This window comes from Corylus avellana, chromosome 5, assembly GCF_965113065.1.
Source record: "Corylus avellana chromosome 5, dhCorAvel1.hap1.2, whole genome shotgun sequence".
Classification (NCBI taxonomy): Eukaryota; Viridiplantae; Streptophyta; class Magnoliopsida; order Fagales; family Betulaceae; genus Corylus; species Corylus avellana.
The window spans coordinates 5973780-6091966 of record NC_142494.1 but is presented as its reverse complement, the minus strand read 5'-3'; the positions used below and the strand labels follow the sequence as shown (position 1 = coordinate 6091966).

The window sequence follows — 118187 nt, the reverse complement described above, 5'->3', positions numbered from 1 at the left end:
ACCGCCTTATGCGCCAACATTCTTGCACCTGAATGACTTCCACAAATGCCTTCGTGGATCTCACGAAGTACATAATTACCTTTTTCTTTGGAAATGCACTTAAGAAGTGGCAACATGAAACCTCGTTTGTACAAGGTTCCATTCACCATTGTAAATCTGGCAGCCTTTTTCCTCAGCTGGACAGCATCTTTTTTTTCAACTGGGAGAATCCCTTTTTTAAGATATTCTACCACTTCCTTTTGCTAGTCTAGTACCACTTCTGCTGTTAAGACCAAGACCTCCTCGGTTATCGTTGGTCGGGCCAGGGTCTGAGTTACTTATTCGGATTCCCCTACATACTCCTCGGTTGATGCAATCCGAGCAACATGGTCTGCTTTCTCGTTTTCTTCCCCTGGAATTTTCACAATGCAGAACTTCGTGAAAGAGCTCTGCATGTCTTGTACCGTTGACAAGTACAACTTCATTTTAACTCCTTTTGCTTCAAATTCCCCTTGTATGTGCCTAACAATTACTTGAGAATTGCTTCGTACCTTAATGAATTCAGCTTCCATTCTCTCGAGCTAGGCCTAGTCCAGCTATCACGGCCTTGTATTCGGCTTCATTATTGGTAGTTTTAAATTCCAATCTTATGGAACAATGCAGCTCTTCCCCTTTTGGGTTGATTAGTACTACCCCAGCTCCACCGTGTCTTCTTGTGGATGATCCATCCACGTAAACTACCCAAGTTTCATCCTTCGGCCATTGTGTAGCGTCTAGTAAGTTTCTAAATTCTGTCAGAAAGTTTGCTAATGCCTGACCCTTGATGGAGTTCCGAGGAATGAATTTTATATCAAATTCTCCAAGTTCAATTGCCCAATTAGCCAGTCTTCCGGACAAATCCAGTTTGCGAAGTACCTTTCTAAGAGGGTATTTAGTGAGCTTGAAAATATGGCCGAAGTTTCCTCGATGCAATGGTTAGATCGAAGGTCAGCTTCTCCATCTGGGGATATTTCTCCTCGGCCCCTTTCAAAGCTCGGCTGATAAAGTATACAGGTTTCTGCACCCCCTCTTCCCCTCGTATAAGGGCTGCACTGACTGCTGTTGGAGAGACAGCCAAGTATAAATACAACACTTCTTCTGGGACTATTCGGCTAAGCAAAGGTGGGCTGACTAAATACTTCTTCAGTGCCCCAAAAGCTTCCTTGCACTCCTCGGACCACTCAAAGGCCTTCCTCAGGATTTTAAAGAATGGTAGACACTTATCGGTGGATCGAGAGATGAATCGGTTAAGTGCTGCTATTCTACCCGTCAATTGTTAGAGTTGTTTCGTATTCTTCAGAGACTGCATATCCAAAACTGCTTGGATTTTCTCTGGGTTAGCTTCAATTCCTCGGTTTGACTCCATATAGCCGAGGAATTTTCCTGAGGACACTCTGAACGCACACTTTGCAGGATTCAGCTTCATCCCATACCTTTTCAACATTTCGAACGTTTTATGTAGGTCAGCTGTATGGTGTTGTGGCAACATGCTTTTAACCAGCATGTCATCTATATACACTTCCATGTTTCGCCCGATCTGCTCTCGGAACATCTTGTTCACCAATTTCTGGTACGTCGCCCCTGCATTCTTGAGACCGAAGGGTATGACCTTACAGCACTACAAGCCTCGGTCGGTAATGAATGCATTCTTCTCCCTATCTTCAGGGTGCATGTAGATCTGGTTGTAGCCAGAAAAAGCATCCATAAAACTGAGTAAGTCGTACCCAGATGTTGAATCGACCAAGGCATCAATGTGGGGAAGAGGAAAGCTATCTTTCGGATAAGCTTTGTTGAGGACGGTGAAGTCTATACACATTCTCCACTTTCCGTTGGACTTTTTAACCAATACTACATTGGCTAACCAATTGGGATAGTGTACTTCTTCTATAAACCGAGCTCTGAGCAACTTCTCCACTTCCTCGGCTATCGCCATGTTTCGCTCAGGAGCAAACTTCCCTCTTTTTTGCTTTACTGGTTTTACGTTGGGATCTACGTTGAGCTGGTTGAGTATTTTTTCATAGCTAATACCAGGCATGTCTTCGTGCGTCCACGCAAACACCTCCAAATTTGCTTTCAGAAAAGTGATGAGGCCTTCTCGGACCTCCGAGGAGAGTTAAGAACCAACCTTCACCACTTTGGTGTTTGCTACAACCACGTCTTCTAATGCCTCGGCAGGTTCGCCCTTTGGTTCACCTTCCTTTCCACTTCTCACGGTATTCACCGTCAAAGGTGTAACTTCCGACGGTTTCTTCAAGGAAGTGATATAACACTTCCTTGTTGCAATTTGGTCTCCCTTGACCTCTCCGACGCCTTCCTCTCTTGGGAACTTCATCTTCAAATAGTAGGTTGAAGTTACCGCTTTCAACTTATTCAAGCTTGGCCGACCAATTATTGCGTTGTAGGCTGACGGTCGATCGACTACCAAGAAATCCAACATAACAGTTGATTGCCTGGGAGTTGTTCCTGCTGTCACAGGAAGTGAAATAATTCCGACAGATTGGACTTCCTCTCCCGTAAATCCAACCAATGGAGAACCAAACGGGGCGATCCTGCAACGATCAATGCCCATACATTTGAAAACTGGCCAATAAAGGATGTCAGCCGAGCTTCCATTATCTACCAAAATTCGGTGGAGTAAATGGTTGGCCACGGTCACTGTTACCACCAATGCATCATCATGAGGCATCATTACCCCATTTGCATCCTCATCGGTGAATGATAAGACCATGGGTTCTCGTTTCAAGGTCTTGGCTGGCCTTTCAAGGAAGAGAACCTGCTCGGTCTGCACCTTCCGGGCATGGGCTCTTCTTGCTGAGTTAGACTCCCCTCCACCAGCTATTCCTCCCAAAATGGTTAAGATTTCTCCAACCACCTCATGATTCCGAGGTGGGGGTCGAGCATCCCGATCATTCCTCGGCTCCGCCTGCAAATTGTGTGCTGGTTCGACATACCGCTCATTCCTCGGACCAATATCATACCTTGGCCTCTAGTCTCGGCCTTTGGCAGCTTCTCAGTTCCCCTCAAGCGGTAAGGGTTGCTGGTAGTCTCTTCCTCGATCCCTCTCGTCTGCCAGGAACCTCACCAATCTGCCATTCTTGATGAAAGACTCTATCTCTTGGCGAAGAGATACACACTCTTCCGTCAAATGTCCAACTTCATTGTGGTACTGGTAAAACTTAGTATGGTCTCGCTTCGACGCTGGACCCGTCATTCTTGTTGGACATTTGAAGTTGGGGTCCCTTCTAATCTCCATCAACACCTTGGTCATACTAGCGTTGAATGGAGTAAATTTGCTGAGCTTCCGCTGAGTGTCATTCCTTGGCATGGGAGCTAAGCTATCCGGCCGCCACAACTTCTTCTTGATTGATATACTCATAAGCTTTATTTATAAAGTAACGAAGAGTTATCATTGTTGTTTTCTTTGACAATTCGGCCATCAGTGGCCCCTCGGCTCTTACCCCATGCATCAGTGCATCGAGTACCGTTTGCTCATTCGGATTCTCTACTGTTAACTTCTCTTTATTGAATTTGAGCATGAAGTCTTTCAGGGATTCATCCTTCCTTTGAACCAAAGTAAGGAGGTAAGACGGGCTTTTCTTCCTTTTCCCAGTAGCCAGGAACTGACTAAGGAAGAGGCAGCCTAGGGATTTAATGTTATCTACGGATTTAGCTGGAAGCCTTGCGAACCATTCCAAAGCTGCTCCTGTTAGAGTTAGCGGAAACGCCTGACATGTGATCTCATCTGGGGTGCCATGAAGAATGAAGTATGGTCGAAGGCCTTCCATGTGCTCACCAGGGTCTCCGTTGCTGTCATACTTATCTATATGAGGCATTTTGAACTTGTCAGGCAGGGGAAAGCTCATCACCCTATCTGTGAAGGGTAGGTTGGTGTTATCCATGAGTTTCTCTGTCATCACCCCGTTCTCCCGATTGGCTATCTTATCAGCTATCTCGGCATACTTCCTCTTCAGGTCTCTCAATTCTGGATTTACATCGGATCCATTGTGGCAAGTATGAGGCCTCTCGCGATGGGAACGACTACGATGAGATCTCTCGTGATGAGATTGGTCACGACAGGATCCCTCGCGATGAGATCGGTCATCACGGGATCTCTTGTGATGAGATTGGTCATCATGGGATCTTTCGTGGCGTCTCTCCCGATGGGATCTGCTACGGTGAGGTCTTTCAAACCTATCAGTACTAGGCTTCCTGTGACTTTCGTCCTCAGCATTGGACTTTTCATGGTTACCTTCGTTCTGGGCCGTAGTATGACGGCTGCCATAAACCAAACTTGCACTCCCTTCGATCTGCTTGCCTTGGCGGATAAGTGCTCGTCGCTCCTTCTCCTACCTATATTCACTCTCATTTTCTCGGCTTTCTTCTCGTTCACACTCTATTCGGCCATTGCGGCCCTCAACAGCGGTGACATTGGTAGCAAGCTCCTCGTTCTGCTTCTTTAGAGCGTCCATGGAAGCAGTCATCTGCTTCATGAACTCGGCGAGGTCTGGAGGAGTAGTAGTCACGCCAGGCACCCCAGCTGGGCCTTCCAGCTGCTGTTGTGACGCACGCGTAGTTACCATTTCGGATTGTTGTCAGGAATTGATGAAAATCTCTCGGCGTTCCCACAGACGGTGCCAAACTGTTAGAACACAGTTTTCCGATGGATGACGTGGCACAATTTCTGGGCTGCACAGCGGCGTCTGAGGACAGGTCGGTCGTTGCATTGCGGTGTCTGAGGACGGGTCGGTCTGGTACACAAGAGCAAACAATAGGGTTAGAGTCTCCGGTGGTTTCCCAGCGGGGATACTCCGATGCCTAAGTCAGTAATCAGAGAAGGAAGATGAAAACAACACAGAGCTTAGATAGCAAAAGTTGCGATTACCTTAGTATTGATAAATGACTTGTATTTATAGGCATGAAAGGAGTTTGATCTCCCATACGTTTAGGGATTTTATCCCTCAATATCTGCTGTGCAAACATTTGAAAAGTGAGATAGTGTTTGTTAGCTGTTCCGTGATCTTAGTAGCCTAAGATCATGGGATAAGTATCATAGCTTTTGCGCGATGTTAGGTCAGAATGCCCGAGTTAGACTAGGTCACCTACACTAGCTTGGAAGCCAACTAACGTATCTTGATCGACATGGATAACCTGAATAGAGGAGGACTAGTCATATCTCTATGATGGAATGACCAATGCATCCTTCGGTCTTTGACTATCTGGGCCCATTAGTAATGCCTCAAGCTAGGAGCCTGAGACCTCCTTAGGCTAAGTCGATCGAGAGCTCAGCAACCCAGTATTATATGGAGCTTTGGGCAAAAAGCCCGTTGGGCCTTCTCGAACTGATCCATGACCCAACATTATCAAAATTGTCTTAAATAATGTGAGGAAATTGAAATGGAAATATTGAATTTGTCATTTCATTAGGATTAAGAAACTGTGGTCGGATGCCACTTTGTTGAACAGTAAGATATAATATTGAAAAAGAAGTGAAACACTTAATTAATAGAGGACTTTGTATTATTTTTTATTCAACTTGATAAAAAGTAACTTATTTACATGAGTATTTATAGGATATAAATGACCCTTTTAACTTTTTTACATTAATTTCATTCATTTACATCATATATAACTCTCGTGTAATTCTGGATCCGAATCCCTTCAAATTCTTAAAAAATTCGAGTTTTTTAAATTTCTAAATATAGTTTTCTATTATATACAAGAGTTACAAAGAAAGTAACGTTTTTGGTATTTTTAAGGAAACAAAATAATTCATTTTCTTTCCAAAATAAAAAGCAACGCACAAATTGTTTTTTTTTTTTTTTTTTTCAGAAAAAAAAAAACCCAACTTTTAAGCTAGGTGAAGAAGAACTTACTAGATTTGAAGTTGGACGACACTTGAACAAACGTATGTATTCAATTTTTTCCTCGTTTCCAAATTTTTTTACTTTTTTCAGAATTTCTCTTTAAAAATGGTTGGGTGTTGTATGTTGTGTGTGAGGAAGAAGATCATTTGTGTGTTGCTTTTTTATTTTAGGAAGAAAATGAATTATTTCATTTCCTTAGTAAGACAAAGAATTTTTTTAAAAAAAAAGTGATATTTTTTTTAATCCTTAAATTTATTGAATGGTAGATTTAGAAATTTAAAAAACTCGAATTCTCTAAAAATTCGAGAGAATCTGTAAAAGATACAGATTCTAAAATTAACATACAAAATATAAAAAGTTAAATTTATTATTGAACATGTAACTCGCAACAAACCTAAATAGTTATAATCCACTTTTAAAAGCTCTTGGAGTAATCGATAAGGCACGTTTACTCGTAAATTTATTATATATTTACTCTTATAATTCCTCTGCTTCTGATGTGATTCTGAATTTCTTGTTTTTTCCCGTAAACTTATTATTATTTTTCTAGAATGTGGGTCTTCGAAAAAAGCCAGTTTTCTGGGGATTTGTCTGCCATTTGCCAAACCTGACAAATCAATATACTTGATAATCTATATATATACAGGCTCGTTATCCATAAATCAACAAGCTTAATTAGTTTTATCTAATTAATAATTAACTGAGCCTACCTTAAGGCTTACCATTTGCCACCAAGAAACAGTAATCAACTAGATTTCCAATAGGCTTTACAAAATCAACAAAGAAGACAAAATTTCTTATAAATCGTGTATAAATTTGGGCAATTTCCAGTTACACTTTACAATTTCAGAATAGTTTTGCAGAACCCAAATACTAAATTCAGTCCAAATCCGCCTGACATTTCCCTCTGCTATATATGGCATCTGCAAAACTTCTGGTGGGTAGTCTTCAAAACGAAGAACAAAGGCCGTTTCCGTTTCTTCAGCTGAATTTTGCTTCAATTGGGACCCCAACAGCTCAAGTACATGACTGTCCTCAAAGACTCCTCTGATTCTCTTGCTTTGCTTAAAACCATTGCAGAAGTTGAAGGGGAAATATTCTTGGCCTGAGAAAAGGACCTGAGATGGTTCTTTGCATTTTGCTGCGCTGATCTTATGACATGATTCCACCTGCAGATCCCCAGCTGGTCTTTCATGGCCTCCACAACTCCAACACTCGCCGCCACAAATGCTCTGCTTGTTTGACTCATTTTCTCTGCTCTTCACAAAATCACTCTTCTTCGAATTGAACAAACTTTGTGTGACTGAAAAAAACTTGATCCAAGAAAGATATGTGCTAGCTTGATGAACCAAAAGGGAGAGGAGGTCCCTTATATATATATAAAATGAAAAAACCATGGGGATTATGGAATTTGCCGGTGGTTTTGGAGTCTGGGGAGCCAATGGTTTTTTACAAAACATGACTTCACTGCCCTTGTAGAATCACATCGTGGTACTAATTAGGTAGGGGTAACTTCGGATTTTAAACAATCTGGTTTTCGATGATTACAAAGCAATCTTATCACTTCAGCAGAAATAATGCGCACACCGTTTTGAAGTATACAAACCCATCAAGTTGGGAGATTTGATGGACGCACACAAAAACGAAACCACGCTTTGTTTACTTTCAAGTGAGTTTTTTTGGACTGATTTCGACTGCCCTTTCAAGATGGCTCTTTGGTGGAGTTAAAAATGGGAATTGAACAAAATTGGGCAAAATTCACGTACCTCTCAAACTACCACTGAATTGACAATGTTCACTTTAAACTTTCAATTGCGACAATATACTCTCAAACTACTAAAACATTGTCAATATCTTTCCTCAAGCTAGCAAAAAGATCAAAATGCCCCAATATATTTATCAATATGACAAAAATACCCCTAAAATTCAAAAAAAAAAAATTAAAACAAAAATTTTAATTTTTTTTAAAAAATTATTTTAATTTTTAAACGATTTTTTTTTAAACCAAAATTTTTATTTAAAAAAAAAAAATCAATTTTTATTTCTGAAAAAAAAAATCATCAAGATTTTTTTTTTTTTCAGATTTATTTTTTTTAAACGAAAATATTTTAATTTTTTTTAAAACGGAAATTTTTATTTTAAAATTATAAAAGAAAACATTCTTTAAAAACAAAAAAACAAACGAAAAATTTTCAATTTTTATTAAAAAAAAATCGAAATTTTTTAATTTTTATTTCTAATAAAAAGATTTTTTTTTTTTTTTTTTTAATTTTAGGTTTTTCCAGAAATTTTAATATATATATATTTTAATTTTACTAAGGGTAGTTTCGTCAATGAGGGGGACATTGACAATGTTTTGGTAGTTTGGGGGTACATTGACAATTGGGTGGTAGTTTGAGGAGGGTATGTGGATTTTCCCCAACTAAATTTTAATATTAAAGTTTTGTTTGCCTATAAAAATGATGAGAAACTTTATTTAGTACGATTTTTGATTATTTTTGTCATTATACCCTTAATTTTTAATTTAAGTCAAGTAGTGTGTTTTATGGCTTCTTTTTTTTTTCTCAAAAAATATAATTATTAATTTTGGATAATTTTATTTTTCAAAGTTTTATAGAGGTATAAGAGATATTTCATTCATATACCATTAGATTTAATCTTAATCCTAAACCGTATGGATGAGATTGCAAAGTTTTCAAAGATAGTGACCTAGCATTACAAATTTTTAAAAAATAATTGTATGATTATAAAAGTGATAAAACATTAGGAGGTAAGTGAAGTTTCCGATAAAAAAATCTAAAATAGTTATGTTCGAAGCAAAAATTAAAAAGCACCCCCCCAAGCCATCATGTGGTTCTGCCGGTAGGGGTGGACAAAATATATGATTGCCAGCTATCGTTCGGTTACCGACTTCCTGCTATTGGCTATCAAAATAAAAAATTAAAAAAAAAAAACTGTTTAGAGGTCGGTTTGGTTCGGTAGGTGGTAGAATTTTTATTTCATCGTTTAACTAACTGAATCGACTTAACCAACTTTGGCTCTTCATAGTTTTTTGTATCACTTATTTAGTTCAAAAACATATCCAATAGACACTTCTTTAGACCAAAAAGCAACTATTTGAGCCGCCCAAAAAAATAAAAATCTATTTTTTGATCATAAAAAGAGGTTTGACCCAATATAGAATGTCCATGACTAATCGACTTAATCGACCGTCATTTAACTGGTTTCACCGAGTTAACCAATGTAACTGTAATAGTCGAAATTTATTTATGTCGGTATGAAGTCGGTGGACGAAAATACATCTACCATCACCGATTTAATTGATTTCCGGTCCTATCCTTGTATTTTAATTTTGGGATGAAGTGGATAAAGAAAAATTACTTCGTATCTCTAAATTATTTATTTTTTTGGGTCTGTCTCTTTCACTAGTTCATGCCCCTAGCTAGGATAAAAATTGAAGGTGTTACGCATTTATAATGATTGATATATTTATTTTTTTGGGTCTGTCTCTTTCACTAGTTCATGCCCCTAGCTAGGATAAAAATTGAAGGTGTTACACATTTATAATGATTGATAAGGCATCTCTAAATTGCGTCCAAGAAACATATAACGCTCTTAATTTGTTATACATAACAAAGTTTGAAGGTACTTAATTAATTAGGAAAATTTTCGTTTGATTCCTAAACTTTCAAGCGATTTGACAAATTTCCTTTAAACTTTTAAATCTATTAATTTAAACTCTAAACTTTTAATTGCTCTCAATATAGATTCCTTTATCAATTTTAGCCATTAAAAATATCAAAAAAGACTAAAATATCTTTAATTTTTGTTTTTTTAAATAAAAAATGTTTTAAAAGAATAAAGTTAAAATTTTATACAAAATTCAAGAGTATAAACGCTAAATTGAGAGCAATTGATAATCGATGGTTTAAACAAGTTTCTCTAATTGATTTGTTTGTTTCGTCAGCTCTGCAAAATTGAAGTCATCATTTGAGATTCTTACTCATCCGTACGCTGACAAGCTTTGCAAGTTGCGACGGCCTAGTAGGAGCAGGAGCCGATTTATTATTAATTGTTAATATACATATAAAATTCAAACTCGCCAAATAAATCATTAAGCTTGAATAAAATGAGCCTATCTTAAGCCTTATCTGGAATCTTTCGTCAAAGAAGACAAAACAAATTTGTCATAAATCGTGTATGTATTAATCAGGGCAATTTCCATTTACACATTTACAAACTAGAATAGTTTTGCATCATCCAAAATACTAAGCTCAATCCGCCTGACATTTCCCACTGCTATTTATGCTATGCATCTACAAAAAGTCTGGTAGCTAGTCTTCAAATATTCTTCCTTCATTCAACGAATCTCTACCAGAAATCAGTGGCTCCTCATCGTACGGTCACTATCTTCAGTTGAGTTGTGCTTCAATTGGGACCCCAACAGCTCAAGTACATGACCGTCCTCAAAGACTCCTCCGACTGCTTCAGTTTCTGCTCTCTTGCTTTGCTTAAAACCATTGCAGAAGTTGAAGGAGAAAGGTTGTTGGCCTGAGAGAAGGACCTGAGATGGTTCTTTGCATTCTGCTGCGCTGATCTTAAGACATGATTCCACCTGCAGATCCCCAGCTGGTCTTTCATGGCCTCCACAACTCCAACAGTTGCTGCCACAAATGCTCTGCTTGTTTGACTCATCTTCTCTGCTGCTCTACACGTACAATATCACTCTTCTTCGAATTGAACAAACTTTGTGTCGCTGATGAAATTGATCCAAGAAGGATATGTGCTTGCTTAATGAAGGAAATGGTAGGGGAGGTCCCTTATATATATAATATATTGAGATAGAGGGTGAGCAATGGGAAGTTTGTGAAAAACCATGGGGATTATGGCATTTGCCGGTGGTTTTGGAGTGCAAGGAGCAAATGGTTTTTTACAAAACATGACTGTACTGCCCCTGTAATACCACGTCGTGAGTCGTGACACCAATTATTAGGTAGGGGCAACTATGGTCTTTAAAAAATCAACCTTTCGATGACGACAAAGCAATCTAATCAGTTTGAAATGAGGATGCCCAATCCGCATGAGATAACTAACGCGCACACCGTTTTTTCAATATAAAACCCATCAAGTTCGGAGACATACAAAAACGAAAACCAGACACTTTGAAGTCAGTTTTAGTTGGACTGCCAGTGCCAGCTGTGTTCTCCATATTTCTTGTATCTATCCTCCAGTGTCCTTTCAAGCACACTAGAAAGGATATTGAACTAAATTTTTAATATTCAATAGGAAAAAAAGAAAGGAACTAAATTCTTTTATGTTTTAAGGCAAACTTTCTTTTCTTTTATCCAACTCTTATTTGCCGCATCATCTAAAGGTTGGATAATAGGAGTGAAAGATTCTTTCGAAGTTTTTGTATAGTTTTTCTTTGATTATGACTAAAAGGAGCTTTGTCACTAAGCTCGTTGTAGCATTTTTCTGCAGTCTCTTAAACATCTTGCGATTCATGCAATACTTTCGTGCGAATACACTAATGATCAAAATTGTCTTCGAAAATATGAGGGAATTAAAATGAAAATATTGAATTGACCATTTTTTTAGGGGATAAAGTTTTTCTCCAAACTGGGTTGGAAAAATTTCTTTCAATTTAATTTATAAAAGTGACACGTGTCCATTTTTTTAATAACATGTAAGATGCACATGAGTTTTTAATAAAATGTATTTCAACTTTGTCCCTACTATTAAAAAAAATGTGCATCTCACATGTTCAATGGACACATGTTACTTTTATAAACTAGGTTGAAAAAAATTTCTCCAACACAGTTTGAAGGAAAACTGTGTCCTTATTTATGATTAAGAAATTGTGGTAGGATAAGACTTTGTTGAAAATTGGAAACTATACACACTAAGATAGAATATGGAAAAAGAAGTGAAACACTTAATTAATAGAGGACTTTGTGTTCTTTTTTATTCAACTTGATAAAGTAATTTGTTTACATGAGTATTTATGGGATACAAAGGGCCCTTCTAACTTCTTTATATTAATTCCATTTATTTATATTTTATATAACTCTCATGTAACTCTGAATCTGGATCCACTCAGATTCTTAAAAAATTCGAGTTTTTCAAATTTCTAAAGTCGTCTATTGTATATAAGAGTTAAAAAATAAAAAATAAAAAATAAAAGTCACGTTTTTAGTATTTTTAAGGAAACAAAATAACTCATTTTCTTTCCAAAATAAAAAAGCAACGCTCAAATGGTTTTTTTTTTTAAGTGATTTATTTATTTCGTTTTCCTCTCGAAACAAAAAAAAAAAAAAAAGCTCAACTCTTAGGCTAGGTTAACAATAACTTACCAGATTTGAAGTTAGACGACACTTGAGCAAGCGTATGCATTCAGCTTTTTTGATAAGAGGACTGTAATACTCGTTTCCAGATTTTTTTTTTTTTTTTTTTTTTTTCCCTTCAGAATTTCTCTTACAGTTGGGCATTCTAAGTTGTGCGTGAGGAAGAAAACCATTTGTGTGTTGCTTTTATTATTTTGGGAAGAAAAGGAATTATTTCATTTCCTTACCCCAAAAAAAAAAAAAAAAAAAACCCTAATATTTTTTTTTAACCCTTAAATATGGACCGCTAGGTTTAAAAATTTGATAAACTCAAACTCTTTAAGGATTCAAGAGAATCCGGATCCTGTAAAAGTCACTTAATAACATACAAATTATAAATTTACATGTAATTTGCAACAAATGTAATTATAAACCTAAGAGCATGTTTGGAATTACATTTGAGAAAAAGAGCTTATAAATCAAAAAAAAAATTTAGACAAAAGCTTCAAGTACTTTTAGGTCCCTCAAACATAATTCCAAATAGACCTAAATAGTTATAATCCACTTTTAAAAGCTCATGGAGTAATCGATAAGGGACGTTTACTCGTAAATTTATTAAAGATTTACTCTTATTATTCCTCTGCTTATGATGTGATTCTGAATTTCTTGTTTTTTCCCGTAAACTTATTATTATTATTTTTCTAGGATGTGGGTCTTCGAAAAAAGCCAGTTTTCTGGGGATTTGTCTGCCATTTGCCAAACCGGACAAATCAATATACTTGATAATCTATGAATATACAGGCTCGTTATCCATAAATCAACAAGCTTAATTAGTTTTATCTATGTAATAATTAACTGAGCCTACCTTAAGACTTACCATTTGCCACCAAGAAACAGTAATCATCTCATTTCTCAACTTGATTTCCAATAGGCTTTACAAAATCAACAAAGAAGACAAAATTTCTTATAAATCGTGTATAAATTTGGGCAATTTCCAGTTACACTTTACAATTTCAGAATAGTTTTGCAGAACCCAAATACTAAATTCAGTCCAAATCCGCCTGACATTTCCCTCTGCTATATATGGCATCTGCAAAACTTCTGGTGGGTAGTCTTCAAAACGAAGAAGAAAGGCTGTTTCCGTTTCTTCAGCTGAATTTTGCTTCAATTGGGACCCCAGCAGCTCAAGTACATGACTGTCCTCAAAGACTCCTCTGATTCTCTTGCTTTGCTTAAAACCATTGCAGAAGTTGAAGGGGAAAGATTCTTGGCCTGAGAGAAGGACCTGAGATGGTTCTTTGCATTCTGCTGCGCTGATCTTATGACATGATTCCACCTGCAGATCCCCAGCTGGTCTTTCATGGCCTCCACAACTCCAACACTAGCCGCCACAAATGCTCTGCTTGTTTGACTCATCTTCTCTGCTCTTCACAATATCACTCTTTTTCGAATTGAACAAACTTTGTGTGACTGATAAAAACTTGATCCAAGAAAGATATGTGCTAGCTTGATGAACCAAATGGTAGAGGAGGTCCCTTTTATATATGACTTGAAAAAAAATAAAAAAACCATGGGGATTATGGAATTTGCCGGTGGTTTTGGGGTCTGGGGAGCCAATGGTTTTTTACAAAACATGACTTCACTGTCCTTGTAGAATCACATCGTGGTACTAATTAGGTAGGGGCAACTTCGGATTTTAAACAATCTGGTTTTCGATGATTACAAAGCAATGTTATCACTTCAGCTGCAATAATGCGCACACCGTTTTGAAATATACAAACCCATCAAGTTGGGAGATTTGATGGACGCACACAAAAACGAAACCACGCTTTGTTTACTTTCAAGTGAGTTTTTTTGGACTGATTTCGACTGCCCTTTCAAGATGGCTCTATGGTGGAGTTAAAAATGGGAATTGAACTAAATTTTAATATTAAAGTTTTGTTTGCCTATAAAAATGATGAGAAACTTTATTTACAACTACGTTTCATTACTTTTGTAATTATACACTTAATTTTTAATTTAAGTTAAGTAGTGTGTTTTATGGCTTTTTTTTTTTTTTTTCCTCAAAATATATAATTATTAAATTAGGATAATTTTATTTTTAAAAGTTTTACAGAGGTATAAGAGATATTTCACCCATATACCGTTTGATTTAACCATAATCCTAAACAGTAGAGATGAAATTGCAACGTTTTCAAAGATAGTTACGCGGCATTACAAATTTTTTTTAAATAATTGTATGATTATAAAAGTGTTAAAACATTAGGGGTAAGTGAAGTTTCCCATAAAAAAATCTAAAATAATTATGCTCGAAGCAAAAATTAAAAAGCACCCCCCCCCCCCCCCAGCCATCATGTGGTTCTGCCCGTAGGGGTGGACAAAATATATGACTGCCAGCTATTGATCGGTTACCGACTTCCTGCTATTGGCAGTCGAAATAAAAAAAAAAACTATTTTGAGGTCAGTTTGGTTCATTAGGTGGTAGAATTTTTATTTCATCGTTTAACTGAACTGAATCGACTTAACCAACTTTGGCTCTTCATAGTTTTTTTGTATCACTTAGTTAAAAACATATATCCAATAAACACTTCTTTAGACTAATAGGCAACTATTTGAGCCCCCCACCCCCCAAAAAAAAAATTAAAAAAAAAAAAAATCTATTTTTTGATCGTAAAAAGAGGTTTGACCCAATATAGAATGCCCATGATTAACCGACTTAATCGACCGCCATTTAACTAGTTTCACCGAGTTAACCGACTTAACTGTAATAGTCAAAATTTATTCATGTCGGTATAAGGTCGGTAGACGAAAATACATCTACAATCACCGATTTAATTGGTTTCCGGTCCTATCCTTGTATTTCAATTTTGGTATGAAGTGGATAGAGAAAAATTACTTCGCATCTAAATTATTTATTTTTTTGGGTCTGTTTCTTTCACTAGTTCTTTCCCCTAGCTAGGATAAAAATTGAAGGTGTTAAGCATTTATAATGATTGATAAGCCATCTCTAAATTGCGTCCAAAAAACATATAATGCTCTTAATTTTTTTTTTTTTTTTTTTTTTTTGAGAAAATAATGCTCTTAATTTGTTATACGTAAGACATGGGCCACCCCCAAATGGCCAAGGGGTGGCTCGGCCACCCCCAGTTTTTTCCTTTTCTTTTTCTTTTTTTTTTAAAAAAAAAAAATACATTTTTTTTGTTAATTTAAAAAATTTAAAAAAAAATTAAATAGGTGCCACGTGTCAACATCTGATTGGTCCACGTGTCAGTCTTAATGGTCAATTAATGGATTGACTAAATTGGTCCTTTATCAAAACCCCAAAAGGTCATGTGATAAAAGTGAAACCCTAGGGGGGAAAAATAAAGTTATTAAACCCTAAGGGAGTTTGAGATATTTAACCCAAAAGCTAATTAAAATCATCAACGAAGACAAAACAAATTTGTCATAAATCGTGTATGTATTAATCAGGGCAATTTCCATTTACACATTTACAAACCAGGATGGTTTTGCATCATCCAGAATACTAAGCTCAATCCGCCTGACATTTCCCACTGCTATGCTATGCATCTACAAAAAGTCTGGTAGCTAGCCTTCAAATATTCTTCCTTCATTCAACGAATCTCTACCAGAAATCAGTGGCTCCTCATCGTACGGTCACTATCTTCAGCTGAGTTGTGCTTCAATTGGGACCCCAACAGCTCAAGTACATGACCGTCCTCAGAGACTCCTCCGACTGCTTCAGTTTCTGCTCTCTTGCTTTGCTAAAAACCATTGCAGAAGTTGAAGGAGAAAGGTTGTTGGCCTGAGACAAGGACCTGAGATGGTTCTTTGCATTCTGCTGCGCTGATCTTAAGACATGATTCCACCTGCAGATCCCCAGCTGGTCTTTCATGGCCTCCACAACTCCAACAGTTGCTGCCACAAATGCTCTGCTTGTTTGACTCATCTTCTCTGCTCTTCACAATATCACTCTTCTTCTTTGCTTTGAACAAACTTTGTGTCACTGATGAAATTGATCCAAGACGGATATGTGCTAGCTTGATGAAGGAAATGGTAGGGGAGGTCCCTTATATATATAATATATTGAGATAGAGGTTGAGCGATGGGAAGTTTGTGAAAAACCATGGGGATTATGGCATTTGCCGGTGGTTTTGGAGTCTGGGAAGCCAGTGGTTTTTTACAGAACATGACTGTACTGCCCCTGTAATACCACGTCGACGACGTCGTGACACCAATTATTAGGTAGGGGCAGCTATGGTCTTTAAAAAATCGACCTTTCGATGACGACAAAGCAATCTAATCAGTTTGAAATGAGGATGCCCAATCCGCTTCAGATAACTAATGCGCTGCGCACGCCGTTTTTCAAAAATATAATAAAAGCCCATCAAGTCCGGAGACATACAAAAACGAAAACCACACTTCGAAGTGTGACGTGGAGTTTTAGTTAGACTGCCAGCTGTGTTCTCCATATTTCGGGATAAAACAAAAGAGCACGCGGCCTGCAAATTTTTTTTTAAAAAAAAAAAAAAAATCTATCCTCCACTGTCCTTTCAATCACACTAGAAAGGGAATTGGACTAAAATTTATTTGAGAAACGATACAGTGCAATAAAATCTCATAAAAGTTTTATGTGGCAAGAAGGTGCAGACTTTATTCATAGTTGTTGTGGTTTTACTCATTTATAAATGGCATTTTGTCACCTAAAATTTTTATGGAGTAAAAATAATATTTTTATTGCACTATAACAAATTTCAAATTTTTAATATTATAGGAAAAAAAGAAAGAAACTAATTTTTTTTTATGTTTTAAGGCTAACTTTCTTTTCTCTTATCAACTCTTATTTGCCACATCATCTAAACATTGATAATAAGCTTGTTGATCATTTTTTCAAAGTTTTAGGAAAGTTTCTCTTTGATTATGAACTAAAAGAGCTTTGTCACTAAGCTCATTGTAACATTTTTCTGCATTCTCTTAAACATCTTGTGATTCAAGTAATGTCTTCGCGTGAATATACTAATTATCAAAATTGTCTTTGAAAATATGAGGAAATTGAAATGGAAATATTGAATTGGTCATTTCTTTAGGATTAAGAAACTGTGGTCGGATGTAGGGCTGACAATTCTGACACGACCCGAGAACCCGACACGAACACGACACGAAGTTAACAGGTATTGGGTTTAGGCTTATCGGGTTCGGGTCTACCCGATTAAGACACGATTAAATTCGTGTCTGGCGGGTTGACCCGTCGGGTCCGCGGGTCGACCCGCCAGACACGTTTAATAAATGGGTCTGGCGGGTCAGTCGGGTCAACCGGGTCTGGCGGGTCAGTCGGGTCAACCGGGTCTGGGGGGTCAATCGAGTCTGACGGGTCAACCGGGTCTGGCGGGTCTCAGGTGACCCGCCAGACCCATTTAATTTTTTATTATTTTATTATTATTATTATTATTTTTTTTTTTTTTAATAAAAAAACCTATGTCTAAGTTCTAACTAAGTTAACCCTAACACTTACTGACTCACTCACGGCTTCATTTCACTCTTCACTTCACGACTTCACAGTTTTCACTTCACTGGCCTATTCCTTGTTTTTCCGTTACTTTTTCTATATATTAGAACATTATCTTTTAAATCATTATTTATATATTAAAACATTCTCTTTTAAAATTTTTTAATCTTCTTAGATGGTTATGATAAATTTGACTAGTTCTTTGGCCTAAGAGATCCCTTTATTAAATTATTTTTTCCAATTTTGATTAAGGTTTTTTTTTTTTTTTTAAAAAAAAAAAAACGAGTCGGGTCGGGTCTACCCGATATGACCCGGTTATGCTAAACGGGTTAAGCGGGTCGTGTCGGGTTACCCGAATATTTTTCGTGTTATAATCGTGTAGGACCAGCTAACCTATTTAGCTAAACGGGTCGTGTTCGTGTTTTGGGTAATCGGGTCGTGGTCTTAACGGGTCCTAATCGGGTCTACCCGATTACCCGTTTTGCCAGCCCTAGTCGGATGCCACTTTGTTAATCAGTAAGATATAATATGGAAAAAGAAGTGAAACACTTAATTAACAGAGGACTTTGTGTTATTTTTTATTCAACTTGATAAAAAGCAACTTGTTTACATGAGTATTTATAAGATACAAATAACCATTCTAACTTCTTTACATTAATTTTATTCATTTACATCTCATATAACTCTTATGTAATTCTGGATCCGAATCCCCTCAAATTCTTAAAAAATTCGAGTTTTTCAAATTTCTAAATCTAGTTGTCTATTATATACAAGAGTTAAAAAGAAAGTAACGTTTTTGGTATTTTTAAGGAAACAAAATAATTCATTTTCTTTCCAAAATAAAAAGCAACGCACAAATGGTTTTTTTATTTTTTTATTTTAAGTGATTTCTTTATTTTGTTTTCCTCTTGAAAAAAAAAAAAGAAAAAAAAAGGGGGAGCTCAACTCTTAAGGTAGGTGAACAAGAACGTACTAGATTTGAAGTTGGACAACACTTGAACAAACCTATGTATTCAGCTTTTTTCATAAGAGGATTGTGTAATACTCATTTCCAGATTTTTTATTTTTTTTTCTCAGAATTTCCCTTACAAGTACGGTTGGGCGTTCTATGTTGTGCGTGAGGAAGAAGACCATTTGTGATTTGTGTGTTGCTTTTTTTATTTTGGGAAGAAAATGAATTATTTCATTTCCTTCCTAAGACAAAAAAAAAAAAAAAAAAAAAGAAAGAGGTGATATATATTTTTTTTAACCCTTAAATATAATGGATTTCTAGATTTAGAAATTTGAAAAACTTGAATTCTCTAAATACTCGAGAGAATCTGGTAAAAGATACAACATCTTGAAGTCACTTAATAACATACAAAATAAGGAAAATTTCACTTTAGCCCCCTGAACTTTTACCCGATCTTATAAACTTCTAAACTTTCAGCTACTCTTAATTAAAACCCTTATGTTAATTTTAACTGTTAAAAATACAAAAAAATACCAAAATGTCCTTGATTTTCATTTTTTTTAAATAAAAAAACATTTTAAAAATTAAAATTTTATACAAAAGTTAAGGGTATAAACGTCATGTAACGTTTAAAATCTGACAAAGGGGTCTACATTAAGAGTAATTAAAAGTTCAAGGATACAAAATTTCCTCCACATTAAGAGTAATTAAAAGTTCAAGGATTCAAAATAAAAATTTGAAAGTTCAAGAGAAATTTATGAAATTGAATAAAAGTTCAAGGACCAAAATAAAGTTTCTCCTTAAATTTATTATTCAGCATGTAACTCGCAAACCTAAATAGTTATAATCCACTTTTAAATTTATTATTCAGCATGTAACTGGCAACAAACCTAAATAGTTATAATCCACTTTTAAAAGCTCTTGGAATACTCGATAAGGCACGTTTACTCGTAAATTTATTATATATTTACTCTTATAATTCCTCTGCTTCTGATGTGATTCTGAATTTCTTGTTTTTTCCCGTAAATTTATTATTATTTTTCTAGGATGTGGGTCTTAGAAAAAAGCCACCTTTCTGGGGATTTGTCTGCCATTTGCCAAACCGGACAGATGAATTTACTTGATAATCTATATATATACAGGCTCGTTATCCATAAATCAAAAAGCTTAATTAGTTTTATCTATGTAATAATTAACTGAGCCTACCTTAAGACTTACCATTTGCCACCAAGAAACAGTAATCAACTTGATTTCCAATAGGCTTTACAAAATCAACAAAGAAGACAAAATTTCTTATAAATCGTGTATAAATTTGGGCAATTTCCAGTTACACTTTACAATTTCAGAATAGTTTTGCAGAACCCAAATACTAAATTCAGTCCAAATCCGCCTGACATTTCCCTCTGCTATATATGGCATCTGCAAAACTTCTGGTGGGTAGTCTTCAAAACGAAGAAGAAAGGCTGTTTCCGTTTCTTCAGCTGAATTTTGCTTCAATTGGGACCCCAGCAGCTCAAGTACATGACTGTCCTCAAAGACTCCTCTGCTCTTGCTTTGCTTAAAACCATTGCAGAAGTTGAAGGGGAAAGATTCTTGGCCTGAGACAAGGACCTGAGATGGTTCTTTGCATTCTGCTGCGCTGATCTTAAGACATGATTCCACCTGCAGATCCCCAGCTGGTCTTTCATGGCCTCCACAACTCCAACACTAGCCGCCACAAATGCTCTGCTTGTTTGACTCATCTTCTGTGCTCTTCACAATATCACTCTTCTTCGAATTGAACAAACTTTGTGTGACTGATAAAAACTTGATCCAAGAAAGATATGTGCTGGCTTGATGAACCAAAAGGGAGAGGAGGTCCCTTATATATATATAAAATGAAAAAACCATGGGGATTATGGAATTTGCCGGTGGTTTTGGAGTCTGGGGAGCCAATGGTTTTTTACAAAACATGACTTCACTGTCCTTGTAGAATCACATCGTGGTACTAATTAGGTAGGGGCAACTTCGGATTTTAAACAATCTGGTTTTCGATGATTACAAAGCAATCTTATCACTTCAGCTGCAATAATGCGCACACCGTTTTGAAATATACAAACCCATCAAGTTGGGAGATTTGATGGACGCACACAAAAACGAAACCACGCTTTGTTTACTTTCAAGTGAGTTTTTTTGGACTGATTTCGACTGCAAACTTTATTTAGTACCACGCTTCGTTACTTTTGTAATTATATTCTTAATTTTTAATTTAAGCCGAGTCATATATTCGATGCCTTAGTTTTTTATTTTTTATTTTTTTTATTTTTTAAATATAATTATTAAATTAGGATTATTTTATTTTTAAAAGTTTTACAGAGATAAAAAAATATTTCACTCATATACCGTTTGATTTAATCTTAATCCTAGACCGTATAGATGACATTGCAAAGTTTTCAAAGATAGTGACCCAGCATTACAAATTTTTTAAAAATAATTGTATGATTATAAAAGTGATAAAACATTAGGGGGTAAGTGAAGTTTTCCATAAAAAATCTAAAATAATTATGTTCAAAGCAAAAAATTAAAAAGCACCCCCCAAGCCATCATGTGGTTCTGCCCCGTGGGGATGGACAAAATATATGATTGTCAGCTATTGATTGGTTACCGACTTCCTGCTATTGGCAGTCGAAAAAAAAAAAACTATTTCGAGGTCGGTTTAGTTTGGTAGGTGGTAGAATTTTTATTTCATCATTTAACTGAATTGAATCGACTTAACCAACTTTGGCTCTTCATAGTTTTTCTGTATCACTTATTTAGTTAAAAACATATCCAATAAACACTTCTTTAGACTAGAAGGCAACTATTTGAGCCCCCCAAAAAAAAAAATCTATTTTTTTTATCATAAAAAAAGGTTTGACCCAATAATGCCCATGACTAATCGACTTAATCGACCGCCATTTAACTGGTTTCACCGAGTTAACCGACTTAACTATAATAGTCAAAATTTATTCATGTCGGTATAAAGTCGGTAGACGAAAATACATCTACAATCACCAATTTAATTGATTTCCGGTCCTATCCTTGTATTTCAATTTTGGGATGAAGTGGATAAAGAAAAATTACTTCGCATCTCTAAATTATTTATTTTTTTGGGTCTGTCTCTTTCACTAGTTCTTGCCCTTAGCTAGGATAAAAATTGAAGGTGTTACGCATTTATAATGATTGATAAGGCATCTCTAAATTGCGTCCAAAAAACATATAATGCTCTTAATTTGTTATGCATAACAAAGTTTGAAGGTACTTAATTAATTAGAGAAACTTTAATTTAACTCCATCAACTTTCATCTGATTTGACAAACCTCCTCTAAACTTTCAAATCTCTTAATTTGAATCATGAACTTTCAATTGCTCTTAATGTAGATCTCTTTATCAATTTTAGCCATTAAAAATATTAAAAAAGACCAAAATATCTTTAATTTTTTTAAAAAAAATAAAAAAACATTTTTCACTTAAAATTTTATACATAATTCAAGAGTATAAACGTCAAATTGAGAGCAATTAAAAGTTGATGAGGTAAACAAGTTTCTCTAATTGATTTGTTTGTTTCGTCGTCAGCTCTGCAAAATTGAAGTCATCACTTGAGATTCTTACTCATCCGTACGCTGACAAGCTTTGCAAGTTGCAAGTTGCAACAGCCTAGGAGGAGCAGTAGCCGATTTATTATTAATTGTTAATATACATATATATATATAAAATTCAAACTCGCCAAATAAATCAATAAGCTTGTATAAAATGAGCCTATCTTTAGCCTTATCTGGAATCTTTGGATTCTCGCAGGAAACAAAGACAATCAACCGTCCATGGAAAAAGCTAATTAAAATCATCAAAGAAGACAAAACAAATTTGTCATAAATCGTGTATGTATTAATCAGGGCAATTTCCATTTACACATTTACAAACTTGGATAGTTTTGCATCATCCAAAATACTAAGCTCAATCCGCCTGACATTTCCCACTGCTATTTATGCTATGCATCTACAAAAAGTCCGGTAGCTAGTCTTCGAATATTCTTCCTTCATTTAACGAATCTCTACCAGAAATCAGTGGCTCCTCATCGTACGGTCACTATCTTCAGCTGAGTTGTGCTTCAATTGGGACCCCAACAACTCAAGTACATGACCGTCCTCAAAGACTCCTCCGACTGCTTCAGTTTCTGCTCTCTTGCTTTGCTTAAAACCATTGCAGAAGTTGAAGGAGAAAGGTTGTTGGCCTGAGACAAGGACCTGAGATGGTTCTTTGCATTCTGCTGCGCTGATCTTAAGACATGATTCCACCTGCAGATCCCCAGCTGGTCTTTCATGGCCTCCACAACTCCAACAGTTGCTGCCACAAATGCTCTGCTTGTTTGACTCATCTTCTCTGCTGCTCTTCACGTACAATATCACTCTTCTTCGAATTGAACAAACTTTGTGTAGCTGATGAAATTGATCCAAGAAGGATATGTGCTTGCTTAATGAAGGAAATGGTAGGGGAGGTCCCTTATATATATAATATATTGAGATAGAGGGTGAGCGATGGGAAGTTTGTGAAAAACCATGGGGATTATGGCATATGCCGGTGGTTTTGGAGTCTGGGGAGCCAGTGGTTTTTTACATAACATGACTGTACTGCCCCTGTAATACCACGTCGACGACGTCGTGACACCTATTATTAGGTAGGGGCAACTATGGTCTTTAAAAAATCTACCTTTCGATGACGACAAAACAATCTTATCACTTTGAAATGACGATGCCCAATCCGCTTGAGATAACTAATGCGCACACCGTTTTTTCAATATAAAACCCATCAAGTCCGGAGACATACAAAAACGAAAGCCAGACACTTTGAAGTGGAGTTTTAGTTAGACTGCCAGCTGTGTTCTCCATGTTTCGTGTATCAAACCTCCACTGTCCTTTCAAGCACCACTTGAAAGGGAATTCAACTAAATTTTTAGAGAAATGATATAATGTAATAATTTTTTTTTTTTCTTTATAAAAGTTATACGTGGCAAGAGGTTATAAATTTCATTTATAGTTATTGTGGCCCAACTTACTGATAGACTTATGGTATCATATCACCTAAAACTTTTATAAGCCAAAAATAATATTTTTATTGCACTATAACATATGTCAAATTTTTAATATTATAGGAAAAAAAAAAAAGGAACTAAGGCTCCGTTTACTTCGACGTGGTTTCTTTCGTAAAATATTTTTAGGAAAGCCATTTTCCTTGAAAATATTTTATGTTGGAAACATTTTACGGCGTTTACCTTACACACAGAAAATAATTTTTTTTTTAATATCTTTTTTTATATATATATATTTTCCAATGAGGTCCCCGTCGGGACCTGCATGGGACATGTTCGAGACCCCATAGGGACCTGCCCGGGACCTCCCCGAACTTAACCGGGACCTCGCCGGGACTTACTCAGGACTTGACCGGGACCCACCCGAGACTCGCTCGGGACCCCGTCGGGACCTACCTAGGACTTGACCGGGACTTGACCGGGACCTGCTCGGTACTTGACCAGGACCCCGCTGGGACTTGATCGGGATCCGCCCAGGACTTACCCGAAACTTGACTGGGACCCCAACAAGACTTGACCGGGACCCGCCCGCCAGGGTAGGTTCCGGGCGGGTCCCAGTCAAGTCCCGAGCAAGTCTCGGTTAGGTCCCGGGCAAGTCCCAAGTGAGGTCAAAAGCAAGTCCTGGGCGGGTCCCGGGCAAGTCCCGGCAGGGTCCTGTGTAAGTCCCGGGAGGGTCCCGGTCAAGTCCTGGGCAAGTTCCAGGCGGGTCCTAGGCAGGTCCCGGGCAGGTCATAGTCAAATCCCAGGCAAGTCCCAGGCAGGTCCTGGCGAGGTCCCGAGCAAGTCCTGGGCGGGTCCCGGTCAAGTCCTGGGTGGGTCCCGGTCAAGTCCTAGGCAAGTCCCGGGCGGGTCCCTGTCAAGTCCCGAGAGGGTCCCGGGCAAGTCCCAGGCAGGTCCTGGGCGGGTCCCGGTCAGGCCCCGGTCAAGTCTCGGGTAGATCCTGTGCGGGTCCCGGGGAGGTCCCGGTCAAGTCCCAAGCGGGTCCCGATCAGGTCCCAGGCAAGTCCCGAGCAAGTCTCGTCGGGGTCCCGGGCAGGTCTTGGGCGGGTTCCAGTAAGGTCCCGGGCAGGTCCCGGTCAAGTCTCGGGCAAGTCCCTGGCAGGTCCCGGGCGGGTCCTAGTCAAGTTCCGGGCGTGTCCAGGTCAAGTCCCAGTTAGGTCTTGATCAAGTCTCGGGCAAGTCTTGGGTAGGTCCCACCAGGGTCCCAGATGGGTTTCGGTCAAGTCTCGGGTAGGTCCTAGGCAGGTCCCAATCAAGTCCTGAGTAGGTCTTGGGCGTGTCCCGGGCAGGTCCTGGGCAGGTCCCAGGCAAGTCCTGGGTAGGTTCCACTGGGGTCCCGGTCAAGTCTTGGGCAGGTCCCAGGCGGGTCCTAGTCAAGTCCCGGGAGGGTCTGGGGTGGGTCCCGGGCAAGTCCTGGTTAGGTATCGGGCGGGTCCTGATCAAGTCCCAGCGAGGTTTTGGGCGAGTCTTGGCAAGGTCCATCGATTTAAGAATGGGATGCTCATAGTCGGAAAATGGTTTACGGTTTTGAAAACCGTAAACCATTTTTCGAAAATTAAAGAAGAATTTTCCGTCAAAAGGAAAATATTTTCCGTTGACCATTATTTTACGTTGAAGTAAAAACCGTAAAATAAAGAAATTATTTTCTGAAAACTATTTTACGTCGAAGTAAACGGAGCCTAAATTTTTTTTATGTTTTAAGGCTAACTTTCTTTTCTCTTATCAACTCTTATTTGCCACATCATCTAAAACATGGATATTAAACTTGTTGATCATTCTTTCAAAGTTTTTGTAAAGTTTCTCTTTGATTATGACTAAAAGGAGCTTTGTCACTAAGCTCATTGTTGCATTTTTCTGCATTCTCTTAAACATCTTGTGATTTAAGTAATGTCTTCGTGTGAATACACTAATTATCAAAATTGTCTTCGAAAATGTGAGGAAATTGAAATTAAAATATTGAATTGGTCATTTCTTTAGGATTAAGAAACTGTGGTCGGATACCATTTTGTTGAAAAAGAAGTGAAATACCTAATTAATAGAGGACTTTGTGTTATTTTTTATTCAACTTGATAAAAAGTAACTTGTTTACATGAGTATTTATAGGATACAAATGACCCTTCTAACTTTTTTACATTAATTTCATTTATTTACATCACAAATAACTCTCATGTAATTTTGGATCCGGATCCTCTCAAATTCTTAAAAAATTCGAGTTTTTCAAATTTCTAAATCTAGTTGTCTATTATATTCAAGAGTAAAAAAAAAAAAAAGTCACGTTTTTGGTATTTTTAAGGAAAAAAAATAATTCATTTTCTTTCCAAAATAAAAAAGCAACGCACAAATGGTTTTTTTTTTAAGTAATTTATTTATTTCGTTTTCCTCTTGAAAAAAGAAAAAGAAAAAAAGGGGCTCAACTCTTAAGCTACGTGAACAAGAACGTACTAGTTTTGAAGTTGGACAACACTTGAACAAACGAATGTATTCAACTTTTTCCATAAGAGAATTGTGTAATACTCTGTTTCCAGATTTTTTTTTTTTTTTTTCTCAGAATTTCTCTTACAAAAACGGTTGGGCGTTCCATGTTGTGCGTGAGGAAGAAGACCATTTGTGATTTGTGTGTTGCTTTTTTATTTTGGGAAGAAAATGAATTATTTCATTTCCTTCATAAGACAAAAAAAAAATAAAAAAGAGGTGATTTTTTTTTTTTTTAACCCTTAAATATAATGGACTTTTAGATTTAGAAATTTGAAAAACTTGAATTCTCTAAAAATTAGAGAGAATCTGGTAAAAGATACAACATCTACATCTTCAAGTCACTTAATAACATACAAAATATAAAAAGTTAAATTTAGGAGAAACTTCACTTTGACTCCCTGAACTTGCACTCGATTTTACAAACCCCATAAACTTTCAATTACTCTCAATTAAATCCATTATGTTAATTTTAAATGTTAAAAATAAAAATAAAAAGACCAAAATGTCCTTAATTTTCATTTTTTTAAAAAATAAAAAAACATTTTGAAAATTAAAATTTTATACAAAAGTTAGGGGGTATAAACGTCATGTAACGTTTAAAATCTGACGAAGAGATCTACATTAAGAGTCATTAAAAGTTCAGAGGTCCAAAATAAAAAAATTAAAAGTTCAAGAAAAATTTATAAAATCGAATAAAAATTTGAAGGCCAAAATAAAGTTTCTCCTTAAATTTATTATTCAACATGTAACTCGCAACAAACCTAAATAGTTATAATCCACTTTTAAAAGCTCTTGGAGTAATCGATAGGGCACGTTTACTCGTAAATTTATTATATATTTACTCTTATTATTCCTCTGCTTCTGATGTGATTCTGAATTTCTTGTTTTTTCCCGTAAACTTATTATTATTTATCTAGGATGTGGGTCTTCGAAAAAAGCCAGTTTTCTGGGGATTTGTCTGCCATTTGCCAAACCTGACAAATCAATATACTTGATAATCTATATATATACAGGCTCGTTATCCATAAATCAACAACCTTAATTAGTTTTATCTATTTAATAATTACCTGAGCCTACCTCAAGGCTTACCATTTGCCACCAAGAAACATTCCTCAACTTGATTTCCAATAGGCTTTACAAAATCAACAAAGAAGACAAAATTTCTTATAAATCGTGTATAAATTTGGGCAATTTCCAGTTACACTATACAATTTCAGAATAGTTTTGCAGAACCCAAATACTAAATTCAGTCCAAATCCGCCTGACATTTCCCTCTGCTATATATGGCATCTGCAAAACTTCTGGTGGGTAGTCTTCAAAACGAAGAAGAAAGGCTGTTTCCGTTTCTTCAGCTGAATTTTGCTTCAATTGGGACCCCAACAGCTCAAGTACATGACTGTCCTCAAAGACTCCTCTGATTCTCTTGCTTTGCTTAAAACCATTGCAGAAGTTGAAGGGGAAAGATTCTTGGCCTGAGAGAAGGACCTGAGATGGTTCTTGGCATTCTGCTGCGCTGATTTTATGACATGATTCCACCTGCAGATCCCCAGCTGGTCTTTCATGGCCTCCACAACTCCAACACTCGCTGCCACAAATGCTCTGCTTGTTTGACTCATCTTCTCTGTGCTCTTCACAATATCACTCTTTTTGCTTTGAACAAACTTTGTGTTGAAAATGAAACTCAACCAAGAACAATATCTGTTTGATGAAGGAAATGGTATGGGGGAGGTCTTTTATATATAGGGAAGACTGAGTGATGGGAAGTTTGTGAAAAAACCATGGGGATTATGGCATTTGCCGGTGGTTTTGGTGTCTTTGGGAGCCAGTGGTTTTTTACAAAACATGACAGCACTGCCCTTGTAGAATCACATCGTGGTACTAGGTAGGGGCAACTTGGGTTTTTAAACAATCTGGTTTTCGATGATGACAAAGCAATCTTATGACGTCAGTTGAAATGCGCACACCGTTTTCATTATACAAACCAATCTCAAGTCATGAGATTTGGATGGATGGACACGTACAAAAACGGAAACCACACTTGTTTATTTTTCTCACTTTCAACTTTCAAGTAAGATTTTTGTTTTTTTGTTACTGGTTTCGTGTATCGACCTCGAGAGTGCCCTTTCAAGATGGCTCAATGGTGGAGTTAAAAATGGGAATTGCTATAAAAAAAAAATTAAAAAAAAAAAAAATCACAAAAACAAAAAAGGAATTGAACTAAATTTTAATATTAAAATTTTGTTTGTGTATAAAAATTAAAACAAAATTTTTCATTGAGTTGAAAATTTTTCTTCAACCTAATATATAATAATGACATGTGTCATTTAAGTATTTGAATAGTATTAAATTATTAATTGTCCCAAAAGTTTAAACTGACAAGAAGAGGTAAATTTAATCACTTAATTTATACTTTAACACTCCTCTTACTTATAGGTTCAAACTCAATTTTTAATAGGTGGGGCTTAACACGTGAAATATTTTATTTAAATGAGGGTAAATGATAGAGTCAATGCTCGATCTCATCACTTCTGGCTCTGATACCATATTAAATTACCAGTTGTCCAAAAGCTTAAGATGATAGGAAGATGTGAATTTAATCACTTAATTCATACTTTAACACTTCCCCTTACGTGTTTAATCACTTACTTAATACTTTAAAAAATAACGGAGATAAATTCAGAAGAAAATTTATTAGAAGAACATGTGTATCTCACATGTCGTTAAAAAATCATGTGTTTTTCACATGTTAAGAGATACACATCATTATTATAGATTAAGTTTGAGGAAATTCTTCCAACCAAGTTTGAAATAAAACTCAAGAAATCTCTGTCCTAAAAATTATAGGAAACTTCACTTACATGTTTCATCACTTTTGTAACTATATTTTCAATCTTCAAAAGTTACGATAGTTGGTGTTTATCTTTGCAAACTTTGCAATGTCACCAATTCATTAGAATTTTCTATTAAATCTTGTTCGATTTGTTTCGTCGTAAAATGATTTTTGAAAAATATTTTTTGTATTTTATGAAAAATAATAGTCAGCAAAAAATATTTCAATTTGACTGAAAAAAACTTCTTTAATTTTCATAAAATGGTTTCTATTTTTTAAAACCGTAAACGATTTTTCGAGTTTGACTTTCTCATTCTTAAACCACCAAGACTTCGTCGGAACATTACAAGGACTTCACTAGGACTCGGTCGGGATACCGCTAGGACTCTGCCAAGACACCGCTAGAACTTCACTAAGACACCATCACCAGGACTCCATCAAGACCTGTTGGGACTTGGCCGGAACTCTGTTAGGACACTGCTGAGACTTCACAGGATACTGCCAAGAGTCCAAGGCTCCGTTGCGACACCACTGACACCACTGGGACTTCATTAGGACACTGACAGGACTCTGTCAAGATATTGTCGAGACCAGCCGAAACAATGCCACCAAGACTTGGCTGGGGCATATCTGGAACTTTGTTGAGATACCGTCACCAAGACTCCGTAGGGACATGGCCGAGACTCTGTTGGGACACTGTCTGAACTTTATCGGGACCTCGCCAAGACTTCACAAAGACATTACCAGGGCTCTGTCAAGATATTGTCGAGACCAACCAGGACACCGCCACCAAGACTTGACCAAGACACCGTTGAGACACTACTAGGACCCGATTTGGACACTATCGAACCTCCACTAAGACTCAACTGTGACACCACCGGGATTGACCATCAAGACCTGGTCAAGACATGTACTTGTGGTGTTTATGGTGGGGTCCCATAGTATCTTGGTGATGTCCCGGTGGTGTCCCGATCCACCACCGTTGGAACTCAAATTTTTAGCTTTTTTTTTTTTTTTTTTTTTTTCTTTAAATGATATTAATATTTTTATGTTGTGAATAAATATTGATTTTAATAGGTTAATATAATTGAATAGAATTATAACAAATATTTGTAATTTTTTGTCCATACCAAATGCTGAAAAATGTTTTATTGAAATCGAGAGTATTATTTCCATGCTCAAAATTTAAATTTGGTATTTTATGGAAGAAGTTAACATTGACTCATCTTTTAAAAAAATCAAAAATCAAATCATGTATATCATTTGAATACAACAACTTTAAATCGTGTAACAACTTTAAATTGTGTGTATAAAATAAAAAGAATCTTATTCCAAAGTTTTTCCATTGCCAACACCTGCACCCTATAAATGTATTAAGATTCGACATTAAGTTCTTTGTGCATGTTTTATTGAATTATTTTGATAAAAGTTTGAGAAACTCTTTTCACTTCACTTTTTGAACACTGAAAAAACATAACCACCATATAAAAGAAAAGAGAGAAAAAATAACTTCGTAACAGAGTTGATTAAGGATTGAAGAAAATTGTTTGTATCCTTGTCTTTCAATTTTGGGATGATAAAGCAGGGTGATGCAAAGTGTTTCTCTCTCTCTCTCTCTCTCTTAAATATATAAAAATTACTTCATTTTTTTATTATTATTAAATGAGCTTTAAATTAAATGAACCTATCTTAAGCCATATCTGGAATCTTTAGAATCTCGCACGAATCAAAGACAATCAACCGTACATGGAAAAAGCTGATTAAAATCATCAGAGAAGAGAAAAAGATTTGTCATAAATCGTATAGATATTAATCAGAGCGATTTCCAGTTACATATTTACAAATTAGAATAGTTTTGCATCATCCAAATACTAATTAAGCTCCGTCTGACATTTCCCACTGATATGCCATCTGCAAAAACTCTGGTGGGTAGTCTTCAAATATTGTTCCTTCACTCAACCAAGTTGTACCAGAAATCAACGGCTTCTTGTACGGTCACCATCTTCAGCTGAATTTTGCTTCAATTGGGACCCCAACAGCTCAAGTACATGACTGTCCTCAAAGACTCCTCTGATTCTCTTGCTTTGCTTAAAACCATTGCAGAAGTTGAAGGGGAAAGATTCTTGGCCTGAGAAAAGGACCTGAGATGGTTCTTTGCATTCTGCTGCACTGATCTTAAGACATGATTCCACCTGCAGATCCCCAGCTGGTCTTTCATAGCCTCCACAACTCCAACACTCGCCGCCACAAATGCTCTGCTTGTTTGACTCATCTTCTCTGCTCTTTCACAAAATATCACTCTTCTTCGAATTGAACAAACTTTGTGTCACTGATGAAATTGATCCAAGAAGGATATGTGCTTGCTTAATGAAGGAAATGGTAGGGGAGGTCCCTTATATATATATATAGTCTATAGAGAGGGAGAGCGATAGGAAGTTTGTGAAAAACCATGGGGATTATGGCATTTGCCGGTGGTTTTGGAGTCTGGGGAGCAAATGGTTTTTTTACTTAACTTTACTGCACTGCCCCTGCAATACCACGTCGTGACACCAATTCGTAGGGGCAACTTTGGTCTTTAAAAAATCTGCCTTTCGATGACGACAAAGCAATCTTATCCCTTGAATTGAAATGATGCGCACACCGTTTTTTCAATACAAAAGCCCATCAACTTCGGAGACATACAGAAACGAAAACCAGACTTGTTTACTTTCAAGCGTGTTTTTGTTGGAGTGCCAGCTGTCTTCTCCATATTTCGTGGGGTGAAGATAAATAACATAGCACGCCCGGCAATTTTTTTTTTTTATTAAAATATTATAAATAAATATTTGCTGCTTGGTGTGCTCTGAATCACGGCTCTATTTTGTGTATCTATCTCCACTGTCCTTTTAAGCCAACTAAAAAGGGAATTCATCCAACTTTCTTCACTTTTATCGACGGGTGAAGTTAAACAGCACGCAGTGTAAAAAGAATTTTTTTTTTTTTTTTAATTAAAAAATTTTACACTGGCATGCTATGCACGCAGCGTACTGTGTATCACGGTCATTTATCGACTCCTATTTGCCACGTCATTCAAACATTGATAAATAACATTGAAAGTTTGTTCATCATTCTTTCGAAATTTTTGTAAAGTCTCTTTTTGATTATGACTAAAAAGGGTTTTGTCACTAGGTTCATGGTAACATTTTTCTATATTCTCTTAAAATATCTTGCCATCCAAGTAATTCCTTCATATGAATAAATCAATTATCAAAATTATCTTCAAAAATGCGAGGAAATTAAAATAGAAATGTTGAATTGGCCGTTTCTCTAGAATTAAAAAACTGTGGCCAGATACCACTTTGTTAAAAATTACAAATTACACACTAAAATAGAATATGGGAAAAAGAAGTGAAACACTTAATTAATAGAGGACTTTGTGTTTTTTTTATTCAACTTGATAAAATAACTTGTTTACATGAATATTTATAGGATACAAAGGGCCTTTCTAATTTTTTTAGATTAATTTCATTCATTTACATCTCATATAACTCGCATGTTATTCTGGATCCGGATCCCCTCGAATTTTCAAATTTTTGTCTCATTTTCAAATAAGAATTTTTATTTTTTATTTATTTATTTATTTTTGGTTACTGGTTTCGTGTATCTATCTCAAGAGTGCCCTTTCAAGATGGCTCTATGGTGTAGTTAAAAAAGGGAATTGCTAAAAACAAAAAAGGAATTGAACTAAATTTTAATATTAAAATTTTGTTTGTGTATAAAAATTAGGATAAAGTTTTTTTCTAAATGGGGTTGAAAAAATTTTCTTCAACCTAATATATAATAATAACATGTGTTATTTAAGCATGTGAATATCGAGAATAAATTTGGGAGAAAATTTATTAAAAAAACATGTGCATCTCACATGTTAAAAAATCATGTGTTTCTCACATGTTAAGAGACACACGTCTTTATTATAGATTAAGTTTGTCGAAATTCTTCCAACCAAGTTTAAAAGAAAACTCTATCCTAAAAAGTATAGGAAACTTCACTTACATATTTCATCACTTTTGTAACTATACTCTCAATCTTTAAAAGTTACGATATTTGGTGTTTATCTTTGCAAACTTTGCAATGTCATCAATTCATTAGGATTTTCTATTAAATCTAGTTCGATTTGTTTCGGCGTAAAAAAAATTTTGAAATTTTTTTTTTGTATTTTCTAAAAAATAATAGTGAACGAAAAATATTTTAAATTTGACCGAAAACAACTTCTTTAATTTTCATAAAATAATTTCCATTTTTTAAAACCGTAAACCATTTTTCAAGTTTGACTTTCTCATTCTTAAACCACCAATACTTCGTCGGAACACTACAAGGACTTCACTAGGACTCAGTCGGGACACCGCTGAGACTCGACCATGATACCGCTAGGACTTCATTGAGACACCATCAAGACCTAGCTGGGACTTCACGAGGATACTGCCAAGAGTCCAAGACTCCGTTGCGACACCAATAGGACTTCATTTGGACATTGACAGGACTCCGTCAAGATATTGCGAGACTAGCATGAACAACGCCACCAAGACCTGGCCGAGGCACCTCCGAAAATTTGTTGAGACACTGTCGCCAAGACTCCGTAGGGACATGTTGGGACCTAGCTGAGACAATGTTGGGACACTGTCCGGACTTCATCAGGACCTCACCAGGACTTCACCAAGACATTACCAAGACTCTGTCAGGATATTGTTGAGACTAGCCAGGACACCGCCACCAAGACTTGACCAAGACACTGTCGAGACACTACTAGGACCCGATTTGGACATTGTCGAACCCCCACTAAGACTCGACTATAACACCACCGGGACATGACCATCAAGACCTAGTCGGGACATGTACTTGTGTGTGTGTATGGTGGGGTCCCATAGTATCTTGGTGATGTCCCTGTGGTGTCTTGATCCACCATCGGCAGAATTCGAATTTTTAGATTTTTGTTTTTTAAATGATATTAATATTTTTATGTTATGAATAAATATTGATTTTAATAGGTTAATTTGATTGAATAAAATTATAAAAAAATATTTGTAATTTTTGGTCCATGTCAAACACTGAAAAATGTTTTATTGAAATTGAGAATATTATTTTCATGGTCAAGATTTAAGCATCTATTTTATGTAAAAAGTTAACATTGACACATCTGTATATCATTTGATACAACAACTTTAAATCGTGTGTATAAAATAAAAAGAATCTTATTCCAAGTTCTTCCATTGGCAACACCTGCACCCTAGAAATGTATTAAGATTCGACATTAAGTTCTTTGTGCATGTTTTATTGAATTATTTTGATAAAAGTTTCAGAAACTCTTTTCACTTCACTTTTTGAACACTGAAAAAATATAACCACCATATAAAAGAAAAGAGAGAAAAAATAACTTCGTAACAGAGTTGATTAAGGATTGAAGAAAATTGTTTGTATCCTTGTCTTTCAATTTTGGAATGATAAAGCAGGGTGATGTATAGTGTTTCTCTCTCTCTCTCTCTCTCTTGAAATGGATAAAAATTACTTCATTTTTTTTATTATTAAATGAGCTTAAATTAAATGAACCTATCTTGAGCCTTATCTGGAATCTCGCACGAATCAAAGACAATCAACCGTACATGGAAAAAGCTGATTAAAATCATCAAAGAAGAGAAAAAGATTTGTCATAAATCGTATAGATATTAATCAGAGCAATTTCCAGTTACATATTTACAATTTAGAATAGTTTTGCATCATCCAAATACTAATTAAGCTCCGTCTGACATTTCCCACTGGTATGCCATCTGCAAAAACTCTAGTGGGTAGTCTTCAAATATTCTTCCTTCACTCAACCAAGTGCTACCAGAAATCAATGGCTTCTTGTACGGTCACCATCTTCAGCTGAATTTTGCTTCAATTGGGACCCCAACAGCTCAAGTACATGACTGTCCTCAAAGACTCCTCTGATTCTCTTGCTTTGCTTAAAACCATTGCAGAAGTTGAAGGGGAAAGATTCTTGGCCTGAGAGAAGGACCTGAGATGGTTCTTTGCATTCTGCTGCGCTGATCTTAAGACATTATTCCACCTGCAGATCCCCAGCTGGTCTTTCATGGCCTCCACAACTCCAACACTTGCCGCCACAAATGCTCTGCTTGTTTGACTCATCTTCTCTGCTCTTCACAAACTCACTTTTCTTCGAATTGAACAAACTTTGTGTGACTATTAAAGCTGATCAAAGAAAGATATGTGCTTGATGAGGGAAATGGTAGGGAGGTCCCTTTTATATATATATATATATATATTGAGGGAGAGCGCGTGGTAAGTTTGTGAAAAACCATGGGGCCGGTGGTTTTGGAGTCTTGGGAGCCAGTGGTTTTTAACAAAACATGACTGCACTGCCCCTGTAATACCACGTCGTGACACGGATAACGTAGGGGCAACTTTGGTTTTTAAAGACTCTGCCTTTCGATGATGAAAAAGCAATCTTATCACTTGAGGTGAAATGATGCCCAATCCACTTGAGATAACTAATACGCACATCGTTTTTTGAATATAAACACCCATCATTCAACTACGGAGATTTGGATGGAGACATACAAAAACGAAAACCAGACTTGTTGCTTACTTTGAAGTGAGTTTTTGTTGGACTACCAGCTGTGTTCCCCATATTCGTGCATCTATCTCCACTGTCCTTTCAAGCTGGCTCTTAGAAAAAAAAAATTTTCAACCTAAATAATAAGGTTCAAGTTATCATCTTTTCACGTATTTTCTTTTAATGTTATTAACAAATATTTATTGTTATTCCACTAATCTAAAAACTTAAACATTTATTTTGAAAAATTAAAATATGTTGAATAATAATACTTGTCGCTTATTGGAGTAAATTGAAGAATTGTTTTTTTTTTTTTTTTTAAACCAATTAGAGGAAATTTGTGTCCAACTCTATGGCGCACCATTTTTTTTTTCCTAATCCAATCGAGAAATGATTACAAGTAATCAAAATACCGAAAAGGGGATGAACTCCCTATAATAAACCAAAATACAAAAATTAACAGTGTAAGTAACCGAAACAAAGTAGCAAATGGGCTAAATAATTACTCCGATCTTCTCCAAGGGATCGCATAAAGTAGTTTTAAAAACAAAAAGAGTACAAGAAGAGTTATAAATCTCAAGAGGTTTACAAACTCTAATTATATATGTAAGAACTTCATGAGGTCCAAACCCATATGCACCCCTATCTCAGAACAACATCGACCACCCGAAGGAAGTCAATATGGCCCTGTTTGTCAATGGCCCTGGAACGGTACTGTTCCAGGGCCGGTACTGTAGCCTTTTTTTGGGAATAAGTGTTTGAATGGTGTTAGTTCTTGTATTGGCTTAATTCAGTTCCAAAATGCAGATGTTCACGGCTCAAACACTGATATAGAATGCTCAGAATCCAATCTCCACCGTTCATAATGTAGATTCATGTGTTATGAACGTCCCTGCAAAATTTCAGCTCAATCGGACCACAAACGCCCATCGATCGGAGTTGTTGATGAAGACTGGACATGCCGGGTCCGGACCTCCAGAATTAGGGTCCGGACCCCATTTCCCGAAAGTGCATTTTATGAGGCCTGTCCGGACCTCAGATCTGCAGGGTCCGGACCTGGCTGACTTATTAGGGTTATTTTCTATTTAAACACGATTTTGCTACATTTATACGTACGTATTTTATTGAGCAAAATCAGGGTGCTTAGAGAGAGAGAATTTGTTCTAGATTATTGTTGAAGAGAAAATACGTGAAGCCAATCGGAGTTCCGGTGAAAGGAAGTCTTTTAGAAGAATCGTTCCAGATGTTCTGGAAAGGGCTACTGAGGTAGAAGTCAAGTGGGTCACTTGTCGTGTGCAAGGAAGAGTCAAAGGTTTTGTTATTCTTCTTGTATTCCTTATTCTTCTATATAGTGAATTGATTTCCTGGGTTTGGCTGCCCCGGAGAGGTTTTACATTTAGAGAGTTCTCTAAATGGTTTCTTCTTCGTAACCAAATTTCTGTGTTCTTGATTGCATATTTCATATCAGTATTTGGTTGATTTTTTAACTGCTAAGTTAGATCTGTTTTCTGGATATTTTCTGTAAAACTCCTAGACGTGTGAGTAGGTGATAATTGGAGTCGTTTTAGAATTTTCAAATGGTTTTAGTGAAAATGTTTTGCGGGGAAAAGTGAAAAAATATATTTTATATGGAAAAATGTAAAAAATTTGTTTTGTTGTGATTTTTTTATTTAAATAATAATAATAAAAATAATTGATGTGGTATAAAAGACGTTGAGATTAATTTTGAGGTGAATTTTTTTTTTTTTGGCATTGAGGGAGGCCCTGGAACAGTACCATTCCAGGGTCTTTGGCAAACACACCCTATATAATGACACTGGTAAGATCCGAATCTGGAGCCAATGAGAAGGGAGTACTGTCTCTGAAAGAACTAGTCTCCATTACAAAATTAAACCCAAAATACAAAGGGAGACTAAAAACCACAAAACCCAAACAAAACAACAAGATATACATGGAAACAAAGGAAAAAATAGAAACGGTGGTGGAGAACCTCACAAAGAGGTGGTGTTTTCTCTACCTAGAGAGAAAGAGGAGCTTCTCTCACTAAAATGAGAGAAGCAAAAGTTTCCTATGTGCTCAACTTGTTCATACATGTTCAATAACTAGTGAAGTAGGGTTCCATGAGGTAGCTAGAGTAGAGACTACTCTTTCATTGGAGGTGGCTCTCCTCTTCCCCCCTTCGCTGTCCATCCTCACAAAGGGTGACGAGTGTGTGTAGTCCCATCCTCGTTGTCTTCTATTGGGTGAATATTTACTCCCTTCACCATAGAAGGCGACAAAAGTGGAACTGTGGAGCTAAATACCCTTGCCACCATCTATGATGGTGGGGATCCATACTCACAAAAGACAGTGGTGGACCTGGTGGTGAAGACCTCATCCCTCAACGCATCTTGCTTGCATGCATGGGATGGGTCTTCCCACCCCCGGCGCCTTTTGTGAAAGGGTGACATCAAAAGGAGGGAGGCGGAATCCAATGAAGTCAACGCATCTTGCTTGCACGCGTGGGATGGGTCTTCCCACCCCTTGCGCCTCTTGAAAGGGTGACTCCAAAAGGAGGGAGGCGGAGTCCAGTGAGGGGTGATGGCCTCCGCCCCTCACAATCTTTAATGTTCGAGACAAATAAATGTTAGAGAAAACTAGAAAATTTAAGATACCAAAATAGAATATTAAAGTAGGTTATATATTTTTATGCAGTATAGAAGTAAGAATGTCTTGATTGTTGTGAGTGTTGAATCTTACACTGAGAAAATATAAAGAAAAATAACAGTTGATATACTTAAGTGGACTCAAGCCCATTAGCTTAGGCTTTTGGGTTAGACTAGTATTCTAATATATATATTAATGTACTCTTGGTAGAATTCTCAAACCGTTTATCTTCCCAGTATTGATAATGGTGCTTAATAAATGGGAATTTGAGATTAAAAGTAAAAGGAAATTTAGGAGGAGTGAGATATTCTTGAATAGAGGAAACTAGAAAGAAAACCCTAATCGCCTCAGAGAAAATGATTATTTCCTCAAAATGGTGATGATAACTTAAAATAGTGATTTAGAGGGGAAATGGTGGATTTTGGGCCTGAAAATGGCGTTCTCTACGGTGGCCAGAATGTGTATGCTGAAAAACACATTTTTGATTGGGGTTACATAAGCAATTCTAATACTTGTAGCGAAAATTATTCATGATTTACTGTGGTGTGTACAGTAATGCCTAATTAGGCATTGGATCAATTATATGTCACCACTCAAATTAATTAACGCGATACTATAACACTTTTATTATAATTAAATGATAGTTAACTGGGAGCATTACCTATAACGACAAATATCAAATAGATTTAGCATGCTCATATGGTTGGAACCTGGTTGGAAGAGGATAAGCATGGAGATGTTTTTTCCTGTAACTTATTCTTATCTAGGATGTGGGTGATTAAAAAAAAGCCAGTTTTCTGGGGATTTGTCTGCCATTTGCCAAACCGGACGAATCAATAAACTTGATTATCAATAGGCTCGTAACCAATAAATCAACAAGATTAATTAAGTTATCTTTTTAATAATAATTAACTGAGCCTACCTCAAGGCTTACTTACCATTTGCCACCAATAAACGAAGACAATCAACTGTCCGTGGAAAAAGCTAATTAAAATCATCAAACAAGACAAAAAGATTTGTCATAATCGTGTATATGTTAGAGCAATTTCCAGTTACATATTTACAAATTAGAATAGTTTTGCATCATCCAAATACTAATTAAGCTCCGCCGCCTGACATTTCCCACTGATGTGCCATCTGCAAAAAGTCTGGTGGGTAGTCTTCAAAAATTCTTCCTTCTCAACCAAGTTGTACCAGAAATCAATGGCTTCTTGTACGACCACCATCTTCAGCTGACTTTTGCCTCAATTGGGACCCCAACAGCTCAAGTACATGACTGTCCTCAAAGACTCCTCCGATTCTCTTGCTTTGCTTAAAACCACTGCAGAAGTTGAAGAGGAAAGATTCTTGGCCTGAGAGAAGGACCTGAGATGGTTCTTTGCATTCTGCTGCGCTGATCTTATGACATGATTCCACCTGCAGATCCCCAGCTGGTCTTTCATGGCCTCCACAACTCCGACACTTGCCGCCACAAATGCTCTGCTTGTTTGACTCATCTTCTCTGCTCTTCACAATATCACTTTTCTTCGAATGGAACAAACGTGGTGTGATCCAAGAAAGATATGTGCTCGATGAAGGAAATGGTAGAGCAGGTCCCTTGTATATATATATAACGAGAGAGAGAGGGAGAGCGATGGGAAGTTTGTGAAAAACCATGGGGATTATGGCATTTGCCGGTGGTTTTGGAGTGCAAGGAGCAAATGGTTTTTAACTTAACATGACTGCACTGCCCCTGTAATACCGGGTCGTGACACCAATTAGGTAGGGGCAACTTTGATTTTTAAACAATCTGCCTTTCGATTACGACAAAGCAATCTTATCACTTGAATTGAAATGATGCCCAATCCGCTTCAGATAACTAATGTGCTGCGCACACCGTTTTTTTAAATATATAATAAAAGCCCATCAAGTCCGGAGACATACAAAAACGAAAACCACACACAAAGTGAGAAGTGAGTTTTAGTTGGACTGCCAGTACCAGCTGTGTTCTCCATATTTCGTGGGGTATGCATGGCACGCCGTGTGCAAATATATTTTTTTTCAAAAAAAAAAATATAATTTTTTTTTTTTTTTTTTTTTGCAAGGGCGTGCCATGCACGCTGCGTGCCCTGTATCAATGCTCTATTTCGTGTATCTATCTTCCACTGTCCTTTCAAGCTTTTTATTTTATTTTATTTTTTATCTTAGTTTTACGAATATAAAGCTCTTATATCATTGAACATATAACTCTAAAAAATTATAGTCAAAAGTTATAAAGTTTACAAAGTCATAAAAATGACTTCAAGCTTATGCTAAAATACAAATAAAAAAAAAAAACTAAAAATTAAAAATCCGGTCATGAGAGTTATGTCCCACACCGTTCTACTTGATCTTCAACCCGAAGGCCAAGACAACAATTTCATCTTCAACCCAAAGGCCAAGACAAAAAAAAAAAAAAAAAACCCATAAGCAGCAGCGGAGGAGCATGGCATCGTAGACATTTCTTCGGAAGACACGTATTCGTCAAAGAAGACGATCAAATCTAAGGTTGAAAAGACTAGATCTAAATCTAGATCTACAAACTAGATCTAAAACAACCCACCAAAAATAGAGATCGGAGGAGCCTACAGAGAAGACACCGAGTAATACTACCGTGAAAGGGGAAGAGGGAAGATTTAGAGCACTTGAAATTCTTCTTGGTGTTGTCTAGAAGAAGGAGAGAGAAATTCTAGAGAGAAAACATAGCCTCACTATCCTTTGATTCCTTTCAAGTTGGCTCTATGGTCAAGTTAAAAGGGAATTGAACTAAATTTTAATAGTAAAATCTTGTTTATGGTCAAAAACCCTAAAATAATTATGTTCGGTGTTAAAATTAAGGATTAAATGTAATTTTAGTACTTGTGGTTAGGGTTAAAATCAAATAGACGTCTTAGCTTAAAAAAGTGTCACATCTGGCATGTGCACACAAAAACATTGGGTGAAAAATGAAAATGAAATTTGGAAACCTCTTCGACCCAAACCCACTACCGCCGTATGCGAATCCGTGAAGCAAAGAGAAGAGGCAGAACAGAGCATGAGAACCTTGAATAGAACAAGAAAGAAGACCTAATACAAGTCACTTTTGAGGAAGAGGCCTTTGGGTTCTCGAAAGCACAGCCACATTTTTTACCGCCGGCTAGGAACATTGGTGAGGTATGACCACCCTTCACGCTGCCGTTGTTTTTCAACCTTCGCCAAAGAACTAGAGAACCCGTTCGTATGAACTAGGGTTCAACCAATTTGGGGATAAAAAAGAGTTTGAACCAATTCTGTCAAAGTTTTATTTTTATTTTTTTGGATAAAGTTTACTTATTTCCTTCAAACTGCCACCTCAATGATAATCTACCACCCAAACTATCAATTGCGACAATTTACCTCCCAAATTACTAAAACAATGACAATGTATTCCCCAATACTAGCAAAGTGACGAAATTACCCCTATATAATTTTCAATAAGACAAAAATATCCTTAAAATTTTGAAAAAAAAAAAAAAATTAGTATTTTTGTTTTTATTTTAGTAATGGTAATTTAATTATTTTGTTAAAAGTGGGGGTGCATTGTCATTGTTTTGGTAGTTTACGATGTAAATTGTCGCAATTGATAGTTTAGGGGGTAGATTGTCATTAGGGTGATAATTTGAGGGGATTAAGTGAACTTTCCTACTTTTTTATTTTTTATTTTTTATTTTTTTTTATTTATTTATTGGAGTTACAGTTTTTTATTTTTTATTTTCTGCAATCCACATGGCACCAAAAACATAGACATCACCTATGATATACGGCCACGTCATATGATATGCTGATTTAGCTTAATTATCTGGCATTAGGGACATGTGTCACATTTTTACATGTACTGACGTGGAAATCCGTTAAAAATTTTACGAAACATTTTTAAAATGGAATGGTCAATTTAACTTTGGCCATAACCACATGTACTAAAATTGCATTTAACCCTAAAATTAAAAAGCAAAAATATTTTAAAAATACATGCTCAACTTGTTCAAACATGGACAATAAATACTGGGGGCTAGTTTTGTTATTTAAGAAAAAAAATTGAAGCGTGCTTCCATGACTCCATGAGTTAGGTGGCTAGAGACAGCTCTTTTAGAGGTGAGTATCCCTTCCCACCTCTGATGTCCATCCCCACAAAGGGTGACGATTGATGAGTGTGTGTAGTTCCATCTCCTGTCCTCTACGGAATCTTGATATTATATAGGCCCCAAGATTAATTGACTATGATAATTAACTCGAAATGTTACTTGAAGCACTCCTAAAATAATTAAGTGGTAATTAATTGAAAGTAGAGGTGTCAAAACATACTTGGAAACCGGAAAACCGGTTTGGGTTCCGGTTGAAAAAAACTAAAAATTGGGTACTCCGGTTCCAGTTCCGGCTTTTGGCACTCAATTATAACCGGGTAATCGGGAACCAGGGTACCAGTTTTATATATAATTATATATTAATATATATAACCCTAGGGTGTTTATATTTGTTTGGTTGATGAGAAAGTATAGGAAATTTGATGGAAAATTTTAGGGTTTAAGTTTTGGGTGATGGAGTAAATGATGGGTTTCGTTAATTTGATGTTTTGGGGATTTCGAGTTGTGGGTTCCTCACTTGATTTTGTCTATCATTTGTTTCTCATTGAAAATCCGATTGTCAACACATCTAGAATAGAATCTGACAGCTAATTACATATATAGGATCCAATTTCCTCAGGTTGTAAACATGCATTCTAATGATAAAAAAAGGGAGTAATCTACGAAATTCAGTTAAATCAAAAGACACAGTTTCTGCAATTCAGCTCATATCACCAAAAGCCAAAACTTTGTGAAACAAAACCGTCATAAACTAAAAGCAATAGAAAGAGAAAACATATAGAGGCAATGCTTGCGCAAGTAGTATCTGTAGGTATAACACAATTTAACACATTACATGAGAACGTATCTATAAGACTTAAACTAAACTGTATGAGCGATATTACTTGTCTTCAAATTCATACAAGGATTTCACAGGTAAAAAAAAACACACGAAAAAAGAAGAAGCCAAAAATACAATTTTTTTAAGAAAACCGGTTACCCAGTCCAGATAATCAGGTACAAACCGGAATCGGTTGATTAACTAGGTCCCGGTTTCCCAAAACCAATAATCGGGGTACCCGGTTCCGGTTCCTGGTTTTGGCCAATAACCAGGAACCGATACCAAGTTGACACCCTTAATTGAAAGTAACACTTATAAGGAAAAATATCATAATGAAATGTCACAAAAAGTGAAATATTGACATGATCTAGAAGACTAAATATCTCAATATCATTTCTATCATCAATACAAACTACAGCCTCTAAGTACAAAACAATTACAAATATGCAATACCATTTCCAATACAACTATAAACAAATTATATATAAACATACTTCTACCAAACTTTGCTCAGCGTCTCAAGCCTAATGAACAACCCTAATTCGCACTTTATGGGGTAACCATGTTGAGCTACTTATAAGTATAAAAGTAACTGCGTAAGTAAATCGCCAACCTTAACTCATTTAGTGAACCTAGTTTAGCTGGAAATAAGTATAAAGAATTGACATTTTAGAAATGTTATGATATTTGAATACGTTATATATTGTGATTGTTTTCTTTACAGTTACACCAATTGAGAAAAAATAATACATTTATAAAGCAGGTAAGACATGATTTTGGAGACAACCAATTGTAGTTTAAGGCAAAAAAATCATGCTAATGAAATGTAAAGTATAATCTTTATAAATTATTTAACCATACAAAATCATTCTCACATGGCCTACTCGTACCCACTTAATAATCCTCTTTCGATGAGGTTTACACAATACGATGAGGTTTGCACGTTCTTGTGAAACATCTAGTACAACGTCGGTGCCACATTAGGTACAGTGGCTAGCCACCACTAGTACCTGTGAGCGGGGAGATATTAACCACCATTAATCTTATTAGGAATAGTGTAAAGTTTGATAGTGTTGGTAGAAAATAGGATACGCATGGATGTGATTCTGATTTTCTTGTTTTTACCTTCTAACTTATTCTTATCTAGGATGTGGGTGATTAAAAAAAAGCCAGTTTTCTGGGGAGTTGTCTGCCATTTGCCAAACCGGACGAATCAATAAACTTGATTATCAATAGGCTCGTAACCTATAAATCAACAAGATTAATTAATTAAGTTACCTTTTCAATAATAATTAACTGAGCCTACCTCAAGGCTTACTTACCATTTGCCACCAAGAAACGAAGACAATCAACCGTCCGTGGAAAAAGCTAATTAAAAACATCAAAGAAGACAAAAAAAATTGTCATAAATCATGTATATATTAGAGCAATTTCCAGTTACATATTTACAAATTAGAATAGTTTTGCATCATCCAAATACTAATTAAGCTCCGCCTGACATTTCCCACTGGTATGCCATCTGCAAAAACTCTGGTGGGTAGTCTTCAAATATTCTTCCTTCACTCAACCAAGTTGTACCAGAAATCAATGGCTTCTTGTACGGCCACCATCTTCAGCTGACTTTTGCCTCAATTCGGACCCCAACAGCTCAAGTACATGACTGTCCTCAAAGACTCCTCTGATTCTCTTGCTTTGCTTAAAACCACTGCAGAAGTTGAAGAGGAAAGATTCTTGGCCTGAGAGAAGGACCTGAGATGGTTCTTTGCATTTTGCTGCGCTGATCTTATGACATGATTCCACCTGCAGATCCCTAGCTGGTCTTTCATGGCCTCCACAACTCCGACACTAGCCGCCACAAATGCTCTGCTTGTTTGACTCATCTTCTCTGCTCTTCACAATATCACTTTTTTTCGAATTGAACAAACTTTGTGTGATCCAAGAAAGATATGTGCTCGATGAAGGAAATGGAAGAGGAGGTCCCTTTATATATATATTAAGGGAGAGCGATGGGAAGTTGGTGAAAAAACCATGGGGATTATGGCAGTTGCCGATGGTTTTGGAGTCTGGGGAGCCAATGGTTTCTAACATAACATGACTGCACTGCCCTTGTAGAACAACATCGTGGCACTAATTAGGAAGGGGCAACTTTGGCTTTTACATAATATGCTTTGGATGTTACAAGGCATCAAGGCAATGCTGTCACTTTAGTTGGTAATGCGCACACCGTTTTTAAGTCCAGAGTTTTGGAAGGAGATTGACAAAAAAAAGAAAAAGAAAAACCACTTGTTTTCTTGAAGGAGACATACAAAAGAAGGAAAAACCACTTGTTTTGTTAAAGTTTTTTGAACTCTAAAGTGCCATTACAAAAAAACAATGAAAGTTCAAAGAAATTAAGAAAATTATTATAAACATCCTAATCCTGGTTTTGTCTTGTATGTGATCTATTGTGAGGCTATACATATTGATCAATCATAAAGCAATTTGTCCATTATTGGAAGTGAAAAACTGCGCTCAAAAGTTAAAATGCAGAGAGGGAAGAGAGAAAAATAGTTAAAATGTATGTTCTTTTTGCTGTAATTAACAATTTATCATTACAATTTCCAATCTACTCATCCTGCCAAAATCTACATTTTTTTTCCCCTTAAATTTCAGGCACAAAACAAAACTGTTAATGACTTCAAAAATTTCGCTAATCATGTACAAAATCTTCTTTTTCTTATTAGCTTTAGTTGGGACCCCAACAGCAGCATGAAGGGTGACAATTCGTGTTCATGTGTAAGGTTTGAGTCGTGTTAAGACATATGTATAAGATTATATAGGTCAACACTAACACGACTCATTTACTTAAAAGGGTGAAACTCATACACTATAACCATCTAGTTTTGTATTGAGTTTGTATCGAGTTTGCGAGTCATGTCAAAAATTGTTTACCAACATGTTGTGTGTCGGGTATGAGTCGTGTTGAAACATAAGTATATGACTATATAGGTCAATACTAATCCAACCATTTTAATTAAACAGTCAGATTCCTTAATTCTAATTCTTTAATTTTATATTGAATTTGTATTGGGTTTAAAAATTGTCAACCTTACTGATATCTTTCAAATTCAATGATTGATTTCTTCTAATACTAGCAACCAGCTGGAAGAGTTTTAAATACAAGTGTGGAAATGGCAAAAAGTTTTGGAAAACCAGTGGACAGTGGCTCTAGCAGCTAGTTCTTGGTGGTTTGGGGGTCTCAGAAGCCAATGGTTTTTTTGGTGGCCACTTGGTCACATTTATCATATGGGAACAAAGTACCACTTGTTCTCTTGAAGGGTGGAGCCAAGAGGATAGGATAGGATAAATCATGCTTGATTAATAAAAGGTGATTGATTTAATAATTTAATATTTTTTTATTTGATGGATATAAAATTTAAATTCAAGATCTTTGTTTTTAATATATATCATATTAAATTACAACTTGTTCTATACATTTATTTCACCCATGACTATACTATTGAATATTAGAGATTTCAACAATTTTGTATTACAAATTGCTACTAATTCAAATATAAAATGCGAGAAAAAGTTTGCATTATTGATCTAGGAAAGAAAGAAGCCATGAATTAAGATGAATCAAGAGGCAAAAGTTTGTGAAGGATGTCAATTCATGAAGAAATTAAGATGAAATTCAGTGTTTAAGAAGCCAATACGCTTAAAATATCTTTTTTTATGCCACCAATCACAAACATCTGATAAGTAGTGATTTAAGACTTTCACGTACACTGAAAAACAAACTTTCAAAAGAAATGAAGCCACACTAACATCATTGGAATGTAACTCTTTTTGAACCAATTGCTTCTCTAAGAAATCCTTTAACACGAGTAATTAGTGAATCGTAAATAATTTCCTTAACACATGATTAGATCTTATTTTACCAATTTGTTAATGTTCGGTTTTTGATTGATCTATTTAGTACTAAACAACAAGTGCCTTTATAATTTTTGGCTAGGATAGATTTGACGTACGAAGGATTTGGGCGGAGAACGCTTAATAAAATCAAGTACAAGAAGCTCTGTCTTCATACTTGTCCACTGATGTTCAGGTGAAATGCTGAGCCAGTGAGTTTCATTTGCAAGGTTGTTTGCTAATGTTCGGACGATTTGAAAAAACAAAAACTTTTGTCTCCTGGGTTGTTTGCATATATATGTTCAAACGATTTGAAGAAACTAGAAGTTTTGTCTAATGGGTCATTCTCTGAAGTTTGAACAAGCTGATGATATAAGAAGTGAAACCCTAAAGATATCTGGATGCCACCATGGAAAACCTAGTTAGTATGAGCCTTTAAGTTTCAATCTCTTTGAGTGATCAAACCACAATTGGTTTTACATTAACATACTGCTTGAAGTTTATCGGTAGGTCGGTAATTAAGAAAATCAAGAAGAAAGATTGGCTTGTGAAGAGTTGGAGATCATGCTGCGGCAGGAGCCAAGTGGCCGCGGTGTTTGTCTTTGTACATATTGTCTAAACCGTTACAAAGGGTTGTGTCTTTCGCATGTACTCGGATCTTTCTTAGTATTAATTTCTTGTGTTTGATCACTCCATAGTGGTTTTACCTTTGATGAGTTATTCAAAAGATTTTCACTTCGTCAACAAAATCTTGATGTTTTTATTTACAACACAACTAGAGTTGGAATCATAATTCCGCGTCTCAATTATGAATATAGATTGCATCCTTAGAAGTGTATATATGACCTTTGCTATTACTCTAAACTACATGAAATCTTTTCTTCCGAAAAGCCTCATACATGCATTGTTCTGAATATGGTTTTACAACTTTTACTCAAAGGCCACACAATATCCCAAAAGTCAATATATTCTGCCAATAGTACGTCTTCATCTTTTTTTTGACATGGCCAATAGTCTTCATCTTACATGACCTTTGATGGAGTTAAAAAAAAAAACTGTAAAATATTATTATTGATCTTCGAAGAAGATATTTATATCCTTCTCTTTATAATATATATATTGAACAATCTCCAAGTGAAGTGTTAGAGCAATTAAAAAGATGAGGGACCAGAATTCTGAGGGCTTGGCGGTAGAAACCAAGCCTTGTGTGGGAGTTGATGGATCAGAATCTTGCAAGTGTTCTCGTCTTAGGAGTAGTGTTCCTAGCTTCAGAGACTTGGTGAGGCTGGTTGGGACGATGGATGAAAAAGGCAGGTTGAGGGCGGCTGAGAAGGCTGAGAAAGTCATGAACCTCATCTGCTGGTGGCCCAAGTAGTCCTTGCCTTACTTGAATATTTTCCCTCCCTTGGGAAATCAGTTTTTTTTTTTTTTTTTTTCTCAATTATGTTTGTTAATATGTTTTGGGTGTTTTTTGTTTTTTTAGTTTGAAAATGGGTTTTGATGTAATATAAAAGTTTAAAGTACTCCACCTAAAAGGCTACATCAAACGGGGAGGGTTTAAAGGAATTGTGATGGTTAATTACTTCTTGTTTTGTAGCACATAAAAGTAAAAAAAAAAAAAAAATGAAAAAGGAATTTCATCAACCTATAAGGCTACATCAGCCTGTGATGCACTTTCAATGGCAAAATAAATAAATAAATAAAGGAAATGGCACTGTTTGATGATCAAAAATTAAGACTTTCTTAATATTAAAAAAGAGGTGAATTCTTCACCAACAGATAAAAACGAAAATTACATTACATAAAGCACACACAAATAGTAAGAAATTTATCAAAAAATGAGGGTCCTCTCAATAGGGGGCTGCATAAAGAGATGAAAACACAAACATAGAGGATATAGCCATATAGGCAAGGGCATAACAGTTAACGCGGACAAGGACATAACCTTCGAAATACCCTTTAACACTCCTCGAACTTTTACTTGATAACAACAATAACCACGGGGCGGATGACGTGGGCCGCAAAAATCCGTACAGAATCTGTCAACAATGAGCAACAGGTACAAAGGAACATGGAAACTGTAACCCTAAAAAAATAAAAAAAAATAAAAAATAAAAAATGAAAAGAAGCAAACAACAGAACAGAAAAACAAACGAGACAGAAAAAACTAGAAAACAACAAAAAGGTCACAAAAAACCCCAAACAACTGCAATCACCGGTGGATAGCACAGCAAGGAAGGAAAACACTGCCGAGCACGTGGCAAATGCTTCTTTAGGCAAATGAAGGAAGGTCAAGGAAATAAGATTCGCCTCCACAATTGCATTGGTAATGTTATTTAATTCCATTAATTACCAACCAACCCATGTGAATGACCAATTTTGAAATCACTATATGGACAATATATTGTATTATATATGTCGGTCCAACAATATTCAATCACATTAATAGTGGTAAAAAAAAACTGACTGCTTAATGTGAAGTGTAGCTATTATAATAATAATAATAATAATAATTTTTATTGCTTTTTTTCTTTATTATTATTATTTTTCATTACCAGTGAAATCAAAATAAAGTAAATAATATAGTTAGTTTGGTCCCAAAATTAAGGTACACCAGTCGTGGCCACATGCGCGTGTCAAGTAGAATTAGATAAATGAACGGAAGAGAAACCAACTCTTTAATTTTTAATGGCAAAATTGGTTTTTCACTTTTTTTTTTGTTGGCAATTTTATCCTTAAAAATTAAAAAATCGGCTCCTTTGCATAATCACAAAACTGGAGAGTATCCAATTTCATGTCAAGTAGAACTAGATAAATGAATTCGAGAGAAACCAGCTTTTTAATTTTTAAGGGAAAAATAATTTTTTTCACTTTTTTATTGACAATTTTGCCCTTAAAAATTAAGGAAACAACTGAAAAGTATCCGATTTTATGTCTAATTCGAAAGGGTGACTCCTATTGATTTCACTCTAAGGGCAAAATTGTTCTTTCACTATTTTTTTTGGTGACAATTTTGCCCTTAAAAATTTTCATTTATATATGTGTGGTGTATGGAAACCCAAATATTGTATGATTGCATATAAATTAAGGGTCCTCTTTTTTCTTTTTTTTTTAATAAAAATAAAAATCATAAATGCATTATTAAATTATACGTACTCACCAAGAAAGCACTCTGTTCTTTTGGTCTTGACTCTGCTGTAAACACCAAGAAAGTAAGATCAAAGATTTGCCAACTTTTAATCAGAAACCAAAACCTCTCAGATCAAAGATGAGTTTGAGGTATCTGAGTAGGATTGGTGTTAGGCTTGTTGAAGGAGTAAAAGATCAGGGCTCCAAAGGGTTTACTAGATCTCCTCCTCAATCAAAAATCAGATCGGATTCTGATAATTCCTCTCAGGTTAGATGGTTTTCCGGCACCGTGGAACCGATGAAGAAGGTTAATATGGCTCGGAGAAGAAGGCTGAGGAACGCTGAGAAGGCTGAGAATGTTGTGCACCTCATCTGTTGGGGACCCAAGTAGTCTTTTTTTTCTTATGTAAGACGTGCTTTTGAGGTTTGGTTTTCTGTTCTGTTTTTATTTTGTGGGTTTCTGTTTTTTCTTTTTGATTGGAAAATTGATTTAATTTTTGAAAATCAAGTAATTAGAAGAATGAGAGGAGTTGATGAAGTTCATTAAGCATAAACGTCAGGAAAAATAGCTTAAGTGGTGATAAGATGGTCAAAACCAGAATCAAATTTCATCCTATTGATCAATTAACCTAGATGGTCACATGGGAGATCGAGTATAAAAGTCAGCAATAGACTTCACAATCAAAAACTTCACTCCCTTCTCGATGGAAAAAGATATTTAGCAATTTTGCTTTTCGAATTATTAACAATTTAGACCGTAAATATACGGGGCCCACCTATTTGAGCAAATCTTACCTGTTCAAACAAGTGAGTTTCAAAAGAACTCTCTCACAAATTATAATGAATCCAAATTCCTATTGATGTAAGTAATCTTAACTGCAAATTGCTAAAAATTCGAATCTTTGTTGATAATATTAATAATAGGTTTTTGTGCTAGGATATGATTCTACCATTCATTCTTAGCCCCCATTATGAGTATTTTTGATCAACTATTCTAGAAAAGCTTCTTACAAATATGACACTTACTACACTCATTTTCATGTAACTTGCATTTGTAAGAAATTATAATAAAAGCAAAAGTATACTATATATATATATATATATATTGTAAGTTGTCTTAAGCATATATTAGTGCTTGATACTTGGATCTTAGCCGAAGAAAAAAGCAATATATGCTTTTGTCAAAGGACATCTTTCTTAACTAGTTGGTCACAGAGTATCGTAGATTGTTGATTCTGGTCCTTTTTTTTTTTGAACGTATCATGTTGTAGTGAGCAACTTCACTTGCAGTTCAATGGCTTTCCAAGTGATGGAGATCAAGAAGTAACATTTCTTGCAAGAACCATGAGATTACTCACCTGCTCTGCTCTGATAGCAAATCAAGGATGATGCAAAAAAGACACGACTGATTATTACTGAAGACGACCAGAAGAAGAAACATAGATAGATAGTCATACATGTGATTCCCATATTTCGAACATCATATAAACACGCTATATTTACACTAGGCTACACAAAAATATACAGAACTTTCGAGTTTCTTTGAAAACTTTTGGTTAAGATATCAATTAGGACCCCAGCAGCTCAAGTACATGACAGTCCGAAGGGACTCCTCAGCCTGTTTAATCTTAGCATCCCTGCTGGTTTTTGCAGCTTTAGCAGAGGCATCAGCATTGAAGGCACCTGAGGATCTTCTCACTTGCTTAGAAGAAGCAGAAGAAGAAGTAGATGTACAAGCAGAGCCCTTAAAAGATTTGATGGTGGAGTCAGTAGTAGTATTAGGAGCCTGATCTCTAAATTTTTGCATCATTTGTGAACCTGCTTGGAAGAATTCCCTGCTCATGTACATCAAGATCATCTCCAGTCAGTAGATCAATCCAAATGCTTTTCTTTTCGGTGTGGGACAGAGAAAGAGAGATGATAAGTTCAACTAGGAGAGAGGGAGGAGGTGACTTAGAACTGAGCTTATCTATATATATTGGAAGGGAAAGGAAGGGTGGTTTTGCTTTGATGATTCCTGGTTTCAGAAAAGTCATGCTGGAATGTATCTCCACTGTTGGATCAAATATCAGTACAGAGATCATAATCATCCACTTGGCAAAATCTATTTCCTTCAAGTTTTTATATTCTGCAGCTTCAAACCCCCCATTCTATGACCCTAGGTCCCTAGCCGTAAATAATGACAGTTTTATATTCTAATTCTGAACCATTATTTTAAAGGAAACAGATCCTCTCCGAGAGGATCAAGTTGCAGGATTTAGGAGGGGGTAAAATGGTTATTTACTTATTTATTTTTATCATTTCACCTCTTCTCCTGTATCAAGGGGAGTTTTTATTTGATACGATTTGTAAATTTGCTACGAATTCAATAAAAAATTAGTTGGATAATTGAGGAGTTTGATATATTTAATAAAATGGGTAGAGTTAGGGTTTACATATATAATTTTATATTCATACTTGGATACGAGCCGAACTCAACATGCGATATAAATGGTAATAGTTTTTGACATGACATTTAAATTCGATACAAATCCAACATGAAATTAATAGATTACGATTGTGAGGTCTGACTTGTTTAATTAAATGGATCATGCTAAGGTTAGTTTATAAAATCTTTCATTCATGTCATGACACGATCCAATCCTAACATGCTAACACAAATTGTCACCACTAATTTTATCTCATAGTGGACTATGAGACAGCTTACTGACCCGTCAATAGGAATATTATACACAGTCGCACAGTCATATTCTATTATCATTGAATCTAAAATTTAATATTAAGTCTTGGAGCAAGAGTAAAAATGTAAAATACACCTTCGCCTTAAGTGTCTATGCGTAAAGATTAGGGGCTAGATTCGGTCACAAAGGTGAGCATTGACAGGCAGAGACATTGTTACTTTATATCCCCTCACTCTTTACCCAGAGACTTTTTCCTGTTTGTTGCTTTGACAGGTCCAGAATTTGTTTAATTACAGAAAAATATATCTACTAGACTACTTGTTCCCTCTCCATAATTAATTTCTTCTTGCTTTGAGATAAAAATACAATTTCCTAAAAGATTGTTGCAATTCAGAAAGACAACTAGCACGTTGCTTCCATAAACATTGGAGCAGAAGGCATATTAGCATGTGAATCCTCAAATAGCATGCACACGTTTCAGTCGCTTTGGATAAGATCGACACATAACCAGTACTGTCGCAAGTTGCAAGCCTAGCTTGTTTGTTTTTTTCCCTGTTTTGCTTGTGTGTTGCAATGTGTTCCTTGACCTCCATGTGCGTGTATATGACGGGAATACACGTATCAAGAGGATTAATCAAAAATGAAATTTCCAAAAATATATCCATACATCTTTGGACAAATTAGCTGGATGTTAATCATTCATACCATCCGCAAATTCAATGTGAACATAATACTAAATTAGAGGGGTAGATAAGATTTATTTTGAAATAAACTGATTTCATTCCTCATAAAAAGATAAGTAATCAAAAGCATAATGCTCTAAACAGCCAGAGCATATTGCTTTAATAAGACAATATCATAAATACATCTAGGAATTTCTTCCATCCATCTTTGCTCCGTAGAACATGTAAGAGCAAATTTCGCTAGATTATGAGCCGCTGAGTTTGCTTCTCACTTGACATGAGAAACCATCCAGCTCTGATGCCTGCCTAAGACAACTCGTGCATCATCAGCAATTTGTCCATATGGCTTCAAATTTGGTCCTGCCTCACGAAAAGCTTGAATTACTTGAAGAGAATCTCCCTCCAAAATAATATCTGGAATTCCCAAATCCTTGCTAAATTCCACTACAACCAGAGATGTAAAAGCTTCTGCAATCATCGGTTCTTGAATAATATCTAACCTCTTACACAGTGCTGCAATGATAGAACCCCTATGATCCTGAACAATTACCCCACAACCCAGACATTTTCGGTGGACATCAACTGACACATCCCAATTAACCTTGAATCTCCCAAACAGAGGTGTAGCCCATCTAACCACCGACTAGACTGCTTCACCACTTGACAAAACTTATCTTTCTGAAACTGAATGGAAAGTATGAAGTGTTGTTTTAGTCTCCAGAACAATGCGGTTTGGGTGTGTAAAAACACCCCCGTGGACTACCTCATTTCGGCGAGCCCAGATCTTCTTTGCAATGATAGCTACTAAAAACAACTCATCCCTAATACACCGTGATATAACCATATCCAGCACATCCAACATCGTAGGATATTGAACTTGAAGTTTTTGAATTCTTCTATCACATGCATCCCAGACGTCCATTGATGAAGGACACTCCTAAATAATATGAAAAATTGTTTCAATTTCTTGTTGGCAGAAAATGCACTTACCCTCTTTGATCACTCCACGCCTCAATAAATTTTCCTTCATCGGGAGAATATTTGCGCACGCCCTCCACAAGAAGACCTTAACAACATTTGAGACTTGTAAACCCCAAATGGATTTCCATATATGAGAAAAGCTCAACGTAGAAGAACCCTCCCCATTCAATGAATCAATCCTCTCCTTCTCCAAAAAATATGCACTCCTCACATTAAGAGATCCATTCTTGGTTGCCCTCCAAATTAACTTATCTTCTTGACGATATCTGCTGAGAGGTAAATTACATATAATTTTTGCTTCACTTGCCTCAAAAATTTCCCGTATAAGGCTTTTATTCCAACCCCCAGTATTACTGTCCATAAGCTCCTTAATTTTTGCACTTCTATCTAACCGGTGACATGGAGATTGAACTGCATATGATGAAGGCTTCGGCAACCATTTATCACCCCATATATGAGCAGTGCCCCCATCCCCAATCCGCCATATCAACCCCTCTTGAAGAAGAGCCTTTGCTACTAATAAACTATGCCAAGCAAACGAAGGCCTACTTCCAATTTTTGCACCCAACAAAGACCCACGTGGATAATATTTTGCTTTTAAAATTCTACCTACCAAGCTCCTTGGATCCTGAATAAGTCGCCAACATTGCTTTGCTAACAAAGCTTTGTTAAAACAAATGAGGTCCCGGAAACCCATCCCACTTTAGGATTTAGCAATCCCCATTTTCTCCCAACTCATCTAGTGAATCTTCTTATCATTTTCCTTATGTCCCCACCAGAAATTTCTTATAAGAGAATTTAATTCCTTGCACAAATCTTTAGGCAATAGAAAAATACTCATACTATAAGTGGGTGTAGCCTGTATTACCGCTTTTATGAGAATTTCCTTTCTTGCCTGGGAAAGAAATTGTGACTTCCAATCCTTAATTCTCCTTTTAACTCTTTCAATAATAGACTAAAATTAACTGATACAAGACCTCCCCACTAAAGCAGGCAAACCCAAATATGTATCAAAACGCTGTGAAGCGGGGACCCCTGTCATGTGAAATATTAGATCTCGGGCTTCCTGCTTTGTATTTTTGCTAAAGAAAATTCCTGTCTTGTCTTTGTTGAGCCGCTGCCTCGAAGCCATCTCATACACCTCCAAAATTCCGGACAAACAATTTCAATCCTCCCTGCTAGCCTTACAAAACAGTAGGCTGTCGTCAGCAAAAAATAAATGATTTATTTTTGATCCTCCCACTAATGTTGGAACTCCTTTTAGGACCCCTACATGATCCGCTCTGTGAAGTAAAGAACTTAAAGCTTCTGCACAAATAAGAAATAAATAGGGAGATAGAGGATCTCCCTGTCATATTCCTCGAGATGGATGAATAAGTCCAACCGATTCTCCATTAATAAGAATGGAATATTGTACAATGGTAATGCACTTCATTATCATATCAATCCATTTCTGATCAAACCCCAGTTGCTTCATCACTGCTTCCTAAAAAACCCATTCTACCCTATCATAAGCCTTGCTCATGTCAATCTTTAGAGCCATGTAACCCTCCCTTCCCCACATACAAGAATTCATTGTATGAAGTGTCTTATAAGCAATAAAATATTATCAAAAATCAAACGCTTCGGGATAAAAGTACTTTGATTACTAGATATAATATGAGGAAGAATAACTTTTAACCGATTAGCTAGCACTTTCTAGAGAATATTGTAAACAACATTACATAGGCTAATTGGACGAAAGTTAGTGACTCTAGTAGGATTTTTTGATTTCGGGATCAAGAAAATATGAGTAAAATTAATTTCCTCATCAAAGCAACCAGTGTGAAAAAAATTCAGAATTGCATCACAAACCTCTTTGCCAACCACTTCCCATTGCTCTTGATAAAAACTCCGCAGGAAAACCATCCGGTCCTTGGACTTTAAATGGCACCATTTGATGAAGGGCATAAAACACCTCCTCCTTAGTGAATTCACTCAACAGCTGCCCATTCATAATTGGAGACACCTTTTGTGGTAAGAACTCAAGGCACTAATCCAGCTGGTCGGAAGTGACGTAGAAAATAATCTATCATAATACCCAACAAAAGCTCTTTCAATATCTGCATGATTGAAGTGAAAAAGCCCTCCATCATCAAAGATACCATGAATTTTGTTTGCCCAACGGCGTTGCTATACACAAGCATGAAAATACTTTGTGTTTTTGTCCCCTAATTTAAGCCAATGTTCATTTGCCATCTGTCGCCACTTCAGATCTTCTACCTCCATCAGCTCATTAACTTCAATTTGAAGACGTTGGATTGACTCCAAATTTGGTAAGCCCTCCACCTCTTGGAGATTTTTGATACCTTGGGTTTTCTGGTTTATGGATCTCTCAGTAGAACTCATATTCTCCTTGTTCCAACTTGTAAGGCTTTCTTTGCTACATTCCAGATTTCGTTTGACTACCCTCCAAACCCCCTCTGATGGATATTTCTTTTTCCACACTTGGTGAATAATAGCCCTTGCTTGTTCCTTCTTTCCCCAACTTGACATATACCTGAAATGCTGGATTCATGATTTTTGCACTCCATACAGCTTGTGGAAAGATAAAGCTATTGGTGCATGGTTCGAATTTCGAGTTGCTATAACCTCTACCTTCACAACCGGAAACTTATCACACCATTCCTCATTAGCCAAGGCTCGGTCCAAATGTTCCCTTATGATATTTCCTCCCTCCCTAAAATTACACCACATGAACTTGGGGCCTATAAAACCCAAATCTTACAAATGACAAAAATTCAACGTGGTCTAAAGGCATCCATCTGTCGCCAAGATTTTCTACATGCTCCAAACTTTTCGTTTGCTTCTAAAATTTCATTGAAATCTCCTATGCACATCCAAGCCATTGGAACAAATGACCTTAAATGGCAAAGGAGATCCTATGCTTCATTCCGTCTATCAACCTTCGAGTGCCCATAAAAGTCTGTAAATTTCCATGGCTGTCCATCCACTTTAGACTGAATCACTGCATTGATGTGCCTTTTACTATAGTTTTGAATATCCACCATAGCATCTTTTCTCCATAGCAAAGCTAACCCACCACTACGATTGACACTGTCTACTGTGAATACACTCCCAAACCCGATTTTTACTTTTATTACTTCCATTCTACAAGCTTTTAATTTAGTTTCCATTAAGAAAACCAAATTGGGTTTCTTCTTCTTTACCGACCGGCAAAGATCCCTGACTGTTCGAAGGTTCCCAATCCCCCGACAGTTCAAACTTAAAATATTCATTTGATCTGGCGAAGCTGTTCAATAGCCTCCGCCAAAACCTTGGTATCTAAATCTGAACGTTGCCCATTACTATTTTCCTTCTTCTTCTTTCCTGCTTTCAGTTTACTCCCCCTACCCCTTGCTCCTTCCTTTTACTCCCCAAAACATTTGATTGAATAATGGTAGCATTGTTCCCCGATGGCTTACGAGCTGTCCTCTTCCAACTCTTAATAGTACGACTGCCAATGGGACCCCCACTGCACTCCAATTTTTTCAACACACAGCCCTTGCTCCCCCCCCACACTGGATAGCATAGAATTATTCTCAACTGGACCCCGCCCAATAGAATCAATTTCAAACTCCATACATGTTGTCTCATGTACCAAAGGCTCCAACACGTCATGACCCTCGCCCATATATTTTTGTACTGCCACGTTACTTTTTAAAAGGTCCCCACTTTGTATAGAATTATGAGAATCACTAACTTCATCCCCTAAAACCAAACCACCAGCCCGAATCCCCACCTCATCTTGCTCATTTGGACCTCCACTAACACCCAATTTTTCTTTCCCTTTTTTTACCACCAAAAGATCAGGACCTTGATCTCCTCCATCTGTACCCAAATCGAGATTCAAAGTTTGAAAACTACAAACCTCTCGCCCACTTTCCTGCTTCCCAGAGACACCACTACTATCAGTTGTAGTGGGTTGATTTAAATGGGACGTGATCCCATGAAACCCGAGACTGATATCATGGTTTTGCTTAGGTGGACTGGTCCTCCCAACCGGCATCGTATGGTTGTCTGAGAAAGAAGACCCACCCCCGCTGCCTTGCCGAAAATATCCCTGCCTCTTCGGAAGCCTCCACCCTTAGCGACATCCCCCATTCCTTTTCTTCATCTCCATCACTCATCATTTTTTGTGATCTAACAGGACAACCATTCATACCATGGATCATACGCCCACATTTGAAGCAAAACAATGATAGTTTTTTATATTTAAATATCACCCAAAAATCCTTACCACCAACGTTCAATGTTCTACCCCGTTCCAAAGGCCGCTTTAGATCAATCAAAACCCGCATGCAAAGATATCTCCCCTAGCCCGCTCTGTCCCCAGCCACATCTATGTCTTCCAGAACCCCAAATGAATCACCAATCTTCTTACCCACCCCTCTATTCATACAAAGACGCGGCAATTCGTGCACTTGGACCCAAAATGGTGATTTCGTGAAATCCATTTGGGATGGTGGACATTGGCCGTCAAACTCGTTTAACACTAAAATCTGCCTGTCAAAAGATTAAGGCCTTCCTTCCATCACCCTTTCCTTATCCGCCTCCTCCGAGAACTCAAAGAGCCAAATATTATCTTGCACCTCCTTGAAGACCATTGATCCCGCCAACTGCCATAATCTAGACAGAAAAGATTTGAAAGCTTCATGATTTACCAGTTTTTCAGTTCCTATTCTCCAGATCAAGCACCTCCCCCCAATCTCCTGAACTGCTGCAATTTCACCCTCTGTAACAGAGATCCCACATTTTTCTCCATCCGATAGAGAAATCTTACTACATAACTTCTCCAAACCAGAATCCATCATTACGACCAACCTCCATTACCCTTTCCACGCCACCTCATACCCTCCACTTGTAGAAAAGGAGACTATACCCTTAACCTTAGAGAATCTCAGAGAGAAAAACGAGAGAGAAGGCTCAAAGCCACACCCCAGATTTTGACTTATAGATAAGATTTATTATAATAGTGTTTGGGTCAAATTGGGTTGATTTGATTAGACACGATTAATAAACATGTCAAATTCATGTTAGCTCACTTAACCTGCAATTAGCCCACATAATTTGTGTAATGAAATTACGTTTTTTTTGTCCCTTAAAAAATAAAAACACCATTAGACAACATTTTGAAACCCTCTTGATTCATCTTGCCGCTTTTGCCTTTGTCTTTGCTCTCAACCTCACTCATTGAGCCTCCATGCTGCCTTCCTCTTTCCTCGCCGTGAAGTCCACACAATTGCCTTTCTCTTTTCTAGCTCGTTGAGCACTTCGTCAAGCCAGCCTAGGCTCTCCAGGTTAGCTAAAGAAAAATGATATTTTGCATTCTTTCAACATTCTCTTAAAATATTCACTTGACTTGGCATGTTCAATCTACCACAGGTTTTTTTTTTTTTTTTTTTTTTTTTTTGAAATTAAGATTGATCTAATGGTGAATTGAGCATACCACGTACGTTAGCTTAGTATGCTAGGGTAACACAAAATATCATTTCTCTTAGTTAAATATGTCGTGTCAAGGTTGAGAGGTTTTACACGATTAATTAAATGGGTAATATTTGGGTCAACCCATATAATAGTATACCCATGACTCGATATGATACGAACCCGACTCGTAAACCTGAATTGCTACCCTATTCCATTAATCTGATATGGCAACACCCCTTAGCTCTTATTATTATTATTATTAACAAAGGGCAGATGGACACTAGCTTTGATGTGGCAGTGCCCATTAGCTTTGAAGCAATCCAAGAAATTGACTAGCTGAAAACCTACAATATGCACTAGGAGGAAGCAGTTAGAGGAGAAGCATTGTCGTATTCTAATCAAGAGCCTTCGGAGAGGAGGAATGAACTTTGATTACAAAAGTCTCCACCACTAGATAAAACCACATAGGAATAGGGAGAGAAAAACCAACAATAAAAGAAAACCAAAAAACCAAAAAACAGTAGCATCGGTAGAGCCATAGAGGTAAGTGGCCATGGGGTGGTCGGTGGGATCCACTGGTGGTTGCGTGAGATCTACGCTCAGGCGCATGGGGACCACTTGGTTGCATGTGGTGGATGCATGGAGGCACGAAGAATGGCAGAGAAGCGTGGAGAGGTTGAGGAAGACGATGGTGAGGCGCGTTGGTGCATAGGACTGACAAATGAGGACATATTTGAGTAGGAAAGACCATGATCTAGGCTCCATATATGTCTCGAGTGCAAGCCACCGGGAGGGAGCAGAATATGAAAAAGGTGACACGACAAACAGTGGTGGTGGAGGGGCTAATGTTGTAATTTTAGGAGGAAGAGGTGCCAAAAAACTGACAAAAAAAAAAAAAAAAAAAAGGAAAAAAAAAATAGTGAGAGAACTTAGAGAGCAAATGCGGAAGGGGGAAGGGAGGAGGGAGAGAAAAGAATCCATCTCTCCTCCCTTATTGCACTCGTTGAAGATGATGGAGAGCCGCCTCACAAGAAGGTGGAAAAGCTTCTAGAGAGAAGAGAGAGTTTCACTCTCTAAAATAATTATTCTCTCCCTAAAATAATAAAGAAGCATGAAATTTCAAATTTATTAGCCATAGTTGAACATCATTGACATTAAAAAAAGAAAATGTATACATTTGTTATCCATACATCTTTGAGCAATGTGGTGATGAACATAATAAGCTTCACATGTAGTGAACTTAGCTTGATCTACATCACACTCTTGTATCAAAGAGTCTTATGCATTCAAAGAGAGAAACAATAAGAACATTTTGAAAAGCATAAATAATTTTTTCATGATGCCTACAAATAAATTAAACATGAGAATTTCATATTTTTAAGAATCCTATAAGATCTTTAATCATTCCCAAATATGGGTTTAGTCAAGAAAATGCAACTCATCGTATGTCAACCTCATACAATGAGCGATGTAAGAGAGAGCGAGAAAGGTTAGAGACTTGTCGAAGTTTCTAGCCGGAGATATCTTTGGTGTTTAAGTTAAGCAAAAATAATAAATGAATTTTTTCAAAGAAAGTAGTAGCTTAAGAGAAAGTGCAATGCCAATGATTGTGTGTATGTACTTAGATAGGTTGCATGCCACTCTAATGCGAAGTGCCGGTTAACAATGTAGCTCTTATGCTCTAGCTAGGCGTGGCGTCAAATCCCTCTTTCCTAGAGAGGTTTGTCCAATTGGCCAGATGTCTTTTGCTAATGGGGTATAACCTTGACCGATTGTGGCGTTGAATTCTTTGCTTATCATGTCAAATTGCGTGCTCTCACTAGCATGCTAAAGTCATTGTTTGATTTCCTATCGAGAATAGTGGGACAATTATTATCTGCAATCGTTATCCAAGCAATTGGAAGATTGGTGGGTATACCATATACGGTATATCAACTCATATTCTCGGGAATCCATATCTTCAACGTCACATTCTTAGAAATGTAAATTCCAGGAAAATATAATTTCCGAAACCAATTGCCATGAAATGTTGAAATACCAAATTGTTTTTCTTCACCAAAGCAACAGTTTCTTTTGTCGCATAAACATCGTATCGTTTCTGTCACCCAAAAACGACAAACCCTTTTTAGTTACGTAAACAAGTCTCGTCCTCTAATGCCAAAATGCCATACTGTTTAAGAATAAATTAATTAATTGATTTAAAAAATTAGTATTTACTATTTAGTACACAATTACACTAACCAAACAAACTGCTAATGCTAACCATTCTAATCAATAGAGGCCCAATACAGCTAACCAAAACAGGCCCACTAACCAAACTAACACAGCCCAATACATTACCATCCAAAATATATATATATATATATAAGACATGTAATTAGAGAAGATGAGGTGGTCAAATTGTCATCAATATTGTTAGAATATATTATTTCATTTATTAAAATATATTATATTTTCTTTATTTTATTTTCTTCGTAGGGTTTATTTATTGAGAAGTGTTAGGAGCTAAACAAATGAACCTAGAAAAATTTTCAAGTTGACGTGACAAGAGTTTTTAAATTAAAAAAATGCAATTCTTTCTTCATTGTTTGCCACTCATGGCCTGCCACGTCATTTTGAAAATTTTTCTAGGTTCATTTATTTGACTCCCTAGGACTCCCCATATTTATTTCTTTATGTATTTTAGGGTTGAGGAATGCTAGGCTTACAAACAAATTTTAAAGAAAAAACTTTTACAAACTGATGTGGCACAACATAATATTGGATAAGTTCAAATTTTGAAAAACTTAATCATGTTGTGCCACATCAGTTTGTAAAATTTTTTCTGTAAATTTGTTTGTAAGCCTATCATTCATCTTTAGGGTTTATTTTAGGTTTTTTACTCACTACTCACCGTCTCTCAATAAATAGAAATCTATGTAAAAGTTTAAGACAATTCAAAAAATTCAACAAATATACAAGATGTAGCCCACGTGTCTCTCTTCGCTTCCACTTTCTCTTTTCTTTCTCTTTCTTATTTTAGCATTTTATATTTTATAGATATTTCAACAAATATCTCATATAATTGGTTATATTTGATGATTTTCAACAATAAATAAATAGAAACAATTCATTGGAATAATTAGAAAACATGGAAATAAACCTATACTTGACTAATTGTACTTTATTTTTTATTTGTTTTTGTTTTTTTGTTTTTTTTTTTTTTTTTCTTTGAATCGGATCTCAACGGGTTCACAGTCACGGACTTAGAGCATTCCCAGCAGACTCCCTATAAGGGAGTCTGTTCCCTATATGTAGGGAATATGTCCAAAAAATCACAAAAAATGTCCTACAGCAGATTCCCTAAATGGTTCCTTAAACCATCAGATGCTACAGTAGAACCCAATGTATTGGGTTCTACTGTAGCGATCCATATGATTATTATATTAAAAAAAAAAAAATTCTCTCTCCTCTCTCCTCTCTCCTCTCACGTCTCTCTCTCTCCCACCTCACCAAACGGCCGGACGACACCGAGGTCCTCCACCAGTCAAGCGCCATGTTCTCTCTCACCCAGGTCCTTGCTCTTCCATAAAAACTTGGTGTTTTTCATCAGGGACCTCTTTACCAGGTTGCAAATCAGGGGATCGAGTTCAAGAACAAATCTCTGGAGTCCTTGCTTCACCTCCTTGGCAGGGATGAAAAATCCTCAAGCTTGGTTGCCAAAGAAGGATTCACTTGCTGGATTTTAACCACAACTGGGGCCTCTGCTTTGTGTTTGAAAAAGGGGGTCTGGGGCCTCTGCTTCAGATTCTCGAACACCGCCAATCCCATCGGAAAGAATGAAACTGAGGGAGAGAGAGAAAAACGAAATGGAACGGAAAATCATCGGAGCGAAGAAAATCAAATCCAAAAAATTAAAAGAATCCAAAAAAATCAAATCTACCTCTTTTGGATTCTGAAAATCTCTACCTCTTTTGGATTCTGAAAATCAAATCCAAAAAAAAATGAAACAGAACCTTCGGAGGGAAGAAAATATGATGGAGAGAGAGAAAGTTTGTTTAATAAATTAAAAGAATAAAATAAAAAAAGTAAAATAAAAATAATAATATTTTAATACTATTGGGAATGATTAAGGGAAGCGTGTATTTTGACATAGGGAAGCAAAAAGGAGTTTGGATCCTTAAATTTAGGGAAAATGATGAGGAAGCTGCTGGGAATGCTCTTAGTCACTCAGCTTTCAAGTAAAACGAGAAAATCACCATCATTACAACAACCACCAATACCACGTGTCAGTAAATTAGGGGCTCCTCCGTAACACCCTCACAACTTTCAATTTCACACACACCGGATAAGCCTCTATCGTGCACTTCTCTCCCTCTCTCTTTCTCTCTCCCTGTCTCTCTCTCTCTCTCTATCTATTTTTCCCGAGAAAATTTTAGTATGAACCACATTTTCCTGGAAAACCTCTAAATATAACTTTCTCTTCAATTGCTATTTTTATACAATGGCAGCTGTGACTTCGTTTTTCTCAGCACCAAGTCAGTGTTCTGAAAGAAAAGCAATCGTTTCGTCTGCTCGTACTTTTGCTGCGAATTCTGAAGGGTTTCGGTTCCGTACGAGCTTTTCGTGTCACTATGTGGGCGTTCGAACTTCGGCTTCGAGTTCTCGTATGGTTATTCATTGCATGTCCGCCTCCACAGGTGATTTTCAATTTTTCGTTTGATTGCTGAGAAAATGAGTGAACAAGAAATATAAAGTGTAATAGAAGAAAAAAAATATAGAAGTGAAGTTTCTAATTTAATTTAAGATAGAGGTAGGAAATAATTTTCCTTTTCCTATTCTTTGGTGCAAGTAATTGAAATATATGATTGGGTTTGTAAATTTGAATTTTTCACATTTTCACACCTTTTCTGGTTCTTTAATCTTTTGGAGTTTTATTGGTTGGAATTACTGGATTGGTGGTTTAGTTATTTTATTAAAGCTAAGTAATTTCAGTAAAAACATATTGAAAATTTATATTTTTGTATGAAATTAAGCTTGTAATTAATGATATTCGTCTTTGAAAATTGTACGTGTGGAAAAAAAGAATGAATTTTGAGTTCGAATATAGGCATAAGACTCAGGGAGCTTCATTTTGCGAAAAGATTCATAACTGAACTATTTCTTTCTAATGGGTATTCGTTAGACTCTTTGTTGAGATTTGAGATTATGTTAATGATTAGGTTAGTTACCTCCTTAGATTGGTTAATTTTAGTGCCCTTAGTGCCTTGAAGATATGTGGAAAGCAATGAAGGAGGAATGTGATTGCTGGTTGTAGTGCTAGTGTTATTCTTGCTATTATACATATTGTAGACTTTGTAGTAGTCACTGGTTGTACTAAAGTGGCACTTGACAGATTCCAAATTAATTTCAATGCCCTGCCTAATCATATGAAGTATAATCTCATATCCTGATCTAATAGCGGCTAATTGGAAAAAAATTTCATTGTTATGGAATATTCTTTAGATATTTTTTTCTGTTTTGAAAAAGCCTGGTTGAAGTTTCTATGGTCATTCTGTTTATAATGAACTGGGCACTTTTCGAACTTATGTTTCTACTGGATAAATTATTAACGTAGCCAGTTTTCCTTTATGTGAATCAAACCTCGATGAGACAGTCTATTTTGTTATGGCATGCTGATATCGTCCGAGAGTTTCCATTTAAAAACCCATAATCCTTTAATTCTATCAGAGTAATGCTATGTTATGTAGTATGAAATTTTCTTCGTTAGATTCCTTTATTATTCTTAGTCAGGGAAAAAAGAGAGATCCTTAATATTTTTCTCTGTTATGATTTCTTTTATTTACTTTATTTGCAGAACCAGCAACAGTAGCTGAGACGAAGTTGAATTTCCTCAAAGCGTATAGGCGACCAATTCCTAATGTCTACAACAATGTTCTGCAGGAGCTGATTGTCCAGCAACATTTGATGAGGTACAAGAGAACATACCGTTATGACCCCGTGTTTGCCCTTGGTTTTGTTACTGTGTATGATCAACTCATGGAAGGATACCCTAGTGATGAGGATCGAGAGGCCATCTTCCAAGCATACATAAAAGCACTGAAGGAGGACCCGGAGCAATATAGGTTTGACTATAATGTTTTTTTTAATTCCTTCAGTGACTCTTGTTTTTGTAGTTTAATTTTAATTTGTGACAAGATGATGCAGCAATAATCATTATTAAGACTAGAACACTATGAAATTTGGTGATCTTGTATGCTTGCTAAGATTGTGTTATTGCAATATCCTTCTTCCTGTGTGTGTGTTTGTCATCATAATTAATAGAAATCCAACTAAGAAGATAGATGGATCATTCAAACTACATAACGTTAATATATAAAGCTCTAGCTAGAAGACAAATAAGTTAAGGGGCAAGTGAGTAGTAATCTGCCTGAAACCTAAGATGGATTCTTACAAAAATTAGAGGCCCTTCCACTTAAAAAGACACTGTCCTGACTATGTGACCATCATCAATTTCCTCTTCAGAAGATTAATTGAGGAAAGAAAGCAATTCTTAGTCAACATTTCGATAAGCTCTTGAGTGAATTGTTCTAATAGGAATTTTGAGGTGCGTACTTTATGAATGTTTGTGTTGTATTTTTTCAAGCTCTTTCATATATATATGAGAACGATTCTCAATCTTGCAGTGAATAATTTTCCTGTCTTATGCACTGCAGAACTGATGCACAAAAGTTGGAAGAGTGGGCTCGGGCTCAGACTGCCAGTTCATTAGTTGAGTTTCCAACCAGAGAAGGAGAAGTTGAGGGGATATTAAAGGACATTGCAGAAAGAGCCGGTGGTAAGGGAAGTTTCTGCTACAGCCGTTTCTTTGCTGTTGGGCTCTTTCGTCTTCTTGAGTTGGCAAATGCAACTGAACCCACGATTTTAGAAAAGGTTTGAGCATTAAATTTAAAACCCTAGGATCTTAACCTTGTTTTGCCTTGAATTGGCATCAGTTTTGTATTAGATCATTGGGGTTTTTGGGCCATGTGGTGGAATTTTACTGGTCGATTTATAACAAATCAATGGAATTGCTTGCTCTTCAAGATTATAAAGAAATTAGACCCATGAATTAATTTATGCGAGAATTCCGAGACTAGTAAGCCACAAATATGCTAAGAAGTATTAGTTGATGTAGAGAGAAGAACTTCCACTGACAAATAGTAAAGTGAAAAATCTCTCATCATCCTATGTTAACTCTAGGCTTGCTCAACCAAGAATCACTTCATAGAATTCCCTGGTGGATATGGCATGTGATATATATGGTGCAGATGCAAGTATTCTCATACATTACTTGGAAATGGTAAGTAGGAGTATTTATTTTAGTTGGGAAGATCAACTTTTTACTATATTCTACTTGCTGTGGTTGACGAAATTGTTGAAAATATTGATGCCGAAAATGGTATGTGGCATTCTGGCCTTTCTTTTTATGTCAGTAAGAATTGATTCCTTACAAGAGTTGATACTTCATTTATACAATAAAATTGTCATGTACAATGTAGTCTGTCAATGTGCAAGAGTGTAGATGTGGCTGTAGGTGTGGGTAAGAGGGTGTACCTGCATGGATATCCATATTTGCAGGGCAGACAACACATTCGGCTTCATTCTCGTCCTTTTAACGAGTTTACATTTTTCAGCAATAGATATGCTCAAGTTTGTATTAGGGTTATAACTACTATTTGTGTCTAGTTTTACCGTGCAATGTGTACCTTCTATTGAAAAAAAGAAGAAAGAAATTTAAAAATGCCTGAAGTTCCGATGAAAATGGGAGTTAAATCTAAACACAGAATCATACTAGTCTTAAAATTTATAAGTTTGTTGAGTTTCAAAGTATTTGCAAGACTGAAGTTTAACGTGGTGGTGATGCATAAATTTTTTCTTTAATTTCCTTGAGGAGAGGTTTCAACTCATGGTTTGACAATAACTCTTTTGTTAACAGCTTTGTGCAGCCTTGAATGTTAACAAAAGAAGTGTGGATCGGGACCTTGATGTATATCGCAATCTCCTTTCCAAGCTGGTTCAGGCAAAAGAGCTACTAAAAGAATACGTGGATAGGTAAACAAAATCCTTCAGTAAAATCTCTGTTCTATACTTCTTCAGTTTGAGCTACTATATGATTACACATGGCTGGTATAGTACCCGAGCATGATAATTATTCCTATGTCTGGACTGGATAAAGTCTCTGAATTCATAAATTGCTAAATCTGGAAGATTAAACAGTCTTCTGTTTGAACATTTGTACAAGCATGAGAATTTGCACACATTACCCTACCACAAAGGAAGGTAATCCTATTGTAATCATTCCTTAAGCATGAGACTTGTCGAATTTCGAAACTCATAACTGAAAAAGTCTTATTGGAAGGTATTGTTGTGTCTTGATAGCTATATTTCTTGCTTTTTGGTGGATTAATCATAATATTTCTCTGCTATGAATTTCAGGGAGAAGAAAAAAATAGTGGAGCGGGCAGAAGAAGCGCAGAAGGCTAGTGAGGCCGTCAGAAAATGTTTGGGGGAGTACAGTATGCAAGCCACAGCAGATTTTGTACTGCTTCCTCCAATTGCAAATGACCCTCTGTGAAGCTTCAGACCACTAATTTGGTTTTTAGTGGTTTTAAGGTAGAGTTGGGGTTTTTCACAGTTCAGGCATCTTTTATCAGCTGGTTAGTTGGCATTTTTTGTGTATTGTTCGGAATGGTGATATAGCTACATCATATATTTCTCCTCTTAAATATTATCCTTTTTTTTTTTTTGCTTACTCCAAATGTATTTGATAATTCATAATTGTAATACTCAAAATGCATATAATAGCTATTCTTCATGGTAATCCAATTTTCTCAACTACTCTACTCTCTCTCTCTATCATTTTTTTGTTGTCATTCATTCTCTTGAAATTTTCATTACCCCTTGTTTACTCCACAAGACAACTTTCTATTCAATCATGGGATCCGGGAGATCGTGGGGTACCACGGCGATCCGGCCAGCCCGGGGGACCACCGTGACTCCTCATTTCTAGAGAATCCATCCCTTATTGGTATATGGATAGCAATAGTAAAGTATATCCAGATTATTCTCTGATTAGAGCTGAAGTTCTTAAAGAATGCCCTGCGTTTGATTCACCCTAGGGAAGAATTCTCCTGAGTTCCAAATGCATCATGTCACAAACCATTTAATAAGTGCAATAAGATGGCTACCAAACATTTATTAAGTCGGTTTAGGTTTACAATTTTAAAAAAAGCGCGATTAGAAAATAGGGATCTTAAAACATGCGATTTGAAAACGCAATTTTTAAAAATACAACTAAGCTGCAATTGATAAAATCATGGTATGACCTTTAAAATGGTACTTTAACTTTTAAAATAATGCATTTTTAAAAACGCATCACCTTTCTTGGGATTTGAGAAAATAATTCTTTTAAAATTTTCAAACCATAATTATTTTTTAAATACTTTTCCAAAACGGTATACTATTTGCGATTTGATTTACAATCACACTTTTAACCTTCAAAATGGTAAAATCCCAAACACACCAAGCGCCTTGTTGAAGAAAAATATCTGAAGAACTCCTAATAGATAGTACAATGAGTGGTCGATATTATTAGGTTTAGGTTAATATTTACATAAGGTTGTCCAAGTGTTTACCACCCTATCATATAGGGTGGCTTGCAATTGAAAAATCATAGGATTTTTAAAAGAGGCGTGTTTGATGTCATTTTTCTACACATTTTTTGTTATTTATTTATTTATTTATTATTATTATTATTATTTTAACAAGCCACTGTCATAAAATCCTAATTTTATTTTTTATTTTTTATTTTTTATTCAAAAGTGAAATTTTTGATTTTATTCTCCGACATATATATCTGTTGTCTATCTTCGTACAAAAAGATAAACAAATTACTAAATGGAGAAATTCTTCTTATTCCAAGGAAAAAGAGAAAGAAAAAGATATGAGAATCGTATGCAAGCATCCCAAGACTCGCCTCGGCCTGCTGAGCACAACTTTGTGTTGTGTAAACCGGCATGTTAACAACACTGAGCTTAAACTAATACAAAAATATTACAAGTAGGAGGAGAAGCCGGCCTTTTTTCACCTATAAATTACACTCCACCGTTTCCTCAACTCACTACCCAAACAAAAAGAGCAAGGAAAAAGAGCGAGAGATCATCATGGCAAAGTGCAACAACAAAACAGCAACTGTTCTCAACATCATTCTACTGCTCTCTCTTCTTCTCATGGTCTCCATCACAGAGTGCAGAACAGTGTTTGGGAGTGAGTTCTATAATCATACATCCTCTGACATTGATATACATTAATCAATTTCTTATTACTTTAGTTGTTTTGTTTTCGTTTGTTTTCGTTTGTTATATATACTACATATATATGTTGTGCAGTTGGGTTCGAAAAGGAGGAAACAACTCCAGAATGCAATTCTGTGTATGGAGCACAAGATGGCGTGCTCTACAATTATCCAAAAGTTGAGTCTCACTGCAGACTTCTTCACTGCCATCAATCCTAATCTCAATTGCGACAAAATCTTTGTTGGTCAATGGCTTTGCATCAATGGGATTCTCAACTAAGTTGCCCGAAAGTTCATCCATCTTTAAGCTTTTAAGTTTCAAATAAAGAGCATGAATTTTATGTTTTTGTTTTTGTTTTTCGGTCTCAAGTATTGTTATTTTATATTGTTACTTGTAATTTCATATGAGTGTAACCAGATTGTACTCTTCCTATTCAAAAGTTCAAAATAAAACTCCCATTGAGGATATAATTTGCTGCGTCAAACATTTAGTTTTGTTGGGAAAGGGTACCACTGCATCTATAAAAAGAGAGAAATGTTACACATTTTCACTTCCACACTTCCAAGTCCACACTCCTTAACGTGGCGGTAAATATAGTCATTTGATTCAAAATCCAGTAGTGATTCATTCAAAATCTAATGGTGATATTCAGTGCCACATCAAAAAATGTGAAATTGAAAGTGTGGGAGTAAGAATGTATATAGCATTTCTAATAAAAGGATGCAGTGGCCCATGCTTTAACTCCATTCCAAGCCCTCGATAAATTCTCCCATATGACCAATATCCTAACAGGATTATCACCAATCTTTGATTCAATTTTCTTCAGCAATATCAGATCCAAGCAAACAAGTCATATCTTGTCTAAATTAAAATACCCAAAATAGTTCATCGATGATCGAACACAAACACTTAATTGAATTGTTGACTCCTTACTGATATGGGAATTAAGATCCTCTCCATTTAGAGTAAAATTAGTGGTAATTTTGTAAATTGTACACTAATTTTACAATAAATGGATATTAATTAATTTAATTTCAAATGAAATGGAGATAATTATATTCCACTGGTCTAAGGAGCATTATCTCATATTTATATAACATTTATGCATATCAGTTACAAGCGTATTACTCATGTAATAATCACAACACGACATCATATACTTGTCGGTTACAACCGATATTTAAGTTTGGTAAATATTAATTAAATAATTAAAATTTACTTATTCTTATCGCCTTAAACTTTTGGGATAAGTAATGATTTAACATGGTATCAAGTCCAGAGGTTATGAGTTCAAACCCTTACTCTATCAAGTTACTCCTATTTCAATTAAATATTTCATGTAATAAATGATTGAATTTACAAATTCCTATCAGTTTAAGCTTTTGGGATAAGTGGTTTCCCAACTCAAAAAAGATTCAAGGTAACTTTTGAGGAAGGGCAAAGATCAAAGCAACAGCCCCCTATTTCATCTCTTGTGTGTTGAAAGGTTGAAGAACTTAATGGTAAAAAAGACGTTTTGTCAAATGATTCTTCTTTAAAAGAAAGGAAAAACTTTACTTATTGCTCTGATCTTTTATTACTTTCTCAATTATACCCTTAAATTTTAAAATGTGTCAATTTATGGTTACTATCTTTCAGAAGTGTGCAATGTTAACCCTCCCGTCAAAATTAAGCTTTAAATCAAATGGTTGATGAGTGAAATCCCTAAAATACTCTTAAAATGTTTATAAAATTACAAAAATACTTTGAATTTGGACATAGGTATTTTGGGGATTTCACTTCCTTCATTAGGATTTAATGTTGAAGTTGGACGAAATGGTTGACATTGCAAACTTTTAAAAGATGATAACCCTAAATTGACATTTTTTTAAGTTGAATTGTAAAATTTATGAAAAGTGATGTTTTCCCTTAAAAAAATTTCCTATTGAGGGAATCAATGTCATTCCACTTTCAGGTGGATGATGTTGTTCACGCCCCAAGCCCGCATATTTTTATGCGCAAAATGATGCTGTTTCGAAGCAGGTCTCAAACGATATCGTTATGTGGATATTAGAGACATTTTGTATGGTCCAAAACGACGATGTTTCAGCCTGTGTGTTAGGTCCATTCCAAATCAGCTAAAAGGGAAGATTTACAACTAGAAGTCTTTGCTTTAAGCCACCCAAATTAAGTCAAGCCTAAGATCAAACTCGAGTATTGGTAAACGGGTGTCTCCGGCCACCAAACTAAGGTTGGCATACTAGGGCTTATCTAAACAAGTATCTTTTTAGGGCTTCTCTCTATAAGTATTTTAATTTAACAACCAACTTTTTAGGGTTATCTAAAATGCAAGTTATGACCATACTTAACAACCTTCTTTTATCATGCGAGGTTATAATTAGAGTAGAAAAATATTGCACACATTTTCACTCTCACTCACAAGTCCACACTCTCTGATCTAATACTGAAAATTACTATTGAATTTTGAATCCAATGGTAACTTTCAATATTAGGTTAGAGAATTTGCACTTGAGAGCTTGAGAGTATTGAAAGTGTGTACGTGTTGCATTTCACTTTCTGGATGAGAATAATATTCAGCATATCCAAGCCAAAAGTTATAAGAATCCTATGCAAGGGAACCAAGTTTCAAGTAGTGCAAACAACCATGTTAACAATGAGCTTAAACTAATACAAAAATACTCTCAAAATCTAACAGCATTCGACAATTTTTATATACAACACGTACAATTAATTAGGGGAAGCCGGCCTTTTTTCATAAAGCTATTGACAACGTTGTAGTTGGTACCACACATTTGGGCTTTCACCTGTAAACTACACTCCACCGTTTCCTCAACTCACTACCCAAAGAAAAAGAGCGAGAGATCGATAATGGCAAAGTGCAACAACAAAACAACCACTTTTCTCAACATCATCCATTGTGGGGATCTTCAGCATATCAAATTGATGAAGATTTTTATAAGAATAATCCAAAGCCAACCACTATAATTGTAACTTCAACTATTGTGAAAGCTTTCAGAGGTAGTCATTTAACTTAGCATATATATTCAAAAACAATAAAATACATTTTTATCAATAAGGTTATTAATGAATCTCTCTTTGAACTTTTTTTTGTAGGCGAGTACAACTTATCATCAATAAGTGCAATAAGGATCTACATCAATCTTGACATTCCTGAAGTTACCAAAGTTCTAGACAAGTAAAAACACTCACACTATATTATGTATTTATTAAAAAGAAAACTACTAACCCCCATTTCTTTTAATGAATAGGTTCTCCTTAACTAAAGTTAAGGAGTTGAAGATTGAACAACCACCAATAATACCAGATGAAGAACTTGCTTTGAAAAACAGAAAGACAATTGCAGAAATAAAACAAATAGAATTAGATATCCTATAATAATTATGTTTCATAATTAGGAGATGAATATAATTATTACAAGATATTCAAATTCTATTTGTTTTATTTATGCAATTGTCTTTCTATTTTGCAAGGCAAGTTCTTCATCTGGTATTATTGGTGGTTGTTCAATCTTCAACTCAGGTGACATTGTTCAACATATTCATTAAAAAAATAAAAAAATTGGGGGTTAGTAATTTTCTTTTTAATAAATATATAATATAGTGTGCGTGTGTTTTTACTTGTCAATTTAGAACTTTGGTAACTTCAGAAATGTCAAGATTGATGTACATCTTTGTTGTACTTGTTGATAATAAGTTGTACTCATCTACAAAAAAGTTCAAAGAGAGATTCATTATATTGATAAAAAGGTATTTTATTGTTTTTGAATATGCTAAGCTAAATGATTACCTTTCAAAGTTTTCACAATAGTTGAAGTTACAATTATAATGGCTGGCTTTGGATTATTCTGATCAAAATCCTCATCTATTTGATGTGCTGAAAATCCTCACAAAGTTGCCTGCAAGAATTTGTTTATGAAATATTACATAACTAAGAAATTAGTTTGACATTTTTTTTTTAGTTCAATTGCTCATTGTATTACACTTGGAATTCAAATATGTTCTTACTCTTCCAATAAGAGTTCGATTTTTGTTGGGTGACCGTTTGTCTTGACCTCTTTAATAAACCCAACTGATTCCAATCTGCCAATCACATCTGCATATCCATGAAACATATTTACACCATAATTTGTATTATTTACGCCATAATTTCTAATCTACATTTAAAAATGAATGTAAATTAAGTATCAATATACCTGTCAAATAAGTTGTGTCATTGCACTGACTAATTATTGTCCCGTAGTCAGCAAGTTCAAATCCATAGAGGTATGGATTGATATATTTCATGGATCTTGGGTGTTATTCGATTTAGAGATGTGTAATTCATGTTTTAATGATTCAATAACACCTGCAAAAAAATTATATTAGTAAGATTTAAATATATATGTAAATATTATAATATATTATTAAAAATAATTCATATTAATGATAAATGTTACCTCTAAGTAAGTTGTTAAAGATTTCCTTATATACAATATTTTTTGTATGGTATTGATCACCATAATGTGTATCTACTTGTAACTCTCTTGAAATAGCGACATATAGTTGGCTATGGCTAAATACATGTTTACGTAGGAAAAGGCCTACATGTTGCAATGAAAAATTCCTTTTTTGTACTATTTGTTTAATTTATGTGGTTCTGGTTTTATGTGTGAATCTTCTATAGATGGAGCATTTTGATAAGTAATAGTGTTTGATTTATGTGGCTCTAAGAAAATCAGTTCATAGTGTGACTATGAACTGATAAATATGTCCTATTTTGAATATTAATCCCAATAGCCTTTTGTTTTTGAACTGATAAGTAAATACCCTATTATTATTATTATTATTATTATTATTAATTACCTTGTTGGAGAAGAAAACACGGTCGCGCGTTTTTCTATTTGTCTGCAGGATAAACCCATGAGTAGCAAACAAAGTGGATCCGACCTTGGCCTGCAGGAACATCTTCGAGTGCAAGAGTTTTGAGGTAGAATTTAGTATGATGATTGTTTTTTATTAAGAATGCTCCCGGAATTCCCATCTGCTCGTTCCACTTAAAGGTAACCTTGAATGTAGATCGAGTCGGCTATCAAGGGGCAGGCACGCGGTTGTGCTTATCCACAGTTTCCAGACCACTAGATTTGCAACAAAAACACAACAAATTCAATAATTGTGTTAAATCACCAGTTATCCTAAAAGTTTAAGTTAATAAGAAGAGATAAATTTAATCACTTAATATTTACTTTAACAGTCTCTCTTACATGTGGACTCAAACCCCATTTTATATAATTGAATTGGGGGGATGAACTAATAGAGTCAAGTTTCAAATAAGGAGCATGAATTTTATGTTTTTTTTTTTTTTTTTTTTGTTACTTGTAATTTCATATGAGTGTAACAAGATTGTATTCTTCCTATTCAAAAGTTCAAAATAAAACTCCCACCTGTTGGGAAAGGGTTCCACTGCATCTATAAAGAGAGAGATACGTTACACACTTACACTCCAACACTTGTAAGTCCAACCTCCCTAACATGGCAGTAAATATAATCATTTGATTCAAAATCCAATAATGATTTATACAAAATTTAATAGTGATATCAATGTCATGTCAAAAATGTGAAATTGAAAGTGTGGGAGTAAAAATGTGTATAGTACTTCTAATAAAAGGATGCAGTGGTCAATGCTTTTACTCCATTCCAAGCCCTCAATAAATTCTCCCATATGACCAATACCCTAACAGGATGTTATAGACAGCCTGTATGGTCCAAAACGACGTTGTTTCAGCCCGTGTGCTAGGCCCAGTTCAAATCAGCTAAAAAGGAAGATTTACGACCAGAAGTGACATCGTTTAGGAATAGAATTCTCTCAATTTCAAAAGAAATGATAGTATTCAATTTATGATCAGGATTTTAAATTTGATATATTTAACTGTATATATGAAGTCAATGTTGACACTTCTTTTAAAAAATTTGCATAATGTAGAATCGTGTACACTGTTAACTGCACAAATTTCAAATCGTGACCACGAAATTAAATCAATTCATCCGGACAATTGCAGTGTCAATTTATAGCGTCATTAATGATGATGAAGCCATGGCTCTCTATTTCAAATAACATGGATAATATTCATTTCATAGTCAAAATTTAAATAATGTAATACTATATACACTAGCTATATATTAGATGGATGCACCAGGTTTAAATCTTGACCACCATTTAAAATGGAAGGGAGCTAGGAAAGAACTATACTAACCAGCAGCTGGGTCAGCCTTCGCAGCAATGTTAATGAGCTGCAAAGAAACGTTTCGGCATAAAGCCGAAACATTGATCTTCTTCATCAACAGAACTACACTGCCTTCAATCTTCGTGGACTTACCGCCATCATCGGGGATCTCTTAGTTCAAGCACTAAGCAAATTAATAAGAACACGATATATATAGTAGTTTTTTAGGGAAAAGATTAATGTTGGGTTTGGAAAAACATAAGATAGGTTTGTGGTATTTATAGGGAAAAGAATGAGCAATATTGTAGCATGATGCTTCAATTCACATCAATAACGGTTTTCCTATTATCATGTTTTAATAGTTATTTATTTTAAATAAATAATTGTTTATCCTATTATCATGTTTGATCAGTTTCAACCACTGCTTCAATTTCTCCTATTACCATGTTTTATCAGTTACACCCGTTGTTGCAACACTCGCATTTTAAAACCGTATGTAATTGCTATTTCAACTATTATAAATTGCTTCCATGATTATATAAAATTAATATATTTTTTCCAGCATTTTATTATAGACATATTTTATTATTATTTTCTCCCTCTTCTTTATCACGGTTGTTACAAAATTTTCTTGTTCCGGAAGTGTTCTGAGTTTTGCAATTTGCACACTACATTATGTTAGTATTGTACTCGAAAGATAAAATTGCTTTGATTCTATTTTGCAAAACTTCTGATACAAGTGAGAGGCAATATCTATCTAATTAAGAGATGGAGTAACAATCACCTTTCTATCCAGACTTTTAACAAATTAATTCTCATTATGTTTATATTCTATGTTTATTAATTCCTTCATTCCCACATCATTATTTTTTCATCAATTCTTAGATAAATAGTTTGCATTCTTTCAATGGCACTTCCAATTATGAATTTTGCTATTACTTCTATGATGTGATGCCACAAGACCCTCTCCAAAGTGGATCGTTTTGATGGCAACAACTACAAACTCTCGAAGGAAAAAGTGGAATTTCTACTAACAACATTGAAGGTTTGTTATGTGCTTAGCACACTTTGTTTGGTCGTGCTTGTTGAAGAAGCAACTGATGAACAAATTGATGTGAAGTTCACATGGGAGGAAGACTACTACACATACTGTTGGAATATCCTCAACACCCTCACTGGTCTTTTGTTCGATATGTTAATGCACCAAAGAAATTTGCAAGAGAGATTGGGAGGCATTGGAGAACAAATACAAAACTAAGGATTTTGGAAACAAATGATATCTCTTAAGTAATTATTTTGATTTTAAAATGATGAATAATAAGTGATGCAGGAGAAAATTGATAGACTTGTTGGACAATGTCATTCCCTTTAAAAAAAAATTTCCTATTGAGGGAAACAATATTGTCTCCACTTTCGGTTAGACGATGTCATTTCACGCTCCAAGCCCGCGTAATTTTTATGGGCAAAATGATGCTGTTTCAAAGCAAGTCTCAAACGATATTGTTCTGTGGATGTTAGAGATAGCCTGTATGGTCCAAAACGACGTTGTTTCAGCCCGTGTGCTAGGCCCAGTCCAAATCAGCTAAAAAGGAGGATTTAAGACCGCCTTTGCTTTAAGCCACCCAAAGTCAAGCCTAAGATCAAACCCGAATATTGGTAAATTGACACCAAACTAAGGTTGGCATACTAGTGCTTATCTAAATACGTATCCTTTTAGGGCTTCTCTCTAGAAGTTTTTTAAATTAACAACTAACTTTTTAGGGCTTAACTAAAATGCAAGTTACAACCATACGACTTAACAACCTTCTCTTATCATGTGAGGTTATAATTAGAGTAGAAAAATATTACACACACTCCCACTCTTACTCACAAGTGTAAACTCTTTGATCTGACGCTGACACTGAAAATTACTATTAAATTTTGAATTCAATAGTGATTTTCAATATTAGATTAGAGAATTTGCACTTGAGAGCTTGAGAGTACATAAAGTGTGGGTAGCATTTCACTTTCTTGGTGAGAATAATAAGCCGCATATTCAAGGCAAAAGTGATAAGAATCCTATGCAAGGGAACCAAGTCTCAAGTAGGGCCTGCTCAGCACAACTTTCCTTTAAGTTGTGCAAACCGCCATGTTAACAATGAGCTTAAACTAATACAAAAATACTCTCAAAATCTAACAGCATTCGGCAATTTTTATATACCACAAATACAAGTAGAAGAAGCCGGCCTTTTTTCTTATACCAAAGCTATTGACAATGTTGTACCACACATTTGGGCTTTCACCTATAAATTACACACCCACACCAACCCCCCCCCCCCCCCCCCCCCCCGTTTCCTCAACTCACTACCCAAAGAAAAAGAGCTAGCGAGAGATAATGGCAAAGTGTAACAACAAAACAGCAACTTTTCTCAACATCATTCTACTGCTCTCTCTTCTTCTCATGATCTCCATCACAGAGTGTAGAATAGTACTCGGGAGTGAGCTCTATAATCATACATCCTCTGACATTAATACATTAATCAATCTCTTGTTACTTCAGTTGTTTTGTTTTGTTTTGTTTTGTTTTTTTAAAGTTTTTATATATAATATTATTATGTATATGTGGTGCAGTTGGGTTTGAAAAGGAGGAAACAGCTCCAGAATGAAATTCTGTGTATGGAGAACAAGATGGCGATACTTGCTCTACAATTATCCAAAAGTTGAGTCTCACTGCCGACTTCTTCACTGCCATCAATCCTAATCTCAATTGCGACAAAATCTTTGTTGGTCAATGGCTCTGCATCAATGGGATTCTCAACTAAGTTGCCCGAAAGTTCATCCATCTTTAAGCTTTTAAGTTTCAAAAAAAGAGCACGAATTTATATTGATACTCTGTCACCAGATTGTATTCCAAGTGTAGGGTTCATGCATTCACTTTGTTTTTTTGTCCAACTAATCAATTTGGACAATTTTTTTATGATTAATAAAAATAAAAAGCGCAACAAATTGTGTTGGGTGTTTTGTCTGAAGTCTTGTAATCACAAGCATCGTGTCATATGCCTGCTGAAAATCTTATCACTCTGTCATCATGAAGTTCATGTACTGTGATGAATTGATCTCACATTCATTGGGACGATGGGGGGACTTAGAGAAGTAGGATTGGAAATCTTAGGTACCTTTGCCTAGTTTGGATTGGTAAAATGATGAATCCACATTCAAACAGTAGCATTGCTCTGTATTATAAAATAATGCCATGTACCACACTTTTATTTTAATTTTATCTTACATTATTTTAACTTTGTAGTTAGGGTGTAGTAGCTGTAGAAATTTGTAAGGAAATATAAAATGTGAGAATTATAGCGAAAACAAGAGAATGAAAAGAGAGAAAGAATCGCGGGTGGTTTGGCTACATTGTGCTCTCATTAGCTTCATAATTTACAATACAAAAGTTTCTATTTATAAAGCAGTGACTAAATATAAGTATTACAATTCCAAGATTTGATTGCAATCAACAAAAAAATAGAGAATATTCCAATATCAACCTAACATGAAAAATATAATACATTTCCCATATATACTAACATCCCTTCAAAATCAAAGTAGAAGATTCTGATAGCTTGAGTTTGGAAACATAAACAATGATTTTTTTTGTTTTCTTGACGACAGTAGCCAGGAACGAGCTGGATCAATTGAGGTTAGCGGTGGATGGTAGTGGTTATTGGAGACGGTGGCAAGTAGTGGCTCTTTTCCATATATATATATATATATGGAAGATATATTTTATTTTATTTTCTATATATTCTAACATTGCCCATTGGATTAACCCTTTTTTTTTAAATATATATATGCAAGGCCTACTACAACCTCCCATGTCAACGTTGTGGGACAAATGTGCAATATATAGGATTTATACCACATTTTTATCTTACAATTATTTTATATTGTTGGCGTGACAGTTTTAACTAACTACTAATCTGTATTTTTTAAAGATTCAAAGATTAGATGAGGTTGCCACACATTGTGAGATAATTATGAGATAAAAATATATTGATGCATCGAATTCATGTGTTGGATTGATTATTGGAACTTGAGCCATAATTTTAAAAGAAACTTATTCACCTGACTGTTATAGGTTTGTAGATTGAAGTATTTTGTTGGAATTTAAAGAAGAATGTATAAAACTTAGGGGTGTTGATGCGGTTTTTATTAATCACTTTGTAACCACTAACCGCATTAACTCTTAACCGCTTTTAAAAGTGGTTAGTAAAAACCGCAAACTGCTTTTTTAATATATATATATAAGACCAAATGATGATGGAAGTAGAATCGAATATGTTTATGTTTGTGTTCCTTGTTTAGGATATCTACTCTTAGGCTTTTTAACAACTGAGTTTTCCTTGATTTTTATATTTGTATTACTTTGGGTTAGGAATTTGATCTTCTTGATGATTTTCATATAACTATGTTTTTGTTTTTTTTTTTGTTGATGCTAATAGCATTTGGGTTTTTTTAAGTACCCTTTACATTTTTTTTTATATTGGCTCATTTTGGAGCAAGCCCAATGTAGTATATCACAACCTATATGCTTGTTAAATAGTGCATATTTTGATGCTAAAAAGGCACATAAAAGGCCATAAAGGGCAAAATAAGCCCAAAACTGAAAATCAGACCAAAAGGCAAAGGCAAAAGGCAAAAGGCAAAAGGCCAAAAAAAAAAAAAAAAAAAAAAAAAAAAAAAAAAGTGGGAAAAAACATTTAAAGTGAGCCCAAAAAAAGCGGTTAGCCGGATGCAGTTAACCACTAACCGGACGGTTAACAACCTAGTAGTTAGCATTTTACTAACCGCTTAAGCAATTGCGGTTAGCAGTTTTAGCCACTAATTGTTAACTGCAACCGCATGATCACCACTAATAAAACTGATCAAGTGATTGCAATAGACTAATAGAATTTGGAAGCACTAAAAGGTATAAGAAAATGAGTTTAGGAATGTCAACTCAAAGACATGAATCCACTAAAAATACAAAAATAAAATAACAGGGGTCTATGACTCTTTCGGCAAAGTTCTACAATATGGTTCAGGTTCTTTGTTGGGCTTTCACCTATAAATTAGAACACTAAACGACGGTTTTCTCAAGTCATTTAGGCTGTAATTTGCTTCTTTAATCTTTTTATGCGGTGGGAACATTAAGTCGGTTTTGACACCGTTTTTTACTACTTATTCTGCTACTTTGGGCTGCAAGTCAATACAAACACTAAGGCGGTTCCTCACTTTCTAACCCATTTTATTTTTCTAGGGTTTGGCGATTCAAGCTTGCGTGTCGAGTTCATATTGTATTGAGGCATATATATATAAAATTATATAAGTCAATTCTAATTCGACCCATTTAATTAAACGAGTTAAACCCCTTAATCCTCTAATTTTGTATTAAGTTCGTTCATGAGTTATGTCAAAAATTAACTTTTTTATTATGCCGATCAAATCTAATTTGACCCATTTGATTAAACACGCCAGACTTCTTAACCCTGCCCTAACCTTGTTGGGTTCGTTTCGTCAGCCTAACCTTTGCCAAGCTTTCTCAACATTACTAGTGAGGAACAGGGAAGAAGAGAAGGTGAAAATAAAAGGTAGACATGAATTTAGTAATAACATGTCTTACTTTCTTACAATCCACAAAAAATGTATACATAAACTTCATCAGAAGGCATAAGAATGGAAGTCCCCAGGAAAGGGACTGTTCTGTAGAGCCTGCTTCAAATGCATTGACAATGCATAATTGTTGACCTCCATTGTTCTCAACTTCTCCCTCAGCTGCGGCACCACCACATCCTTCACATGCTGCAACTCTCCGTCCTTGTTCTCGCACTCTTTCCGGCGTTCATGTTGGATCACCACAGCGCGTTTGAGCATCGTGTTTTCCTCTGTTAGCCGTTCAGCTTGCTCCTTCAACGACATAAATTCCTGGTTGAGATGGGCTTCAATCCGCGCACCAATGCTTCTTTCAAAATCCCCCAGCACTCCGGTTGTACAAACCATGGCGTCCTCCACGCTCTTTGCGGCCATGAGTTTATTGATCAGAGAATGCGTCCATTCTACGCCGTTCTTCGGGGCCGATAGATCAATTTCTGCTGGATTTTCCTCGGCAGATCCTGGGTTTTTGATGGCGGTGCTTGAATTGTTGTGGGGGATTTGGGTGTTAATCGGCGAAGTAGAACATGAATAGCGAACCCTCTTGCAAACGAGAGGAGAGGGAGATAAGTCTTCGAAATTTCTCTTGATCCCGCACACCGCCATTGTTGTGCTTCGGAGAGAGTTAGCGTTGGCTTTGGTTGGGTTGGAGGAAGGAAAAAAGATAATGATGGGTTTCTTTTGGGTTTAGGTTTGGTCCATTTATAGGCTCACCCGAGTTAACTTTCCGTCCAAGTCAAGGAGAATGAGAGGGAGATGACCCACCGAATCCAAATCCAAAAGAGGTCGGTCTATTATATATATATATATATATAATTGTATTTACGCCGTTAAAAGCACATTTTCAATTTCTGTTAAAAGACTTGGAGGCTGTGTTAGGCAAAGGGCACACCAGACCGGACTCAAAAATAAAAAAACATTTTATCAAAATTAACTCTAGCATTCATATTTTTTACATCACATCAATCACTTTTTATTACTATTCAAATAAAAAAATCACTACAAAACTAATTTTTTCACTTTTTTATACAAAACATTCTTACTTTTTTTTTTTCTTATATTAATCAAATCTGCTACAGTACCATTCCATTGCCAAGTACATCCGGAAATAAAAAGCTATAGTACCAAAATTGTCCCTTTTACAATTATACCCTTACAATTTAAAAAGATGCAATGTCGAATTCTTGTGTTTAAAAATTTTGCAATATTATCCATGTGTTATGATTTTTCTGTTTAATCCTGACAACTACACCAAAATACTCATTTTTTTTAAAAAAAAAAAAAATCACTAATGCTATTATGCTAATGAGCATTTCCATTTTTTTAAAAAATTAATTAAGGTAATTTTGTATTTTTATAAGTTTTAAAGAACTACAATGAACATTTCACCTATTAACCATTTGATTTTGATAGGAGTGATATTGAAAACTTTTAAAACATGAGAACCCAGCATTACAACTTTTTAACTTTTCTATATCCATTCCCTCTCCGTAATTCACTTCTCTTTCTATCCTCTTCCCGCATTTAAGAGTCTACAAAATAACCCTAAGAGTAATGCTACATCCTACATTCTTATTTCACTCCATCCTCTTGGCCACATTAACCTATTGAGATATAGGAGTGATAAAAGAGGATTAGAATTGTCATTGAATCCTCTCAAATATAATGTGACTTCTAAAATCATTATTGAATTTGAAATGATTATTATTGAATTTTGATTTATTTGTAATTTTAAAAACTATATCACATTTGAAAATTGCACATGAGGACTTTCTAGTCCTCCTTATAGCACTCGTAGTATGTAGCATTACCCGACACCTAAAACAGAAAATTACAAATGAAGAAAAGTATGAATAGAAACCCTCGGCTCGGGCTACCTTTCGCACAAAGTTGCAAATGAGCTTTGTAGATATCTAAAAGGTTGCCTGGTTTCATAATTATAAATTACTAAGAACAAAATTCTAGAGGTAAAGGTTCCATCTCCTTTGTATTCATTCATTGGGGAAAAAAAAAAGCTTGGTTAAGGTATTCTCAAGAGAGAGAGAGAGAGAGAATCAGACAAGACTGCACCTAGTACGAGAATTAAATACAGATGAACAAAAGAAACTACATAATTGATCAATGTGGATCTTACAGGCAGGCTCTCTCATCCTGAATGAAATCCACCCATGATCCTTGCTAACTTAAAAAAGAAAGAATAAACGCCAATCCACACTTGGTTTTATTAGGAATCCAAATCCACATGTTTGTAGCCAGTCCATGGCTACAACTACATCAAGAGTGATTGCAATGCTTTATCACTTTATTGCAAAGATAGAATAACTAAGTAGAATCAGCACTTAAAAATTACTTTCACAATTCTATGATGCTCTCAAATAAAAAATCCCCCGGCTCTCAACAAATTACTACTAAGGATTTAGAAGACATTACTAGCATGATGGCTGTTATGCTTCAATTGACCCAAATTGTGACCAAGCCATTATGTAGACGAGCTGGAACTGAAAAATTATATTGGAAATCCAGGACTAAGACAAATTACTGATTAGGGAAAGGGCATGCTCTTGATAGAAGCCGATGGATGAACGGTTGAATAATTTAACTGAGATGGGAAATATCAACCTCATCAGGGATCCTAAATGTATCTGCAGCACCAAACTTCCTAAACTCTTCCCCCTCTTGTGCAGAGTCTTCTTCATTGCTATCTTCTTCCTCATCATTGTTATGGCTATGTGTTGAGGGATCACGGACACTTTTAGACCTAGACTCATGGGTGGCAAGCATGTTCACTTGGCCAAGGTGAGAGATTTCTACCACAACTGTGTCATCGTCAACTGGGAGTGGTTGTTTCCAAGGTTCCCCATCAATTCTCATGTATGTATGATCATATGCAGCTTTGTGAAACTCAAAGCGAATTCGGTGCGCCTGATGCCCAAAGAAAGACAAAAATAAGAAAAACAAAGGTGCCATTCAGTGGGATTAAGTTATCCTTTTATTGAGTTATCCAAAACAATATAATTCAGATGGTACCTTGTGGAAGTCATTCATCTATACACCCAAACCTTATAACTAAGTGATACCTCTTTCCCTTTAATAAAAGGAAGGTTTTAGGTTTAACCCACAACAACAGAGTCATCTCTCTTAAGAGAGCCATTCTCCCAAGGACCAAAATAAAAATGGCCACTTCTCCTCCACACAGGTATTTCTTATTTTTGTGGGGCGTGAGCTCATGAGTTCAATCCCATGTAGAGACGTAAGTTGTGTTTAACTAAGGTTAAATATATATAATAAAAAAATAAAAAAAGACTAACAAGTCAATGGTCATTCTCCTCATTACCATGATGTATATGGAAACTTCTGATGTTTTTGGAATTTTAACTGACCATCAAGTTAGTGATTCTCTTAGCCATGAGGTCCAATCCCATATACCGCCAAGTATACTGATGTATAGCTTATAAGGCTTGTGAATTCATCCGAAGTCGTGTCATTTCTTGTGCATGATTCTTTTGTGGGATTTGTGACTCTTGACTTCTCTAGGAAACTACGAAATATTGAGGCTAATCAAAGTTTTATTTCTAACCTGTGCAAGACGAGTCCCATGTCCCTTTGGGGCAAGCAAAACAAGCCCGTGCCAACCATCTCTAAATCCAACAATCTCAAGAAGGCCATCATCTACATATGGCGGAGTCAAGTCCCTCTGTAATTCATATTCCATTAGGATATTTTTATTAGATCTATGTAAGCAGAAACAACTAGCATGAAATTAATCAAGATCGACACATGGATATTGGGGTGGGGGGAAGAAAAAGGAAAAGAATAAGTATTGGGAGCAACATCACGGCGCATGAGTGTGCTTGGTGTCCCCCAAGGATTTAGTCCACCAGAAAAGCTAGGCAAGTTCAAACATATAATAGACCTGATGCTGTATTTACATAAAAAGAAAAAAGAAAAAAAAGAAGAAGGATTAATAGAAGCATAATGAGGTGTAATTTTGGAAGTCATTAGATTGAAACTTACATAGAGCAGCAGAGAAAACATATTTAAAAAAAAATTAAAAAAAACCTTGTTTGATTACCAACAATTATGAAATAGATCTATCCCATTATGATAGCAAATGAATCTGAGTAATGATATAAAGAGGACTAGAGTTATCCTAGAGTTTTCCCGACTATGATGTGGCTTTTAAAATGATCAATAGATCGAAATTCAATAATGACGATCTCAAACTCAAAGATGATTTTAAAAGCCACATTATATTTGGGAGGGCTCTAAGAGGACTCTAGTCCTCCTTATATTATTACTCGATGAATCTTGTAATGATCAGAGCAGTAGTGACAGAAAAACAAGATCATTCTTTCTATATTCCACCAACCAAGAAATTGAGAGAGTATTTACAGGAGCGTAACTGGTAAAAGGATGGTGGACTATAGATTAACCCTTTTACATGAAAAAAACAAAGAAAAATAAAAGAAATTTTATTAATCGTGAGATCCGACAAACTAAAGCATTGGGGCACCGTAGATAAATAGATGCTCGTCAGGCATTAATATATGGGAATGACTAATAAGACACTTCTTCCACATCATTGTGAGTGCAAACAGCACAGGATGGAAAGTCCAACAACATCCACGGAAAATATTATATGTTCTTTTCTAAATTGTAATACAGAGTAGATGGGATTTTTTTTACCTGCAAAACAACTTCCAACATCTACGGAAAATATTTTTCCAAAAAGTAAAAGTAGATAGACATGAAATTCATGTAATTTCCCATTGATCACAGTAGCTAAGATTGCATCCATATCTCATATAAATAAAGAACGTATGGAAGAAAGCTCGACGCATGACCTTTTTCTACAAACAATATACTGCCCAAATGGTCTATAAGCTGTAAGCAGCAACTAGAATAAGCAAACTAAACTGAATTTGACGAACTGATACTTTACCTGTGAGGTATGTTGAGTTCTTGCCACGGACCATGTTTCTTCATGATCTTTACTTTTGCAAGTTGTGCTATGTTCCTGTATTAAAAGAAAACACTTAAAATTTACTAAAACTGTTAAAAATAGCTAGCAAACCTACTTAGGATCCAACCAAGAATATGGACAATAGGACAATGACAGACAACCAGATATGTCGCATCATCTATTTTGAAATGACTGGCAGTGGTGCAAAAAATGGATGAGGGAAGAAGACACCATTGAAGAACAGGGGAATGATTCTAAGGACTAAAACTCGAACAGATTGAATACCCTAAGGAGTCAATCAAAACACAGCATTTTTGGGGTGATTTGTTGTCCTTTTTTTTTTTTTTTTTTAAATTTAAATTTTGATGACATGGCATGGTGTGGCAAACCAGAGTTGTTCAAACAGAGTAGTCATGCTGACTGTGATATTGTGAGACATATTGGCTTTTAATTGGCTATTAGACAGCATGGACGTTAAAAAATTAACAGAGCCCTAGTGGAAGGATCTATGTGATAATAATTGGAACTGTGGGGAGTAAATTGATAAAACTTAAACCTTATGGAGTGATTTGATAAAAAGTGATACCTCAGAGACCTCATAAGCATTATATTTCCTTGTTTAATGAGCCATATCTTTGTACTCACCCGGAAGGATGAAAAAGTGGAGCCATAAACCATCCTTGCGTACATCCAAGCTTTGCATAAGTACTCTGATTTTGAAAATTGAGTAATAATAATAAAAGGAGGGAATAAGTAGCACTTATGTTTAAGAAATATAACTTTAATGTGAAAACATGCAGGAACCCGTTAATAACTAAATGATAACAAGTTCCTTAACAAACCAATAAAAAAAAAAAAAAGCACATTTTGCAGGATTTACATCAGACAAGGTTATGTCAAATTCCAAATAATTTATTTACAACAAATCAAACAAAATAACACTGTATGGAAATATTGTAAGAAGGCTAAAGAATTCATCTTTGTACATAACAAAACTCCAATCTTAGGGCCTGTTTGGTTGTTTCATGAAATTTTAATGGCTCTATTAATTTTGTCTATAGTATCCAAGGCAAACATGTATATCTTCTTCTGAGTCCATCAAAATAAAAATTCTCAATTTATAAGTTGCATTATTCGTAGTAACAAATTTGCTCAAAAAAGTATATACAAAACATAACAAACCAATTTAAATGTCAATGGGACAACCAGGGAAGCCCTCAAAGGACGAAAGGCATAAGAACTATTTAAACAGCATTGTTATGCAATACAATCCCATCCAAGTTTCTCAAAGTGTAGGTCAAGCAAATTTGGAGATAGAAACCACACATCCATCATCAGTCTTCTAGATTTAGCAAAGAACTTAAATGCATTATCAACTGTTAACATCTTAATAAAGAAATTAATGCAAGTCATCAGAGAAGTACCAATCAAGCTACATAAACACTGCATAAACTTAGACAAGGAAATTATAAGGAAAATTCCTTTGAAATTACTTGACTTTACTCTTGTACAAAAATACGATCACAATTATGGTTAAATAAGGCAAGAACAATCACACAAAATAACACCAAGATTTAAGTTTTCCCTCGATGTGAGGTATGTCCACTGGCGAAGGCAATCACGAATAAATTCACTATGAAAATGGAGTACAAAAATATAGTAGAAAGAAAATCACTCAGACCCCAAAGCCCTAATACATCCAAATCTCACTATCACACAATAGAGATTTTTCTCAAATGAGAAAACGAAAGACAGGAATACAACCTCTTCTTCCTTTGCTTGGACAAGATGGTAGCTGGTCTCTTCTATTTTTTTTTTTCTCTTCTATAGTAGCACCATTTCTTTTTCTCTCTTGTTTAGGCTCCACCAAAGCCAAAAAGAAAACAGTCAGCGCCCTCTTCTATCACACACAGCAGCCCACCTTTTCTCAAAGTTAACAGCTTGATTTTGTGCGACTCTGTGTTGATTGTCGTGTGGCGCTTCAATCCCAAAAAGAAAATAGGATCCTCCTTTTTCTTTCATGCATGGCAAGCAATAAGAACTAATTCTCAACTCTGCGGCTCACACTAAGCACCCACTCTACAAGGTTGAAAACACAACCTTATATATAAAGGGTAAAGTCGGTTAGTAGCCCTTCCTAATACAAGTCTATCTTGGATTTGTCTCCAAAACCCAAAAGCAAAAAGGAATAGCAGTAGGGCCCACACATAAGATTCAAGGCACACCGTCAACATATACAAATGTGGACAGTGATACAAAGTCCATATCTTTTATGTATGATTATAATCAATTGACCAAAAGTGGCAAGCAGATATTTGATCATGGAAAAGGTAGACATATCACTGCATTCTATAAATTCTTATTGTCTTGCAGGCGTTCAATGCAATTATCCATACTAAAATGTACATTCCAGGCACATCCATGCCACAAGTGTCATCTGAATATTTTGCTTATTAATATCGTCCATCAAGCCATCTAATTACAAATATGTGTATTCTCAAACTTCAAAAACGTCTCAGTAAATCCATATGGAAGAGCAACTGACATCAACAGTTGACATCCTACCCTCAAAAAAAAAAAAAAAATCTTTAATAAAAGTATTAGATTTCTTCATTTAATTTTTTTTTTTTCTGAAAATCATAATGTAGTAAATTACCAAACACTGCAAGAAAAAATAAAAAATAAAGAGATTTAACACAAAAAAGTTCTACATGTCCATTTTGAGTATAAATATTGTAGATGTTCAAGAATCAGCATTAAAAGGACAGAAAGAAGAGCAATACCTGATTAATTAACTGGTTCTTAAATTTTTCAGGATGCAACTTTCGCTCAGAATGAAATGCGTATGAAACTTGAGCGTCCATTCCTGCAGACAACAGATCACAAGTTATTCTAAAACTTGATATACTGATGAAAAGTCTACAAGATAGTTAAAAGATTTTAATCATAAAAATTAAGTGGGGAGTAAAGAAAGAAAGAAACTTATAATTCTAAGTTCCTAATCTCTTTTGTTATAAAATATAATGATGAACAAGAGGCAATTAACTGAAATTCCAAACTAACGCTCACAAAGGAATTTAATGTTTCTATTATTGGCTGTTATTTTATAAAGATGTCATATGAATAACTAGGCTCCTTTTGAATGCTAAAACTTATCTCCTCTACAACATCATATGTATTGGTTTAACTCTTACACAGAAAAGAAGATAAGTGTTAAGAAATCTGAGGAAAAAAGGATAAAAGGAAAGGAAATTTTGAAATGCGAAGAATATTAGACATTGTAATACACTTTAAATGCATTCATAATTAGGAAAAATAAAAATTTTACAGCCTAACTATGTTACAGTTTTTGTCCAGGACTCCAAGGGAGTACCCTTACCCATGCTAAAGTAGTTCCAAAATCCCCCACGAAATGTGTGGCAACCTTCCTGAGGAGACGACAGAAATTTGCACGTTAGAATTTAAAGAGCACAAGAATGCAGTATATACGAAAAGGAGACAACTTTCCAAAATGAAAGTCAAGCAACAAAACAGAATGTTATTTTTTATGGTTTATTGTTTCTTCTGCATGCCACTACTCAAAATTCAAGTTGGGAATATTTATTCACAGTTAATACAGAAATTGAGATTGAGGTGCTCAACGTGGTTAGTTCAATAATGATCAATTGGGTTTGAGAGAGATTTCATTAAAAATATAAAATACTAGTGAAAGTATAAGTCATTCTACATAATAAAGAGGCAGGTAAAACCACGAAATACCATAAGAAGAATTATTGTATTTTGAATCATTCCATATTGTTCTCATAAGAAAGTTGCCACCTGTAACCAATAGGGAAGGTCCTTTAAAGATAGCATGACTAGATGGTGCTGTAAATCATATTAAAATTCTGCTAACCCATGAAATTTATTTCTTGCTCAAATCTTGGCTGAGACAGATAATTTTGTTTTTTTTGATAAGCTGAGACAGATAAATAATAGTTGTAAAATAAGGCCTAGGCATTTTTCGAGCCAAATCAAAGAATCTATCATATGAACTCAACATATCACAAAACAAGCATTGCAAACTGTAAAAGAGACTTACATCCACTCCAATGTTGCCACCCTAATTTTTATTTATTTTTTAATATTAACTTTAATGTCATAAGCATCCCACATGAATGACATTCAGCCTACTTTTTTGCATGATTGCCATAGATCTGCACATGCCTAGAAAAAGAATCTTGTATTTGGCTGTATAGTTGTTGTACATAATAAGTTGGGTGAACCTGGTAGACAACCGGAGACATTCACAAAATAGAAGTGCATATATTCAAACATTACCATTAAGGATTTTTTTTTTTGATAAGTAACATTACCATTAAGGATTTTAATAAGGCAAATTATTAAGACACAAAAAATTTAATATAGGGTGAAGGGAAAGATGGTTATTTTTTATTTCATATGCTTGCGTGCAAGATATAGTTTCTAGATTTGGTAGCAGCACAGGGTTAGAGATATGTTTTAAGTTCTTTTAGGTGCAACATAGTGACTAGACTATTACCACATTCATTTCGTCTCCCTCAGAGACACGATGAAATGCATGCAAAGAATGTGGTAGCTCAAGAGGTGCAATGGGATCACAGGAACCTTCTTTTGGAGCCCTCATCCTCATGCAAATATGCCAGCTGGATCACAACAAACAAAATCAATAACTATATATTGGGTGGAAAAAGGTAAGAGAAAATGAATGAATGCAAATGTTATGAAATGTGAACTAGGCTACCCTGTCCATTGTCCAGATGTAAGCTAACAGTAACTATTACCCGTACACAGAAGACACCAAAACCACCCCCTCCCCCCCAAACGCAAAGAAAGAAATATGATAATGAATATTTAATCGTAATCTGAGATTCAGCAACTAAATTGGACAGACACACAATGCAGGAACTAAGGAGCACAGCCGCAAAATGGCGGTTTAAGATTCAGGCACTAGATTCGAAGATATCTAGGAATTGATACTTTCATAAAGCATTTTCCCTCTACAAAATGGCAGTTCAAGATTAAGGCACTAGATTCAAGGACATCTAGGAATTGATACTTTGATAGAGCATCTTCCAGAGAGCAGAACTAAAATTTATGAATAATAAATCACCAAGGAAATAATATAACATAATTAGATCTAAGTCATCCAAGCAGCAACATAATGTGTCTATTTTAAATGCTTAAAAAAGAGAAACCATGCTAGCTGCATAACTTGTCTATTTTCATTTCCTTGGCTTTCATTACTTGACTCAAAAATGATTTCACAGAATGACGATTTGTCCCTGGATTCTTCTTTCCCTGTAAAAGCAAACGAGACATTACACATTTGACATGCCCAATTCAAATTGTCAACGCTCTTATTGCTTAAACATCAAATTGGAGAAACTTCATGGAATACACACTAAAATACAGACATTGTGAGAAACGTGAGGCTTTAAAGGATAATAAGCAAGCTTCAGAAGTGGATGATGACATATCTTCCAGCTCAGAGATAGCATTAGCAAAGTTAAGAAAAAGTTTCAGATGCTACTGGCTACTGCAACATACAAGCTGACATGATATATTTAAGATGCTTGACTAATGACTGTGCTAAACCATAACAGTAACATAGAAAGTATACAAGACATTCATATTAGAAATGTTTGCATGCAAACGCAAACAGATAGTTTAAAACTACAGCATTTGAGCTTGGAAAACCAAGATGGCTCATCCAGTCATTATAACATTTTAGAGATACTCTGAAGTTATAAACCCTACTGAGACAGGTTATTTCTTACCCATCCAAATGCAAATGGAAGATTATTTCCTGTTCCCAAGGGAACTGTAGCTATTGGTGGTGGATGGGATAATTTTAAATCACAAACAACTCCAAGAAGCCATCCAGCTGTTCCGTCACCACCTGCAACCTAAAAGGGCAACTACAAGTCAGGAACATCAAATGGCAACAGCATACAAGGCCAATAATAAAATGCAAAATTAAAAATCTTACATATAGGAACCATACACCAAAAAGTATCAACCATTACTCAACTCACAATTAATCTCAGCCTCTCCTTAATCTTAACAGCAAACTCATCTCCATTGAGCTTTTCTAGATTTACATAGATTCTGCGCAGGACCTTATCAGGGGACTCTTTCTCCAGATCAAAAACCTGAAAATGAAATCACTTTAAAGTCAGCCCTCAGGACACAATAAATGATTAATTATAAGAAAGCTACCACACTTCACATGAGACTAAAGGCACCTGATTTTCATTTAGAAGGCTGCGAAATGTGACAAGAAGATCCCCGCCCAGCTGACCGCCACTCTTGGAATTGACGAACACTACCACTGGACATGGGGGCACAGGATGAACATTCACAACCTTCGATTCAGGTACAAGTATGTAAGTGGGGATTTTGAAATCCTTCAAGAAATCAGACTCGGAATTAGAATCTGCCATTATTTCTTCTATCTGCAGTATCACATCATTGTAGGTTATCAAGCTTAGGGACCAACAAATAATCAAAACACACTCTCTCTATAAAAAAGAACATGAGAAAAACCATCCACACCACCAACATATTTCACAGCCAAGAACAAAATCTTTATTTCATTAGAAACATGCAACACTGACTCAAATACTTCAATTCCAGGATCCACAGGAGATGAGCGGACCAAAAAAAAAAAAAAACTTTGACAGTGTTATCAAAATTTTAGTATGAAATAACAAAGTAGGCTCATCTTGACTACAAAAAGGGCAAAAAATGAATAAAGGAACAAACGAAGACAACAAATTCGTGAACTACGAACGTGTATTAGTAATAGTTCATACAATTGAAACCCAAAAGACCATTTGATGGTCCTTTGGTAATTTTTTTCCGATAAGTAATATGAAATTTTGGTAATAAGAGAATATACTTGTGCATACGTGGTCCTAAAATCAACAAAAGAAATACAAAAACACTATCAATAAAAGAACTTCATAACAAATTTCATCTCAAAATAAGACTTCTCAAAAGTGAGAATATTCCTCTCTCTCCAAATCTGCCACATAAGAAAAAGAGGAGCTGAGACTATTTGCATCTTTTAGACGAATATTTTGCAAAATTGAATAAAAATTCGAGAATTCCTCGCGTAGCTTTCATTTTCTTAGCAACCAAACAAATAAGGTTCATATCATACAATTGACAATCTAAAACAGTATTGCCAGTGTGATTCTTTGAAGCCATGACATGAAATTCACATTGGAATTGACAGAGGCTAAGCCTTTGTCGATCCGGTTCAAGCGAAAGAACAGTCAAAATTACCTGGAAAGCGAATTCTTGGGAAATCAAGTGGAGGGATCAGATTCTGATTTCAGATTCAGCTCGGAATTCAGGTCCAGAAATACGTGTTTTTCTAAGAAAAGATGAGGTACAGAGGGACGCGTTGACCTCTTCAGAAACCTATAACTACGTGAATCTTGCACCAAAATAATACTCATAAATTAATTATTTAAAGAAAAGAAAAAAGACGGAACATGAAATAAAATTTAAAAAAAAAAAAAAAAAAAAAAAAAAAAAAAAAGAAATCAGAGTGCATTATTGTAAATTATCTACTCAGGAATGTGAACATAATCCAGAGGAATTATTGCTGTTAATCAACCTGAAGGTGACATTTAAAGGAGGAAATTGCTTGGTATTTTCACAGGTATGTTCTGTTTGTGACCGTGGGAGTGGGATCTTCTTTGAATGGATAGAGATATTCATCAGTGTGACATGTCGAATTTTCAGCTCTTCAAGTGCACTGGGCCCCGCTGGCACGTGAAGCATTATTAGGTTATGGTTGGAGATGCATCATCATCGGACAAAGTTGTTTCATAATTAAAAGGGTAATTATCTTTTGTGTGAGTAGTAATTTTTGGAAGAGACGTACTTAGAAGTGTAAGTACCTCGGTGTTAAAATATTATTTATTTTTAAATAATATTTTAACATTGGCGTATTTGAACAGATCACTACTCTTTTTGGTTTTTATCAATTATAGGGTCTTGACACTTTTTTTATGAATTACTAACTATGACACTTAGATCTCATCAAACTACTAACTTATGACACTTTTCTCCATTCGGTCAGTGAAAAGAGTTAAATCTAATGGTCAACGGTCATGTGACTTGCATGTGTCATTTTTAATTTTTTTTTTTTTTTTTCTATTTTTGCCCTCAATTCAAATCAATGAAATGATACTCATACTATTCTAAATCCTAATCCAACACATGAAAATATCTTCTCATCCCTATAGACGAAAATGCCATTACATTTTTTATTAAAACCAAATTAAAATGACCCTAATAATGTACCCGGTTGGACCTAATTGACACATACAGGAAAGCTAATTCCCCCTTGTCCCCAAGTAAATTCACCAAAAATTAAAGCCACTGACAAACAGTTCATGCACGCTGAAACTCACAACCCCATTGCCGATTCTCGCCGTCTCTCCTTCCTCTTCTTCATCTTCTTCCTCCTCCTCTTGTGCCACTTTTGGTCCCACCACTTTCTCCGAGTGGACCCCACCTCATCAGGAAGAGCACCACCATCAAGATGTCTCCTTAGACGCCATAACAGGTACTTTTCTGTATGACTTTATGTCTTGCATTGCATTCTTTCTCTCTCTAGCTTTCTTTGTGTCAGCGTGTGGGATTGTGGGGATTTTAGTTTTGTCTTGTATGTATATTGTGTAAAAATATTGAATATATATAAATGCTAATTAACAATATAATTAGCAGCGGAAATTTAATATATATATATATATATATATATATATATATATATATATATATATGTATATGTACCTTCAGCCATTGCTTTGCTCAAGCAGCTTGAAGAACGACTCCACAGCAATCAAACTAAAACTAAAACAATATTATTGAGAGGTTCTTCTAACCTATGCCTACCAGTGAGTGCCAATTGATGGAATACACAGGCCTTATTTATAGGTAGGTCAGGGGACCCTCAATTAGAGCTGTTACCTTAATTATTCCTCCCATCAAGGAATAAAAAATCAATCAATACAGCTAATTGATTCCACAAACATTAAATCATTAATTAAATCAAATACTTGTTCCACAAGAATTAAATCAGTGATTTAATTCAGAATATTTGATTGAAATCAAATACTTGTTCCACAAGAATTAAATCAGTCATTTAATTCATAATATTTGATTTACATAATAAGCTTCAAATTGGAATAGAATATTGAACACCGTAATTTTATAATTACAATAATATATGTGACATAAAGGGACATACTTAAATGGAATTTCTTACATTCTCCCACTTGGCCCTTATGACATATAAATTCCTTATGGTGTTCAGTTCTATGATTTGGCCAATACTTTATCTATTTCAACCATTCATGGAATCGTCCCACTCATTCAAGGAATACTACACACGAATCATGGCGGTAAAGCTTTTATGTAATAAGCCGTCCCTTCCATGTATCACGATGTCTAATACCTCCCTAAATGAGTACTTTATGGATAATGTACTTAATGAACGAACTTCCTATAAGTCATTCGGGTCCAAACTTAATTATTTTATTTATTTATTTTTTTTTATCCTCATGGATAAGATAATAAATGTGCACAAAACTTTATTAAAATAACATGATGTCTATAGACTGAATAGAAAGAACTAAGTACAAAATGAATCAATGAGCCCCATATGCTCCACATGACCTCTAAACTGTTTTACCGGTAAACCTTTAGTCATGGGATCCGCAATCATCAGTTCAGTACTAATATGCTCAATGAATACTTCATTCCTTTTAATGTTCTCTCTCACACGAAGGTACTTGATGTCGATATGCTTACTTCTGCTTCCACTTTTATTATTCTTAGAGAAGAAAATGGCAGCACGATTATCGCAGAAGATCTTGATTGGTCTCGCTATAGAATCGACAACCTTGAGACCACTAACAAAATTTCTTAACCATAATGCCTGTGTAGTGGCTTCATAGCATGCAATAAATTCTGCTTCCATTGTAGATGTAGCAATTATAGTCTGCTTGCTGCTTCTCCAAGATATAGCCCCTCCAGCAAGAAGAAAGATATATCCTGAAGTAGACTTCCTGCTATCCACACATCCAGCAAAATCTGAATCTGAATATCCAACCAACTCCAAATGGTCAGTGTGTCTGTATGTCAGACTGTAGTCCTTGGTTCCTTGCAAATACCGCATCACTTTCTTTGCAGCTTTCCAATGTTCCAATCCTGGGTTGCTTTGATATCGACCCAGCATTCCAACTGCCATTGCAATGTCAGGTCTAGTACAAACCTGTGCATATAATAGGCTGCCAACTGCAGATGCATATGGGATACTTTTCATCTGTTCTTGTTCCAATGCATTTTGGGGACACTGATTATTACTGAATTTATCCCCTTTAATGATAGGTGCTATAGAAGTTGAACAGTTCTTCATTCTGAATCTCTCTAAAACCTTTTCAATGTAAGCCTTCTGAGACAATCTCAATATTCTTTGATTTCTGTCTCTGTGAATCTCTATGCCAATGACATATGAGGCTTCACCCAAATCTTTCATTTCAAAGTTTTGAGAGAGGAACTGTTTGCTTTCTTGTAGCAAACCTAAATCATTACTTGCAAGCAAAATATCATCTACATATAGGACTAAGAAAATAACTTTACTCCCATTGACCTTAAGGTATATGCACTGATCAACAAAGTTCTCAACAAAACCATATGAGGTAATAACTTTGTGAAATTTGATATACCATTGGCGGGAGGCTTGTTTTAGCCCATAAATAGATTTCTTTAATTTGCAAGCCTTCTGACTGTTATCATCAAATCCTTCAGGTTGTTTCATGTATACCTCTTCTTCAAGATCCCCATTTAAAAATGCTGTTTTCACATCCATTTGATGTAGCTCTAGATCAAAGTGAGCTACTAATGCCATGATTATTCTAAATGAATCCTTCTTTGATACTGGAGAGAAGGTTTCATGATAATCAATGCCTTCCTTCTGAGTAAATCCCTTGGCCACAAGTCTAGCTTTATACCGTTCAACTTTACCAGAAGCATCTGTTTTGGTTTTGTAAACCCATTTGCAGCCTACGGCTACAGCTCCCTCTGGTAAGTCAACGAGATCCCAGACTTGATTTTTAGCCATGGATTCCATCTCTTCCTTCATGGCATTGAACCAAAATGTGGAGTTATCTCCACTCATGGCTTGTGAAAATGATTTTGGATCATCTTTAGGCCCAATGTCAAAATCAGACTCTTGAAGGTATACAACATAATCACTAGGGATTGCTGGTCTACATATTCTAGAGGATCTTCTTAATCCTACTTCCTCCCCATTTGGAGGAGGTTGAGTAGGCTCATTCAGAACCTGTTCCTCAAAAGTTGGCTGTTCTGAAATTGATTGTGGTTCAAGGAAATCATTTTGATTTTCCCTAAGCACAATCAAACGTCCTTCATGTGAAGGAGTTTCAGTCAACTCTCGTGCTTCCTCTAATTCAACCATTTGAGGATGAGCACTCCCACAAGGTTCAGTATCCTCTATAAATTTTGCATTTATAGACTCAACAATTCTAGGACTATGCGAAGGACAGTAAAACCTAAATCCCTTGGAGTTAACTGCATAGCCCATAAAAAATCCGCTGGTTGTCCTTGGGTCTAATTTCTTTAGACTTGGATTGTAAATCCTTACTTCAGCAGGACAACCCCATATGTGTAAATGATTTAAACTTGGTTTCCACCCATTCCATAATTCAAAAGGTGTCTTGGGGACAGCCTTGGATGGAACCCTGTTTAAAACATACACAGCAGTTTTTAAGGCTTCACTCCATAAAAATAAAGGGAGATGGGAATTACTCAGCATGCTCCTAACCATGTCCATAAGTGTACGATTCCTTCTTTCTGCTACACCATTTTGTTGTGGTGTGCCAGGCATCGTGTATTGAGCCACAATACCTTCCTCTTCAAGGAATTTCGCAAATGGACCTATCATTTGTCCATTTTCTGTGTACCTACCATAGTACTCTCCGCCTCTATCAGATCTTACGATCTTGATTTTCTTTTCCTTTTGTTTCTCTACTTCTACCTTATAGGTCTGAAAAGCATTTAATGCTTCAGCCTTATCATTTAGAAGATAGAGATACATAAACCTTGTATGGTCATCAATGAAAGATATGAAATATCTTTGACCATTTAGGCAGGGAGTAGGAAAAGGTCCACAGATATCAGTGTGTATGATCTCAAGAATCTCATAACTCCTTTTGGCACCTTTAGTGGTCTTAGTGGTTTGCTTTCCCTTTATGCAATCCACACAAGTAGTACCAAGGTTTGTAAAATCAAGAGTTTTTAAAACTCCATCATTCACTAACCTTTTGATTCTCTCAATGGAGATATGTCCTAACAAACCGGAGTTTTGATCCATTAGACTCCTCTTTATGCCAACATCAGTATGCAATGATAAATAATTGTTTTCAAAGTTGGGATCTAGATCAATTTTGAATAAACCATCAATTTTTATTCCACCACCAATCAATTGTTCACCTTTAAAAATACTAAAAGTTGAATTGATAAACCAAAATCCAAAACCCACAGCATCCAATTTGGAAACTGAAATTAAATTTCTAGAAAATTCTGGAATAAAAAATACATTTTCAAGGTCTAAAACATATCCAGATTTCAAAATTATTCTAAAGGTCCCAACAGCTTCTACTTGTGAAAATAGTTTGTTTCCTGAATAAACACGTTGTTCATTGCTTGCTGGCTTCCTTGTTGTGAGAAAACCCTGCATTGAGTTGACAATATGGATTGTAGAACCCGAATCAATCCACCATGTATTATTAGGAGCCTCAACAAAAAAAAGATTCATGACACACTAGAGATATAAGATTACCTTTTCTTTCGAGCCACTTTATATATTTTTGGCAATCTTTCTTCATATGCCCTTCTTTCTTGCAAAAGTAACAAGTATCCTTCTTGCCAATTTTCTTGATTGGCAACTTGTTCTCTCTTTTGAAGTTTTGGGCATGCTTGCCTCTCTTGGTCTTTCCCTTAGCATGAATAGCCATGTGAACACCTTCTGGTTTCTCATGTTTTAACCTCTCTTCCTCTTGAACACACATGGTTAGAAGTTCATTTACTGACCATTTGTCTTTATGTGTGTTGTATGATATTTTAAAAGGAACATACTCAGAGGGAAGAGAGTTCAAAATGAAATGCACCAAGAATGACTCAGATATGTCAATCTCTAGGGACTTGAGTTGAGCTGCCATGTCCCTCATTTCCATAATGTGCTCACGCACACTTCTGGAATTATCAAAGGACTTGCTTGATAGTTTCTTCATTAGGGTGCTGGCTAAGGCCATGTCGGAACTCACAAATTGTTTCTCAACTGCCTTAATGAATGCCTTAGCCTTAGTGCATTCAGGGATGGAACCCCTGATGCCCTTAGAGACATGAGATTTCATGAACATTAGACTTAAGTGATTTGATCGCTCCCACCGTTCATGTTTAGTAATCTCTTGTAGCGTACTTTCCTCCGTGAGGGCGGGTGGTTCGTCCACACGGAGCGCCAAGTCAAGCTCCAAACACCCCAATGTGAAAAATAAATTTTCTTTCCAGTCAGAAAAATTGTTACCATTAAGCATTGGAACATGAAAAGTTCCATCCATTAAAGCAGTAGGAATAGCTGCAATAACCAAGGAAAATATTTTAATGCTATGAATTAAATTAACCAATGTTAACTTAATAGTAAATTTCAACCTACCTGTGGGCAAAGGTTGCATTATGCATGAAATTTACTCTTTATTAATAAGACTAATAAATTTAGCATTAATAAATAAAATTTTCCGTACCTGTGGGCCTAAGAGAAATTTTATTTTTAATGTTAAATTTACTATCTTATTCTAATTAATTCATAAAAATAAAAACGTCCCTGTGGGGATTGGCAAATTAAATTTATGAATTAATTACAACATGATGTTAATTTTCCGTATGAAGTTCACATATATGATCTTGATGCAATTATCATCATAAAATCGGGATGCTGTGGCTCTCCCAAAAATTATTATGATAATCACGACTTCATTAACATCATTAACTGTATAGATGCCAAAATAAAGTTCCCAAGAACAAAAGACAAAACCATCATGTTTAGTGGGTAAACAGTATTTTTCCAAAGTACAACCGGATAGTGTCCCAGGTAAGCGGGGGGGCGCACAACGGCACACTTAAGTCCCATGACTTGCCTTGCCAGAGCTTTCCGATTGCAATTTTGGATAGTACCATAAACATTCACCAATACATGAGATTTAGTTAATTATTCTCAGGTCCAGGCATCAAACAATTTATATTTAAACAATTAATAAATGTATCCTTAAGTTCATGCATTAAAGAAATAATAATTTAATACTGAACAATTTAAAAGATAAGATAAATATAAATGCAATATTAAAGCATAATAAACTGAATAGCCCAATGGTCTTAAAGTGACCTTAGGCTCTTTATTCCTTAAGAGCTCAAGTTCAAAACCCAATGAGCCCCTTTTGTTTTGTTTTGTTTTTTTTTTTTTTAAACTGAATGGGTTATCGGGTTGGGCTTCCTTATTGGGTCAGTCTTTGGTTTCTGTATTGGGTTGGCCCAATCGGGTTAGCCCACTTAACAAACAAAGTAAAGCCCATACCCAATGGCCCAAAACCACTAGACCCGGTTTCCTTATGGGTTTGAAAACCCTACCCGAATGATAATACCCGAACCCGAAAAAAAACTTAACACTCAAACCCGGAATTTTAGCCCCTTGCGCCGCTGCCTCTTCCCTTCCCCATTCTCCGGTCACCGGCGCCGGTTTCTTAATGCGCCGGCTAAAACAGCAGGCACCCCGTGTGGGGCTGCCGGCCAAAACGGTAGGCACCCCGTGTGGGGCTGCCGGCCGTTTTTTTTTTTGGACCGGTGAAATGGCCACCGTTCTGGCCAGAAATCGCAGCTCGTGTAGGCGCCGATTCTGTCCATCACAGGCGGCCCCATATGGGGTATTCTCCATTCACTGTATGCGGCAAGCGTGTAACCTGAGTTGGGGATGGAACGAATCTGAGTAGTGGCTTAGTTCATGCTTGCTGTCCCGTTTTTCTGTGTAAACAAACACATCGGCAGCCTCACGTAAGCCTTCTGAGCTTTAGGAACCATTTACGTGACTTCGCCGCACTAGTCACAAGGCTCAAGCTCTTTGGCCAAGAACGGGCAGCACCCTTTTTGGGTCTCATGGTGGTTGAGAACAAATGGTTCTCAGTTTTAGTAACCGTGGGTCTCTCGTTTTGTTTCGATAATCACAAAAACCAAAAATAAAATAAAATATTATCGAAACAAAAATAAAATATTAGCAGCAGACATATTAAAACTAGACTAAGCAAATATGGCCTAGAGAAGGCTCTGATACCACATGTAAAAATATTGAATATATATAAATGCTAATTAACAATATAATTAGCAGCGGAAATTTAATATATATATGTATATGTACCTCCAGCCATTGCTTTGCTCAAGCAGCTTGAAGAACGACTCCACAGCAATCAAACTAAAACTAAAACAATATTATTGAGAGGTTCTTCTGACCTATGCCTACCAATGAGTGCCAATTGATGGAATACACAGGCCTTATTTATAGGTAGGTCAGGGGACCCTCAATTAGAGCTGTTACCTTAATTATTCCTCCCATCAAGGAATAAAAAATCAATCAATACAGCTAATTGATTCCACAAACATTAAATCATTAATTAAATCAAATACTTGTTCCACAAGAATTAAATCAGTGATTTAATTCAGAATATTTGATTGAAATCAAATACTTGTTCCACAAGAATTAAATCAGTCATTTAATTCATAATATTTAATTTACATAATAAGCTTCAAATTGGAATAGAATATTGAACACCGTAATTTTATAATTACAATAATATATGTGACATAAAGGGACATACTTAAATGGAATTTCTTACATATTGATGTTCTGTAGACCAGAGATACCAACCTACACGGCTACACCTTTCTCAAACTTTTTACTTTTGAGTTTTTTTGGATGTTCGGCTAAAAAAAAAAAAAAAAAAACCCTTGAAGGAAGAAGGAAGAGGACGAGACAGAGAAGAGAAAAAAAAAAAAAGGAATTCGCTTGAGGAGAACGACGACTAACGACTGAGTAGTGGTCCTGATTTTTTTGTTTTTTAAATTGTTAAACCCTACACGTGGCAAATTGTGGTCCACTGATCTAAAGTGGGCAAAAATGAAAAAAAATAAAATAAAAATGGCACATGCAAGTCACATGACCATTACCATTATATTTAACCCTTTTGACTGACGGAATGGGGAAAAGTGTCATAAGTTGATAGTTCATAGAAGAAAAATGCTAAGGCCATGTAGTTCATAAAAACAAAAGATAATTACTCCTAATTAAAATAAGTTGAGAGGTTTTCATATTCAAGATAAGAAACAAACAAAAATGTTTTATAATTAAAATAAGTTAAGAAGTTTTCATATTTAAGATAAGTTGTTCTTACTGCGCAAAAGGTTCCACTTGGTGGATTTACTAGACGTGACTTTTGGAATTGTGTCACACAAGTTGATTGTTGAGATGGGTTAGGCCGAATAACAATTATAATTTTACGTGTAAATTCTTGAATATCTTGTTTACTTGCAACAAAATATATTTTTGTGAGCTACCATGCTGCGCTTGTGACTGGCTCTGTATTCACCGAGAGCTTGAAAGAATGCATCATGGGTTCATGGCCATGGGAGGCTCGGCCATCCTATCTTCTTTTTAGTTTTTAATTTTTTTTAAAAAAGAATATTAGTTTTATATATTTATATTTTTTTATTATTAATAACATGTATTGTAATTTTATTGGCTCTAGCAAAATATATTAATAGAATCTATTAATTTTTTTTTTTTTAACGAAATTTGATAACAGTGAGTAGTTTTTTTATTTATACATATTCATATAGTTATTGAAATATTTCAATACTATATAGAGCTAATTGCAAATCAAGTAAACCACATATACTAATTTCGCATTTTTTCTAAACAGTTTTAAAAAGGGATAAAATTAGTCTCTTTTAAGATGAGGGCTAGATATGTTCGCCAGTTGGAAAAAATAAATAAATAAATAAATCATATAAGAACCATCAAATGTTGCCCATTGAGGTTCTTGGAGTGCTCAAGGCAATGCTCGTTCTTAGGTGTCAGGCGAGGGCGGCACAAAGGAGTCGATCCAAAAAATGAGAGCTTGGAGAAGACGGAGAAGGGGATCCTCCGCTACCCACCTATTGTAGGACGTGAGGAGGTTGTCAGAATGTGGGGTCCCGCCGCAACCCACCCAAGCGCTTGAGAAGGTGGGTTGTAGCCTTGTAGGGGACCCTCCTCCTCCGCGACCCACCTTGTGAGGTGGTCGCGAAGGCGGAGCTCCCTTGTGAGCTGCCTCAGCAAAGGAGAAGCTAGATTGTGGGGCACCCTACTCTACGATCGACCTCCTTAGATCTACAGGGTGGAGGTTCTCCATGAGCTGGCTCTGTGGGTACGTGGGTGAGTTGCTGGAGAATCCACCACCACTTGCAAAAATTTTGGTCATGCTTATATGATGAATTTCGCCCAATGTTATTGAATGTAAGGTAGACTATATGATGACAATTAATTTGATGATCTACGACTCTATAGAACAATTTGGCTACCTAATTTCGCCCAATTTTTTTTGTGCTTAGAAATTCAATGATATGGACATCAAGATCAAATGGCTTGAAAAGACTTCAAATCTTCAATGATTATCTAGAAAAATGTCTTAATATGCTGGCAACCATGAACTCACACCAAACAAGGTCCAAGAAAAGATCTAGCTAGATGCTGTTCTGGGATGCGGAGCTTCAGTTTGGGTTCCTTTTTAACCTTTTTTTTCTCTTTTATATATATATATTTGTGCAAAAGACACGCGATCACAATTATGGTTAAATAAGACGAGAACAATCACACACAAGATAACACCAAGATTTAAGTGGTTCCCACGATGTGAGGTACGTCCACTGGCGGAGGCGATCATGGAGAAATTCACTATAAAAGATGGAGTACAAAAAAATAGAGTACAGAGAAAATCACTCAGACCCAAAACCCTAATACACTCAAATCTCACTATCACACAATTGAGATTATTTTCAAAGGAAAAAACAAAAGAAAGGAATACAAACTCTTCGTCTTTTGCTAGGATACAATGGCGGCTAGTCTCTTCTATTTTTCTCCCCTACTGTGTAGTGTTTTTCTCTCTTATTTTCTTTAGGGTTAAATGCTAAATACCCCCGGGGTTTAGTTACTTTGTTTTTTCCCCCTTAGGATTTGATTTTTATCATAGGAGGTCTTTGTTGTTTTGATAATAGACCAAAATAATCCTTCTATCAGTTGACCGTTAATTGACTTAATATAACTCCACGTAAACCAATCAAATGTTGACACGTGGCACCTATAAATTTTTTTTAAAATTTTAAAAAAAATGTATTTAAAAAAAAAAAAAATTGGAGGTGGCTCTTGGCCATTTGGGGGTGGCTCGGCCACCCCCAATACCCACTTGGGGTGGCCAAAACCACCCCCAACCACCATTGGGGGTGGTTTCGGCCATCCCCTAGGCTCTATGGGGGTTGACGAGTCACCCCTAATTTTTTTTTTTTTTTTAAAAAAAATACATTTTTTTTTAATTTAAAAAATTTAAGTAGGTGCCACGTGTCAACATTTGATTGGTCCACGCGGAATTCCGTTAAGTCAACTAACGGTCAACTGACAGAAGGACTAATTTGGTCTAGTATCAAAACCACAGAGACCTCATGTGATAAAAATCAAACACTATGAGGAAAAAAATAAAGCAATTAAACTTCATGGGATATTTAGTATTTAACCCTTTTCTTTATGGTAGCCCACCCTTTGTCTCTATATGCGCACGGCTTCTTGAGAAAATCAAGAAGAAAAACCTTCTCTGCTACTTCCTTTTACTTGTGTGGCACTACAAAAAGACAACCGCTATTTCTTTCTTGCATGCGGCGCCACAATAGAATTGAAGGCTTCTTGTGTTTTTGCTTTTCACCCTACCTCAAGACTATATGCCACTTGCCTTTTATAATGGAGTAAAGTCGGTCAACAAGGCTTCTCCGATTCCAAGTCTAACACTGAAACCAAATCCCAACATAACTCGTATTTGAGAAATAGAGTTCAAACAAAGCAAGGAGAAATAAAAGCAATGGGGCCCACCGACTTAATTGAGCGTTGAAAAGTCACATAGTCAACAATCTCCACTTTGAATTGAAACTCATCAAGTCGCAACAAAACGAATCTCCTTTTGATGCCTCCGCCCAAGCCATTAAGGGCTATCACAATTCATAAGTATCACTCAAGTCCAAGCACCTCTTGAACTTGAGCATAGGACCTGGTTTAGACTGACTACAATGCTTCTCTAGGCCACACAGCTTTCTCTGTTGGCTCTTTCTTTCTATAGACCCATTTGCACCCTTTAGACTTCTTTGCCTTGAGCAATTCTATCGATTCCCAAGCTTTACCTTTCTGTAGTAACTCCACCTCTGCTGGCATGCCATTTTGTACAAACGATGAAACTCCACTACCAGCTGTTAGAGTAAAAGAAACCATGTCCTCAAATCCATACATTTTCGGTGCTTTTCGATCACGTTTCTCTCTGCCTCTTATTAAAGAATAAGGCTCTTCTCGGTACTCTGAATCTTTTGACGATTTTTCGCCATCACATATTTCCGTGAGTGAACGTTGTTCATCAAGCTCCACCTCCACAACCTGTTTCCCTTCTTGGCTTTTAGTCGATACTTCATTCTCACTCTTTCTTAACATATAGGCCTCATCAAATACCACGTCTCTACTAACAATCTTCTTCTTTGACACTGGATCCCAGAGCCTATAGCCTTTAACACCAGATTCCAAACGATGACAAATACATTTTCTTGACTTTGAATCTAATTTTGATCGATCTCCACTCTGCACATGAACGTATGTCGGACAACCAAATATTCTCAACATAGAATAATCAACCGGTTTACCTGACCATACTTCCTCTGGAACCTTGAAGTCAATCCCAGCAGCTAGAGATTAGTTGGTGACGAAGCATGCATAATTAACTGCCTCAGCCCAGAAACTCTTTGGCAATCATGCACTCAACCTTATACATCTTGCCTTTTCCAACAGTGTTCTGTTCATCCTTTCGGCAACTCCGTTATGCTGTGGAGTCCCTCCCATTTTGAAGTGACGAGTAATGCCTTATGTTTTGCAGAATTCCAAGAATGCAGTGTCTTTGTACTCTAACCTATTGTCGGAATCCCAAATACTTCACTTTTCTTCCAGTCTGATTAAGGGTGTCAATGCGGGCGGTTTCTAACCGCCCGCTAACTGCTAACCGCTATAACTACTAACCGTTAACCGCTTAACCGTATTAACTGTTAACCGCCTAACCGCTACAACCACATAGCGGTTAGCGGTTAAAGGTTATTAGGTTTACTAACCGCAACCGCTAACCACCTTTTTATATAATATTTTTTTATAATTATAATTATAATAATATTTATACATATAACATAATCACTTGATTATTAAATCACATTTTTTGTTTTTTTTAGATAATTAAATCACAATTTGAGTATTGATATAGTATCACTATAATTTATATAATTATATCACATGATCAATTGATCATTAAATCATTTGATTACATAATAACAAATTATACATATATAATATGACATAACTCATAAGTATACAAATTCATACTAATACAACAATTAAGTATCTAGAGACTTAGTTCCAATATATGTTATAAACTTATAAGTCTATATATGTTATAAATTATAATTATGCATATATACATATAAATAATATAAATGTATAAGATCAATACTTAATCATATGATTCAATGACAATTTAAATACTTTATTCAAGTTAATCATATTATTAATGTACAATGATAATGTGATTCATATAATATCAAATTAAGTAATTGACATTAGATTCAATAATGTCTTACATATAACCACAATTGAAGTATTAATGTATTATCATTCTAATTTATATGATTATATAATAACAAATTTTATATATATATATATATATAATATGACATAAGTCATAAGTATACCAATTCATACTAATACAATACTTAAGTACCTAGAGACTTAATTCCAATGTATGTTATAAACTTATAAGTCTATATATGTTATAAATTATAATTATACATATATGCATATGAATAATATAAATGTATAATATCAATACTTAATCATATGATTCAATGACAATTCAAATATTTTATTTAAGTGAATCATATTATTAATGTACAATGATAATGTGATTCGTATAATATCAAATTAAGTAATCGACATTGGATTAAATAATGTGTTACTTATAAACACAATTGAAGTATTAATGTATTATCATTCTAATTTTAGTAATATTATCACTATAATTGATATGATTATATAATAACAAATAATACATACAATCATATATATCATATGTTTTATTTGAACTTCTTTTATATATTGTATTGAACTTTTTTTTATATGTTGTGTCAATTGTGTTGAATTTTTATTAAAAAAAAAAAAGAAAGTTAACCGGTTATGATTAAGTACAAGTAAATGTAAATTTGAGGTCAAATATTTTTGATTTTTCAATATGGGCTATTTTTATAGCAATTGGGCCTCAGAAGACATTAAAAGTATAAAAAACAAATGAGGGTAAAAAATGATACAGTAATAAAAAAGCCCACAATCGCCTAAAAAAAGCTCAAAAAGCCCCAAAAAAAAAACCCCCAATTTTGAAAAAGCGGTTAGTGGGCGGTTACCTATTTCACTAACCGCTAACCGGCAGTTAGTAGCTAACCTCTATTGCGGTTAGTGAAATCTACTAACTACTAAGGCGGTTACGATTAGCGGTTATTGCCAATAACCGCTAACCGTAACCATATTGACACCCCTAAGTCTGATTTTCCACCTACGCCTACCACTGCTTGAAGATGATGAAAACCTTTGACTTGTGCCTCATAAAATACACTCGGACCTTTCTTGAGAAATCATCAATAAAACTGACAAAATAATGTACACCTCCATTTGATGGCATCGTCACTGGTCCCCAAACATCTGAGTGAACATAGTTGAGAACACTTTTACTTGTATGAGACGCCACCTTAAAGCTGACTTTTCGTTGCTTCCCATACAAACAGTACTTGCAGAAACCCAATTTACATAACTTCACACCTTGCAACAAATTTCTCTTGTGAAGCTCAAACATACTACGCTCGCCTAAATGACCAAGCCGCATATGCCACAAAACTATGTTATCATTATTTGGTTCTGCCGAGGTGGACACTACAGCTCCACCTGTAACTGTGTCCCCGAGTAATTTATAGAAATTGCCAATTTTCTTGCCTTTCATTATCACCATAGCACCTTTAGTTATTTTCATAACTCCATATTTGGCTAAATAACCATAGCCCAAATAATCTAATGTGCCTAATGAGATCAAATTTTTCTTAAGGTCGGGAACATATCTAACATTAGTGAGTATCCTGACAATCCCATCAAACATCCTGACTTTTATAATACCTAGTCCAATGGCCTTACACCTAGCATCATTGCCCATTAGCACTGTACCTGCATTACATGATTTAAATGTATTGAACCACTGCCTATTCGGACACATATGATATGAACAAGCAAAATCCAAAACCCAAGAGTCTATGAGAGAATTTTTACCTGAGGAAACTGAAAGAACATATGCGCTAACCTCGCTGTCATCAGACTCACCATCGGCCACACTAACTGAATCTGCGGAATCTTTCTGATTCTTTTTTTCTTCCAGGCCTTGTTTCATCAGCTTGCAAAATTTTCTGTAGTGTCATTTCTTGTGACAATAATGGCACTCCACATCTTTTGCATCTGACCGAGATTCTCCACCCTATGCCGATTGTGACATAGATTGATATTGCTTACCTCTGCCATTCTTCCCCTTAAACTTTTCTCTTCTGCGCTTTGGCTCAAACCGTGCTACAAGCCCATCAGCCTGATCATTGACAGGTTTTCTCCGTGTCTCATGTGACAAGAGAGATCCCGTCACCTCTTCAAATGCCAGAGTCTCTTTCCCCATATAACATTATCGTAACCAGGTGATCATAAGAAGGGGTAAGCGATGCCAACAAAAGTATCGCTTTATCTTCTTCTCCAATCTTCACTGCAAAATTCAACAACTGTGTATTCAATATGTTGAACTTGTTGAGGTGCTCCAGCAGATTTGTATTTTCCTCAATCTGTCAACCATATAGTTGCTTCTTTACATATAGCTTATTCGTTAAATTCTTCACCATATACAGACTCTCTAATTTCTGCCAAATTGATTATGCTTTTTCTTCATCAATCACACTGTGAATGACTTCATTTGATAAATTAAGATGGATCGCACTAGCAGCCTTCACATCCATCTCTTCCCAAACATCATTCTCCATCTTCTTGGGTTTCTTTGCCTTTCCCAATAACGCCTTGTGAACTCCTTACTGAATCAGCAAATCCTTCATCCTTCTCTACCAAAGAGAGAAATTATTCTTCCTATTAAACTTCTCCACTTCAAGCTTGGTACTCGCCATATTTGCCGTCAATTTGATTTCTCGAACCTAAGCTCTGATTCCACTTGTGCAAAAAACATGCGATCACAATTATGGTTAAATAAGGCGAAAACAATCATACACATGCAAGATAACACTAAGATTTAAGTGATTCACTCAATGTGAGTGATTCACTCAATGTGAGGTACGTCCACGAAGAAATTCACTATGAAAGATGGAGTAAAAAAAATATAATAGAGAGAAAATCATTCAGACCAAAAACTCTAATATACCAAAATCTCACTATTACACAATAGAGATTATTCTCAAAGGAGAAAACAAAAGACAGGAATTCAAACTTTCTTCTTTTACTAGGATACGATGGCGGCTAGTCTTTTCTATTTTTCTCTCCTACTTTGCAGTGTTTTTCTCTCTTATTTTCTTTATGGCAGCCCACCCTTTGTCTCTATATGCGCGCGACTCCTTGAGAAAATCAAGAAGAAAAACTTTCTCTGCTACTGCTTCTTTCTACTTGTGCGGCACTACAAAAAGACAACCACTGTCTCTTTCTTGCATGCGACGCCCCAATAGAATTGAGGGCTTCTTGTGTTTTTGCTTTTCACCCAAACTCAAGACTATATGTCACTTGCCTTTTATAATGGAGTAAAGTCGGTCAACAAGGCTTCCCCTATTCCAAGTCTAACACTGAAACCAAATCCAGATTTGAGAAATAGAGTCCAAACAAAGCAAGGAGAAATAAAACCAATGGGGTCCCACCGGCTTATTTGAGGGTTGAAAAGTCACATAGTCAACATATATATATATATATATATATATAATAAAAATAAAAAAATTAAGCAATAAAATTTGACAAATAAATTTAAGGCGTAAAAGCATTCAATTCAAGTCATGAAATTCCACAGAGGTTTTATATTGATATATGTTCCATCCTTTTCATATTAAAAAAGAAAAAAAAAATTCTAAATTAGGACCTTTTCTATTTAAAGAAACTTTCCAATTAAGGAAACTGTTGTTACAATTCTTGTTTTGTTCTTGCATGTATTCAAATTACCAGGGGTCCAGATAAAAACTTCATTCAAATATTGAAACTTTTCAATATTTTTGGTAAACAAAGAATGATTAAACTATGAGATAGTATCTGAAGCCAAGGCGCGTTGCCCGCATCATTCATGTGATAAAGCACCAACCCGCATATCCCCAGGCGTCTAGCTAGCTTGGATTAAACAATAACAATAAGAGAGGTGCTGTTGTTCGGTCGTGGCAGAAATCAGGGGGTTTTTGCCACCAATAAGAAGTTGCCACCTGATCCAATCTTATCAAATTTAAGTTTACAAAATAAACACAATAACACCTGATTATTGACTTAAAATATTAATAAATTGTTTAAAATAAAAAAATGGAAGGCCCAAGGGAGGAGGAGCAGGCACCCTATTGCTACTGGGGTCGGCCACCCCCGTAGCCATGGGGTAGCTCGCCGGCCACCCCAATAGCCATAGGGTCCCTTGCCAACCACCCCATTTCCTATATCTCTCAGGCGCCAGCACCCGCACCATATTTCTCTCCTTACTCACTATTTTTCTTCCTCCCCCTTAAATTCACTCCCAAATCTCTCTCTTTACTTCTCCCTTTCTCTGAAACCTTCTCTGCCTCCCACACTCTCTCTTTTCTCTCTTTATCTTTTACTCCCTCTCTGTTTCTCCATTTTTCTTAATCTTCTCTACCTCAACATCCCGAAATTTCATGCCATGGCCACCAGTAAAAACGTGGCCACCGGAAGTCCCATCGCCACCGCCGTCCTGGGACCCGTGGAGGATCAAGTGGTTGGACCCAATTTGAGTTGGAACAGGGAGTGGGATGAGTAGGAGGACGAATCGCTGATGGATCCAGGAGATCGGTGGCTGAAGGCTGTGAGGAGGATAAAAATTAGGGGTGCAAAGGCGGTTACGGTTAGCGGTTAGTGGCAATAACCGCTAACCGTAACCGCTCTAGCGGTTAGTAAATTTCACTAACCGCAACCGCTAACCGCCTAGCGGTTAGTGGCCGGTTAGCGGTTAGTGAAATAGATAACCGCCCGCTAACCGCTTTTTTAAAATTGGGCTTTTTGGGCTTTTTTTTACCCTCATTTTTTTTTCTTGTATTTTTAATATCTTCTTGGGCCCAATTGCTATAAATATTTGAATTGTCATTGGATCATATGATTAAGTGTTGATCTTATAAACTTACAAACAAACAAAAATACTTCAATTGTAGTTATAAGTAACACATTGTTTAATCCAATGTCAATTACTTAATTTGATATTATATGAATCACATTGTCATTGTCATTGTACATGAATAATTGATTAAGTATTGGAATTGTAATTGGATCATATAGTTAAATATTTATCTTATACATTTATATTATTCAATATGCATATAATATAACTATAAGCAATTATATATATATATATAAAAAATTCAAAATTGTTCAAAATTGTTAATTTTCTTTTTTTTGTTTCTTTCAAAAAATGGTTAAATTTCTTTTTCTAAAAAATGTTCAAAAAATACATTAATACTTCAATTGTGATTATAAGTAACACATTGTTGAATCTAATGTCAATTACTTAATTTGATATTATATAATCATATAGTCTCATTAAATTATATCATATGATTCATATGATTAATTATTTAAATTCTTATCATATTTACTTATAATCTTTTTTCTTTGAATTGAACTTAATATCTAATGGTAAATGGCAATGTTCAAACTCCTAAATCCTAAATTCTTAAAGTATTTAATAATGCTTTAATTAAATTGTAGACTTGTAGTTATAAGTAACATATTGTTTAATTCAATTGAATCAATTGTGATTATCATTGTACATGAATCATATGATTAACTTGTAGACTTATGACTTATGAGTTATGTCATATTATATATGTATTATTTATTATTATATAATCATATGATTTAATGATCAAGTCATCATGTGATATAATCATATCAATTATAGTGATAATATATAAATTACTAAAATTATAATGATAATACATTAGTACTTAAATTATGTTTATAAGTAACACATTGGTCATTGTTTAATCCAATGTCAATTACTTAATTTGATATTATACGAATCATATCATCATTGTACATTAATAATATGATTCACTTGAAGTCTTGAATAAAGTATTTGAATTGTCATTGAATCATATGATTAACTATTGATATTATACATTTATATTATTCATATACATATGTAGACTTATATAGACTTATAGGTTTATAACATACATTGGAAATAAGTCTCTAGATATTTAATTGTTGTATTAGTATGAATTAGTATACTTATGAGTTATGTCATATTATATATGTATAATTTGTTATTATATAATCAAATGATTTAATAATCAATCTCATGTGATATAATCATATAAATTATAGTGATAATATATTAATACTCAAATTGTGATTTAATTATTTTTTTAAAAAAATTGTGATTTAATGATCAAGTGATTATATGATATAATCATATAAATTATAGTGATAATATATTAATACTCAAATTGTGATTTAATTATTTAAAAAAAAAATTGTGATTTAATGATCAAGTGATTATGTTATATGTATAAATATTTTTATAATTATAATTATAAAAATATATTATATAAAAAGGCGGTTAGCGGTTAGCGGTTACGGTTAGTAGACCCAATAACCGCTAACCGCTAACCGCTAGGCGGTTATGGCGGTTAGACGGTTAGCGGTTAATGCGGTTAGACGGTTAGGCGGTTAGGCGGTTGGCGGTTATAGCGGTTAGCGGTTAGCGGGCGGTTAAAAACCGCCCGCCTTTGCACCCCTAATAAAAATCAAGTGTTTTGTTCTCATTGTATTTTCTTGCTCCAAGTTGATTTGGCATTCATTTATTGGTGGGCAAAAAACCCCCCTTGTTTGCCACGACCGGACTGAAGTTATTCCCTAACAATAATCATATCAAGTAACAATAATAATGCACACATACCTGTAATATTATAATAATCAAAGGTGATCATGATCAAGATAAGACCAAAATAACAATATTCATATTGTTTGAACAGTTTTCTGAATGATGACGTGGGATGGATCTCGTAAATATATTGGTATCAAAGCTGTCGGCGTTGTTCGACGGGGATAGCTCCGATGCCTAAGTTAGTCACAGTGTTTAAGAGAAAATATTACTTGAAAAGTGATAAACAAGACAAAGGTAATAAAATATATTCAGCTAAGGAGAGGAAAAAGAAGTTACCAAAATCTGAGAAGGGACTCTACTTTTATAGGCATCAAGTTGTAACTGTTCACTTGACACTGTGGACTTTATCGAGGGTCCATGTGTCAAACAATATTTATATTCAAAGAAAGATGAAAAAATATCATACATATATATCCAATATTCCGAGAGTAACACTTCTCGGGAGTCTATATTCATGTAAAAGCTTGATTTATCGAGCTCTAGGGATGGGACGTCAGATTGTTTACCGGGCCCAACACAGCTGACCCATGACCCAACACATATAATAATATCGTAATCGGATTCTCCCCACTTGCTTGTCGTCATCCGTACCATTTTTCTAATCTGCCGGCGATGCTTTTGTTTTTTTTTTTTTTGTTTTTTTTATCTATTCTAAGAGAGCATCGAAGACCTTGGAAAAATGGAAACCGACGGCGATTTATAGGATTCTCTCTTATAACTAAGTCTAACCCTCTCTCTATCTCTCTTCAACGATGGCTCAACCGCTCTACACAGTCACGGTGATGGAGCAAAGCCAGGTTGCTCCACCACCCAGCTCAGTTCCTGCCACAACTATTCCTCTCAGTTTCTTTGACATCCCATGGCTTCTCTGCCGTCCCATGCAACGCCTCTTCTTCTATGAAGCTCCTCAACCCACCAACTATTTCACACAAGCCATCCTTCCCACTCTCAAACACTCTCTCTCCCTCACTCTCCAACGCTTCTTTCCCTTGGCAGCCAATCTGGTGTGCCCTCCTCCACAAACCCACAAACCCTATATCCTCTACGCAGAGGGAAACTCTGTCCCTTTCACCGTCGTTGAGGCTGCCGGCGATTTCAACCACCTCGTGGCCAGTTATCCACGGGATGTTAGAGAATTACACCACTTCGTGCCGCAGTTGCCCCCAACACACGTGTCATCGGATAAGACCCGTGTAATCCCTCTCATGGCCATGCAAGTCACAGTTTTTCCAAATGAAGGAATTTGTATTGGCATCACCTTCTGCCACATGGCAGCTGATGGAAGGGCGTTCCACCATTTCATGAAATCGTGGGCGTCTCTGTGCAGGACAGGAGGAGACTTGACTTGCCTTGACAGGTCACCGCCTTTCCATGACAGGGCTGTGATGAAAGACCCAAATGGGCTCGAGCAAAATTTCTTGGAGGACTGGTGGAATTGGGGGTCAGCGTGGACGGATGACACAGGTCTCATCAACGATTTTGCTGAAAAGGTTCGGGCCACATTTGTTCTGGGCCGAGCCCATATTGAGGGACTAAAGCAGTGGGTCAAAGGTCAATGCATGAACAAAGAAGCCTTGGAGTTGGAGCCATTACACGTATCAACGTTTGTGGTAACATGTGCATTCATTTGGGTTTGTTTGATCAAATCCCAATACAATGGAGCAAGTGATTTTTCGGATAATAGTGAGCTTTTCTACTTCGCTTTTGTAGCAGATTGCCGAAACCGGCTTAAATTTCCTGTACCTTCTACATATTTCGGAAATTGCCTAGCAATATGTATTGTAGCACTTGAGAAGGGTGAGCTACTGGGAGAAACTGGGATTTTCGAAGCTGTAAAAGTTATTGGAAACAAAGTTCGGCAGTCGGAGACTGAAGCCTTAAGAGGGGCAGAGACATGGCTGTTGGATTGGAAAGAAAAATCAGAAACAGGGACTCTTGTTACAGTTGCAGGATCACCAAGATTGGGTGTTTATGAGACAGATTTTGGGTGGGGGAGGCCAAAAAAGAGCGAAGTGGTTCATATTGATGTTACGGGGGCTGTATCTCTTGCTGAGTGTAGAGATGAGGAGGGTGGAATTGAGGTTGGTTTGGCACTTAGTAGGAAAAATATTGCTCATTTTACTGCCATCTGGGAACAGAGCTTGAAGCTTTTTTGAATCTCCATATTAGCTGAATAAGATTGTATCCATACTTGATATTGTCACAAGATCGTTTACATATATCATCATAAAGTTTGATCATTGGGACTTTGGATTTCTTACCCACAATGAGTTCGATGAGTTCCATTGGTTTTATATCTCTTTTCTCTTTCTATCTTGTATCCAATAAGTTGGTATTTATGGAAATGATCAATGAAAGGAGTCCACTTTTGTTATAATTTATCTTGAGATGAGACTTCTTTAAAAAGCTTTGGTGTGACTCACACACGTTACACGTACATATAGAGTTGTATATATTCTCGACTCAAATAGCCAGCATAGCTGTTGGCTGTAGCGCCAAGGATTATACAGTTGCATTAGAGTCCAAGGGAAAATTAAACGCTTGCAACCAAAAAACTCGAAGGGTGGTGTAATAAGGAGGCTTGAGAAAGAGCTTCTTGCGGGGAGATGAATAACATGTTAAATTATCATTTATTTCACAAAATTTAAGCTGATAAGAAGAGGTCCGTTTGGTTTGCAAAATAAACTCCTGAAATTGAATGGTTATTCCTATAGAATAGTCATTCTTTTGTTTGGTAATGGTCAATTCCTAGAAATAGTTATTCACGTGGGAATCATTAATCCCTTACATATAAGAATAGCTATTCTTGAAGGAATGGACAACTTTTTTCTAAAAAAACCAATTTATTTTCAAAATTTTATTTTAACCCTTAAATTTTGTTTTTTAATAATAATAATAATAATAATAATAAAAAGTGGAAAACCTAGAATTGCAGGGTGACCGACAACCAACAACCCCATTGGGTGGCTAGCCACCCCATAGCAGGACCTAGGGGTGGTCGCATCCCCTCGGAGCACCTCCTTGGAGTGGACCCCCGAGGTGTCCTGGGAGTGGTCATTTCAGGGGTGGCCAAGGGTGGCCCTAAGTCCTACTAGCAAATTTTCTTTTAATATGTGAGACCCAACACGTAAAATATTTAATTTAAATTGATGGAATTAAGGTTCCTTCCCAAGACTTTTAGTTCTAATATTTTGTCAAATTACTATTTATCCTACAAGCTTAAGCTGATAGTAAAATGTAAATTTAATCACTTAATCAATAATTTAACATAACATATTGAATTTTTCAAATCTTGTAGTTGAAT

General features: G+C 35.8%; 15 protein-coding genes across 15 annotated transcripts; 2 read left to right on the top strand and 13 right to left on the bottom strand.

Annotated features, from left to right (window-relative positions):
* Nucleotides 1–6795: 6795 nt before the first annotated feature.
* On the bottom strand, nt 6796–7504 carry LOC148585295 (uncharacterized). Its single transcript, XM_088516391.1, has one exon. It carries the CDS (start codon nt 7129–7131, stop codon nt 6880–6882), a length of 252 nt encoding a protein of 83 aa, XP_088372517.1. The 5' UTR covers nt 7132–7504; the 3' UTR covers nt 6796–6879.
* Nucleotides 7505–10071: 2567 nt separating this feature from the next.
* On the bottom strand, nt 10072–10841 carry LOC148585294 (uncharacterized). The gene has a single exon (XM_088516388.1). The coding sequence runs from the start codon at nt 10575–10577 to the stop codon at nt 10311–10313; it is 267 nt and encodes an 88-aa protein (XP_088372514.1). The 5' UTR covers nt 10578–10841; the 3' UTR covers nt 10072–10310.
* A 2437-nt stretch (nt 10842–13278) lies between these two features.
* LOC148585293 (uncharacterized) lies at nt 13279–13758 on the bottom strand. The gene has a single exon (XM_088516377.1). It carries the CDS (start codon nt 13619–13621, stop codon nt 13370–13372), a length of 252 nt encoding a protein of 83 aa, XP_088372503.1. The 5' UTR covers nt 13622–13758; the 3' UTR covers nt 13279–13369.
* Nucleotides 13759–15657: 1899 nt separating this feature from the next.
* Nucleotides 15658–16346, bottom strand: LOC132182873 (uncharacterized). The gene has a single exon (XM_059596229.2). The coding sequence runs from the start codon at nt 16152–16154 to the stop codon at nt 15888–15890; it is 267 nt and encodes an 88-aa protein (XP_059452212.2). The 5' UTR covers nt 16155–16346; the 3' UTR covers nt 15658–15887.
* Nucleotides 16347–20067: 3721 nt separating this feature from the next.
* On the bottom strand, nt 20068–20791 carry LOC148585292 (uncharacterized). Its single transcript, XM_088516398.1, has one exon. The coding sequence runs from the start codon at nt 20403–20405 to the stop codon at nt 20157–20159; it is 249 nt and encodes an 82-aa protein (XP_088372524.1). The 5' UTR covers nt 20406–20791; the 3' UTR covers nt 20068–20156.
* Nucleotides 20792–22418: 1627 nt separating this feature from the next.
* LOC148585291 (uncharacterized) lies at nt 22419–23272 on the bottom strand. Its single transcript, XM_088516392.1, has one exon. It carries the CDS (start codon nt 23054–23056, stop codon nt 22790–22792), a length of 267 nt encoding a protein of 88 aa, XP_088372518.1. The 5' UTR covers nt 23057–23272; the 3' UTR covers nt 22419–22789.
* A 4249-nt stretch (nt 23273–27521) lies between these two features.
* LOC148585290 (uncharacterized) lies at nt 27522–28060 on the bottom strand. Its single transcript, XM_088516402.1, has one exon. It carries the CDS (start codon nt 27856–27858, stop codon nt 27607–27609), a length of 252 nt encoding a protein of 83 aa, XP_088372528.1. The 5' UTR covers nt 27859–28060; the 3' UTR covers nt 27522–27606.
* A 2787-nt stretch (nt 28061–30847) lies between these two features.
* On the bottom strand, nt 30848–31528 carry LOC148585289 (uncharacterized). Its single transcript, XM_088516390.1, has one exon. The coding sequence runs from the start codon at nt 31342–31344 to the stop codon at nt 31093–31095; it is 252 nt and encodes an 83-aa protein (XP_088372516.1). The 5' UTR covers nt 31345–31528; the 3' UTR covers nt 30848–31092.
* A 3221-nt stretch (nt 31529–34749) lies between these two features.
* On the bottom strand, nt 34750–35356 carry LOC148585288 (uncharacterized). Its single transcript, XM_088516387.1, has one exon. It carries the CDS (start codon nt 35232–35234, stop codon nt 34983–34985), a length of 252 nt encoding a protein of 83 aa, XP_088372513.1. The 5' UTR covers nt 35235–35356; the 3' UTR covers nt 34750–34982.
* A 3948-nt stretch (nt 35357–39304) lies between these two features.
* On the bottom strand, nt 39305–40032 carry LOC148585287 (uncharacterized). Its single transcript, XM_088516367.1, has one exon. It carries the CDS (start codon nt 39801–39803, stop codon nt 39552–39554), a length of 252 nt encoding a protein of 83 aa, XP_088372493.1. The 5' UTR covers nt 39804–40032; the 3' UTR covers nt 39305–39551.
* Nucleotides 40033–44620: 4588 nt separating this feature from the next.
* LOC148585286 (uncharacterized) lies at nt 44621–45310 on the bottom strand. Its single transcript, XM_088516379.1, has one exon. It carries the CDS (start codon nt 45123–45125, stop codon nt 44874–44876), a length of 252 nt encoding a protein of 83 aa, XP_088372505.1. The 5' UTR covers nt 45126–45310; the 3' UTR covers nt 44621–44873.
* Nucleotides 45311–64424: 19114 nt separating this feature from the next.
* Nucleotides 64425–68901, top strand: PSB29 (photosystem II reaction center PSB29 protein). The gene is made up of 5 exons (XM_059596477.2): nt 64425–64755; nt 65913–66180; nt 66772–66988; nt 68034–68149; nt 68534–68901. The coding sequence occupies exons 1-5, from the start codon at nt 64560–64562 to the stop codon at nt 68670–68672; spliced, it is 936 nt and encodes a 311-aa protein (XP_059452460.1). The 5' UTR covers nt 64425–64559; the 3' UTR covers nt 68673–68901.
* A 13362-nt stretch (nt 68902–82263) lies between these two features.
* Nucleotides 82264–83155, bottom strand: LOC132181712 (uncharacterized). The gene has a single exon (XM_059594948.2). The coding sequence runs from the start codon at nt 82880–82882 to the stop codon at nt 82286–82288; it is 597 nt and encodes a 198-aa protein (XP_059450931.1). The 5' UTR covers nt 82883–83155; the 3' UTR covers nt 82264–82285.
* Nucleotides 83156–84474: 1319 nt separating this feature from the next.
* DGK5 (diacylglycerol kinase 5) lies at nt 84475–94950 on the bottom strand. Its single transcript, XM_059593393.1, has 14 exons — nt 94888–94950; nt 94551–94704; nt 93506–93715; nt 93296–93412; nt 93038–93166; nt 92473–92558; nt 91780–91903; nt 90619–90667; nt 90023–90105; nt 87885–87949; nt 87219–87293; nt 86108–86195; nt 85854–85970; nt 84475–85198 (listed from the first exon to the last, which is right to left on the bottom strand). The coding sequence occupies exons 3-14, from the start codon at nt 93701–93703 to the stop codon at nt 84872–84874; spliced, it is 1458 nt and encodes a 485-aa protein (XP_059449376.1). The 5' UTR covers nt 93704–93715; nt 94551–94704; nt 94888–94950; the 3' UTR covers nt 84475–84871.
* Nucleotides 94951–115552: 20602 nt separating this feature from the next.
* Nucleotides 115553–117241, top strand: LOC132182937 (coumaroyl-CoA:anthocyanidin 3-O-glucoside-6''-O-coumaroyltransferase 2-like). Its single transcript, XM_059596305.1, has one exon. The coding sequence runs from the start codon at nt 115636–115638 to the stop codon at nt 117037–117039; it is 1404 nt and encodes a 467-aa protein (XP_059452288.1). The 5' UTR covers nt 115553–115635; the 3' UTR covers nt 117040–117241.
* The last annotated feature ends 946 nt before the right edge of the window (nt 117242–118187 follow it).

Bases quoted from the DNA above. Each gene is read 5' to 3' on its own strand.
- LOC132182937 (XM_059596305.1), top strand. From the start codon at position 115,636: ATGGCTCAACCGCTCTACACAGTCACGGTGATGGAGCAAAGCCAGGTT.
- LOC148585291 (XM_088516392.1), bottom strand. From the start codon at position 23,056: ATGAGTCAAACAAGCAGAGCATTTGTGGCAGCAACTGTTGGAGTTGTG.
- LOC148585295 (XM_088516391.1), bottom strand. From the start codon at position 7,131: ATGAGTCAAACAAGCAGAGCATTTGTGGCGGCGAGTGTTGGAGTTGTG.
- LOC148585289 (XM_088516390.1), bottom strand. From the start codon at position 31,344: ATGAGTCAAACAAGCAGAGCATTTGTGGCGGCGAGTGTTGGAGTTGTG.
- LOC148585287 (XM_088516367.1), bottom strand. From the start codon at position 39,803: ATGAGTCAAACAAGCAGAGCATTTGTGGCGGCAAGTGTCGGAGTTGTG.
- LOC148585293 (XM_088516377.1), bottom strand. From the start codon at position 13,621: ATGAGTCAAACAAGCAGAGCATTTGTGGCGGCTAGTGTTGGAGTTGTG.
- LOC148585286 (XM_088516379.1), bottom strand. From the start codon at position 45,125: ATGAGTCAAACAAGCAGAGCATTTGTGGCGGCTAGTGTCGGAGTTGTG.
- LOC132181712 (XM_059594948.2), bottom strand. From the start codon at position 82,882: ATGGCGGTGTGCGGGATCAAGAGAAATTTCGAAGACTTATCTCCCTCT.
- DGK5 (XM_059593393.1), bottom strand. From the start codon at position 93,703: ATGGCAGATTCTAATTCCGAGTCTGATTTCTTGAAGGATTTCAAAATC. The intron at 93,167-93,295 runs GTGAGTTGAGTA...TTGCCCTTTTAG, and splicing joins AGGAGAGGCTGAGATTAATT to GTTGCAGGTGGTGACGGAAC. The intron at 90,668-91,779 runs GTAATAGTCTAG...TCGTCTCCTCAG, and splicing joins AGGGAGACGAAATGAATGTG to GAAGGTTGCCACACATTTCG.
- LOC148585292 (XM_088516398.1), bottom strand. From the start codon at position 20,405: ATGAGTCAAACAAGCAGAGCATTTGTGGCGGCTAGTGTTGGAGTTGTG.
- LOC148585288 (XM_088516387.1), bottom strand. From the start codon at position 35,234: ATGAGTCAAACAAGCAGAGCATTTGTGGCGGCAAGTGTTGGAGTTGTG.
- LOC148585290 (XM_088516402.1), bottom strand. From the start codon at position 27,858: ATGAGTCAAACAAGCAGAGCATTTGTGGCAGCGAGTGTTGGAGTTGTG.
- LOC132182873 (XM_059596229.2), bottom strand. From the start codon at position 16,154: ATGAGTCAAACAAGCAGAGCATTTGTGGCAGCAACTGTTGGAGTTGTG.
- PSB29 (XM_059596477.2), top strand. From the start codon at position 64,560: ATGGCAGCTGTGACTTCGTTTTTCTCAGCACCAAGTCAGTGTTCTGAA. The intron at 66,181-66,771 runs GTTTGACTATAA...TATGCACTGCAG, and splicing joins GAGGACCCGGAGCAATATAG to AACTGATGCACAAAAGTTGG. The intron at 66,989-68,033 runs GTTTGAGCATTA...TTTTGTTAACAG, and splicing joins AACCCACGATTTTAGAAAAG to CTTTGTGCAGCCTTGAATGT.
- LOC148585294 (XM_088516388.1), bottom strand. From the start codon at position 10,577: ATGAGTCAAACAAGCAGAGCATTTGTGGCAGCAACTGTTGGAGTTGTG.